At 42.5% G+C, this 144179-nt stretch overlaps 1 protein-coding gene and 1 pseudogene across 1 annotated transcript; one reads left to right on the forward strand and one right to left on the reverse strand.

The window, feature by feature from the left end:
* The first annotated feature begins 19493 nt into the window (after positions 1 to 19493).
* LOC124597010 lies at positions 19494 to 19611 on the forward strand (annotated as a pseudogene).
* A 22662-nt stretch (positions 19612 to 42273) lies between these two features.
* LOC124594314 (proline-rich protein 2-like) lies at positions 42274 to 120325 on the reverse strand. Its single transcript, XM_047132677.1, has 3 exons — positions 120253 to 120325; positions 116513 to 116928; positions 42274 to 42372 (listed from the first exon to the last, which is right to left on the reverse strand). The coding sequence occupies exons 1-3, from the start codon at positions 120323 to 120325 to the stop codon at positions 42274 to 42276; spliced, it is 588 nt and encodes a 195-aa protein (XP_046988633.1).
* Between the last annotated feature and the right edge of the window lie 23854 nt (positions 120326 to 144179).

The raw sequence follows: 144179 nt of genomic DNA on the forward strand, positions 1-144179 counted from the left end.
GAAAACATAACACAATTTCCGTATTTCATCTTCTGTTCTGAATATCTTTTTTGCTTTAAATGAAAGCAAAAGCAATTAAAGTATTGCAGATCTGTCGGTATAGTTACTTATGTTTCGATATTACAGAGACATCATTACAATTTTAAGTACTGGTATTGACATCAAACATCGTAACGAATGTCGTATTGGAACGTCCGAACTACCGCTGGGGAAACAGATTCACGTTTAACGATGTAGCTCTTCTGCTAATATATCTCCCGCTTCAGTCCAACTAGGGAACACTCCCGCAGTGACGAACAAAACTGAAGAGTCGGCTGGATGAGCGTATTGGAGCCGAGCACCTGCATTGACGAAATACGCCAACTTCGTATTTGTGGATGGCAGGGACAGAAAATAACTTTATTCTACACCAATTCACTTACTACGAAGCAGGTTTCGGCGTATACGGTTATCATCAGCTAATATTTTATTAGTGTACAGAAAGATCATTGTGCAGAAATGGAGCAAAACTTGAAAACAAAAACTGTCGCCAAATCTACAGCGTATTTCGTGTATCGACATTTCTCATCTTATGTTAGTTCTATGTATTGAATTATATAATAACCAACATTGACGTACTATTTAGAAAGGTGAGATATGAATAAGGTAAGAATGCACTGACTAACGGCGGGTACAACTGTAATAATATAGTACGAAGAACGCATAAAACACAATTACATACGAACAAGACATGGACTATAATTCTTAATAGAAAGTACATATGGATATAAATTATATCAGAAGGAATGAATGGATAATGTGTAAAAGTGGGGAACTAAGAATTAATATCGTCATCTGTGGAATGTTTGTTTTCATGCACGCAGTTTCCTTGTTTGACGAATTTTTGTTTCTCTCCTTGTATGCCCTAAAAAGATTCCTTTTGAAGTCTTTTTTTCTCACTGTAAGGAACATGAAAGAGTGCCATGAGCAAGTTGAGACCAAAAGGTAGCTGCATTCGTCACTATGTGACCAGGAGTATCATTGTGCTGGCAGCACAAAGCTTTTATCGTCACTATGTAGACAGTTTTTAACTGCCGACACAGATGGATGTTATAAGATTAACGTCCGTATCTGTGTATCTGTCTGTGGCACCGTTACTTCCAAACGGAGAGTTCGATTTTAACACAGTTTTTTATTTGAAAGCTGTTTTAATCGGGATGGTCCTTAGACATGTTCCATGAGAGTCTGTTCAGTCGTTTAAATTTCATTAGCTAAATTAAGAACAAATGTTTTGCGCCAGCGTGCCCTCTTGATTTACGCTACGTAATACATAAGAGCTACATCAAGTTACGTAGCACCAGATTGTAGAGCTTAAAAAGTTTCAGATAATAGTCCACGAATACATTGGTTTATCTTTTACGTTTGATCAATAGCTCTGAGCACTATGGGACTTAACTTCTGAGGTCATGAGTCCCCTAGAACTTAGAGCTACTTATACCTAACTAACCTAAGGACATCACACACATCCATGCCCGAGGCAGGATTCGAACCTACGACCGAAGCGGTCGCGTGGTTCCAGACTGTGGCGCCTAGAACCGCTCAGCCACCCCGGCCGGCTACGTTTGATCAACAATGATGAGTTTTGTCGTTAGAAGTCCCACATTTTAGCGCCCACAAAACAGAAAAAGGAAGACTGTGACTCAACTGTAAAAGATAAACATACGCTCGCGCAGACTTTTTTTGTAATTCTTTTTGTGGCCTACAATTCAGTACTAAATCAAATGATTTTGCTCTAATACACTACTGGCCATTAAAATTGCTACATCACGAAGATGACGTGCTGCAGACGCGAATTTAACCGACAGGAAGAAGATGATGTGATATGCAAATGATTAGCTTTTCAGAGCATTCACACAAGGTTGGCGCCGATGGTGATACCTACAACGTGCAGAATGAGGAAAGTTTCCAACAGATTTCTCATACACAAACAGCAGTTGACCGGCGTTACCTGGTGAAACGTTATTGTGATGTTTCTTTAAGTTTTCAACAGATGTTATATTTTCAAGTATTTTGCGTCTCCGTTATATTTTTATTGGCAGATTTCGATTTTGTTTAACCTGAGACAGACTATAAACAGCGCTTGCGATCATGGAAACGTTTAGCCACACAAAAAGATTTCTCTTACTTTTCTTACGAGCGTTTATACATGTATTCAGGGTGTTAAAAAATTTCTGCTACTCCCAGCATTCATTGGCGACACAGTTGGACACTAGAATCTAATCTTATCGTAGAAATTCAATGCACAAAACCTTCTTAGACAATAGGTTTATTTATTCACTACTCTCCACAAATTTTTTACATACGAAACTAATTCCTTCTGAAAGTTACTACGGTGCACAATATTAACTATTACACCTATAGAGCCCAATCATGAATCCTTGAGAATGATACTTGGCTTTTATTGTTTGACTGGATCCACAAAACACAATCAAATTACCAATCACACAAAAAATAACTCCAGAAACCAACACGAAGTAGTCAAATACAAGAACTAGGAATAATCATGGAACCAAAGGGTTCCGTGCGCAGTCATACTCCGCTGCGTTGGAACGTCTCCGCTTTTAGCGCGACCACTCGAAATCACTGTCTTTCGCCGCATTGCCTCCAAGCTGAAAGTGCGGAGTACCCGGGACGTATGGGTACTTGAAGCGTAACCGCCGACCTGCTCGTGTGTATCTATGCGGTATTTTCTGGGGCGATGTCTGCTGACTGGACTGTGGAGACACAAGGGAAACTGTTTCCTCAGATATCCTCGGTGCTGGCTTGTTTGCTGGGTGACGTTCTTCGTTACCGTCAGCAGGCATGAACCTCTCTGCTTTTAGTGCGACCACTCGAAATCACTTTCGTTCGCCACAAATTTACTCTATGTATGAGACAACTATATGAAATCATTAAGGCACACAGAAATTACACAAAAAGTTTACACAGGAAACAGTTAACGCAAATATATGCAATGATATGGCTGTATTCTCAATTTACTATCCATATACAATCAGCATTCTTACATTTTATAGTTGCAATGTTTTCACAATATACGCACATGTACATACACACTCCAATATTAGTGAATATTTAGCATCGCACAGTTACCTACAGTCAAAAGTTATTTGTAGGCTGCAACGCCCATCATGCGAAAAGATCTTATTCAGGTTTTTCCGTCAAATAATATCTTACGACTTTATTTCTGAAGTCCTCGATTTGCTTGCTTTCCACCACAACTAAAATATACAATGACGATACTTGCTACCGTAAATTTACCACCTGACGGTTAGAGCGACACTAGCGCCGCAAACGACGAGAGTACAGATGCCTCTTACGCTATAATTGATTAAATATTGCATTTCTGCGTCTGAGGAGCTAAGCAAATATCAAGGGATGCGATGATCGTTAAATATCTGTCAACAGAGCGAAACCTCGTCATTGAAATATCATAAAGTGTTTTTTTAATATGGTTGTCTTGCTTCACTCGCTCTATGTGACATTCTACGGCTGTCTGCTAGTACGGCAATCATTCTCCTTTTCACGTAATAATTTTACGCGGACTCTAATGTTTCGCACATCTTTACACTTCCCTCATATTCCAAACGCAAATAATTTTATTTAACCTTATTACGCCTGTTATGGATATTCTCATGCTTTTCGGTCTAGTGTCACTGACTCTGACGTAGCAGCAATTGGGGAATTCGTTTCTTATGTGTCTGAAAAGACTTTTGTTGATTTTGACGTTAATTTTCGTGATTGTGTTGTAGTTATCTCTTCGGGACAATTGTATTAGTGGCTTATTTGGTACGTTAATATAGGTACTGCACATCATATCAGTTTCCTTTTTTCCGCGTCCATGAACTGGTTTGGTTCTAATGTATCGAAGAAAATTTCACATTATAGTATAACTGTGAGAAGTTTTTCTGCAATAGTTCGTATCTGCCACGATTTACTAGCCATTTCGTTCTTCTAAAAAGAACGTTAATCTTCACTAAATGTCTGCAGATTACAAGAGAATCGTAACTAAACAGTCATCCAATAATGTGACGTTTCATACATCTATGGGTCCTTAGGAAACCTAAAAAATGACAATAGTGGTGTCTTAATTTTGTAACTGCTGCAATGCATTGCGTTACGAACAATCCATTTTGTAAGAACCTAATGAAAAAAAAAATCCTCTGCGTCAACACCATCTCTGCACCAGGTCGAGAGTTCTTCATCTTGCCCTTGTGGAGAATGAAACAGTTGAGAGTACGTTTGTAGGGGAAGGTAAATGACGCGTTTATTTCACCCGACTTAAGTATCGGCAGATGTAATAACCGCAAGACATGCAATTTTATACACTCCACAGTTAACAAAAATTTACGTTTTTGTACACTGTAGTTTCCAGATCATAAACCCGACTGCTAGTAAAAAAAAAAATCCAAATGCATTACAGCACTCTGATGTGTGCAGAAATTGTTTAAACTATGTATGCAAAATAGGTTTTGTTCAGTTCCCATCATCTACCTACGTAGATGTAGATCTACAATATTTGTTTACTTGGTTACTAAGTGATCTCTTTTAGCGTGCTAGGTAACTGTCCTTTCCATTGTGTTTATAAGTGTCAAGCGACAACGGAAGTCTACTGTCAATACTGTCTTGGGTATAGTTACATTTATAAGACTGTTGAAATTAGTCTTGTCATGTTTTCTTTATTTTAAATTGATAAACTGAATTATTATTACATCAAAAGGTTCTTTATTATTGACAGCTATCGCCAGTGAAAGTTATAATCAGCTAATTCGGTAGCTTAATCTGTGACTAGACTGATGCTGTTTCTTAAATGCTTCTTAAATGTCTTTTAAACTAGAAGTCTTTTAAACTAGAAGACTAGAAAGATGTTTCGAGAGTTTTTTTGGTGTATGTGTGAAAGATGATGGAAAACGAATTTATGAATTACTTGTCCAACGTGGTATCGGATGATGTATGATAAAGGTGTAAGAGTTGGCATAGGCATGTTATAGCAAAGGAATTGCGCAAGCTGAGTACGGCATTTCCTGAATTATGGCCACAGCCAGATACAAAACTATTTGGACAAGAAAGAAACAGAAATTAAAGTAATAAATGATAACCAGTTGCTCTGCACTGGAAACAGGAGAATACTATTTCAGGAGCCAGAAAGATTATGGCCAGTGTTTCCTGGGTTGCAAACGGAACTCTCAGTATTAGTTACTTCATCAGGTGTAAAGGTAACCGTAAGCCTCGAGATGTTGACTAGAAAAACGCTAAGTGGCCTTTTTGATCTAACATAATTAATTGTTGTTCAAAATAATGAACAAGGAATTCACTAACTACAAAATTAAACAAGAATCACATTTAACTCAGTTTATTACATTAAATTAACTTGATGAAAATCATCCTACATACGTTGACAAAGCTATGCTAATACCTTGGCAAGTTGTGTTAAGGAATCTGGGGTCTGATTCTAATAAACACATGTCAGTATGAAACAACTGTATTTCCAAAGTCGTATTATGATTCTCAAAATTTTAGTATTAAAAGGCGGAAAGCGATGGAAAAGGGTATAAGTTTGCCTCTGTGGTTGGAGATGAAAGCGTACTGAACGTAACATCTGCAAGCAAGTCTTCAGAATGAAGCTTAAAATTATTGAAATTCAGTAAAAATTATTTGGCTGTCCTTACAGCCAATATATCCACCATGTCTAGATCTCATAACGTTAATCTGCACGTGGAGGCTGATGTGGCTGCAAAGAGCAGTCACGGCTTTCGCACTAAGAGTTTGTGTCTGCTGCTAAATTCAACTCAGAAAAAAATTCTGTAAGTCCGCCAGTCATCTGCTCAAAGAGGCTCCTTGTTGCATAAATATTCAGATGAAGATGTGCCGAGAATAAGTACTGTGGAGAAGAAGTCATGAAATATTGCGGAGATGTTTAAAATTACGTGTCTGTGTACTTCGAAATAAACACATGTTTGATTTTCTGGCACTTCTTTCTGCCTTTTGCTATTAAGTGTAATTCAACTATAGTGGCATTCTTTTGTAAAATTAAGATATTTATGACACTGTTTTTCTTCTTATATGTAATTATTGTTTAGGATTCTAAGATAGAGTATGTGTTCTGGTTTCTACACATTGTGCTGTGTTTTCAGGGTGAATTTTAATGTATCGTGGTTCCTGTTGTGAACTGTTGTTGTAGATAGTGATTGCAATAGCTTTAATTGTGCTCCAAAGGTTAATTGCGCCTATTTTGAAATTCTTCTGATGTTTTAACGATTGTGTACTAGATACTGCCCAGTTTATGTGTGGTTTTATGTTGTTGTTTCTGTGGTATAATCAGAGGTGCGCGTCGTCCATTGTAACTTGGAGACGACGTCTTGGCGGCAGCCAGTTAGAATTGTAACCGATAGCGCGGTCGCTGTGTTTATCAGTAGACTCCAGTTCTTCGGCGAATTTGAGTATTTTATTATTTGTCACTGGTGACGCCGAGGCGTACGTCTTTCTTTCTTCACCGTTCATTTTAGTTTTTGTTCAGGCTCGATCTGAGTTGTAGTTTCCGCACGCATCTGACGTGCCATTGCTTGTCACTGAAATTTTAGTTATACCTGAAAGATGACTTCCATTGCACTGGGTTTGTAATATCTTATTCAGAAAGAGAAATTGTGAGTTGTTTCTGTTGTTATATCTTAAAGGGTCTCCTGCTGCTGTGGGAGTTTCCCTGAGTAAAACATTTATTGTTTGCGTGGTTCTTAAGATTTTAATTTTTAAAATTGATTGTTTGGGGGTGGACTTTGACGCCCGTAGACATTTTGCCTGTCCTGTAATGTTTCAAATTATATGGCAATTATGATTATAAGTCTAGGGCAACAGCATTTTGTTGTTGTAATGCGATTGTTAAATAAAATCTGTTCGAAGTTACAAGCCAGAGATTGTGTTTGATTGGTAATTATCGCCTTGTCTTCATGAAGTTGAAGTATCCTTGAGCGTGTGTCCCACGTCTCACAGACTACCTTTAGTTCCTTTAAATCAGAATGTGGCAGAAGCACTGTCCGCTTTTGGTTTGTTGTTGAATAAAACCGTGCATCTTGGGTAATGGTAGTCACCATGACCATGTTGGTAGTCACTTTGTCAACAAACAGTCACTGAGCCAATAGTATCAATAATGTGTTTGTCATGTAATGGACAATTTTGTGTAACAACTGTGAGGTAGGCTGCAGTAATCTTTAGCTGACATGTATAGTACATGCTGCACAGATACGATACGAAGTAGTTGTGCGTATTTAACAAAATTGTCTATGAAGTTCGTATGTAGATTCCATTTTTTAAAATTAAATGTGACAATTTTTAAAAAGTATTGCTATTACTTATGTTGCATGCCAGTCTTATAAACAAATAAAAATAATGAAAATGGAAGGAATTTAAAATTATTACACTATAAGCTGTAGTGTCAAAAATAAAGGGATGTGAATTAGCAATGTTGTTGTTGTTGTGGTCTTCAGTCCTGAGACTGGTTTGATGCAGCTCTCCATGCTACTCTATCCTGTGCAAGCTGCTTCATCTCCCAGTACTTACTGCAACCTACATCCTTCTGAATCTGCTTGGTGTATTCATCTCTTGGTCTCCCTCTACGATTTTTACCCTCCACGCTGCTCTCAAATACTAAATTGGTGATCCCTTGATGCCTCAGAACATGTCCTACCAACCGATCCCTTCTTCAAGTTTTGCCACAAACGTCTCTTCTCCCCAATCCTATTCAACACCTCCCCATTAGTTATGTGACCTACCCATTATCCTCGTTTTGCTTTTGTTGATGTTCATCTTATATCCCCCCTTTAAGACACTATCCATTACGTTCAACTGCTCTTCCAAGTCCTTTGCTGTCTCTGACAGAATTACAATGTCATCGGCGAACCTCAAAGTTTTTATTTCTTCTCCATGGATTTTAATATCTACTCCGAACTTTTGTTTCCTTCACTGCTTGCTCAATATACAGATTGAATAACATCGGGGAGAGGCTACAACCCTGTCTCACTCCCTTCCCAACCACTGCTTCCCTTTCATGCCCCTCAACTCTTATAACTGCCATTTGGTTTCTATACAAATTGTAAATAGCCTTTCGCTCCCTATATTTTAAGTTGCAGCCTACTCATTGAAAATCGTTTCAATAAAGACATGTTGCTGCTAAATAGTACATCGTCTGATGTGACAGTCTTTCCCATTCCACTTTCGCAACAACTTCGTTAGAAAGAAGCCTGCTGCCTCATCTTTGGACCGGCGTCCAACTTCACCATGTGCAACCAGTGGTTCCAAATGGTTCAATAACAGGCCTTGAGAGGGAAACCCATGTACTGTCAAAACTAAGTACATTTATCCTACATGTCTTAATTGACAATAGCTGTTAAATAAGCTAAGTTTAGTGTGTGTTTATTTTTATTTCTTGACAATGTTCTTTTAACTAAGAAATTTCAAATTGGTATTAGACTTATAATCCATTGGTTAGTAGTGACAATATTCCGTCAGAAGTGGGCGGAGCCTCCATTGTACATAGTAAGAAGTGCACTGGTTTCTCCAGTAGTGATTCTCCAGCAGAAGGAGGGTCTTACTCATTGGTAATTTATCGTTTTATAGCTTTATAACTTTATGTATTTTTTAATGTATGTAGCCCTCTAATTAAAGCTTTGTATACGACTTGTAGGTCTGAAGATGACCACAGTAGTGGTCGAAACCGGTCACAGAAAATAAATTGTGATCAAGACTGTTTTTGATAGTAAATATTTGTAACATATTGATCACTGTCACTCCCATAATGTATTCAAATGTTACAATTCTGCTTTACCATGTTGAACTATGAGGTAATAAATTACAGTTTTGCTGTAACATAGTGATATATAGATAAGAATACTATTTGTGATACAGTAGCTGATATCCACTGTCAGGATCTGGTGTTAGAATACTACCTCATGTCAGTTCTTAATGCCTACTTGTTTGTGTCAGTTATCAATGCCTACTTTCTTTGCACTGTAGCTTCCACTGTCTGATAGCATAAGTAGCAGTATCAGCAGAACATGACAAATGTTTCATACTCCACTATAAAAATTTTTACCATAGCAGAATTGAGTCATTATACTGTTCGACAGACTTTGGAATTAGTTGAAAATGTGCCATGGAAAGCATAGCAACCCTTGTTTCTTAGCTATATGAGTGTATATTACTGCTGTTTGGTATGCTAGTTGATAGTGTGATAGTATAATTCAGTCATTGCAAAGTGTTCTTTAATCTGTAAGTTAGACCAGGAGTGCCATATGGTGCCTTATTTTTTTGAGAAATAATACATGGAATTTTTGGTTTCTTTCAAGTATTGTAAAATAACCAAACTCCCTGAGAAGTGAAGTTTGACGTAACTTAGCTCATTAGTGTCAATTTATGAACTATGTGTAATTTTTTACTGTTATAGAACAATTAAGTTACAGGATTAGTGCCATGTGAGTGGTACTCAAAATTTTTAGTATTTTGATAACTAATACCGACAGTTTTATTCTGATGTAAAGATAGAATTATAGCAAAAAACGCTTGATGTGACACTACCCAGATAACTGAAACTTTTCACACATTCAGCCTTCTCTTCTTCCAGTATGACCTTACAACGTGTGGGTGTCCTACTCATTTTCATTGCTACTGTCTTGCTCTTAGTTAATGTGAATTCTTTAAATTTTTTCTAGTAATCCAGTCTCCTCTGAACCTCCGTCTCTCTCTAAATGGCAGTGCCATCAGCAAAATCAAAAACATTGAGATTTTCATTTTTTACTTCTTTGATTTCTTTCATGATTGTGTCCGTAAGTGAATGAAGAGTAATGGGGAAAGTGAACTGCCGTGCTGAACACCTCTCTTTGTCTTGAGCCATTTTAACCTCCTACATGTACACTGCTTTCATAGCCTTCACACAGTATCTGATCTTTTTTAATGAATGACTCTAAAACATTAAGTCTTCTCAAGGATTTCTATATTTTACCCCTTCGTACACTGTCATATGCAGTTCCCAAATCCTGGAACACTGCTACCAGGTCCTCTCCTTTTTCTCAAAACTTCTCCGTTAACTGACAGACGGAAAAATGACGTCTATCGGTCCCCTGTTGCTTCTGAATCCATGCTGTTATTCCTCAATTTGTTTTGTACTAGGATATTTCTGTGTCTTTTATATTATCTTTTCCATTGTCTTATGTGGTATCATAGTGGTCTGATTCCTAGGTAGTTGGTGCACTTCTTTTTACTTCCTGTCATAAACAATGGTATTATAACTCCCTTTTTCCAGTCATCTGGCACTTTGTTCTCTTTTCATACCACCTCCAGCATCCGATGTAGCCATTGTAGTCCTTGAATTCTAGCTGCCTTAATATCTGCTTGCAGGACATCTACTCCTGCCACCTTTCCACATTTCATCTATTTCAGGGCATTTTCAGTTTCCATCCAAGAAACTGCAAGCCTTTTTGTCTCTACTTCAGTGACGTCGATGTCACTTTCTTATTCATTTTTCCCTATCAAATAACATTTCTAGAGTTTCTAAAACACAGAACGCATTTCGGAGAGAAATCTTCGGACTTAAAAGTATCTACGGATGTCATAAGGGAATATGGGACGACCATTATTACTCACAAAATACCTACACAGATGACTTAGTGGATAACGTCAAGTAATCTGCGAGGTTGTTCGTGAGCGATGATGCTGTATGTAGAGAAGTCGAAGCGCTAGAAACAATGTAGCTGAATGCACGAAAATCTGCAAAGGGTCGACGTTTGATGCAGGATTTAATAATTGAGCGTAAGAATAAACAAATATGAAGTATTACACGTAAGGAGGCGGAAAGACCCGCTATCTTTTGATTACACGACTCCTGACCAATCAACGAAAAAGTCCATTAAATACCTAGAAGTATGCGTAGGGGGCAATTTAAATTGGAACGACCACATAAAATTAATTGTGGAAAAATTAGAGCGCAGACAGCATGTCAGTGGGACTTCCTTCAGGAAGTGTACCGCACCCACGAAGAAGGTAACAAAATACTCGTTGGACCTATTCTTAAGTATTGCTTGTCATTCTGTGGGACCCTTACAGGCAGTACTGACAGAGTACATAGAGAACAGCCAAAGGGGAGCAGCTCGTTTTACCACAGCTTCTTTTAAAAAATGCCAAAGTCGGCCTACAGTGACATATGTTACAGAAGAAGCACTGGGCATTACGGTATAATTTACCATTAAAGAGTCGAGCGCTTACGTTTGCAGGTGTCAACTAATATTTTGCTTCTCCCTACATATATCCAGTGAAAAGATCATGCCGGCCGCGGTGGTCTCGCGGTTCTAGGCGCGCAGTCCGGAACCGCGCGACTGCTACGGTCGCAGGTTCGAATCCTGCCTCGGGCATGGATGTGTGTGATGTCCTTAGGTTAGTTAGGTTTAACTAGTTCTAGGTTCTAGGGGACTGATGACCTAAGATGTCCAGTCCCATAGTGCCCAGAGCCATTTGAACCATTTTTTGAAAAGATCATGAAGGTAAAGTTACAAAAGATCAGAGCTCACACAGGGACAACCGTTTCTCTCACGCACCATTCGTCCTTTTAATAGAATAGAGGCGAAGTACTCTCCGCCAAACAGTGCAATGTGGCTTGAGAAGTGTAGATGTCGACGAAGAAAGCGGTGTCATATTTGACGGTTTTTCTTCGGTTCCTAAAAACTCACTACTTTTACTTCCGTGTTTTACTTGTCAAAAGTCGTGCATGTTAACTCTAAAAGCTAATTACCTCTTAGGACTCTCAGATAACACTTAAAAACAAGGCCCTCGTAAATTGGAACTATGAGACAATCTGCAGAATTGATTTTGAAGGTAAGAATTGATGAAGCTTTTCGTGTGCGTAAGTGTACTGCACCAAGAATTGCTTCTGACCCTCACAGCGAATGCGAATTTCATCACTGCACTGAAAAGTATAGATATTTGTTTATAATATAGGCCTTTATGTGGTTAGCACTTCGCCGCTTTGTGCTTCGGAAGTGAAAGATAACATATAACTGAAACCGCAGTAGTGCAATCTGTCACTTCCAAACAGTGTCGCTGTTGGTTCCAAACTTGCACACAGCTAGCTCATATTGTACCATTATCACATCATTTTTTAAATACATACCGGTATTTTCAGTTTCATGTTGGACGTAGGAACGGCTGCTAAGTTAGAGAAAGTTCATTTATCGGACGCTAGATGGCAGTCGCAGCTCCGGCTCGTTCTATGGCTTGTCCGGTGAATGCTCGCAACAGAATATATTATTGCGTAGTTTTCCGAAATATGCGTATTATCAAAAGCTGTCTCGCAAAGTATTGTTACACGCATACCTTGAGATCAATAAAGCAACTGGCACACAAAAGAGAATAAAGTTCTTGCGTGACAAGCAATGGGGGAAGGAAATCGTTTGTGTAGGAAGCTGAGAAAGAGAATTTTTTTGAAGCTGCAGATCTTGTTTGATCCATACCTTCTCTTTGATACGACGTAGTATATTTCTGACAGTCTATGTACATTCTTATGAGGACCATGCATGAGTGACACTCGAAACGGTAAGGTAGAGACAGAATGGACATATTCCCATGAGACGATGCATGTTAAAACGTACAACCAAAATCTGATACAGCCTCCTCTTTATGTCCATGTTAACGCCTAGTAATAAAAGGAATGTTTACGAAATATAATTCGCTCGTACAAATGCCCAAGTTAATTTCTGTAGTTCCATCTTCCGTAAATGGAATGGGACTGCAGTTGGTCGAAAACTTGAAGAAAACAGATACTTATGGCGAGAAATTTATTTGATAATTTTATTTAGTTACCAGATTCGGTACCACTTTGGCACCGCATTCATGCCCCTAAACACGAAACTAATTAAGTCTTCTAGTCGTTTGTGCTGATATAGAGACCGCTATAACCAACTCGTTTCCGTAGACTTTTAAAAACTACTTAGTAGACGTGGACCCTTCAGCTGTATAAAATTACTGAATGACATTACGGCTGTTGGAATCTGTTTTCTTAAAGACCGTAATTGATGGTGACTCCAATGACCATCACACGGCTTGGAGCTCCTCACAGGCAAACAGACTAGCTGAGATTATGGAATTAATCGATGGAGAAAGCACTATAATCAGGAATGACGGAACGACGACGCTAATCGCTATACCGTTGCAATCAAATTCGACAATACACAACGACTGTATCGATCATCCTGACTTTAAAGATATCGTTCGGGGTGATAAACGAAACACTGAGAGCCCGACCACCTACCTGCAGTCACAAAAGTTTCTTAACGTGTGGATCCACGGCCTCGGCTAATTTCTAAATGCTAATCGATTTTTTATGCCCACCGTAGGCTGTCAGATATTTTTTTATCCACATTATCTTTGTCGCATTATTTTTTACTTTACTGGTCAATTTTTAAACGCCTGCATCAACAAATGTCAACGAGAGCTGTGTCGGTGTTATGTTTATCGTTGTATTAAATATATATATATATATATATATATATATATATATATATATATATATATATATATATATATATATATTTAGTTCTAGGTGTTCCTATACACGTCGAAAATCTGCGTTTATGGCCTTGATTTTTGATATCAGATTTTGAACGTGTGTGTGGGAACACTAGCATTAAATGGTTTTTAAATATAACGACACACATTTCACCGGTGCTGCACCAAAAATGGTTGAAATGGCTCTGAGCGCTATGCGACTTAACGTCTGAGGTCATCAGTCGCCTAGAACTTAGAACTACTTGAACCTAACTAACCTAAGGACATCACACACATCCATGTCAGAGGCAGGATTCGAACCTGTGACCGTAGCGGTCGCTCGGTTCTAGACTGTAGCGCCCAGAACCGCACGGCCACTACGGCCGGCGGTGCAGCACCGTTTGATATTTGATAATGCAGGTATCTGAAAGTGGCAACAAGCCGAAACTGTCCAATAATGTAATGTAAGATGAAACAAAGTTCATCTGCATAAAAAAATTCTGCGAGTTCATCTGTATAACAGAAACAGGCAGTGGTAGGTGGACAAAAAACGATTTTCAGTTTCATAAACTTGCAATAACATTTTCGGCTCGGAAAGACACACGGGAAATCATACATTCGGTGACACAGGACTAGACTACTACTATCTGTGGAAAGCCACCGAAAAGGTCGCCGAGAAGACAGCAGCAACAACGGAAAGCGCGACGTGTACAAAATCGACAACCCCTTTTGTGGTGGGACACGGAATGTGAGGAGGCAGTTACAAATCGAAAAGACGTCTTTAGAATTTATGACGCAAAAGTCACTTCGCAAAATTATTTGCATCCCAAACATTAAGTAACGGAATCAAAGGCAATATCGTAAAGGAATTGGTTGAAACGGTATTGTTCGAAATAAAGCAAGGATTTTGCAATAAAGAAACAAAAACCGGGGAGAATCACTAGGAAAAGACATTCAGTAGGCGATCTTACAGAAAATGGTTTCATTGGTGCTAGACACAGAGCTACTTCAGGTTAGGGCAATGATACTTGTGAGTTTGACAGGTATGGAGAAGCTCTGCCGTTTTGGATGGAAAACAGGGATGAAACGAGACAACGCAATATACATTATAGTATATTACAACACCTCCCAGCATTAAGAAAGCAAACACTGCGCTCATTTTTGGCGGGTGGCCGACAGTTTTCGTCAAATCGAAGTTAGTGAGCACATTCTTTTAAAGTAGTGAAGGCAGCCAGTAAGTGTTGTTTTCAAACAGGGTGTAGCTATTACCATTATGAAGTCTGTAATGAACAACTTAGGCTGCAGTGTGTAGTAGTGTGTTTTTACTGCATTGTGATTTTTGTATTTATGTAGAAGTCGTGATTCAGTCTTCGCATATAGGCCTAGCCATATGTTTTTCTGTATTGTGTTGTTTCTTTTGTCGGTATATTAGATAACTCTGTGTAGTTGCGTTATCCGCAGTATTAGTTGGGTAGATGGTGAAGGTTGCTGCTAAGCACTTCAATGTGATTTGCAGAGTATCCATTTAGATGTAGATGTAATACAGTGTATCTATTGTTGCGGCATTCTTTTTTAGCGTACAGTGTTATTCTGGTTGCCCACTTATAAAGTCACTTGGGCTATTGCGATATCTGTGTGGGGTAGGGGTGTGGTTTAAGACTATTGTATCTGTTTAGAAAGGATTTTTACTGTTATCTGACATCACTCTACCCAAAGACTGCGCTATATCGTCTAGGAACATTGTCCCAGAAACATGTTAAATAGATCCAGCCCTGAGCCCGATCAAGGGTTTCGAGGGGGTTTTCTTGGTCATCAGGCAAATGACCGAACTGGAAATTCCTTCCAGAACATTCCCTGTTGAGGTTTCTTCTGTCTCACGCCCAGACCGCTGTGCAATTTGAGTGAAAGTAACGAAGTTCTTCGACAGCCCGCCCTGCTTTGACAACTTGGGAATGAAAGATGTAAAGAAGAGGGCGCACCACGAAAATGTTAAAAAAAATATTCTATCTCTCATCCTCTTATAATAGTAGAACGTGTAGTGGAAGATGGGTACAATGTGACAGAAAAGTCATTTTCTTAAATTTTGAAAAATATATTTGTTAAGACATTGTTCATTTTACGTATTTTTTAAGCATCCATTAGCGATCATTTAAAGCTTTAAAATGGCGTATTTATTGAGAATATCAAGTATGAATATAAATTGTTACAGTGGATTCAGTATGGGGCAGAGTGTAAGACAAACTGAGATACGATGTAACAAGCATGAAAAACTACATATATGTTGGGCTAAATTGTATTATTCAACTGCTTCAGAGTACAAACTAAAGTTAAATGCTTGACAACAGCAATATTTAAAAGCTTTGTAGATAATTGCTATTTTTACAGTATTCATTGAACATTAAGAATGTTAGACTGACGTCAAGTTCAAAATGTCCTTGCTGCCTTTCGGTTTTTCCAAAGGAAACGCCGGCCCTTGTAGCCGAGTGGTTCTAGGCGCTTCAGTCGGGAACCACGCTGCTGCTGCGGTCGCAGGTTCGAATCCTGCCTCGGGCATGGATGTGTGTGATGTCCTTAAGTTAGTTAGGTTTAAGTAGTTCTAAGTCTAGCTGACTGATGACCTCACATGTTAGGTCCCATAGTGCTTAGAGCCATTTGAACCATTCGAACCAAAGCAAACAGGATTTGGTAAAACCATTGCTAAAATATAGAGTTTCACAGCCAGAAATGTCACACTTATTAAAATGTTGTGAGCTATTGAGCAGTTGTTCGATGAATTTATTGTTGAAATTCAACAAGAAAATATTCATCCGACCTAGGCGCAATAGCCCAGTGCATTAAAATGAAAACCGTTGCTACACTTTCTTCTGACACATGTGTTGTATCAGTTGTATAAGTATATACAGGGTGACAATTATTGAACTATGTGAAAAAAACCTAAATTACTTACAAATTACGGCGGGCACGAACTTTACTCAGCATGTGAATGTCGCTACAGATATTCGGATTTAGATTATCACATGCCCGATGAGCCTGCCGCCATTGGCAAGGATGCGGCGCAGACGAAGAGCGAAATTCTGCATGACTCGATGAAGTGTAGGGACATCGATGCTGTCGATGACCTCCTGAATGGCTGTTTTCATCTCAGCAATGGTTTTGGGGCTATTGCTGTACAACATGTCTTTAGTATAGCATTTGGGAGACTCAGAATCCGCATTTCGCGATCGAGAAGTCTCTTCACCCTCAATGGGTGACTCTGTGGTGCAGTGTGCAATCACGGAATCGGTGCGATGTTCCTTGATGGTATGGTGACTACCGACGGTGTGTGAAGGTTTTGGAAGATGATTTGATCTCCATTATCCAAAGTTGACCCTGATTTCGACAAGATGTTGGTTCATGCAAGACGGAGCTCGATCCCACCGAAGCAGGAGAGTGTTGGATGTCATAGGGGAGCACTTTAGCTATCGCATTCTGGCTCTGGGGTACGTAGAAGCCACTGGCATGGGCCTCGATTGGGTTCCATATTCTCCGGATCGAAACACATGCATTACTCTACATACAGATCCATATATTATTCTCTGCCATATGTTACACTTTACCCCACCTTCCCCTAGACGAATTAATATATATATATCTTCTTATTCCGCTGATCTCCATGTTACAAGACAGGCTCAACCTTTTATGCTTCAACAGTACTGAAAGTGATAGTTTAATACAATGAAGCAATGAAAATGTTTCTTCATTAGTATGAAGAACGGCCGCAAACAGCCAACAGGTTTATTTAAAACTTAAATTTCAAAGCTGGTTGTTCGGAGAGGTATCATATTCGAATTAAACACGACAAAAATTTGGTTAGTTGATACACTCATTTTTATATTTTGGATTTTCCTACGAAACATTTTTGCCCCTAATTTAATACATTACCTTTTGATTTGAAATACTGGACACTGTATGGATATGAATCTGAAATTTGTACTCTTCTTTTGAAAAATATTGTTGTTCATGTTGTTATTGTGGCCTCCAGTTTAAAGACTGATTTGATGCAGCCCTCCATGCCACTCTATCCTGTGCCAACCTCTTCATCTCCGGCTAACTAATGCAACGTCAGACACCCCTGTGAATCTGCTTACTGTATTCATCTCCTGGTCTCCTTCTACGATACTTCCCTTGTATGGACCGTCTATATACTCATTCCACGTTTCAGCTTTCCCTTCTTTGCGTATTATTGGTTTTCCATCTGAACTCTTGATATTCATACCTCCTAAGGTGTCTTCAGTTTTCCTGTAGTCGGTATCTACACTCCTGGAAATTGAAATAAGAACACCGTGAATTCATTGTCCCAGGAAGGGGAAACTTTATTGACACATTCATGGGGTCAGATACATCACATGATCACACTGACAGAACCACAGGCACATAGACACAGGCAACAGAGCATGCACAATGTCGGCACTAGTACAGTGTATATCCACCTTTCGCAGCAATGCAGGCTGCTATTCTCCCATGGAGACGATCGTAGAGATGCTGGATGTAGTCCTGTGGAACGGCTTGCCATGCCATTTCCACCTGGCGCCTCAGTTGGACCAGCGTTCGTGCTGGACGTGCAGACCGCGTGAGACGACGCTTCATCCAGTCCCAAACATGCTCAATGGGGGACAGATCCGGAGATCTTGCTGGCCAGGGCAGTTGACTTACACCTTCTAGAGCACGTTGGGTGGCACGGGATACATGCGGACGTGCATTGTCCTGTTGGAACAGCAAGTTCCCTTGCCGGTCTAGGAATGGTAGAACGATGGGTTCGATGACGGTTTGGATGTACCGTGCACTATTCAGTGTCCCCTCGACGATCACCAGTGGTGTACGGCCAGTGTAGGAGATCGCTCCCCACACCATGATGCCGGGTGTTGGCCCTGTGTGCCTCGGTCGTATGCAGTCCTGATTGTGGCGCTCACCTGCACGGCGCCAAACACGCATACGACCATCATTGACACCAAGGCAGAAGCGACTCTCATCGCTGAAGACGACACGTCTCCATTCGTCCCTCCATTCACGCCTGTCGCGACACCACTGGAGGCGGGCTGCACGATGTTGGGGCGTGAGCGGAAGACGGCCTAACGGTGTGCGGGACCGTAGCCCAGCTTCATGGAGACGGTTGCGAATGGTCCTCGCCGATACCCCAGGAGCAACAGTGTCCCTAATTTGCCGGGAAGTGGCGGTGCGGTCCCCTACGGCACTGCGTAGGATCCTACGGTCTTGGCGTGCATCCGTGCGTCGCTGCGGTCCGGTCCCAGGTCGACGGGCACGTGCACCTTCCGCCGACCACTGGCGACAACATCGATGTACTGTGGAGACCTCACGCCCCACGTGTTGAGCAATTCGGCGGTACGTCCACCCGGCCTCCCGCATGCCCACTATACGCCCTCGCTCAAAGTCCGTCAACTGCACATACGGTTCACGTCCACGCTGTCGCGGCATGCTACCAGTGTTAAAGACTGCGATGGAGCTCCGTATGCCACGGCAAACTGGCTGACACTGACGGCGGCGGTGCACAAATGCTGCGCAGCTAGCGCCATTCGACGGCCAACACCGCGGTTCCTGGTGTGTCCGCTGTGCCGTGCGTGTGATCATTGCTTGTACAGCCCTCTCGCAGTGTCCGGAGCAAGTATGGTGGGTCTGACACACCGGTGTCAATGTGTTCTTTTTTCCATTTCCAGGAGTGTATTTTTCCGTGTAGTGAAATATGCTTCTAAATCCGTACATTTCTACTCTGTCCATTCCAGCTTAGACATTTTGCACTTCCTGTCAATCTCATTTTTAGACGCTTGTATTTTCTTCCGCCTGCTTTATTTACTGTATTTTTATATGTTCTCCTTCCATCAATTAAATTCAGTATCTCCTGTGTTATCAAAGAATTTACACTAGGTGTTGTCTGTTTGGGCAACGGCCTTGCCGCCGTGGATACACCGGTTCCCGTGAGATCACCGAAGTTAAGCGCTGTCGGGCGTGGTCTGCACTTGGATGAGTGACCATCCGGGGCTCCATGCGCTGTTGCATTTTTTCGGGGTGCACTCAGCCTCGTGATGCCAACTGAGGAGCTACTCGACTGAACAATAGTGGCTTCGGTCAAGAATACCATCATAATGACCGGAAAAGCGGTGTGCTGACCCCACACCCCTGCTATCCGTATCCTCCTCTGAGGATGACACGGCGGTCGGATGGTCCCGGTAGGCCACTCGTGGCCTGAAGACGGAGTGCTCGTCTGTTTAGCTACATTGACGGAAAAAATCGCAGCACCAAAAAGTAATTAATGTAGAGCAATGAAATTTCGGGACTACATCTGTCTGGGTAGTGTATTTAAATGATTAACATTGCAAGATCACAGGCTCATGTAAGCGCGAGATAAGCCTTTGCAAATGTGAAATGCTGGTACATTAAGAACCAGTGTAACCGCCACAATTTTGAATGCACGCACGCAGACGTGAATTCATTATGTTGTAGAGGCGCCAGATGTCTGTTCGTGGGATGGAGCTGGATATCTGTTGCACCTGGTCGGTCAATAGAAGACCGTTAATGATGTTTGGGGATGACGCTGGACTTGTCATCCGATTATCTAACGTATGTGCTCGATTGGAGACAGGTCTGTGATGGAGCAGGCCAAGTCAACATGTCAAGACAAAATGCCAAGACTCTGTAGAACATGTTAGGTTGCAAAAGCAGTATATTGGCATGCGTTATCCTGTTGAAAAACACCCCTTGCAGTGCTGTTTACGAATGTCAGTACAACCGGTCGAATCACCAGATTTACGTACAGATTTGCAGTCGGGGTGCGTGGGATATCCACGAGAGTGCCAGAGCCCGTTCATCTTGCGACTGTACATTCTAGTCACCACCGCTGCCAGCAGCCATGTACAGTGGCTACATTCCTGCCATGTCTGTCTGCAGTGTCGCAGAAGGAACATCCACCTTCTCGTAGCCCTGTTACACTACTTCTTTCAGACTCGGTGAGGTGCTGATAACCGCGTTATTATCGCTTTAAAGGGTTGCTTGATTAACATCAACTCACAATGTCCAATCGCAAAGGTCACTAACACCTACGACCGTAACAGCTTATATTTAAAGGAAACTTGATTTGCAACCTCGTAGTTGCGCTACTAGCGCCACTCTTTCGTGACTGGCGCGAAATTTGATCTTTCAGATGCAGAAACTTGCCTATCAACTTTCGTTTATGTCACACAACTCCTTCTTGGCGTTGAGATTTCTTTTCCGTCAGTGTATTTGGTCCTCTGCTGCCTTTATTATTTCATCTCTTACAGCTATTCATTCATCTTCCTCTCCCCTGTTCTAGTCAACCGCTGCCTAATGCTCCTTCTAATACCCTCAATAACCTCTGGCTGTTTCAACTTATCCAGGCCTCATCTCCTTAATTTCCTACCTTTTTGCAAACTCTTTAGTTTTAAACTGCAGTTCGTAACCAATAAACTGTGGCTGGAGTTCAGATCTGCCCCTGAAAATGTCTTAAATTTAGAATCTGGTTCCGAAATCTCTGTCTTACTATTATATAATCACTTTGGAACCTTCCGGTGTCTCCAGGACACTTTTTCGTTGTGAAATCTTGTTATGTGCCTTAATGATTTCAAATGTTTATAATCTCATTAAGTCATTAGTAATAAATTGTAGTGTGAAAAATACAATTATATAATAACCTGAAATCTTGAGTTGTAGGCTTCTAATTGGAAAATTTATCACAAATTTTTTTTCTGGTAGGTCCCGCTCGACAGATCGAGCCTAGGGCTCTATTGATTTTAAGCACTGCACTGGTCTCTCGTTGGTCTGTCGTAGCCTTTCAAAACGAGCATTGTATTGCAAAACATGCCAGACATGAAGTGCAGGTTTTAGTGGCAAAAAATCTCGAAGCTGTTGACTTGGATCGCAAAATTTGTGCTGTACATGAGCGGAATGTGGTGGGTGAAAGTGTCGTGCATCAATGGTTTTGTCTGACGAAGAATGGAAGAGGATGAATGTTCACAATGACGGCAGAAATGACCAGCAACGTGCAGTCCGGAAGAAATTGACGAAAAGATTCGTGAAAACTGCCGTTTCACGTTATCTAGACTGATGGAGAAGTTTCTGAAGATTTGTCGAGGTGTTTAGTATGTGATGGTTACTTAAAGGTTTTTTAGGATTCCACAACTCCTTTCTGAAAATCGCTAAACCCAACGGATGATTTCTTCTCTGGACCATCTTTTTCGTTACGATGCAGGAAGAGAAAGTCTACTGAACAAAATCGTGGGAGGTGACAAGACATAGGGTTCCGTTGCTAATGCACACACAGAACAGCAGTCAGTTGTGTGGGGGTCCATACCACGTAGTCGTCCCCGCCCCCGTCACCCTGCCCGCCAAACAAAAGCAAGACAAACGTGACAATCGTCTACCGTACTCTGCTTAGTTAGCACAAGAATTGTTGCGTGAGCTCACATGGGACGGTTTTGGACAAAAGCCCTATCGTCGGTATTTGTGTGCAAGTGATTTCCACCTCTTCATTCAAGTGACTTGGGTCATAACGAATAAACTCCGACGAAGAACTTCATGACCTGTTTAAGAAATACTATTAGTGTTAGACCTGGGTGGTGATTATGTAAAGATGTAATACGAATGTGTAGTTTTAAGATTTTCCTAATATATTTGCTTTGACGCTGACAGTATTTTATTTATGACCTACCGGAGGTTAAATTCCGGACAAGCTCATGTTGCATTCCAACTCAAAATTTAATTTGGCCTTGTCAAATATAGGCTGTGCGAAATTATCAACTAATATGTTCACTTACCAGCGAGGCAAGATTAACTATATGCAACGGAAACAGCATTTATTTTACGCTAATTTATTTTCATAGGTAGTATTAATATAAACGTAATCGCTATGTGCCTGTTAAAATTTAGAAGATGTATCTGAAGGATGCAGTACTGTCAGATTTATTTTGACAGCTTCTCGCATCTTAAGCATTTAGACGGTATAATATATCTGCGTTTTGAAACTGTTTCTTCCTTTGTTCCCGCGTGTAACGTCACATCTAATTTTAAAATAAAATGCTGCCGACATTTCGATCAAGCTGCAATCGTCTTGCCCATATTCTACCAGACGATATGCAGCTGTGCAGTGTTGGGGCAGTGTGTGATGTTGAGGAGGGCCTGGCTGTTCGTCTTTAATGCAGCGTAAACCCACGGCTTAACCACAACACACGTGAGGTACTGCAACTTTAAGCACCTCATTATACTGCTATTAACTATACTGTTCCAAAACTTTGGGCAGTATAGAGTGTTAGCTATTAAGCCCCGGAAGTAGTTGACTTGAGCCTTGTTTCTGCAGACAGGTAAGCAACAACTCGCAGGTAGAGGTTTTGGAGGTTCATTGGCACCCAAAAAGTACCTCAGGATAACTTAATTCAGTTCTTCCAGTGTTTATTCTTATTTTTATCATTGATACACAGGTACAAAGTGACATCGTAATGTTAATTCGTTCTGTGATTGAATTTTTTATGATATAATACAATGCAGCTGACTCACAATAATGTACAGCGCAAAATTATTTGAAAAGAGGAAGAAAGACAGGATTTTAGGGAAGTTTGCAGGGACCATGCAGTCAGTGTTAAAGAAGCTAATTTTATGTACCTTTATCTCTAGAATCAATAACAATTTAAAATTTTTAGAGGTAACCTAACCATGTTATTTATGTCTAATGTACCAGAATTAAGAAATAAGATAGAAAAGAACCAGCTATATTAATTTTTAAGTAAATGTGCCATTATTTATTGCGAATACTAGATATGTATGTTCCTAGATTCATTCCTATTCAAATCACCACCATGATTGTTCTTCATTACCAAATGATATACATGTACATAAAAGAATAAAAAAACTCATTTTGAGAAAATTGCGATTAAAGTTTAAAGTGATAAAAGCACACTCACATTTTTAAATTAAGATTCAAAAGCACCCTCCTCCTTACCACCCTCTTTCTCTAAAAGCTTTTTCCTTCTGGTTGAGCTTGCTTGTTTGGTTGTGAACTCGGCTGCACGCTGGGCCTCGGCTTGTCTAGACTTGCGTAGTAGTATTAACCTCTTTACAGTATGACGGTCTGGGGCGATGTTAAGATGGACTAGAACTCTTCATATTCTTACCTTCCACATTAAATGTTAATACAGCGTCAGAGTATTTAACCATGCTAACACATTTTTGGGCACACTTGTCCAGATAATACACTGAATCGTCAAAGAAACTGGTATAGGCATGCGTATTCAAATACAGAGATATGTAAACAGGCAGAACACGGCACTGTGGCCAGCAACGCCTATATAAGACAAGTGTCTAGGGCTTCTGTTAGATCGGTTACTGCTGCTACAATGGCAGGTTATCAATGTTTAAGTGAATTTGAACGCGGTGCGATGAGACACAGCATGTCTGAGGTAGCAATGAAATGGGGATAATCCTGTACAACCATTTCACGAATGTCCCTTGAATATCAGGAATAAGGTAAAACATCAAATCTCCGACATCGCTGCGGCCAGAGAGAGATCCTGCAAGAACGGGACTAATGACGACTGAAGAGAATCGTTCAACGTGACAGAAGCGTTACCCTTCCGCAAATCGCTGCAGATTTAAATGTTGAGCCATCAGCAAGTGTCAGCGTGCGAACCATTCAACGAAACATCATCGATGTAGGCTTTCGGAGCCGAAGGCCTACTCGTGTACGCTTCATGACTGCACGACGCAAAGCTTTACGCCTCTCCTGGATCCGTCGACACCAACAGTGGACTGTTGATAACTGGAAACATGTTGTCTGCTGGGACGAGCCTCGTTTCAAATTGTATCGAGTGGATGGACGTATATGGGTATGGAGGCCAACCTCATCAATCCAAGCCTGTTCAACCTGGTGGAAGTTCTGAAATGGTGCGGGGCGTGCGCAGTTGGAGTTATATGGGACCCCTGATACGTTTAGATACGACTCCGACAGGTGACACGTATGTAAACATCCTGTATGATCACCTGCACCCATTCATGTCCTTGCGCATGCCGACGGTCTTGGACAATTCCAGCAGGACAATGCGACACCGCACACGTCCAGGATTGCTACAGAGTTTCTCCGGGAACACTTTTCTGAATTCGAACACTTCTGCTGACCACCAAACTCCCCAGAGATGAACATTGTCGTATCAATGCCTTGCAACGTGTTGTTCAGAAGAGATCTCCACCATCTTGTGCTCTTACGGATTTATGGACAGTCCATAGTATCAATTCCCTCCAGCACTACTTCAGACATTAGTCGAGTCCATGCCATATCGTGTTGCGGCACTTCTGCGTGCTCTCCAGGGCCCTACGCGATATTAGGTAGGTGTACCAGTTTCTTTTGCCCCTGAAAGCTCTTTGAAGTTCTGAGTCCACCCATGTAGACACTTTCAGAGGTGGTGTGGATGAGCTAGGTTCTTATTAAGTTCCCTGCTGTCTTTCATAATGGGTTCAGGAGTAGAGTTCTTGTGTTCAAAGTACGCTGTCCGTCATTTACACTATGATTCAGGTCCAGGTGGGCAAAGTGAATGTATTGGTTTTCTGTCAGTTGTGAGTTTGTGAAAGTATGAGGCCAAGAGTGCTTTCTTCATATCTTGTAAATCATTTCCGTTAATTCTAATGGCCCTTTCATAATATGACTGAAACTGATCTTGTTTTATCACTCAGTCGACCCCTTAGTGTTCTACCGTCTGACAAAGTGGTGAGGCGAAGAATTTGCTTTAATTGTCTGAGGCACGTGTGCATCCTCTTTTGTACGTGTCCATCGCATTCAAGTTTATTCCACATTTTCATACGGATTTAACTTCGCTTTAGAATCGCTTCCTGCGGTATCACATGTCGACACCACCCTGCGGTGTCATTATGTTCGTGACAGAAATGCAGGTTTCCGTTCGACATCAACGGCAGTCGTGCGGAATCCGGCGGACCCAATGGAGCATGCCTGGAGAGACACACCTCAGTGGATCTGGACTACGAGTCCTGTTGCCGCAATTAATGATAGATGACAACAGCCTTGTAGCCCACTCGCACTTAGAAACTCATCGTACCAACAAAATGGTTCAAATGGCCCTGAGCACTATGGGACTTAACATCTATGGTCATCAGTCCCCTACAACTCAGAACTACTTAAACCTAACTAACGTAAGGACAGCACACAACACCCAGTCATCACGAGGCAGAAAAAATCCCTGCCCCCTCCGGGAATCGAACCCGGGAACCCGGGCGTGGGAAGCGAGAACGCTACCGCACGACCACGAGATGCGGACGTACCAACAACACAGCGAGTTTCATCTTTGTTGACAATGTGATATCTGGACTCTTACTCCTTCAGGGTATAAACGCGGACAAGGAAGAAAAATTCCTGGATTTTCCCGGATTTCCCGGTTAAAAATACTCTTTCTCCCGGGTGAAAACACGCTCTTTCCGTGTTAAGTGACAGTATATTTTCCCTCATCAATACGTTGAATTGTTAAAGTTTTATTCACGGGCGTAGAATTTCCCGGCAATTTAGAAAACGAAACTCAGAGAAAAAAACTTTTGGAAATATCTTCTTATGTGCAGCAACATGTACGTTGCGTATTTTCGTATTACGGAACTATACATTGGAATTCCACCAAACACCGCATGTTACTTTCCGAATCATTGAAATCGAGATTGCGATGCGTTTTTGTAAGCCAGTCATAGCTCGTATCATGTGATCTCGGCAGCCGATGACAGCGGATATTCAGAGCATAGGACACGTGATGTAGTCCGCCAACAGCACGAACACACAAACAGGGAAAGTTAATAGTTTAAATTAATATACATAGTGTTGCTACAAGAAAAGCAAAGCTTTCACATATAGTGGTGGTGGTGGTTAGTGTTTAACGTCCCGTCGACAACGAGGTCATTAGAGACGGAGCGCAAGCTCGGGTTAGGGAAGGATTGGGAAGGAAATCGGCCGTGCCCTTTCAAAGGAACCATCTCGGCATTCGCCTGAAACGATTTAGGGAAATCACGGAAAACCTAAATCAGGATGGTCGGAGACGGGATTGAACCGTCGTCCTCCCGAATGCGAGTCCAGTGTGCTAACCACTGCGCCACCTCGCTCGGTCTTGCGCATATAATATTGGTCTCTAAGGTTAAAAAGCTGCAAGAGAAGCTAAGATTTCCCATACAATGTTGATCTTTTTTGCGCATTTACACTTTATTATATAACATACGAATGTGCCAGCAAAATTGTTAATAATGACATAAATGTCTGATCTTCAGGGTTCGAAATTCTTCTAAATGGCTAGTCATCAAAGAGCTGATTTTTAAATGAGACTCAAACGCTCTGTGATTTAAGAATTTCATGGTACATTCTCGAACATAGTTCAACTTACGTAAATAGATATTTACTTCGAAAGTAACGCTTTTCAAACCACCATTCGCAATATTTTCCCGCGACCTGTTAGAAATAGGTTCGTTTCAGCAGTTGCCAGAGAGCGCAGATAACAGGCTACACCGCGCTTGCGCAACTACCAGGACGCAGGAAGCCCGTATGTATGTACGTGTAAAACATTAACGGACGATACATTATGTCATAAAAGAAACAAGACATCAGAGGATACTCCAAGTTCTGATTCAATCAGAAATCAACTTAAAATGTTTTCAAAAGTGTTGAAAGCAACAGGGAAGCGTTTCAAAATCATATGAATAATCGATACACAAACGTGCGCTGGATGCTAGGCGCTTTGTGAAACAAGTTTTTTTCCCCTAATTAATATGAATTTGGCACCCCCTTTTCCCGGTAGCATCTAGCTGCTTGCTGCGACTGCTTGCACAGCCAGTAGCGACATTCTTGTAACCATAAGCGGGAGAATCTACTGCTCAAACGCGAATCAACTGCGCATGTGCATGACCCCGCGCGTAACTGCTAAAACGAACCTAATGTAAACAGTTGTGACTTCACACTTCGCGGAAGCAATTTGTTGTTATGAAGCATTGCATAGTCTTCCTAAAGCCTTTGACACATTTTGCTGTTGGCAGACGCTTGCATGAGCACTGTGTGTCGTTGTCGCATATGGCGCATTTCTTTTGCAATTTAAGCTATTTTCGTTTTTTTCTCTCGTTTATGTTTTATTGTTGAAGTATTATTTTGCAGTAGAGGGATACAGTAATATCCTTTGTTAGAGTATCGGTTCTTACCAGTCAAAATTACAAAAACTTAACTGAAAGCTAAAACAATGAAAAATTCACGCAGTTCTAAAAAAATTCCCGGGTTTTTCCCGGTTTTCTCGCAGATGAAAAAATTCCCGGATTTTTCCCGGATCTCCCGGTTGTCTCGGGTCGTATACACCCTGTTCTTGCTGTTTTATTTGTAATGAGTCTTCGTTTGATTGGAGAAATACAAGTTAAGTAAATATTATATTCGGTGTTAACTTGTTCGCTAGTTATTTCTCCTCGAGTCCAGCTTTCCTATGACGACAGTTGCTGCACCTCTCTGTAGCCCACCACTCCTTACCGTTGTGTACGAAGTTCAAAAATGGTTCAAATGGCTCTGAGCACTATGGGACTTAACTTCTAAGGTCATCAGTCCCCTAGAACTTAGAACTACTTAAACCTAACTAACCTAAGGACATCACACACATCCATGCCCGAGGCAGGATTCGAACCTGCGACCGTAGCGGTCACGCGGTTCCAGACTGTAGCGCCTTTAACCGCTTGGCCACCCCGGCCGGCTGTACGAAGTCGTACAGAGTACATACAAAGAGATGTATGTCCAAAATTAGGTAGTTTCAGGGATATGAAAGTAACACAATAAAATAAAGAAAATAAATGCTTCTGAACGTAACACAAAGGTAAGTTAATACCATTTTGTGCAGTAAAGAGTGAAGTATTGCAGAACTTGTTTGCAAAATGTTAAAAATTTTATATTTTGCCTGCAAACACCCCTTAACGTCCCGTCGACGGTGAGAACGTTAGAGGCGGAGATCAGACTGAGAAAGAAATTGGCCACTTCTTTTCCTAAGGAACGGTCCTGGTATTTAGCTTAAGAAATTTAGGCAAAACATGGAAAACCTAATGTGGTTGGCTGGACAGTGATCTGTGTTGCCATCCTTTCTAATAGCAGTCCAGTGTCTGAGCACCACGCTTGTGCTCAGTAGTATTTGGCTGCTTGCTCTATACCATGATACTCGATACGACAGAACTTCTGGTGGTGCGAAAAGCGCCTCTAAATTTTCTTTTAGTAAAATAATGAATTTTTTTATGTATGCCTCCAGAAACCTGATAACGTTTATAAGCTACAACGAGGTTCGACAGTTTATGTCATCATCTAGCAGACATAAATTGTCGACACTGATTGCGGCATAATAAAAGATTGTAGCAGGTTTTTGGCCTTGTAAATAGAAACACCTTTTATCAGAGCCGAGTAGCACAACGTGAAGACGATTTTATAAAACAATAAGGGATGCAATGGTTCTTTTTAGATTCCCGTATCGCTTAGTGACCAGCTCTCATATACTGACCAGATGTGGCTACTATGTTGTACCAGTATTAGAGCAGAATATATCTTGTTTTCGTTATTGCAATGACAAATCATGCCGATTGAGGCTATAATTCATACGTGCCTTATTTTAAAGAATGATAATAAGACGGTATATGCCACTAACTAACTAATATGACGGAATCCGAAGATGTCAGATTATTGCATTTGCTGTGGCGACAGGTGAGATGTTACTTCAATGCAGCTATCGTATGTAATTAAACTGTACTTGACGGTAATGGCTCTTTAAAATATTTCTTTTTTCTGTTATCCTTTTTTCAATTACTTTATTTACGAAATTGATCTGTTCGACAACAGTTGTAGCAAATAAACTTAGAAGTTCACGCTGGATCTATCCCGCACATAATATGTTCATATTTAGCACACATTTTTCAGCTGTGCAACAACACTGCGGATATTAAAAATCCGCTGCATTCGTTTGAAATACAGCTGTTTTCCAATACTGTTTCGCGTTCATTTCATTATTCTCAAGCTGAACGTCGATTTTCCTTTATATTATCTATACTGCGCAACAAATAAAAACAAGAACACATTTTCGGAACCCCGTAATTATTTTCCATTCCAATGCATAAGCATGAAATATGGCTCAAAGGTGCGCACTGCTGTGTCACCCTCTGGCTCAACGTTGGTTCAAACAGCAAACATGCGAAAAAAATGCAAGAGCTCAGACGTTCATGTGAGCCATAAAGAGGGCTAATGGTGTCACACTGGCACCAAATTTCACCACAATTATGCCCAACAGCACTGTGGATGTGTCATACATTGGGAGATTGTCACACCACCTCTTACCCAAATTTCACCCCTCCTTTGCCGCCTCTTCGTTGAAGGTCAGAGCCGCGACTCATAGCTTTGAAATCACGCGGTATGGGTGGCCGACTAAAGCACTTCGGACACAGTGCCGCTCAGAATTGACACGAGAAGGTCCTTGTGGGTGGCACAAAGGGTGTCAGTGAAGCCACCTCTTCTCTTGGGTCGTCGATTCCCATGCGTTTCGCCGTTGAAAACGACGGTTTGCACTGCGATCAACAACAGGACGACATTCGTGCTAACTTTCGACATGGCTGCCACCCTATGGGAGTTGCAAACCTACTCTAGGGACACCGTGTTGCTGTAGTTCCATTCAACGTGATCTGACCTCTTGGGAACGCAGTGCGACCGCAATATTTTCTCTTGTACACAGGGCGGAACCACTAGGGACCGGTCACAACCATTAGACGAAATTTGAAAGTTTTAGCTAATGAAGACGCCGGCTGTGAAAGCCTATGTTATGATTGCTCAGTTATTTACGTGACAAGAGTAAAGATATTAGCTGTGTCAGATATTATGAATGGAGTAACATTTTTGAAAAGTCGGTCATGGTAATAAATTTGAGTTTAGAAACCTTAATGGTTGTCGCATCCCTAATAACTTGCTTCCTGATATTTCCACTGTCGTCGTGTTAATCTACATCTTTACTGATTGCCTTACAGAGCAGTGTTCTCTAGTGGTCACTGGTGGTAACCATTTCGTTTAGTCGAAAAACTGCACCGAGATTGGATTAGAGGACCTGCAATAAAGTTACGCCATTGGAGATGCATACAAATAAAGCGGCACGCAAATCATTCATATACTTTGGGGCATGATAGTATACGCAATGTAGAGAGATAATACGAATCTGTGACAGGTTTTTATGATTGTTTTTATTGAATGCAACGAGATTTAGTTTCGTGAATTCACAATGCTGAAGAGATTTCGCGTCACCATGCTGATACCGAATTGTTTACATTTGTTGTGAGAAAACATTGGATGTGGATGAACCTACTTAGGCATATTAGAAGCGAAGAATGGAATTGTTGGTAAACAATAATGCAATAATACCAGCTAATTCGAGAGAAAACATTTTGTCCATGTGTGTAATGAACAAGAGAACTGAATAACACGAGTAATGTACAGCTGGTTATTTGTTGCTAAATCGCCGGCTGGCGTGCAAATTGAGAGTAACAGATGCACTGAACGAAAATTACCCACGCAGGCGCCGTTTGACAAAATGAATATTGAACGTTTAGTGGCACTGCCCATCTCGTTACACTCCGATATGCAACTGCTTTTTAATTACGAGCAGAGTTGCACTGAAATCCGGAGCAGGCGCTCATCACAGATGGCCTCTGGTTAATGATTTTCTCCACTCATGTAATCCGAAAGTTCTTGTGGTGTCACTGACGCAGTTAGACAAGACGTACCCAGACAATTAGTTCCAAGAGCTTACATTGTGACGAAGCGTTGTTTTTATCAAACACGAAAAATGAATCGAAATAGGAATATAATGCACATTCTTTAACAGGAAAATGTATTACATACGGGACTACCTTATTTTCTAATATAATGGAGGAGGTTATGTATTCAGTGACTCATGCATGCATCTAGGGAAAAAAGACACCTGTTGTTGCTGCTGTCGTGGCTTTCAGTCCTAAGATTGGTTAGTTACAGCTCTCCATACTACTCCAGCCTGCACTATCCCCATCTTCTCCGAATAACTACTGCAACCTACATCAGTCTGAACCTGCTTACTGTAACTCTCCCTTGGTCTCGCTCTGCAAATTTCACCCCTACTCATTCCCCATCGCCTCGCCCCCTCCCCCCTCCCTCCACACACATGCACTTTCCTCCAAAATTAAACTGCCGATCCCCTGATGTCTCAGAAGGCGTCCTATCAAGCGATACCTCCTTTTAGTCAAATTTTCCCATAAATTTCTTTTCTCCCAAATTCTATGCAGTATCTCCTGATTAGTTACGCTATCTACCCCTAAGTAAAAGGAAAGATGATATTACGACAAATGCCGACCTTGTTTATGTTCTACTTAAATTTATATTCGATGTCAATAAATTTATTTTCTTCAGAAGAGGTTTTTTGCTATTGTCAGTGTCGATTTTATATCCGCTCTACATCCGCCGTTATCAGTTATTTTACTGATTAAATTGCAAACCTCGTCTACCACTTTCAGTGTCTCATTCCTTATTTAATTCCTTCACCACCACCTGATTTAATTCGATTACATTCCATTATCTACGTTTTGATTTTGTTAACGTTCATCTCGCCCTTTCAAGACGCTGTCCATCCCATGCACTTGCAAGTGCTTTGCTGTCTCTGACAGAATTATTATGTAATCGGCAAATCTCAAAGTTTGTATTCCTTCTCCTTGAACTTTAATTTCTTCTCCAAATGTTTCTTTAGCTTCCTATACTGCCTGCTGAACGTACGTCTTGAATTACATCTGGGATGGGCTACAGCCTTGTCTCATTCCCTTGCCTTTCATGCCCTTCAACTTTTTATAACTGCAGTCTGGTTTATGTGCAAGCTCCATACATAACTTTTCGCTCCCTATGTTTTACACGTGCTACTTTCAGAAGTTGAAAGGTTTTATTCCATTCAACATTGTCAAAAGCTTTCTCTAAGTCTACGAAAACTATAAACGTCATTTTTCCTTTCTTTAACCGGTCTTCTAAGATAATTCGTAGGATCATTGTCTCGTGTATTTCAGCATTTCTCTGGAACCCAAACGGATCTTCCCCAAGGTCGCCTTCTACCCATTTTCCCGATATTCTGTATTTTGCAGCAATGACTAATTAAACTGATGGTTCAGTAATTTTCACACTTGCCAGTAATTGCTTTCTTTGGAGTTCGAATTATTACATTCTTATCTTGTACACCAGATGAAATATGTTTGTCATGGTTGGCTCTCCCATAGGTATCAGCAGTTCTGAGGGAATGTCTTCTGCTCAAGAGGCCTTGTTTCGGCTGAAGTTTTTCAGAACTCTGTCACATTCTGTCACATCTCCCCTCTCATCTTCTTCTACTTCCTCTTCCATTTCTGTAACACTCTCTTCATTTCCCTTGTACAGCCCTTCTGTACATTCATTTGCATAGTACTTCATTTCATTCTGAGCTCCTGATATTCATAAACCTGTTTCTCTTTTCTTCAAAGGCCTCTGTCCCTTTGTCGTACATGCTTCTACAGATTTACATTTATGGTCTAGCCATTCCTGCTTAGCCATTTTGTGCTTTCTGTCAGTCTAATTTTTTAGATTTTTGTACTCCCTTTCGTCTGTTTTATTTGCTGCATTTTTATATTCTCTCCTTTCATCAGATATATTCATTATCTCCTGTGACATCCAAGTATTTTTTCTAAGCCTTGGATTTTTACGTATTTGATCCTCTGCTCCATATTTCCTCTCTCAAAGCTATCCGTTTGTCTTCTATCGTATTCCTTTCTCCTGTTTCAGCGAAACGCCGTCTAACGCTCCCTTTGAAACTCTCAATGACCCCTGAATCTTTCAACTTATCCTAAACCCATCTATTAATTTTCTACGTTTTTGCAAAATCTTGTTTTAATCCACGGATCATAAACATAAATCACGGTCAGAGTCCACATTTGCCCCTGCAAATGTCTTATATTTAAAATCTTGTTCCGAAATGTCTGTCTCACCACAATGTAATGAATTTGAGACCTTCCAGTGTCTCCAGATCTCCCCTTTCATGGTTGTTAACGATGATTGAGTTATGCTCTGTTCAAAATTCTACCAGGCGACTTCCTTTAGCATTCCTTTCCCCCAGTTCACCTTCTTCTACAATTTTTGCTTCTGTTCCACTTCCTATTGCCTAATTCCAGTCAATCTCTCCCTTAACTACCTGAATAATGTCTTTTATCTCATTATACATTCTTTCAGTCTCTTCATCATCCGCTTAGTCAGTTGGCACGTAAACTTGTACTACTGTGGTGGGCGTTGGCTTTATGTTTATACTGGCTACGATAACGTGTCCACTATGCTGCTCATATTAGCTTATCTCATTCTTATTTTCTGATTCACTATTGAAACTACTCCTGCATCACCTCTGTTTATAACCGTGTACCCACCTGACCAGAGGTCCTACTCATCTTTCCACCGCACTTCACTGATCCCCACTATATCGAACTTCAACCTATCACTTCCTCTTTTTAAATGTCCTAACCCACCTATCCGATTGTGCGAATCCACCCTCTGATCCGTAGAACGCCAGTTTTGCTTCTCCTAATGACGACATCCTCCTATTTAGTCCCCGTCTGTAAATCCGAATAGGGGACTATTTTACCTCTGGAATATTTTACCCACCAGGATGCCACCATCATTTAAACATACAGTAGAGCTGCATGCCCTCGGGAAAATTAAGCGGTTTTGCACAGAATAAACCATTTTTCAGGAGTTTCAAGCAATGATTCTTACAGTCTTAGCGAAACGTTCTCACTGACTATACTTGCAGGTATCGAAATACGTCAACACGAAATTGTCACGATACAATCATCGTGTGCAACTGGACAGTTCTCATCCGGATTTCAGGTTCAAATCAAAACAGTTCATATGCTTTTGCCAAATATGGCTCTCGTCTACGGTTCACATAATCAAAAGTAGAGACCGTGACGTCACACAAACATCGAAATCTGTCGTCAAGATCGGTGTGTCAGAATCGTAACATACTGCACAGCACTGATACACATTAAATCGTACTCTCCTCCAATAATTTGCCTTTGTTTTTGGGCCATCAGTCTTCTGATTGGTTTGACGCGGCCCGCCAGGAATTCCTTTCCTGTGCCAACCACTTCATCTCAGAGTAGCAGTTGCAATTCACGTCCTCAATTAACTGCTGGACGTATTCCAATCTCTGTCTTCCTCTGCAGGTTTTGCTCTCTGCAACCCCTTCTAGTACCATGAAAGTCATTCCCTGATGTCTTGACAGATGTCCTATCATCCTATCCCCTCTTCTTGTCAGTGTTTTCCATATATTCCTTTCCTCTCCGATTCTGCGCAGAACCTCCTCATTCCATACCTTATAAGTCCATCTAAGAATCAACATTCGCCTGCAGCACATCTCAAATGCTTCCATCCTCTTCTGTTACGGTTTACCCACAACCCATGTTTCACTACCACACAATGCTGTGCTCTAAACGCACATTTTAGGAAATTTATTCCTCAAATTAAGGCCTATGCTTCATACTACTAGACTTGTATTTCCAGGAATGCGTTTTTTGCGACGACTAGTGTGCTCTTGTTGTCCTTACACCTCCCGTCATTGGTTATTTTGCTGCCTAGGTAGCATAATTCCTTAACTTCATCTACTTCGTGACCATCAATTCGGATGTTAAGTTCCTCGCTGTTCTCATTTTTGCTGTTTCTCATTACTTTCGTCTTTCTTCGATTTACTCTCAATCCATACTCTGTACTCACTTGACTGTTCATTCCATTCAGCAGATCAAGTAATTCTTCTTCGCTTTCACTCAGGGTAGCAACATCATTAGCGAATCGTATCATTGATATCATTTCACTTTGAATTTTAATTCCACTCCCGAACCGTTCTTTTATTTCCGTCATTGCTTCTTCGATGTACAGGTTGAACAGGAGGAGCGAAAGTCTACATCCCTGTCTTACTACACCCTTTTTAATTCGAACGCTTCGTTCTTGGTGGTCCACTCTTATTATTACCTCTTAGCTCTTGGACATATTGTATATTACCCGTCTCTCCCTATAGCTTACCCCTATTTTTCTCAGAATTTCGAACATCTTACACCATTTTACACTATCGAACTTTTTTTTCAGGTCGTTAAATCCTATGAACGTGTCTTGCTTTTTCTTCAGATTTGCTTTCATTATCAGCCGCAACGTGAGTATTGCCTCTCTGGTGCCTTTACTTTCCCTAAAGCCAAACTGGTCCTCATCTAACACATCTTCAATTTTATTTTCCATTATTTTGCATACTATTCTTGTCAGCAACTTGGATGCAAGATCTGTTAAGCTGATTGCGCGATATTCTCGCACTTGTCAGCTCTTGCAGTCTTCGGAATTGTATGGATGATATTTTTCCGAAAGTCAGATCGTATGTCACCAAACTCATATATTCTACACATCAACGTGAATAGTCGTTTTGTTGCTAGTTCCCCTAATGACTTTAGAAATTCTGATGGAATGTTATCTACCCCTTCTGCCTTGATCATAAGTCCCCCAAACCTCTCTTAAATTCTAATACTGGATGCCCTATCTCTTCTAAATCATCTCCTGTTTTTTCTTCTAACACATCAGACAAATTTTCCCCCGCGTAGAGGCATTCAGTGTACGCTTTATACCTATCCGCTCTTTCTCTGCATTTAACAGTGGAATTCCAATTGCAGTCTTAATGTTATTATCCTTGCTTTTTATGTCACGGCAGATTGTTTTGACTTTCCTGTATGTTGAGTCAGTCCTTCCAACAATTATTTCTTTTTCGATTTCTTGGCTTTTTTCATGCAGCCGTTTCGTCTTTGCTTTCCTGCACTTCCTATTTATTTCATTCCTCAGCGACTTGTATTTCTGTATTCCTGCATTTCCCTGAACATTTTTGTACTTCCTCCTTTCATCGATCAATTGAAGTTTTTCTTGTGTTACTCATGGTTTCTTCGCAGTTACCTTGTTTGTACCTATGTTTCCCTTTGCAATGGCCTATTGTTTGTAATTAACTGTAATTGAGCCTGGTTTTGGTCTGCACCACCGCCAACTGTTACGTATGAGTGGTAACACACACTAATTACACACAAAAGGACCTTTCCAAAACAATTAGCACTGCATGTAAAAACTCAAAATCAGATTAGGGCATTTTTAACGAGTATGAGACAAAATATTAATCACTGAGCAGATGTACTTGTGAAGCCGACTCACATCACTGTATTTAGTACAACGCAGTAACATTTCTTCAGACGATACCCAGCAATAAAGATGAATTAAACAGAATATTTTCCACCAGTAGTGTCGTAAAACTTTAGTGTATGTAATGAACGGTACCACTAAACCGCCCCAGCTGCTGTGACGTGTATTTACTCATACAGACTATCAATTTCACTCAAGCAGTCATCTTAAAGCTTAAAGGGAGTGTCGAAACAAGCATGAGTTGACTCAGTCATTAGCTTATGAAACGGCCGTGTTAGACAGTGTGTTGAACCCTGCAACAGACTCTTGATTTTTGCACTTTGTGAGTGATGGAGTAAGATAATAGATGCACGCATATGAGACAGACGCTAAAAGTGGAAACAATCACGTACTTGACGCAAAGGAACATTCCTTCGGTTTGATGTGATGTCAATCTACGGTTTAAAAATGGTTCCTATCATGAACTCGATTATTGGTGGTCAGATACACAAGCAACAGCCTAAGGTGCCGTTCTTTGAATGTAATACATTCATTCGCACATTCGTGTGAACACAGAAAACGTTCCATTATTCTTCGCAGTAGGACATACAGAAACTCATGGTATAATAATTAGAGCAAATTGTGCCAGCACCATATTTGCACTATTGAAGCCAACACTCGTAATTTGAAATACCGGGTGTGAAAAACGAAATTGGCTTGGAAAATATTTCTTAAAGATCGCCAGCTTAGAGTCATGCAAGCTATCCATGTATGCAGTCAGGTGCAACGCAGTACGATTCCGATATTTATACGGTTCACTTCAGAGCAAATAAACATCCTTGGGAATATTCAGCAACTTCTTCCCTAAGTGAACACTCCAAATACATTAGTACTAATGCCTCATGACATCTGTTATTTAAGACAAAGAGTCTACTTACAGGAAGGAGTAAACTAATTTATACTTGGCTACAGACGTTTTACAGACGAATGGAAAAACTAGTAGAAGCCAACCTCGGGGAAGATCAGTTTGGATTCCGTAGAAACACTGGAACACGTGAGGCAATACTGACCTTACGACTAATCTTAGAAGAAAGATTAAGGAAACGCAAACCTACGTTTCTAGTATTTGTAGACTTAGAGAAAGCTTTTGACAACGTTGACTGGAATACTCTTTCAAATTCTAAAGGTGGCAGGGGTAAAATACAGGGAGCGAAAGGCTATTTACAATTTGTACAGAAACCAGATGGCAGTTATAAGAGTCGAGGGATATGAAAGGGAAGCAGTGGTTGGGAAGGGAGTAAGACAGGGTTGTAGCCTCTCCCCGATGTTGTTCAATCTGTATATTGAGCAAGCAGTAAATGAAACAAAAGAAAAATTTGAAGTAGGTATTAAAATCCATGGAGAAGAAATTAAAACTTTGAGGTTCGCCGGTGACATTGTAATTCTGTCAGAGACAGCAAAGGACTTGGAAGAGCAGTTGAATGGAATGGACAGTGTCTTGAAAGGAGGATATAAGATGAACATCAACAAAAGCAAAACGAGGATAATGGAATGTAGTCGAATTAAGTCGGGTGATGCTGAGGGAATTAGATTAGGAAATGAGACACTTAAAGTAGTAAAGGAGTTTTGCTATTTGGGGAGCAAAATAACTGATGATGGTCGAAGTAGAGAGGATATAAAATGTAGACTGGCAATGGCAAGGAAAGCGTTTCTGAAGAAGAGAAATTTGTTAACATCGAGTATAGATTTAAGTGTCAGGAAGTCATTTCTGAAAGTATTTGTATGGAGTGTAGCCATGTATGGAAGTGAAATATGGACGATAAATAGTTTGGACAAGAAGAGAATAGAAGCTTTCGAAACGTGGTGCTACAGAAGAATGCTGAAGATAAGGTGGGTAGATCACGTAACTAATGAGGAGGTATTGAATAGGATTGGGGAGAAGAGAAGTTTGTGGCACAACTTGACCAGAAGAAGGGATCGGTTGGTAGGACATGTTCTGAGGCATCAAGGGATCACCAATTTACTATTGGAGGGCAGTGTGGAGGGTAAAAATCGTAGAGGGAGACCAAGAGATGAATACACTAAGCAGATTCAGAAGGATGTAGGTTGCAGTAGGTACTGAGAGATGAAGAAGCTTGCACAGGATAGAGTAGCATGGAGAGCTGCATCAAACCAGTCTCAGGACTGAAGACCACAACAACAACAACTTGGCTACAAAGTTGATTTTGACTGGAATCACTTGTATTTTGCAATCAAAAGTGTCTGAAGCTTTTGAGAAGGTACGATGAAGCTGGGCACTGATCGAGGCGACACTCTCGTAGGTAAAACATTTTCGAAAACCGATCTCTTATGCTCCCCCGTCAGACAGACTCATTACTCCGAGGATATTTACTTCTACGTTACTCATGTTGGCAGCTGTTCTTGATTCGAATTTTGGAATATTTACTTCGTTTTCCTTTGTGAACACATTTGGAAGGCTGTGTTTAGTAACTCTGTTTTGGCAGCACTGTCTTCGATAGTATCTCCATTGTTATCGCGCAGAGAAGCCTTTGATTGTTTTTTGCCGCTAACATACTTCACATACGACCGGAGTCTCTTTGGATGTCCTGCCAAGTTTCGAGACGAAGTTTGGTTTTGGAAACTGTTATTAGCATCTCGCGCTGAAGTCCGCGTTAAATTTCGAGCTTCTATAAATCTTGGGGATTTTGCGACTGTTTAAATTTGGCATGTTGAGAATTTGATTTGATTTCTAAAAACCGGAATATTTAGTCGTCACGGCACCAGCAGGTGGGGACAAAGAGACTGAACTCCAAAAACTGGAACTGTCCCGGTCAAATCGGGACGTCTGGTTATTGCAGCATGGGTATCGGTGGTATTAATTAAAGTGGAGCTACTCACAGAGGTGCAGTGTTGGCTGTCATTACCATACGACAGCGGAACTTAATAGATATTCTAATGCGTTTATGAGGAACCGATTTACACTGGAAAAAAATGAGTTCCAATTTTGGACTCCAGGCGCAAATGTGGCGCTGTGAACTCAAGACTTACGGAAATGCTTTCATATATGATGAATTATGAACGGAACATGGCCAGAAACGGTCAAACAAGTGAGAAAGGCATAATCTTGATTTTGTTCTTAACTGCTGCTTGCGCAATTTGTTTAGTATGAGCGCCGGAGACAGCGACGAGATGCTGTATCCGTAAAGTTTCGTGATCAACAGTTCCTGTGAAATGTGAACGACGTGTTCCTACATACCAGCCTTCAGATCAGGCAGAGACTGAACGTGTCAATGGTGAACGCTTTCTTTCACGTATCTCCAGAGTCAAAAGTCACAGAGATGCACATCAGGTGGTCTATCAGGCCTCGCAGCTGGGAAACCTCTGGAGATAAATCTTTCGTGGAAGCTTGCATTAAGTAGGTCTTTCACTGGGCATCTGTTGCCCCATCTTGCATGAACACAATGGTTTCCACACAGTTATGCTCTTCCAAAGCAGGAATCACATGCTGTACAAGAAGATCTCGATAAAACACGGATTTCACAGTACACTTGACAATCCCTCTGGGCGCATCCTCTTCAGAGACGAGCGGACAGAGAAGAAAGGTGCTTGCGAATCCACACTATACAGTCACATATGGTGTGTACAATGGCTCTTTGAGCACAACACACGGTTTAGCAGTACACAAAATTCGGCGGTTCTGTGTATTCATTGCACCCTGTAGTGAAAAATGTGCGTCGTCACTCCACAGAACATTGCCCGGCCACATGCCATCAACAACTATCTGTGCCTGACACTGACGAGCAAATTCAGAACTTTGCTACCGATCACGAGGTTTCAGTTGCTGTGTCGTCTGGATTTTGGAGAGATACAAGTCTAAAACAGAACGCAAAACTTGCTGTACTGATGACAATGAGATGAAAAATTCTCGTGACACAGCACGAGCACTAGCGCTGCCCGGTGTATACGCTGCATAGGTCAGTTGCAGCAACAGCAAATGCAGCCTCGTCAATAACTTCCACCGGGATAGGACGGTTTCTTCTTCCAGGTGCCACAGCAAGCTCGCCCGTGTTTTCGAATTTTCATTATCATCTCACTTAAACCATTTAATGGCATCGGACCATTCTTCCTGTCTTTCAGGCGGCCGTACTCTCTCAATCCAGCACTGTAATTTTGCCATCTACATAAAACAGTTTCACTAACAGCGTACTGTCTCTCTTCTTGATAGCCACACTCTTCACTCGCGGTATGGCTTGCCAAAGGACAGCGTGGATGTCATACCATCATGCAGTGTACAGCGCCAGATTTGCAACTGGTGGTCACAACTGGAAATAATTTGTTTTCCAGCGTAAATCTGTTCTGCACTAACGTATTAGCATATCTACCAAGATTCGCTGCCATACGATACGTTAAGTATAGCCCACACTGGACCTCTGTGAATAGTTGCAGTTTAATGTAACCAGAGCCTTTGCTATGTGTTTTGCCGCCCTAGGCGAGAATTGTAAAATGAAGCCTCCTGTATTCCCAATTACACTTTTAGTCGTTAAATTAAAGTGACCATATGTCCTCATGTCTGGGGACAGTCCTAAGGTTTCTTGCTGTGTCCTCCATTCCTTTAAAACTGATTGAAGTCAACAAACGTCGTCAATTTCTCATTTTTGGTCCTCAATTTTTGAAATTTTCCAGACTAATGGAAATAGCGAATAAATATTTAAATGATTCTTTGTTTGCATTTTCTTTTAAAAAGGTCAGCAGTTTTTATTAGCCGCCCTGGTGGCGAAGTGGCCTAAGTGATTGGCTTCTGATCATTCGTCTGGGATGGGCCTGTGTTCGAATCCCAGTGAGGTAGAAACGTTTGTTTAAAGGTACTGGCTCTTCCCCTTCACTGGAGTTAGTGGTCCTAAGTAAGGGACGGGAGACTGCTTGCAACCCATTGAGTTACACACGCTGGCCGTACTCACTAGTGGCTGCTTTAGCTTTGACGCAGGTGTTTACTTTCGTCAAAGTGAGTGAAGACTTCCTAAGTACCTGTCATGTATGCTTTTCAAACAATTAAATATTTCAATTTTTTTTTTGCTCTATTTTTCGTTGCTTTATTTGAAGTTAATTTTTTCCGCCTTTTGCCACCCCTGAAATTTTACCGCCCTAGGCGGCCGCCTAGACTCATCTGATGTTGGAAACGCCTTTGATTATAATCACCGGGTAGAAGCTATAAGTTCTGAAAGTCAGTGCGGTCGCCAGCTGGTATTTCCCCGCAGCGAGTATACTTTACGGACGGAAAGCGGATCTGCGAATAATCCGTCTGTGAGCTGTGGACGGGAGTTCAGTTGCGCGTGCCTCGCGCTCTCCAAACGACCGTTGCAGTGTGCGGGCAGAGGTCCGGAGGCGCAAGAAGCCGGCAGCGTGCCGCCGGCGCTTAGCGGGGATTCCCCGTTTTGCGAGTGGGCTCTCCTGGCTGCCCGGGGCTAGCGGCCATTGTTCCCCACCGGCTGGCCCGCTGACTCGCGCAGCCCTTCAAGAACAAAGCCCAAAACTTCTCCCGCCGAGAACTGGCTGCCTCCTTTCTGTCGGGCCCCGCAATAACGCCATCGTAATACATGTATGCCGCGCTGAACTTAACCAGTTCTCGCGACGTTTATCTTTCGCCGGATACGGCGGAGAAGTTCCAGCAAAGGAGGGGAAGAAACGCCAAGAAAACGGCCTGTAGCATACGGTCCGCTCAGGTGCGCCGGACTGCGTGATTTATTGCAGTTTGTGCTGAAGCAGAACTTCGGCCATAAATTAAATTCCAGTTAAAATGAATGGGCCTTAAAAATTGTTGCGAAAACGTTTACTAGCTCTGGAGACTGCCTTAATTTGTTGGCGCTAAAGAGAATTTCACCAGAGACTGGGTGATTTATTTGGCACTCTCCAGTCCATGTCTGCCGAAGTAAACGGACGACTGTGAGAATGTGCAACAGAGTGTGAAAGTAAATTATTGTTTCCGTATCAACAGCTGGTGGGGTGATGTTTCCCTTGCGAGAGATTTCACCTCTCTTCTGCCGCAGTTATAGAGTTAGGATAGTAAGGGGGCGAAATCGCAACTTTTTTATGCACTGAGCCAACTCAGAATAATTACTTCAGTACTGTAAACGAAGAGGTCTGGTGGGCAAATGGGATACTTCATCAAGAATACCTACTACTTGAGGTGTATTAATCTTGGTTACCCATTTTTCACACTGCAGAGAGACAAGGACACCAGAATGATGTAAATGAAAACCCTTAGGAAACGAGTATAGGCAGAGTCCCTGTCTTAGAGAAAACATTTGTTTACCTTTTGATGGTATGGGTAACGACAAAGGCACACTGTCCGCAGCTCGTGGTTGTGCGGTAGCGTTCTCGCTTCCCACGCCCGGGTTCCCGGGTTCGATTCCCGGCGGGGTCAGGGATTTTCTCTGCCTCGTGATGGCTGGGTGTTGTGTGCTGTCCTTAGGTTAGTTAGGTTTAAGTAGTTCTAAGTTCTAGGGGACTTATGACCACAGCAGTTGAGTCCCATAGTGCTCAGAGCCATTTGAACCATTAAAATATGCTTTAAATTCACTCGGATACTCAGTTGTAGAAAGCCGTGAAACGTCAATGACTGTAATATCATAAATGTTTTCTGAGACTATTTTCTTTTGTTCCATACTTGTTTATTTCTGGGCTTAAAGTCTTCGAGAATTCGTTGGTAACAAATGCTGAACTTCCATCATTTTATATGGATACAATTTTTTTTCTGATTCTTCCTGCTTTGTGATTAACAAACTAATTAATTTGTAAAATGCTCCCCTATTATTTTGAACTTAAGATAAATATTTCGTTTGTCAATAAGTTACAGAAAATAAGCTCACCTACTTTGTGGGGACTGGAGAAATTATAGACTGTGTGAACGTGCAGTACTAGCTATCCCAGAAAATAAAACACTTTGCCAGTATTGCTGTGGCTGAGGCTGTTCATTAATTGCTCACATTCCGACAGCTTCTCGTTTAAAGTGTGTGTTTACTAACAATGCACGTTCTAAAGAACGTTAAAATTCACAGATCGCGTATTTTGGGGGATTAGAAGATGGTTAATTCATGGAAATTAAGATAGGATGCATACTGTTATTTTCTAGGAACTCTTTCCACAATTGTGAATTAAATTGCGAGTCAAGTACTTGCAGGATGGTATCAGGATTGATGATATTTTAGAAATATACATTCTGTTGTTCCTTCCTTGTGATGCTGTAGTAAGTCTTCCTCAATGGCAAAAATCGAACCAACTGTAACAGGAATTTATGGCACACGTTACCTGACAAAGGGAGGCTTCTTTCTTTTCCAGTGACATGCACTACCTAATTCTTCCACCTACACCAACTGCTAGTCATTATCTAACAATTTTTAATGTAATCGAAAGTAAGCAACATTTACAAATAACGTAATCCTTCCTCATGCAAAATCTTTTATATGTTATAATTGTATCAGCTCACACAAGAAACGTAAATACTTCACATCAGAGAATAAAGTAAAGTGCACTTCAGCAATTTTACACAGAGAAAAATTTTGGAAATTGTGGTAAGATCTTATAGGTTGAAACCGCTGAAGTCATCGGCCCCCAAGTTCAAACACTACTTAGGCCAACTTAAAGTAACTTACGCTAAGCACAACACACACACACACACACACACACACACACACACACACACACACACACACCCATGCTCGAGGGAGGACTCGAACCTGAGACGGGGGGAGCCGCGCGGGGCGTGACAGGCGCTTCAGAGCGGGCGGCTCCACCACGCGGCTTTACACAGAGAATACATCTACATCTATGTGATTACTCTGCTATTCACAATAAAGTGCCTGGCAGAGGGTTCAATGAACCACCTTCAAGCTGTCTCTCTAGCATTCCACTCTCGAATGGCACGCGGGAAAAACGAGCTCTTAAATTTTTCTGTGCGAGCCCTGATTTCTCTTATTTTATCGTGATGATAATTTCTCCCTATGTAGGTGGGTGGCAGCAGAATGTTTTCGCAATCGGAGGAGAAAACAGGTGATTGTAATTTCATGAGAAGATCCCGTCGCAACGGAAAACGCCTTTGTTTTAATGATAGCCACTCCAATTCACGTATCATGTCTCTGACACTATCTCACCTATTTCGCGATAATACAAAACGAGCTACCCTTCTTTGTAATTTTTCGATGTCATCCGTCAGTCGCACCTGAAACGGATCCCACACCGCACAACAATACTCCAGAATAGGGCGGACATGCGTGGTGTAAACAGTCTCTTTAGTAGACCTGTTGCACCTTCTAAGTGTTCTGTCAATGAATCGAAGTCTTTGGTTTTTTCTACCCACAATATTATCTATGTGATCGTTCCGATTTAGGTTATTTGTGATTGTAATCCCTAACTATTTAGTTGAATTTACAACCTTCAGATTTGTGTGACTTATCGCGTAATCGAAATTTAGCTGATTTCTTTTAGTACTCATGTGATTAACTTCACACTTTTCCTTATTCAGGGTCAATTGCCACTTTTCGCACCATACCGATATCTTATCTAAATCATTTTGCAAGTCGTTTTGATCATCTGATGACTTTACAAGACGGTAAATGACAGCAGCATCTACAAACAATCTAAGACGGCTACTTAGATTGTCTCCTATGTCATTAATATACGCTCCTGGAAATTGAAATAAGAACACCGTGAACTCACTGTCCCAGGAAGGGGAAACTTTATTGACACATTCCTGGGGTCAGATACATCACATGATCACACTGACAGAACCACAGGCACATAGACACAGGCAACAGAGGATGCACAATGTCGGCACTAGTACAGTGTATATCCACCTTTCGCAGCAATGCAGGCTGCTATTCTCCCATGGAGACGATCGTAGAGATGCTGGATGTAGTCCTGTGGAACGGCTTGCCATGCCATTTCCACCTGGCGCCTCAGTTGGACCAGCGTTCGTGCTGGACGTGCAGACCGCGTGAGACGACGCTTCATCCAGTCCCAAACATGCTCAATGGGGGACAGATCCGGAGATCTTGCTGGCCAGGGTAGTTGACTTACACCTTCTAGAGCACGTTGGGTGGCACGGGATACATGCGGACGTGCATTGTCCTGTTGGAACAGCAAGTTCCCTTGCCGGTCTAGGAATGGTAGAACGATGGGTTCGATGACGGTTTGGATGTACCGTGCACTATTCAGTGTCCCCTCGACGATCACCAGTGGTGTACGGCCAGTGTAGGAGATCGCTCCCCACACCATGATGCCGGGTGTTGGCCCTGTGTGCCTCGGTCGTATGCAGTCCTGATTGTGGCGCTCACCTGCACGGCGCCAAACACGCATACGACCATCATTGGCACCAAGGCAGAAGCGACTCTCATCGCTGAAGACGACACGTCTCCATTCGTCCCTCCATTCACGCCTGTCGCGACACCACTGGAGGCGGGCTGCACGATGTTGGGGCGTGAGCGGAAGACGGCCTAACGGTGTGCGGGACCGTAGCCCAGCTTCATGGAGACGGTTGCGAATGGTCCTCGCCGATACCCCAGGAGCAACAGTGTCCCTAATTTGCTGGGAAGTGGCGGTGCGGTCCCCTACGGCACTGCGTAGGATCCTACGGTCTTGGCGTGCATTCGTGCGTCGCTGCGGTCCGGTCCCAGGTCGACGGGCACGTGCACCTTCCGCCGACCACTGGCGACAACATCGATGTACTGTGGAGACCTCACGCCCCACGTGTTGAGCAATTCGGCGGTACGTCCACCCGGCCTCCCGCATGCCCACTATACGCCCTCGCTTAAAGTCCGTCAACTGCACATACGGTTCACGTCCACGCTGTCGCGGCATGCTACCAGTGTTAAAGACTGCGATGGAGCTCCGTATGCCACGGCAAACTGGCTGACACTGACGGCGGCGGTGCACAAATGCTGCGCAGCTAGCGCCATTCGACGGCCAACACCGCGGTTCCTGGTGTGTCCGCTGTGCCGTGCGTGTGATCATTGCTTGTACAGCCCTCTCGCAGTGTCCGGAGCAAGTAAGGTGGGTCTGACACACCGGTGTCAATGTGTTCTTTTTTCCATTTCCAGGAGTGTAGATCAGGAAAAATATAGGGCCTGTAACACTTCCTTGCGGAACGCCCGATATTTCTTCTGTGCCGGCCGCGGTGGTCTAGCGGTTCTAGGCGCACAGTCCGGAGCCGCGCGACTGCTACGGTCGCAGGTTCGAATTCTGCCTGGGGCATGGATGTTCTTGGGGACTGATGACCTAAGATGTTAAGTCCTATAGTGCTCAGAGCCATTTCTTCTGTTTTGTTCGATGACTTTCCGTCTATTACTACGAACTGTGACCTTTCTGAAAGGAAATCACGAATCCAGTCACACAATTGAGGCGATACTCCGCAGGCAGGCAGTTTAGTTAGAAGACGCTTGTGAGGAACGGTGTCGAAAGCCTTCTGGAAATCTTAAAAGATGGAATCAATTTGACATACCCTGTCGATAGCACTTATTACTTCATGAGTATAGAGAGCTAGTTGTGTTTCACAAGAACGGTATTTTCTGAAACCGTGCTGACTATGTGTCAATAAATCGTTTCCTTCGAGGTACTTCATAATGTTCGAATACAGTATGTGTTCCAAAATCCTACTGCAGATCGACGTTAGTGATATAGGCCTGTAATTCAGCGGATTACTCCTACTTCCCTGTTTGGGTATTGGTGTGACTTGAGCAGTTTTCCAGTCTTTAGGTACGGATCTTTCTGTGAGCGAGTCGTTGTATATAATTGATAAATATGGAGCTATTTTTTCAGCATACTCTGAGAGAAACATGACTGGTATACAATCTGGACTGGAGGCCTTGCCTTTATTAAACCAATGTTAAATGCTATTCTTCAACATAATCAGTGTGCTTACACAAATATTTAGTTTCGTCATACAATGACAGTAACTAAAGTAGTATAACAGTCTACGAAAGAAGTGACTTCCCTATTAATTATGCAAGGCTGTAATTTGCAGCCCTTTAAAATGAAGCAGAGAATGTATACTGCCGTTGATGGAATAAATTATGTTAACTGAAGTGCTATAATTTATCATCAGACTCGAACCCACTTTACAACAAAACAGGGCACAAAAGTAGGAAAAATAATCCACTGATATCTCAGTTAAAGGTGAAACTGTCAGTACCACGGATACTGGTTTCAACACCACTGAGCTTTATTAGACATGGTCCTGTTGGAGGTGGTATGCTGTTGCCTTTCTTCAGCCTGTGAACTGCCTTTGCTCAGTGTGTTATAAGGAAGCTACAATTTAATGTGGACAGTAAACTGCAGCGATATTAGACTTTTTTCACATTAACAAACATTGCTAGAGGTGAAAGAATGATAAAACACACATAAAAAGACTACGACTGTCCCAGAATCAAACCCATTACCTTATAACCCATAGTCTGCCACATTAACACTGAGCCACTGAATCACAAAGAGGACTGACCATGACACTTGTTGCATGAAACATTTGAATGCGAAGAAAATGGAATCTGAAGTTGTTGATGTGGAGCTGTAACTTTCCACCGAATACAGTGCTAAAATCTGTTGTAACGTATATCGATCATCCTTTATAGGCCCTCAGACATGCTGTTATTACATTAAGTGAATTAAATAGCAATAAAAAGCTTTGATATGTTAGTTAAGTTGATTTGCTTAGAAAGTTTAATTGGGACAGAACAGGAGTATGCAAACACATTAGTCTTTTGAATTAAGCTGGTTACAGCTTATGAAACGTCCCCTTTGAACAATTATACATGACTGTGCTTAAACTGACACACAATATTTTGTTAGCGCAACGCAATCTGACTTTCAAAATTCCCTACAAAAGAATGGCCCTGACTAACATTAAACTATACCTTTCACAAATCACTTACCTCACAAAAATCTTCGCTGCTCAAGCTACTGCAATACAGCGAGCGCCACTACTGCCAGCTAAATATAAGATTCAAACTATGGAGGGCACTAACTACTGATAGGGATAGTTAGCAAATGAAAGATATTAATAGAGAACAAACAATGTATTTACCTTGATATCATCATATATAAATATAGCAGTTCATGACAAATTTCAAAACTCCGCCATCTCTCTCCCCACATCCACCACTGCTGGCGGCTCACCTCCAACTGAGCAACGCTACGCGCTGTTCACATCCACCTGCCGCTGCCCAACACTACAATGGCAGACAACAATGCAAACTAGACACAGACTGCACACAGCACAGCCAGTGATTCTCACACAGAGCGCTACGTGGCGTTACCAATAAGAAAACCTAAACAGCCTACTTACATAGCCCCCATACTCCCCACAAAAAATTTTACAAATTGGATTGGGCAGTGGCCAATACAGATTTGAAAAAAAATTTTCATAATTACAATAACAAAGAAATCAAATGCACACACTTATTGATACAATGTTGGTCAAAAGCTAAAATTTTCTCACAGTCCATAAAGATAGTCCTGATCATTCATCATAATAGTAATTACAGGTTTTTTTTCACAAAGTCTCATTAGTAAAAGAAATTGCACACAGAAGTAATGGATTTCCATGCAGTCTTGAAGAAGTAGTGTTGTCCTTCCAACGGAAAGACAGTGCTGACTCTTGACATGCTGACAGGTAATGGGCCACAACAGAGCAAACCCACAGCAGAGTCAGTCGTAGTTTGGAAGAATATTGGTAGGTAGGTCATCACAGAGCAGACCCACTGGAGTCTTGGTAGAGATTGCGGTATTGGTGGGCCACCAGAGGTGCAGACCCACTGCAGTCCTTGTAGAAATAATGGTATTGGTGGGTCATCAAAGATGCAGACCCACTGTAGTCCTTATAGAAATAATGGCGTTGGTGGGTCATCATAGATGCAGACCCACTGTAGTCCTTGTAGAGATAATGGTATTGGTGGGCCACAAGAGGTGCAGACCCACTGTAGTCCTTGTAGAGATGGCCAGCAGCCATCTGTTGCGATTGTGCAGGTGCACATTCACCATCGAAGAGTCTTGCGGAGAATATAGCAAGTCCATAAACCACCACTTGTGCACTCACAAAGTTTTTTGGAATTGTCCTTAGAACGAGCAATGCTGTTATCCAGTCCCTTGCTGAATTATCAACACACGTGCAAACACTAACAGTCCCTACTTCTCACATATTGTCCATATACTATGACCAACTGAAACGTGTGCAGTGAAATGTAACTTACAAGTTACTTAAGTTGATGAACTGGTGTCAATTACAATTTTATAACATAAGAATACAATTACAAAGGTACAAAATACATCATTAAAGAACATAACAATACAGATAACATTCGTGGTACAGGTTTTACAAAAGAATCGAACTAACATATACATCAGTGTTACAGGAATTATGACATAAGTAAATACATAAAAGATCAGAATAACTTTCGAAACATCAACTTCACACATGAGCATTAACACAAGACAGAATAAATAATGTCTAAACACCTTTACAAAGTAAATAACACATCATTAATGCCAATTGTATTTGAGGATAACAGTATTCCTCATCATAGTGAACTTAGTATTAGAAGAGAAAAAGGTTCTATGAAACAGTACACAGAGACAGGAAGAAAACAAATACACAAGGGTACACAAACATATAGTGGGATAACACAAAAGGAAAAAACAGGGTTTGTTTTACTGCAGTATTTTGCATGGAGATCTCCCTTTGTTCATCATTATTCCCAAAAAGTCCTATCTAAGCCTGCTTTCTGTATTCTGTTCATATTTCTTTCAAAATAATTATTTCTGATTGTACAATACTCATTTGGGCCCAAATCTTTTTCATATAACTTCGCAATGCATTCTTTACCTATTCTCCATAGTCAGTTTCTTATATAGTCTACCCCCTCTTAAGCTAACTTAAATCTACTGAGCTCAGATGCTAAACTAAGGGACGAGGCAATGCAGCAGCACATAAAACAATTAATATAAACAGCAATGAAAAAAAAAATGGAAAATCGCAAAGCAAGCTACAGTAAATCTAAATTACCAAGCAATTCAACATTACAACTAATATGAGGCAATGCGCAGCAAACAAAAAAATAAATCTGGCTTAGCAGAGTAACAAATTAAAGTTCAGTAGCACTATGCCTGGCAAACAGCAGCTTATATCTAAACATGACATAGCTCAAGCAGAAAAAATAGTACACTAAAGATAACAATGCAGATAAGGGAAATGTATAATCACATCTTAATGTCTAAGTAATTAAAGTGGTGCACCACAACAACTTATTGTAAAAGAAATATTACCATGTACTTGAAAAGAATATTATGTATGCAGTTACTGTTACTAGTCCCTTCTTATTGTTCTTTCCTTTCCAAGTGCTCCTTTTTTGAAGAATGTGGATCACAAAATTATTATTTAATAGATCTGTTGACAGAAAGTGTTCACATTAGCCAATGTATTTAATTTTATTTTATGAAACCAATGCTGCAACACAGCTGGAAACGAGATATTAAACAAAATGAGCAATCTCTTAACTACAAAGACAATAGATGTAAAATGTTTCTAATCATTTCATTAGGCATTTTAGTAAATATCATAAATTACGAGCTCCACAGTATGCTTTCAACAAGGAAATGTCAATAGCGAGGACAATGGCCTCCCCTTTCTTTTTTTCTACCTGTGCCGCTGAAAGGCTAATGGCTTTTTTTCGGGCGGCTGTCGCCCAGGTGGGTGCCCGCGATGCATTACGTGCAGGTGGTCACTTAACTTTCTTACGGAAATATTTACGACAGCAGTTTCCGCTATAGTGACAGTCTCACACAAAAATATTTCACAGGTCAAGAATTAGCGTTGCAAATCTGTAGAAAGTAAATCCTATAAATATAAGTGTCCAAATAAAATATTCGTCAACATTGTGATACAGACACGCATTTACGCACATTTCATAACTCTTAAAGTACGATTCTTGGTTTCCAACATACTTCTTATTCCTCATATACGGTAGCATCATCTTATTGATCATAAACATATCTCAACAGCATAGTACACATCGTCGTCGTAATAATAACATCATAACACCTCAGTCAAATCTCAAAAACGTCGTAGCTTTCTGTAATAATTTCAAAACCTAAACAAATTCTCTGCTCGTTTCAATAGTGTCATCTACATCAAACGTACTTTAAAATCATGCTCCCTTACCAAATACATCATTCAAAGCTCTCATAGTATCACAATGATTCTGAAAAAATATGAACAGTTTACAAAGTACAGACAAAATACAGTTTCATAAGTGTGAAGTTACCCAACTGTGTATTGCGTAAACATGTGTCACTGATGCAGTAAAAAAATGTTTATGTCTCAGTTAAATGATCAGATAGCTGTGTAATTTGTGTGTTAGAGAAATATGGTACCGATGTGTAAAGTTGTATAAGCAAATACCATATTAGCTAGGGTTCCTTGTGGTTGCCACACACATGGTACACAAAGTAAGCGTGTACCCCCCTGAGGATTAATGTAATTATACCCTCAGGTGTTACAGATTACAGCAATGGAATGAAATGTATCACGGAAAACTTTCTTTGCAATTCAAAAATCTTTAAAAATAAATGTTTTAAGTACAAAATTAATCACTCAAATACGTGTACTGTAGCGCTAAATGTGCGTCTTGTTGCAACATAATCTGTGTGGAAGTGTCGTAGTTATCGTCCTCCGAAAGCTAAGTTCTGCAAAAGTCAATGTACTTACCTCATAATACACAAAAGTGAAATGCTTTGCGTATAAATGTCTAAGTTATTACGCTTATTGCCGTGATGAGGAAAGTACTGTGCTGTAACGTATTGTTGTGCTACGGAAAAGGCAGTCTCATTGTAGCTATACCACAAAAGTTACTACTAAAACCTGTTTTACTTTCCAGAATAAAACAGAAAACTGTGCAGATATAAAACAGAAACACTGCAAAAGCAACATTGTAAATTGTCACTCATTAGTAGCGTCGTCATAAAATCGTGTAGCTGTCACATAACTAACACTGTGTCATCTGGTATCTCACAGAAAGTACTTTAATTCCAGAATATATTTTCAGGTCAACCAAAATGTTGCATTAAAATCTCATTAGCAGTACTGGTAAATGTTCTAAGTATGTGAGCCTTATAGTCGTTACGCAATCGTGCAAGAAACAAGCAAGAATGTACACACACAATAACACTGTGACGTCTGTTCACTGTAACAATGCATTCGTCATTTCTGTTTAAATAAGTTCTCTTGGTTCTTGATTGGATATTTAACTTCAAACATTGTTGTATGTTAACAGATTCTAAGTCTGACAAAGCATATTAGTAATGTGAAGCGAAAAATTTTATGACAAAGACTAAGTTAAAAAGCAGATTATCTTTCAATAAACGGTTTTACATGTGAAATGTGGTGTAAACCTTTACTATTCCTAGTACGCAGAGTTTCAACTTCAAAGCAATTATCATGTTGTATACGTCGGTAAAGAAAACTGGAATTTTTCTCAACGTTAGCGTCTATGTTATTTTTCCCTGAGCCAGAGGCCGCACGTGGTTGCCTGCGGTGCGAGTCATTGTCTGTTTCTTTGTTGGCGCGCGTCGTTATTGGGATTAGGAGACCTAACTTCTACAAATTCACTTCCTCGAGAGGGCCCTGCTCTGTTTGAATCCCGCCAGTTCTGATGCAATTCAGGTCTGTCGTTACGAATATATCGTCTGTCGCCATGTCGGTAGCTTCCGTAGTTTCTTCCTTGTCCGTCACGTGGTGGAGAATTTCTCCCTGAATCGTAACTCCGCGCTGAACTGTTGCGTCTGAAGTTATCCTGTCTCCCCTGGTAATAATTGTTTTGGTTCCCATATTGTCTGTTTCTGTGGTTATCTCTGTCATATTCATTACTACGGAAATGCGATCTTTCCCTGTAGTTATTACTACTCTGCCAACGGTTGTCATACGGGTGGTGTCTGTTTTGGTCACGATTTGTGTTGTGAGAATAGCCTTGTCGTGTCAAGTTATTACTTCTTTCATCGCGGAATTGCGACGGATGTGACCTGTAATTGTTGTGTTCCTGGTTTCGCGTTTGTCAGTGTCACTTTCCAGTTCTTGTAACAGTCCCTGAAAAGCTTCAATGTCGTCTTTGCAACGTCCTGCCAAAATAATATGTCGTAAATGTTCAGGTAATTTGATTAAGCAAATGCGGATGAGTTCTGAGGGGCTGTATGGGTTTGACAGGTACTGATTCTTGTGCAACATGTCTTCAAAATATTTCACAAGACTGGAGAATTCAGATTGTTCGAAATGTTTCATCATTATGATACCATGTTTTACTCGGTCTTGTGTGGCTTGAGACCAATATGCTGAGAGGAAGGCATGGTAAAATTCTCCTTCACTGTGGCAATCGTGAATGACCGATCGCATTCTTACAGCTGGTTCATTCTCTAAGTAGCCACACATAAATTCTAATCTGTGTTCCAACGACCAGTTGGGAGGAAAGCAATGAGAGAATTGATGGAGCCATGCTTGTGGATGAATGTCGTTGCCAGAATTCTTAAATGTTTTGGATTTACGTGTAGTAATGAACAGCTTATAGTCAAAATCATCATGTCGGCGAGTCGCATATCAGTCATTGTTAGGTCGTGTCGGCCGTTCCATCTCAAAATTCGGTGCACATTGCCAATTTCTTTCATAACTTCCGAAATGCCCTGTGTTATTATTTTGCGGCTTTTCCGTATTTCTAAGTCCCTCTTCCCGTGTTGGAGCGCGAGTGTCCTCTGAAATACGTAATTCTTGTATTACCTGTGTCAGCTGATCTTGTACTTCCCGGATTTCTCTTTGGTGTTGTGTATTAATTTGATTCTGATTTTGTTTGAATTTCCTAATTTGTTCGTACTCTTCTGTGTCATTAAGGACTACCGGTCTTGCGTCAATCAGATTATCATCTACCTTCATAGATAAATTAGTGAACTGATCCAAAAGTTCGGCTACTTTCTCCGATAGTGTACTTATTTCCTCAGTGTGTTTTTCTGAACCAAGTTTCAGAGTATCTACTGTGTCCTTAAAGTTTTCCTGAGTTTTTGCAAGTTGCGTAACCGAATCGGTAGATGCAAGGCAAGGTCTCATGATTTTCATGAACAATAATTTGCAGTTCTTTTATGGCTGCTTCGTGATTTTGTAATGCATTTTCATGCCGCGAAAAAATAGGTTGAAAATGCTCACAAATTTGAGTTTTTACGTCATTACAGACTTTTTGACATTTCGATTCAATGTTATGTAACTCAGTAGTTAAATCTTCACGCGTTTGTTCAAGAGTTTGTTCCAATGAGTCTAACTTTTGAAGCTGTTGCTGTGTTTGTCTCTGATTTTGTTCCATTGTGTCTAACTTTTTGAGGTTTTGTTCCACTGTGTCTAACTGTTGCTGTGTTTGTCTCTGGTGTTGTTCCATTGTGTCTAACTTTTTGAGATTTTGTTCCACTGTGTCTAACTGTTGCTGTGTTTGTCTCTGGTGTTGTTCCATTCTGTCTAACTTTTCAAGCTTTTGCCCCATTTGTTGCATTAATTGTAATAACAATGCACTGGTGTCTGAAACATGTTCCTCAGTGCTTTTCGGCAGTGAAGTTGCACCGGCAGCATTCACATTTTGACAAGCGGAAAATGTGTCTTGACTCATTTGAGAAAACGGTGAGAACCCAAAACCTGAGTCTGCAGTATTTGCAATATTGTGTTCTGTCATTCCCGATTCCTGAGGCGAGCTGTTGCCGACCAATCGATCGATAACGCTTCCCTGTTCACTACCTGTTTCACTGTCTACACCATTGTTTGCCGCCCGCTCCATTTCCCTATGCGCAATTACCAAATTACTACTTTGAACATTAGTTAATTCATTACTCTGCGGCGCTAACACACTGCCTTCGTCTTCACTGTCATTTCTCAGTTTACTTTGGAGCCTAGTATTACGTTTTTCACACGCCATAATTGTCACAATATTTCACACGATAACACAGAAAAGCACAATTTGAAGAGCAAAATAAAATAACATAGCAATGGAAATAATGTCTACTTAATTGCCAGCGCAGCTACGAAATACTTGGTGCAAATCTACATGCATGCCACAACTGTTTTACTGTACAACAATGAAAAACTACAACTACAAAGGAAATTCTCTTTATGATTACGCGCTATCAATAAACAATAGCTACACCAATTACACAAACTACAAGAAAAAAATCAGAAGATTCCAGTGAGGTATCCTCGGCTAAGGGTCGCCATATGAAACGTCCCCTTTGAACTATTTATACACGACTGTCCTTAAACTGACACACAATATTTTGTTAGCGCAACGCAATCTGACTTTCAAAATTCCCTACAAAAGAATGGCCCTGACTAACATTAAACTATACCTTTCACAAATCACTTACCTCACAAAAATCTTCACTGCTCAAGCTACTGCAATACAGCGAGCGCCACTACTGCCAGCTAAATATAAGATTCAAACTATGGAAGGCACTAATTACTGATAGGGATAGTTAGCAAATGAAAGATATTAATAGAGAACAAACAATGTATTTACCTTGATATCATCATATATAAATATAGCAGTTCATGACAAATTTCAAAACTCCGCCATCTCTCTCCCCACATCCACCACTGCTGGCGGCTCACCTCCAACTGAGCAACGCTACGCGCTGTTCACATCCACCTGCCGCTGCCCAACACTACAATGGCAGACAACAATGCAAACTAGACACAGACTGCACACAGCACAGCCAGTGATTCTCACACAGAGCGCTATGTGGCGTTACCAACAAGAAAACCTAAACAGCCTACATACAAGCTTACTGTATTGAAATACTACCCATTTGGTGCAGTTGGCCTCACAGTTTTCAAATGAAGATGGTAAAATAAATGTTGAATTATTGACTCAGTAATATGCAATACCTGGATTATTGTAGATCATTAAACTAGCATGAAAAGCAAATTAATCGTTCCAAATATCACTAAATTTCACCTTGGAGGTTTAGTTAGCATTTCACAGTCCAGTGTATGTGGACATTATTAATGACACAATACTGCAGATCAGTTAATTCTGAGAAATGTTAAACTTATTTTTACAACGTTAATCTGAGATACATGTAAAGAGTTAGAAAAATAAACAAACTTATCAGGTTTTTTATCACATAACAGCTTTTGCTTGTTGGTGAAGAACATGTATTTAAGTTGTCTCTGTATACAATGAACTGTTGCTGCATTAGTGAAGAAGCCTCTCTCAGCATTACAGTACTTGCACAAAAGAAATTTGTGTACCAGTACAATAAAACTTTTGATGAAATTAACAATCAGTATTTATTTTAACAAATAGTTCTGTCATTCATATTCCATACTAATAAAATTTGAAATGAATAATGCTCAAAATGCAATCATGCTGAAAAGGTAGTGTTTCAAATTGTGCCTATCACATGTGTGCAGTTAATTTGCCAGGTGTTACACCCATGCTCTATTTGGCATGCAACTTCAAGAAGCCTAGAGAAGCGTTAATAAAAAAGAGAAAAGAATTTTACCTTTTTTTTAACAGGATGGTTACTCCATGTTTCTGTTAAAAGTACTATCACAACCATTATCTGAGAACATTCGCAGGTAATATTGTAAGTGGTGTCTATTAGTCAATATTTATCACAGTGTTTTAATATTACTCATATTTTTCAGGCCAGATTGTCAGTGATATGATATTCTTGCAATTAGATTAGATTTGACTTGATTAATTATAGATTCCATAGACCAACAAAAGAGGGTATCCTCTTGGATGTGGATCATGTCAGATAAACACAATACAAAAATGAAATTAGAAAAACTTGAGATTTATCAATTTTAATGATCCTCAGTCAATGAAGAGTAAAATTATGTACATGAATTAAAATTAAACTTCTAATATTTACAGGTTTAATACTTACATCTGCTTTCATTAAATCCATCATTCACACAGTTACTTGGCTACTATATCCAAGTATTGTCAAAATTTTAAGTAAATTATTCATTTCAATGAGCCTCAGTTAAGAACAGTCAAATTATGTACAAGATATATAATTAAACTTCCACTATTTACAGACTTAAGACATACATGTGCTTTCCATACATCCATCATTCACACAGTAGGTAGTTATTTGGCTGTTAAAACCAAATATTGTTGAAAAACAAAGTATAATAAATTTTCATTAAAATGGTCTACTGCACTTGTTGAGAAATTCATGTATGGAATAAAAGGAGTTGACCACCAAAAATTCTTTTAAATTATGATTAAATTGTGCCTTGTCTGAAACTAAACTCTTAATGGTTGCTGGGAACTTATTGAAAACATGTGTTGCTGAATACATGACTCCTTTCTAGGCAAGAGTAAGTGATTTTAAATATTTGTGTTTATTGTTCTTATTCCTAGTATTGATACTGTGTACAAAGCAGTTAGTTGGAAAAAGAGATGTATTATTTACAACAAACTTCATTAAGAAATAAATATACTCAGAAGCTGCAGTTAGTATGTCCAATTCTTTGAATATGTTTCAACACGATGTTCTTGGATTTACACTACACATTACTCTTGTATGCGCTTCTGTACTCTAAAAATTTTTTCTCTGTCTGTGGAGTTACCCCAAAATATACCATATGACATAATGGAGTGAAAATGAGCAAAATATGCCAGTTTTTTTGTATTTATATCTCCTCTGTCTGACATCATTCGCATTGCAACTAACGGCTTCTTTAGGTACTTTAGCAGTTCGCTAGTATGTTGCCCCCAACTGAAGTCATTATCAAGTTGTAATCCTAAGAATTTTACACTCCCATCTTCTCCTATTTCCATGTCATCATATTTTATACACACACTAGAAGGAAATTTCTTGGAAGTTCTGAACTGCATATAGTGGGTTTTTTCAAAGTTTAATAACAGTTAATTGGCTATGAACCACTTATTAATGTCAGTAAAAATTTGATTAGCTACCCTTTCTAAATTTATATTTGATTTACTATATATTGCAATGTTTGTATCATCTTCAAATAAGACAACTTGACATCTGATAATAACAGATGACAGGTCATTAATATACACAAGAAAAAGTAGTGGACCTAGTATAGAACCTTGGGGAACACCACATGTAATTTCTTCCCAGTCAGGTGATGCCTGATTGCCTACTGTTGAAGTGTTATGCAATGACACCCTTTGTTTTCTATTCATAATATATGACAGAAACCACTTTGCAGCACTACCAGTGATGCCATAATATTTTAATTTACTTAAAAGAATGCTGTGATTCACACAGTCAAAAGCCTTTGAAAGATCACAGAATATGCCAGTTGCCTCTAATTTGTTGTCCAATAAATTAAGGACATTTTCACTGTAAGTGTAAATCATCATCATCATCATCAGCGAATTCAATCATTAAATGATGTGGCCTCTTCGAGTCATGGATTCAGGTAGGCTTTCAGCAGTCTTCTCCAAGTGCGACGGTCTTGGGCAGTTCTCTGCCAGGTGTTACCAGCGATCCTCTTGATGTCTTTGTCCCTTCTGTCTGGTGGTCTTCCTCTAGGCCTCCGGTGCTCTCTCGGACTCCACTCCAGCACTAGCTTCGTCCATCTGTTGTCTTTTCTTCTTGCGACGTGGCCAGCCCACTGCCATTTCAAGGAACCTACTGTCTCTAAGATGTCATAAACCTTCGTCACACACCGGATGTCATCTGCACTTTTCCTATCCTTTCTTGTATAGCCCAGCATTGATCTCTCCATGGCTCTCTGTGCTGTCCTAAGTTTTCCTTTTGTATATGAGTTCAGTGTCCATGTCTCGGAGCCATATGTCATCACAGGAAGAATGCATTGATCAAATACTGCTTTCTTCAGATTTACTGGAATTTTTGATCTGAATACTGTTGTATTCTTCCCAAATGCTTGCCAGCCAAGCTTGATGCGTTGATAGATTTCTGGCCTTATGTCTCCCTTCATATTTATAATCTGGCCAAGGTAGACATATTCACTGACCTCTTCTAATAGACTGTCCTTGACTTTCACATCTCCAGCTGGGACCCATTTGTTGGACATTACTTTTGTCTCGGAAAGGTTCATGTTCAAGCCAACCAGCTGACATTCTGATGCAAGATCTGTAACTAAGTTTTGGATCTCAGTGAAGTCTTTGGCCAGTAAGGCAATATCATCAGCAAATCTCAAGTTGGTAAGCAGCTGAGCAGCAAGTCATATACTCCTAGCTCACTCATTTGTTACATAGTTTAATTCTTAATTTCTTTGCGTGTTTTTGGTACTTGCATTGTTTAATTCATAAATTTCGGGCGTATTGTAGTATTTGAGAGTGTAGCATCGCGTTTTAGTACCTGAATAGTGTAATTTCGCTTAGTCTCCTTCCGCCGCCGAGCAGTGTCAGCAGTGCGCAAGTAGCAGCATTACTGCATTTACTAGGCAATCTTGTATTTTAATAACCGTTTAAATTTTGTCGATTTGTTTGCGCTCTCTGTAGATTAGTTCAGACGTTCTTTGTAAAACAGTTTTTAGCATGGATAGGGACTGCAACTGCTGTGTTCGGATGCAGGCTGAGTTGGCATCCCTTCGCTCCCAGCTTCAGGCAGTGTTGGCTTCGGTCACACAGCTTGAGGCTGTTGCCAATGGGCATCACTGTGGGGGTCCGGATGGGGGTTTGTCGGGGACGGCCAGCTCGTCCCACGCATCCCCTGATCGGACTACGACTGTGGTTGCCCGGGATACTGCCCGCATTGAGGCTGATCCCTCACCTGTGGTAGAGTGGGAGGTCGTTTCAAGGTGTGGCAGGGGGCGAAAGACATTCCGGAGGGCTGAACGGAAAGCCTCTCCAGTTTGTCTGACGAACCGGTTTCAGGCTCTGTCTCAGGCTGATACTGATCTTCGGCCTGACATGGCTGCTTGTCCTGTTCCAGAGGTTGCCCCTCAGTCTGCAAGATCTGGGCTTACTGGTAGTTGGGAGCTCCAACGTCAGGCGCGTAATGGGGCCCCTTAGGGAAATGGCAGCAAGAGAGGGGAAGAAAACCAATGTGCACCCTGTGTGCATACCGGGGGGAGTCATTCCAGATGTGGAAAGGGTCCTTCCGGATGCCATGAAGGGTACAGGGTGCACCCATCTGCAGGTGGTCGCTCATGTCGGCACCAATGATGTGTGTCGCTATGGATCGGAGGAAATCCTCTCTGGCTTCCGGCGGCTATCTGATTTGGTGAAGACTGCCAGTCTCGCTAGCGGGATGAAAGCAGAGCTCACCATCTACAGCATCGTCGACAGGACTGACTGCGGACCTTTGGTACAGAGCCGAGTGGAGGGTCTGAATCAGAGGCTGAGACGGTTCTGCGACCATGTGGGCTGCAGATTCCTCGACTTGCGCCATAGGGTGGTGGGGTTTCGGGTTCCGCTGGATAGGTCAGGAGTCCACTACACGCAACAAGCGGCTACACGGGTAGCAGGGGTTGTGTGGCGTGGGCTGGGCGGTTTTTTTAGGTTAGATGGCCTTGGGCAAGTACAGAAAGGGCAACAGCCTCAACGGGTGCGGGGCAAAGTCAGGACATGCGGGGACCAAGCAGCAATCGGTATTGTAATTGTCAACTGTCGAAGCTGCGTTGGTAAAGTACCGGAACTTCAAGCGCTGATAGAAAGCACCGAAGCTGAAATCGTTATAGGTACAGAAAGCTGGCTTAAGCCAGAGATAAATTCTGCCGAAATTTTTACAAAGGTACAGACGGTGTTTAGAAAGGATAGATTGCATGCAACCGGTGGTGGAGTGTTCGTCGCTGTTAGTAGTAGTTTATCCTGTAGTGAAGTAGAAGTGGATAGTTCCTGTGAATTATTATGGGTGGAGGTTACACTAAACAACCGAACTAGGTTAATAATTGGCTCCTTTTACCGACCTCCCGACTCAGCAGCATTAGTGGCAGAGCAACTGAGAGAAAATTTGGAATACATTTCACATAAATTTTCTCAGCATGTTATAGTCTTAGGTGGAGATTTCAATTTACCAGATATAGACTGGGACACTCAGATGTTTAGGACGGGTGGTAGGGACAGAGCATCGAGTGACATTATACTGAGTGCACTATCCGAAAATTACCTCGAGCAATTAAACAGAGAACCGACTCGTGGAGATAACATCTTGGACCTACTGATAACAAACAGACCCGAACTTTTCGACTCTGTATGTACAGAACAGGGAATCAGTGATCATAAGGCCGTTGCAGCATCCCTGAATATGGAAGTTAATAGGAATATAAAAAAAAGGGAGGAAGGTTTATCTGTTTAGCAAGAGTAATAGAAGGCAGATTTCAGACTACCTACCAGATCAAAACGAAAATTTCTGTTCCGACACTGACAATGTTGAGTGTTTATGGAAAAAGTTCAAGGCAATCGTAAAATGCGTTTTAGACAGGTACGTGCCGAGTAAAACTGTGAGGGACGGGAAAAACCCACCGTGGTACAACAACAAAGTTAGGAAACTACTGCGAAAGCAAAGAGAGCTCCACTCCAAGTTTAAACGCAGCCAAAACCTCTCAGACAAACAGAAGCTAAAAGATGTCAAAGTTAGCGTAAGGAGGGCTATGCGTGAAGCGTTCATTGAATTCGAAAGTAAAATTCTATGTACCGACTTGACAGAAAATCCTAGGACGTTCTGGTCTTACGTTAAATCAGTAAGTGGCTCGAAACAGCATATGCAGACACTACGGGATGATGATGGCATTGAAACAGAGGATGACACGCGTAAAGCTGAAATACTAAACACCTTTTTCCAAAGCTGTTTCACAGAGGAAGACCGCACTGCAGTTCCTTCTCTAAATCCTCGCACAAACGAAAAAATGGCTGACATCGAAATAAGTGTCCAAGGAATAGAAAAGCAACTGGAATCACTCAATAGAGGAAAGTCCACTGGACCTGCCGGAATCCAATTCGATTCTACACAGAGTACGCGAAAGAACTTGCCCCCCTTCTAACAGCCGTGTACCGCAAGTCTCTAGAGGAACGGAGGGTTCCAAATGATTGGAAAAGAGCACAGATAGTCCCAGTCTTCAAGAAGGGTCGTCGAGCAGATGCGCAAAACTATAGACCTATATCTCCTACGTCGATCTCTTGTAGAATTTTAGAACATGTTTTTTGCTCGCGTATCATGTCATTTCTGGAAACCCAGAATCTACTATGTAGGAATCAACATGGATTCCGGAAACAGCGATCGTGTGAGACCCAACTCGCCTTATTTGTTCATGAGACCCAGAAAATATTAGATACAGGCTCCCAGGTAGATGCTATTTTTCTTGACTTCCGTAAGGCGTTCGATACAGTTCCGCACTGTCGCCTGATAAACAAAGTAAGAGCCTACGGAATATCAGACCAGCTGTGTGGCTGGATTGAAGAGTTTTTAGCAAACAGAACACAGCATGTTGTTATCAATGGAGAGACGTCTACAGACGTTAAAGTAACCTCTGGCGTGCCACAGGGGAGTGTTATGGGACCATTGCTTTTCACAATATATATAAATGACTTAGTAGATAGTGTCGGAAGTTCCATGCGGCTTTTCGCGGATGATGCTGTAGTATACAGAGAAGTTGCAGCATTAGAAAATTGTAGCGAAATGCAGGAAGATCTGCAGCGGATAGGCACTTGGTGCAGGGAGTGGCAACTGACCCTTAACATAGACAAATGTAATGTATTGCGAATACATAGAAAGAAGGATCCTTTATTGTATGATTATATGATAGCGGAACAAACACTGGTAGCAGTTACGTCTGTAAAATATCTGGGAGTATGCGTGCGGAATGATTTGAAGTGGAATGATCATATAAAATTAATTGTTTGTAAGGCGGGTACCAGGTTGAGATTCATTGGGAGAGTGCTTAGAAAATGTAGTCCATCAACAAAGGAGGTCGCTTACAAAACACTCGTTCGACCTATACTTGAGTATTGCTCATCAGTGTGGGTTCCGTACCAGGTCGGGTTGACGGAAGAGATAGAGAAGATCCAAAGAAGAGCGGCGCGTTTCGTTACCGGGTTATTTGGTAACCGTGATAGCGTTACGGAGATGTTTAATAAACTCAAGTGGCAGACTCTGCAAGAGAGGCGCTCTGCATCGCGGTGTAACTTGCTCGCCAGGTTTCGAGAGGGTGCGTTTCTGGATGAGGTATCGAATATATTGCTTCCGCCTACTTATACCTCCCGAGGAGATCACGAATGTAAAATTAGAGAGATTAAAGCGCGCACGGAGGCTTTCAGACAGTCGTTCTTCCCGCGAACCATACGCGACTGGAACAGGAAAGGGAGGTAATGACAGTGGCACGTAAAGTGCCCTCCGCCACACACCGTTGGGTGGCTTGCGGAGTATCAATGTAGATGTAGATGTAGATGTTCTTCCATTAATTCTAATTCCCCTACCTTCCCAGCTCAGCTTTGACATACCCATTTCCAATACAGCAGAGAACAGTTTTGGGGAAATGGGATCGCCTTGCTTGACACCCCTCACGATGCAGAATTCTTGAGCTGATTCGCCGATGTTAACATAAGCTGAAGAATTCTCATAGATTTTCCTGAGCACTTCAATGTATGCTGCTCCCACTCCTTGCTCACTGAAAGCTTGGAGGACAGCTACATGGCTAATGGAGTCAAATGCCTTTTCAAAGTCAACAAAGGCAATGCAGAGAGGCAGTTGGTAATCATTTGCTCTGCTTATCACTTCACTAAGGGTCAGAATGTGGTCAATAGTGCTAAAATTGCTTCGGAATCCTGCTTGTTCTATAGGTAGGGCTAAATCTAGGGTGTAAATTATTCGATTTAACAAGATCTTTGTGAAAATTTTGTACCAGTTAGTGTAAATAGCCTTCCCAATATCAGAATCCTCGATAAACCCAAACTGTGACTTTCGCAGTATGTTATTTTCACTAAGGTGCTTAAGTAGACTCTTGAACACAATCTTTTCAAAGATTTTTGAAAAAGCTGGCAAAAGTGAGATCAGCCAGTAATTTGATGGCATTTCTTTGTCCCCTTTCTTGTGGAGAGGTATAAATTCAGCATATTTCAGCCAGTCTGGGAATGTTATTGTGACAAGTGATTGATTACACAAATAACTTAAGATATGACTAAGCTCATATGAACACTATTTTATTAACTTTGTTGATATGTCATCATAACCACTAGAATGCTTTGATTTCAAGGACTTTATGATGGATTCTATTTCTCTGAGTGAAGTAAGTGTCAATTCCATTTTACTGAAATTGTTTGTGTGCACTGGTCTCAGATATTCCATTGCATTATTTACTGAACCTGACAACCCCATGCTATCAGTAACAGAGACAAAATACTTGTTTAAATGGTTTGCAACATAAAATGGGTTTGTTACCAGGGTTTCACTTATTTTTAGAGCTGGTTGTTCCTCCAGATTTTTGGTCTTACCTGTCTTTGACTTAACTAAATCCCATATTGTTTTTATTTTATTGCTGGATGTATTTATCTTCTTCTCATTACACAGGTGTTTAGAGGTCTGGAAAACCTTCAATATTTTGCAGTAATTTTTGTAATGAGCTATAATGCTAGTATGAAATGTGGCCCTACATATCAGATAGTTTCCTTTTTGCCCCCATGATATCGTTATCCCTCATGTGATCCATGGTTTCTTATTAGACTTCTGCTTAATTTGAGTTATCTTCAGGGGAAACAAGTTTTCAATTTTCCCAATCATTTCTTCCTGAATGTCTGTTGTGGCCGCTCACCTTTGCACATGTGACAAGTTCTTCTAATTCTTATCATAGTATGTATAGCTCCAGTGATCTGAATTTGGATTTGTTCTTCAATGCAATACATCTTGTTTCCGATGATAATTATGAATTTTGATTGCATTGAGATCACTGTATTTTTTCCATTATAACATTCAATATATGATCAACATCTTGTTGACTCTCTGTCCTATGACTCATTTCCAGATTTTTCTCTAAATATTTTCTGGGGCTATTATATTTATAATACTGTCAACGTGTATGATTTCACTTTACAACAGTTGTTGATCAAAACTTAATGAAAGTTGAAACTTTAACACATGTAAGATTACTTTTCACGTTTAAGTTATGGTATTGTATGGAATGCACTGTATTTTTAGCTCTGCTCTGCTACTTTACACTGCTAGTCACTAATTCTCAAATCTATTACGTTAAATAGTTCACTTCTTGGAACTGTGGTAGGAGTTTACATTTCATAGTATATTCCTTTGTTAGGGTATTTTTATTGATTACCCTCATATTCATTCTAGTTCTATCAAACGTGTTTCTTTGGCTTGACAGGATGGAATGGATTTTTGCATCATATCATTAAATTACACCATTTTAACAGTCTAATACTTTCAGTTTCTACACCCCTTCTTCTTGGTGGTAACGTAGCATATGGCTCATTATAACGTCACATGTGTTGAATGTACACTCAGATACATTCATCAAACCATATTTTGAATAAAGAGTTGATGAATAATATCATAATACCTCTCATAGATCCTGTTTCACTACTTCAGGTAAGTTATTCATTGTAGTAACTTTTCCTCATACATCTGAGATGCTGAGTTCAGTTGTAGTTTTTCTTTAATATTAATTGTTTGGATTTCATCATAACATTATCACAGGCTCTTGGCCAAATTCGTTTAATTCTATGTTGTGCAAGTCAATACATATTCAACACAAAATGGAGCTTCAGAGATGATGATATTAATACATATAGCATATCCTCATCATTTAGCATTTTTGATTCCAGTATGATTTTTCATTTCTAACTATAGGCAACTAGCGTATACTGTACGCTAGGAATGTTGATGGTGTAGTGATTCCTCCTTAGTTACTCACTTGATTTTTCAGAAATTGTACTTATTCCATTGCCATTGCCTACAGGGACATTTATCTTTATACCAAATTTTGCAGTTCCCATTATAAATCTTAAAATGTTTTCTGCAGTGAATTCTCCTTTCTTCACGAAAACATGTTCATTTGGTTACTGTTTCCCACTGTAGTACTAGCATTTATTGCACTGATTTGTCTTCCACATCTGCTTCATCCGAAAATAATTCACTTTAACAGCTTCTTGTCCTTTTCGTTTCATACAGGCAGTCTGGTCGATGCTCCTATTCCATGGAAAATACCCACAACCTTCTCCTGACGTAGTTTTCCAAAAAAATGTGTCTGTCATTGTCAACCAAGCAAGGTGGCATGGTGGTAAGACATCGGACTCACATTCAGGAGGTTCTAAACACAATCTAGAAATTCAGGTTCCGGTCTTCTGTGATCAGGGAGAATGTCACGATGGTTCCTTCGAAATGACACATCACATTTCCTTCTCCATCCTTTACAAACCTGAGCATGTGATCCTTTTTAATGACTCCATCACTGATGGGACGCTAAACCGTAATCTGGCTTCCATTTTGACTATTCCTCACTGTGTGTCTTTGTCATTGTATTTTCTATTTGGCAGTCCTTGGTGATAGTAGTTTCTAAATTATACATGGGTTGGGTCCTACTTTGTTTCTGTTTTGCCGTAATTGTGAAGGGTAAGAATCTGCTAAAGTTTATTCTTTTGCTAAGAAGTTTTCACAGGCTTCTTCCCACGCTGTTTTTCATTTGTCTTAATTCTTAATGTACTTGGAACTCTTGTTCTACCTTCCTTTGTTACTGTTTCGTGGCGTTCTCTTTTCTTCATTTCCGTGCAGTACTCTAGTGTTACTCTAAAATAATTTAACTCTTCATCCTGTCTACACTATTAATAATGGATGCATCAATTTATAAATATTTATAATACTTAAAATGTAAAAACAATTCTGTGAACTTGGTTCAGATTTTGATATATTTCTGATGTTTTTTAGTTTCTCTTTAACTATTACATCTGGTAGACGGACTTGTGATAGAAGCAAATGGCTGACATGAAGCGACAGTCACATGCCACTTGCTGTAGAGAGAAAATATTTTGATAGCGGTATGGATTTTTAATATCTGGGAGAGATACTACAGAGAAATCACTTACTGCTTCAAAACCAAAGGTTTTCCGTGATAAAGGGAAATAAAATGATGGTTCCTCTGAAAAGCCACAGTATATCTCTGTCTCCATGCATCACAAAGCTGTCAATAAAAGTTTGCCTCCTAATGTACTAGAAGAAAGTTACAAAATATTTCGGTAATAATACATTCTGTCTTTGAGTCTACGTTTCTCACTGTTTCACTGTTGTAAAATGTGGCACCAGAATTCAGCAGTTAGAGGTATGAAGTCTTTTGTATAGAGTTTGCAGAGCGAAACGAACCGATTTATTTTCTACTCGTACAGTGAAACGAGATATTCAAACAATTCAGGAGAACTAAACACGTGGCACCATGGGCGAGATTTCACAAAAATTTCTTTCATAAATGGAATAATGTAATATGATATCTATGCTTTGAGAAATACTTCAGGAATAAAAAAATTCGCTTGATTAAAATTACGCAGTAAGTTGTTACAGATGCTTGAAACTTAACGCGAACTTCAATGCAACATGCTTTTAATAATCTGAAAACCCATCCGTCTTGTAAAGCTTCAGGTAAAAGTTAAAAATGTTTAACAATAAATTTCACTGTGAATTTTATACCACTTATCAGTTTTACTACCGAGGACAATGTAATGTGTCTTTTAAAACTTAGGTAAAGACGTGGTAGAACCGTTACAAGCGCAGTGGGATTGTTTCTTGCTAAACATTTCGTACTAGCAATGACTGAATATTGGAGAAGTAAGAGGACAGCGCCAGTACAAGCGTGAGTTTCAAGGTCTTTGATACGACTTATGGGGTATCGCGTTACACTTGAGGCAATTACACTAGTTATCTTCAATGTCACACCGCATCCCCTCTCCTCCACTGGGATCCCAACTTACTCACACATCCCTGCCCCCGAACCCTTCCCCCTTTCTCTCTGGACAAATAATATTCATGCCCACCCACATGTTTGTTTGGGATCGGGATGTGGGTATTTGTTATAAATAAATATTATAATAAATAAATTTTTATAATTATTTCTAGTACACAAGTTTTGCCATTAGAGTTCTGTATGTTGCTGTGAGAAGACCATCTGCAGCAGAGTTATCCTACTTAAAAATGGCGGCAAACGCTGATGTAATTTACGAAGTAAGGCACTTTGACATTACATTCTGTATATAAATTAACGACATTGTGGATTATTCTGCAAAATGACGTTAAATATTACCATAACTTACGAGGCGAGACACATCGACATTACAGTGTGTGGTTAACTACTGTAAGCTGATGACGTCATGGCATCTTCCGCGAAATAGCATGATATGTTAATGTATTTATGATGCAAGATGCTTTTGTATTACAGTGTGTATCTGAGTTACTATAATTTCATGACATCATGGCGTATTTGCAAAATGTTGGTCCTTTAGGTGAACTGTCTGTGGCAGCTTATTATACTGCTTGGATTTTTCACGTACAGATCTAGGATCAGGTGCAGTTCGCACTGTGACTGCACTCAGGTGCACAATATGTTTTTGTCTGCAACCATCAAGAGCTGCAAGCTGTGGACCACAGTCGTTGTACGTAAACAGCACCTCTGGCTCGACATAAGTAATGACGACGCGACATCATAGTTTGATAAAAACAGTGGCAGAAGAACTACACCTAACATGTCTATTTACACTTTAGACCGATTTTCATCCAGATACCTATGTTTCCAGTCCTCGATATACTGCATAATTTAGTATGATTCCATGGCATATTCTGCAAAATGACGGAAGATGTTAGTCCTTTAGGCGAATTGTGTGTCACAGCGTAATAACTTCCAACCATGTAATGCCATTTTTATGAGTAGTAACATTACACATTCTAACTTTTGCATTCAAAACCGGAAGTGATTCATGATCATGTGATCAGCTTATAATACGACTGCAGTTTCTAAGGGTCGAGTTGTAGTTGCTGTCATCTACCGGTAACCTATGTTTATACTGCAATATCCCCTTACAATCATTAGCGTTCTCGGCGAGACTGGAGTTGGAACACTGGAAAACTGTACTAAATATTTTTTCTGATGTCGCAAATTTCATTTATTCCCTCCATATAAAAGCAGAATATCCACTATTCACATAGTTTCAACGATTGCCTTTATTTCAATATTTTTCATATTGTATATATTTTTCCTTATTTTATATGTTTCTGCATATTTTCCATTGTTTTATGAAATTTTCATATTTTCCATAATTATATATACAGGGTGTTTCAAATTGAATATAGGCTTTGCAGCACATATTACAGTCATCTTACAATTATAAATAATACACCAAATGAAAGAGAAACAAAAACAGTTTTTCTTACAATTATTCAGTGTGAACACCGATCACACATCGAGTCGATAGGCGAGTTGTTCCGAAACCTTAGTCAATGTGTCAGGAGTAACTGTTGCAATAACACTGATTCTAAAGTCGAAGAGATCAGCTGGTATCGGAGGGACACACACATGATCGCGTCAGGTCGTGTGTGAACGTGGAGGCCGTGCATAAAATGCAGTGTCAACCGGCTCCTAGCGCCCAATCCACAGGCTGGATACAAAGTCGTTTAACCGATCGCGTACTGAGTTGTGCCAATGAGGCGGTGCAGGATCTTGCTCCCAAATAAAGATATGTTGTTCAGCTTATTCCCATTCAGGCACGGAGCTTAGCTGTAGAACATCAAGATAAGAAACATCTGCTACAGTTGATTCGTCGAAAAAGAAAGGCCCATAAACTTTCCACAGGGATATTTCATGGGGCTAAGCGTGAAAGACTCGGACTCGTTCAGCACGTTTTTCAGTCACTCTTTGTCATTCCATACTCTTACCATTGCGCACAGGTATACAAATAAAACTGTTTATGTTGCTCTTTCATTTGGTATTTTATTTACGATTGTAAGTAGAACGTAATAAAGGCTACACTGCCTTCAAACCAATATGTTCATTTTGAAAGACCCTGTATATTCCATATTTCCATCCATATTTTCCAAATTTTTATCCATATTCTATGTGCAGATGTAAAATAATATAAATGCTCTTATTTCATACACTGTAAAGTTCCTTTAGTGTCCAGTAGTAATCTGGTGCTCTCCAGCAAACCAGACAGTTTCTACAAAGTGTCTGCATGGTCACTTGGTCCCCTTCTTTCTCCAAATGACAAACCAGACAGAAAACTCACTTCAAAACACAATACTGACATCCAAAGCCAGCTCTTATGAATGATAAAACACACATACACACAAAAAAACACATGGAGATTGCTCACTTTTGACATTTTAAGTTAAGCTTTAAGCCTATTCTTTTTTACAAAAATATTAGATAATCACTTAACAATGATGACATCAATTTGTGCTTTTTCATTCATAATGCAGAATGCAGTCCAATTAAAGCTGTCAACGCTTTACACACACACACACACACACACACACACACACACACACACACACACACACACACACAAACACACGTATCTTGTTTCTAATGATACAAGATGGTGATCAGCTGAGACAATCAAAATTTGTCTATATGCAAAGACTAAAAATTCGGTACACAACTGTGTATCAGACAGAAATAATAATGTTTTAGAAACTAACTTCATCCTCTTGTAAACACATGTGCCCCAGTTGCGTTCTTTTGTGTGCATATGTATATGTGTGTTTCTTCTTGGGGCCCCTATGATCTAGGGGACATCCAGGATACAATTTTGAAAGTAAATCAACCTGTATTAAGTCTGGGGTATTGTTTGACGATGAGTCCACACACATTAGGTCTGGGATACTGTTCACAGTGTGTCTACTAGCATTATGTCTGGGTTATTGTTTGGAGTGGATCCACCAATATTAGGTCCAGTATGAGGTCCAGAGGTGGATAAAACCACATTACATCTGGGATAATGTCTGGAAGTGTACCTGCAAGTGTTAGGTCTAGAGTATCACTCAGAAGTGAGTCCACCAATAGTAAGGCAAAGAGTTAGCGACTAGGGCGCCCATAAAAACCAACAAAAGCACACATACAAAAGAGGCATCTTGGGCTATGCTCGTTTTCAATAGAGTAAAGTCATTTCCTTGAACATTATTATTGTTCCCATCCATTACACAGATACATTCTGTATTTTCCGTCTATAAATATAGACAGGCTTTGATAGCTGCAGCTGATCACTATTCTGAACATTATTTATATTTTTTATCTTTAGAGTACATATGACAGGCATAGTTGAATTGGTATATGAGAATGTACAAACGGACATCAACATTATTAGGTGGTTATGGAGTGATATTTTATGAGAATGATTAGGCATATAGCTGTATTTAGAAGGTCTAAAAACATCAATCTATGTCTGTGTGTGTGTATGTGTGTGTGTGTGTGTGTGTGTGTGTGTGTGTGTTTTACCACATATAAAGATTGGCTTTGGTAGTTAGCATTTGTGTTGACTCTTTGTCTGGGTTCTCATATGGGGGAAGAAGAGGAATAAGTGTTCCTGTAGACACTTTGTACTATCTTTCTGGATTGTTAGATGGATCTGAATCACTACTGGATGTTGAAGAAACTTGACAGCGTACACAATAAGAGCATCTGCACATAGAATAAAAATAAAAATATGGGTAGAAGTATGAAAAAGGTGGAGAAATGTGAAACATGTGGGGAAAATAGAAAAATATGGAAAATACCGAGAAAATATGTAGAAATACGGAAAATATGAGAAAATGTGGAAAAATATGTGAAGTATTGAAATACAGGATATTCTATATTTATAAAGAGGGAGTAATCGAGATTTGTTGCAGAAGCACTGTGTGTATAGGACATTAATAACATCACACATACACTTAGAAAAAAACCATTATACAGAGAGAGTAATCGGAATTTGTGATAAGACTTCAAATCTAACCCTTAGATAGATATAGGGGTGGGATGACACCATGCATGTCTTAATTGGAGAAAAACGGGACATTGTAGTGACGTGGTGTCAACACAAAACTACTGTACTCCCACATGCACGAACCACACTGCATCATCAATAGACATGACAGAAAGAGTTAGCAGGGAAGTGCCAGAAACCATTTAGAGGGATTATAAGGAATATATGGTTACGTTACATAAAGCAGATGAATTAGTTATCATGAGCATTGCACGTATTGAACATAATATTACGAATTACGTAACAGTATTTGTAATATGTTCCATGCTATGAGCGTCTATTATGACGTAACTGGTAGGCATTCATTCATTTCCTAAACTGCTAGTTCTATACATAGTATTATAGGGAGAATGAAAAAGTTGCGGACGTGTTTTGTGTGTGAATACCTTAGGGACCAAACTGCTGAGGTCCCTAGACTTACATACTATTTAAACTAATTTATGCTATGAACAACACACACCCACACCCAAGGGAGGACTCGAACCTCCTGCGGGAGGGGCCCAGCAATCCGTGACATGGTGCCCGAGACCGCGCCGCCACTCCGCACTGCGCTGACGTCTTTTAAATCTTCTTGCCTCGAGTTGGTTTTTACTGATGTTAAATTAGTAGAGCATGGTTTGTAAGAAACTCTTTATTTGGATTTTGATTGTTGTGGTATTTGGAATGGTAAAGTACTTTGATGCAGTCTACATTTGAATGATTCCCTAAAACGAAAAGTGATACACATGGATGACACTACTGTTGTAAAAAAAATCAAGGGAGATTCGCTAACAGAAGAGGAAAGAGCTCTGAATGGAACATGAGTAGCACATATTTGGTTTACATGTCTTGGATTAGCAGCTAGTACTATTGCTGGGAGTTTATCTAATTTTAACTCATTTATCATTACTTTTTTGTGGGACTGTCTGATGTTAAAAAATTGATTTATTGCCTGGATTATTACTGTTAAAATTTTGGATGGGGCCCAAGTGGTAATCTATGTTGTACATCCCCTTCCATTGCTCTGCTGGAGTGCTGACTATTTTCTTAGGCAGTCTACATTTCAGAATCGGGAGGGGTGTATATACACCACTGAAGACTGTAGTTTTAATGGAACATTTCGTAATGGCAAGAGGCAGTACGAAACAGTGATAGTCATACAGTAAGCTACCACTTCGTGGAATTCTATGTTATGCACCTCATTCAATTGCTGTTGTGGATGACTGGTTATCTTGTTAAAGAAATTGTATTTCAAAATCAGGATGGGTGTATTATACGACAGAAGACTGTGGTTCTAACTGAACGTTTGGTAATGGCATTAGGTGTGAAAGTTGGACGTTTATATCTTTCAGTGCTAAGGAATGTGTTAAGAAGTAATGGGATACATGTTACTTTAACAATATGGAATAGCGAATTCGCACAGTCTTGGCAAAATGCAAACTGTGCCAAAAGGTAAAACCACCTACTGATACTCATAAAACACCACTATTTCCGTTCATTCCTGTGAAACTAAGAGAATTGGCTGCTGTTGACATTTTCGGTCCAGTTACGAGATCTGAACATGGTCATTCATTTGTTTTTGTAGCTGTTGAACTTACCTGTAAATCTGTTATTCACACCTTAACGGAAAGCAACTTGAAAATATGTTTTTACAGTTCTTAAAGAATTTTCTGTAAGACGTAAGGCATGTTGACAAAGTAATTTCTGAAAATTAACAACAATTTCGCTCAATACATGGCTAAAAACTTTGAGACGCTGAAAAATTAAACCAATATTTATATCATGTTTTATGCCGTCTTGTAATCCTTCTAAACGCTATCGTGAACAGAGAAACTGGGATTTGCACTTCTCGGCTTTTCGAAATATTATTAACGAACTACCAAATCATTCTACAACTTTGCGATTGATAATGGAAGCAAGACTGAAGAAAAATAGAGACGTGTTCATTAGATTTGTCGACCTGAAAAAGCGTCCGACAGTGTTAGAAACTCTGAGAAAAATGATGGAAGAGGATGACCGTACATCTATTAAGACATCCGGGTATAACTTCCATGCTATAGGGAAAGACGGATAATATACACTATCTGCAAGAACCAAAAGGGAACAACTAACTGGAAGATCACGGACGAAGTTCTCGGATTAAAAAGGGTATAACTCATGGATGTAGTCTTTCAACTGCACTATTCAATCTATGCATCAAATAGCAATGAGGGAAATGAAAGGAAGGTCAAGAGGGGGCTATAATTCGAGGTGAAAGGATAGCAATAATACAATTCGCTGATGACATTGCTATCCTTTGTGAAACTGAACAACAATTACTGTATTTGTGGAATGAATACAAAATATGGACTGGAAGTAAATCGAAGAAAGACGAAAGAAATGAGAAGATATGAGAACAGCGAGAGACTTAACTTTGGAACCAGGAATCACGAAGTAGACGAAGTGAAGGAATTGTGCTACCTAGGCAGCAAAATAGCCCATGACGGACGGAGCAAGGAATACATAAAAATCACTCTAGAATTGGCAAAAAAGGGCATTCCTGGCCAAGAGAAGTCTGCTAGAATCGGACATGGGTCTTAATTTGAGAAAGAAATTTCTGAGAATGTACATTTGGAGCAGCGCATTATATGATAGGGAGATATGGACTGTGGGAAGACGGGAATAGAAGAGAATCGAAATCTTTGAGATGTGGTGCTATAAAAGAATCTTGAAAATTAGGTGGACTGATAACGTACAGGATCAGGCGGTACTACGGAGCCTGCCGGACTGTACGTGCGGTTCTAGGCGCTACAGTCTGGAGCCGCGAGACCACTACGGTCGCAGGTTCTAATCCCGCCTCGGGCATGGATGTGTGTGATGTCTTTAGGTTAGTTAGGTTTAAGTAGTTCTAAGTTCTAGGGGACTGATGACCTCAGAAGTTGAGTCCCATAGTGCTCAGAGCCATTTGGTACTACGGAGAATCGGAGAGGAAAGGAAGATCTGGAAAACACTGACAAGAAGAAGGAACAGGATGACCGTACATCTATTAAGACGTCCGGGTATAACTTCCATGTTACCAGAGGGAACTGTAGAGTGTAAAAACTGTAAATGAAGACAGAGATTGGAATACACCCAGAAAATAATCGAGAACGTAGCTTGCAAATGCTACTCTGACACGAAAAGCTTGAGATTGGCACAGCAGAGGACAGATGACAGAAAAAAAGAAAGAGTGCTCGACTACGCCGGTGGAGTAATAAGCCAGACAATGAAGACCAAAAAACGTCGAATGTGGGAAGCAATTCGTGGAATCGCAAATATTGGACGGTGGTAGGAGAGAATGCCATGAACAACACATTAGAAATACTGACTGGTGGGGGCTGAGTGTGGGAGTCGGGCTGCAGTTGAGGATCACTTTTAAATATTTTGCTCGAATTACTCGAAAACAACGGATTCCTGCACAAAACTGAACTACATCAAATTTCCTACAGAAAGGTCCTGTTCATTATTTTTGTAGGACTAACAGTTTACGCATGTGATGAATATCTTGCATGTCGTTTATGAAAGCCAGCATTGCGGGTTGCCTGAAACGACAGGGGCAGGGAACGCTGAATCACTATGTATACTGTTTATATTTCGGCAGCCAGCTTACTGGGGTCGCATCCTTGTTAAATTACCTATTGAATCAAGACTGACTGTAACATCTTTTTGTTTGCTGTGATGCGCTACCAACAGCTCCAGCTTTTTGTTACTGGTACTGCAGTGGGGCGGGTTATAAATGTTGCGTAAATGTTTTATCACTGTCTCTCGTCGTACTGTGCACTACACAAGTTCCACCTACCTCAGTACGGCGTCTGATCACCAGCTCGTTTCTTTGCATACGTAGATACTGTTACTCTGCTACAATATACGAGTTTCGCATTCGGTTGTTTTTCAGTGGATATCTAATAAAGAAATTGCTCGCCAAATATTTCATAGACGAATGTGAAACATGCCACGCGGAATTTTACAAAGGCCGAAAGTTCACACGCGGTTCTCTTTCCAACAAAACAAAATCTGGCAAACTTCTCAAAACTGTCCGTAAATGAAACTCCTATTACGGCCATATAATCTGGACGCGAGAAACCAATTATTTCTTCATTTTTCACATAATAAAGACGGAAGCGTTCAACATGACCTGCACGTCCGGTAGCTGACTAACGACTCCTTAATGTCGTTCCTTTCAGAGCCTATAACTACTTCCAATGCGCGGCAAATGATTAACTGTGATTGGTTGTTCAAAATTACCAGCCAATCAAAACAATCCTTCTAGATCATTTTCGCGCTAAAACTGTCCTATGCCAATCATTATTCGCAGATGCATTTACGTCACTTCTTCATGCAAATACACTCCTGGAAATTGAAATAAGAACACCGTGAATTCATTGTCCCAGGAAGGGGAAACTTTATTGACACATTCCTGGGGTCAGATACATCACATGATCACACTGACAGAACCACAGGCACATAGACACAAGCAACAGAGCATGCACAATGTCGGCACTAGTACAGTGTATATCCACCTTTCGCAGCAATGCAGGCTGCTATTCTCCCATGGAGACGATCGTAGAGATGCTGGATGTAGTCCTGTGGAACGGCTTGCCATGCCATTTCCACCTGGCGCCTCAGTTGGACCAGCGTTCGTGCTGGACGTGCAGACCGCGTGAGACGACGCTTCATCCAGTCCCAAACATGCTCAATGGGGGACAGATCCGGAGATCTTGCTGGCCAGGGTAGTTGACTTACACCTTCTAGAGCACGTTGGGTGGCACGGGATACATGCGGACGTGCATTGTCCTGTTGGAACAGCAAGTTCCCTTGCCGGTCTAGGAATTGTAGAACGATGGGTTCGATGACGGTTTGGATGTACCGTGCACTATTCAGTGTCCCCTCGACGATCACCAGTGGTGTACGGCCAGTGTAGGAGATCGCTCCCCACACCATGATGCCGGGTGTTGGCCCTGTGTGCCTCAGTCGTATGCAGTCCTGATTGTGGCGCTCACCTGCACGGCGCCAAACACGCATACGACCATCATTGGCACCAAGGCAGAAGCGACTCTCATCGCTGAAGACGACACGTCTCCATTCGTCCCTCCATTCACGCCTGTCGCGACACCACTGGAGGCGGGCTGCACGATGTTGGGGCGTGAGCGGAAGACGGCCTAACGGTGTGCGGGACCGTAGCCCAGCTTCATGGAGACGGTTGCGAATGGTCCTCGCCGATACCCCAGGAGCAACAGTGTCCCTAATTTGCTGGGAAGTGGCGGTGCGGTCCCCTACGGCACTGCGTAGGATCCTACGGTCTTGGCGTGCATCCGTGCATCGCTGCGGTCCGGTCCGAGGTCGACGGGCACGTGCACCTTCCGCCGACCACTGGCGACAACATCGATGTACTGTGGAGACCACACGCCCCACGTGTTGAGCAATTCGGCGGTACGTCCACCCGGCCTCCCGCATGCCCACTATACGCCCTCGCTCAAAGTCCGTCAACTGCACATACGGTTCACGTCCACGCTGTCGCGGCATGCTACCAGTGTTAAAGACTGCGATGGAGCTCCTTATGCCACGGTAAACTGGCTGACACTGACGGCGGCGGTGCACAAATGCTGCGCAGCTAGCGCCATTCGACGGCCAACACCGCGGTTCCTGGTGTGTCCGCTGTGCCGTGCGTGTGATCATTGCTTGTACAGCCCTCTCGCAGTGTCCGGAGCAAGTATGGTGGGTCTGACACACCGGTGTCAATGTGTTCTTTTTTCCATTTCCAGGAGTGTATTAATGAAATTTTTAACAAAACCAAACGAAAAGAAAACTACTCTTGAAGAAATTTTAGAAAACTATTACTCTACAAATGACTATTTTGGCTGCCCTTACAAAAGCAAGTACCCTTGCACATATGTCTTCAGCAAGGTGGGGAAAACACAGCTTTCCCATGACATAATTACGCTATGCTGTACATAATATAATATTGAATCTTTATGTATGTCCCACATACACACTCTTACTCATTCTCATTTACTCACACAGCAACATATTAACTAAACAATAATCTTTTCTGAATTTTATATTACGGAAAAGGAAAAGTAGTTAATGTTTTTTATTTATGAAGATCTAAATTAATTGTTCTGCCATTTTGTGAACTTCAGTAATGATTCCAAATGATACTAAAAGACAAACTGTTATAAATCCTAACAGACTTTAATCTTACATGTGTCAATTTGGGGTGTTTCAGGTGTGTTTCTTCGATATGTACTCATATCCTGTAATAAGACAACTGGTTTATAAGATCAGAAATATGTTTTTTTGACAATGACATGTCACAAACTGGTCAGACACATTTTAACATTGAAACCTATACTTGAATATGACAATAAAGCCGAAAACATGATTGTGTAAAATAAATGAGCAATTAGCAGTTAAATAGCGGACATTTCTTTAAGAAAAGAAAGAAAAAAGGTCAGTGGAGTTGCAGCTACGATCAAAAATACTCGTAGAAATTAGTTGGAAATAGAGTAATATGACAAGAGACCGGCAAACTGTTCTTATACCATTATTTGAAACAGAAGATCGCAAAATGTGTGACGACTATCGAGGTATTAGTCTTTTTAACTGTGGAAACAAGATATATATGAAGCTAATAACAAACAGACTACAGGTATTTTCAGAAACTTACTTTAGAGCATAACAGAATGTTTTTCGGATGGGAAGATCTTGCTTGGAAAATTTGTTTCTACTCTGCCAAATTATTGAAAATCACAGAAAGTACAACCATCTCTTTATCAACAATGAGGAGGCTTTTAACAAAGTTAACAGACTTAAATTATGAGAACTTTTAGAAAACAATGCTATATCTCAGTTCGAAGCATGTATATACACAACAAAATCAGGGTATAAAAAGGAAGTCCGTTTGAGAGAACCATCCGCATTATTTAACATATACGTAGACGACATCATAAAGACATTGTAGAATAAAGTATGCACCATTATAAGTTTAATAATAGGAATATAAATATATTCTTGTTTTTGCGGATGATCAAATAACCTTAGCATACAATGGATGATAAATCACAGAGGGCAGTTTGGTTCTTGTATCATGCAGCGAATGATTATAATATAAAAATATCTAAATATAAAACTATGATAACGTTATTTCATGGCAAGGAGAATTTAAGAGCACGAACAGTAACTGATGAAAAACGCTAGAACAAATAAGTACCTTTACATAGCTGGGATGTGAGGTCTCATATATTACAGCGAATGATCAACTGCAAAAATTCCAACAACTAGTAGGTAGTTACTATAAATCAAGCTCTTCTAAAAAAAAGTTAGGAAAGAGACATATTAAGACATTATAAGTTATAGCAATACCAAATCTAATGTATGGGTCAGACACTTGGACTCTAGCAGCCAGTCAACGGAGAAGGACTGAAGCAGCAGAAATGAGACTCCTAAGACCTCTAGCTGGTTACAAACTTATTGATCGGATAAAGAATAATGAAATCAGAAATGAACTGGGCATCGGAAACATACTCCTTAAAATAGAGGAGTACAGAAAGAAATGGCATGAACACCTGCAAATGACGTCAGATGAAAGCAAAAATATACCTCAAAGGGAAAGATATGTTGGGCGTCCTATGACGAGATGGAAAGATGAGTTGCATTCTGCTTGAAACTGGAACAGGCAAGAATGCCTAAAATAAAACAGTATATGGTGATGTTACACTATAGTCGTAATTTATAATAACTGTCTATTTCTCTGTCTTTGTAATTGGTCTTTTGCCTGTATTGGCGTGGTCCACCACGTTACCTCTTCTGTGCCAACTCAGATTAAAAGATAAACCCAATATCCTCAGCTATTTGTTATATATATTATATTCACTGTCGAACTGGCACGTTACGACGCTACTTCCGTGATTCGGGGGAGGGGAGGTGGACGCCCACCCCTGGATCGAATGGAATGCATCCGGCAGATTAACAGTGAGGGCCTATGTGCCGGCTAGACTGGATGTGGTTTTGAGGTGATTTCTCACATTCCTCTACGTGAATACCCATGTCCCGCCTCAGTTACACGATTCGCAAACATTGGAGAGAACATCAGCACACTTCCTCATTGGATAACACTAGACGCAGGCAGATTGGGTGCACAAAGTCCGTCCCGGGTGGGGGGAGGGATGGTGACAGGAAGGCCGTGATTTACACCCGGAATTAGGTATCATTTGATAGGTTGTACGTCGTATATATGAATATTTAAAGAAGACTGACACTGTCACGTTTTTTTTTTTTTGGTCATCAGTCTACTGACTGGTTTGATGCGGCCCGCAACGAATTCCTTTCCTGTGCTAACCTCTTCATCTCACAGTAGAACTTGCAACCTACGTCCTCAATTACTTGCTTGACGTATTTCAATCTCTGTCTTCCTCTACAGTTTTTGCCTTCTACAGCTCCCTCTACTACCATGGAAGTCATTCCCTCATGTCTTAGCAGATGTCCTATCATCCTGTCCCTTCTCCTTATCAGTGTTTTCCACATATTCCTTTCCTCTCCGATTCTGCGTAGAACCTCCTCATTCCTTACCTTATCAGTCCACCTAATTTTCAACATTCGTCTATAGCACCACATCTCAAATGCTTCGATTCTCTTCTGTTCCGGTTTTCCCACAGTCCATGTTTCACTACCATACGATGCTGTACTCCAGACGTACATCCTCAGAAATTTCTTCCTCAAATTAAGGCCGGTATTTGATATTAGTACACTTCTCTTGGCCAGAAATGCCTTTTTTGCCATAACGAGTCTGCTTTTGATGTCCTCCTTGCTCCGTCCGTCATTGGTTATTTTACTGCCTAGGTAGCAGAATTCCTTAACTTCATTGACTTCGTGACCATCAATCCTGATGTTAAGTTTCTCGCTGTTCTCATTTCTACTACTTCTCATTACCTTCGTCTTTCTCCGATTTACTCTCAAACCATACTGTGTACTCATTAGGCTGTTCATTCCGTTCAGCAGATCATTTAATTCTTCTTCACTTTCACTCAGGATAACAATGTCATCAGCGAATCGTATCATTGATATCCTTTCACCTTGTATTTTAATTCCACTCCTGAACCTTTCTTTTATTTCCATCATTGCTTCCTCGATGTACAGATTGAAGAGTAGGGGCGAAAGGCTACAGCCTTGACTTACACCCTTCTTAATACGAGCACTTCGTTCTTGATCGTCCACTTATTATTCCCTCTTGGTTGTTGTACATATTGTATATGACCTGTCTCTCCCTATAGCTTACCCCTACTTTTTTCAGAATTTCGAACAGCTTGCACCATTTTATATTGTCGAACGCTTTTTCCAGGTCGACAAATCCTATGGAAGTGTCTTGATTTTTCTTTAGCCTTGCTTCCATTATTAGCCGTAACGTCAGAATTGCCTCTCTCGTCCCTTTACTTTTCCTAAAGCCAAACTGATCGTCACCTAGCGCATTCTCAATTTTCTTTTCCATTCTTCTGTATATTATTCTTGTAAGCAGCTTCGATGCATGAGCTGTTAAGCCGATTGTGCTGTCACGTACATATTGTAAATTTGACGGAGTGTCTTTATTATCAAAACTGTATGAAGAATGATCGCCTATACTAGTAGAGGTTCGAACGCCAGTGGAAATGAAACGGCAGACGTAAATCAAGCCCTGGGTGGAAAAGCTCGCACAGGTGTGTTGGTCCTGCATGAAACAGGAATTTTCAACTTTCCTCATTGCTATAAATCAATGCCCACTGGCAGCCAATGTCTTTAACTCCTTCGTGTCCTCATTCTGTCATGTCTTAAAACGCGTCCTATCATCTTCCAGCTAGTACTTTTTGCATATAGAGGAGTTCTGAGCAAAGTAGCCACGCTATGATAGATTTCATGTTTTTTTAAGTCGAGTATCTGTTGACGGAAGGGCATAGAAATGAGTGATTACAAACTGCAACTAGTGAACAGTAATATCGAATAGCTTTATTACCTTAGGATCAGATTAAGTAGTGTCCAAATCGCCACTGTTTGACTAGAGAGGCCAAAGTGGTCACTTAGTTTTAAACTCAAAAATAAGGGATAAAACACTATTTTAACAAAGAACTAGCCTTGAATTTGAATATTTTTCTTCTCAGTACATGCATTCTCTGTCTTCAACGTTGTCGCCAAAAATAGTTCTTGTACAGTCAAGTTTCCTATTCAAAAAAATGGGTCAAATGGCTCTGAGCACTATGGGACTCAACATCTGTGGTCATCAGTCCCCTAGAACTTAGAACTACTTAAACCTAACTAACCTAAGGACATCACACACATCCATGCCCGAGGCAGGATTCGAACCTGCGACGGTAGCAGCCGCGCGGTTCCGAACTGCGCTCCTAGAACCGCTAGACCACCGCGGCCGGCCAAGTTTCCTGTTGTATGCAATTTTTTTTACTACCTTTCTTCTTTTCGGTTGCTTTCTGTTTATCCTTCCTTTTTACTTTTTTTCCTCTGTTTCCTCTCTTTACTACGAGTTCCTGTTACAAGGACCCACTGTAAGCGTCGCCAGAGAGCCCATCTATCGGCAGCTGCTTTTACATTTTTCTCCAAAACAAAGTGCCCATAAGCCACCGCCGAGATGCCCAATTTGCTCGCATTGATGCTATTAATTCTTCATGGAGAAGTAATAAAAACTTTGAGGTTCGCCGATGACATTGTAATTCTGTCAGAGGCAGCAAAGGACTTGGAAGAGCAGTTGAACGGAATGGATAGTGTCTTGAAAGGAGGATATAAGATGAACATCAACAAAAGCAAAACAAGGATAATGGAATGTAGTCGAATTAAATCGGGTGATGCTGAGGGAATTATATTAGGAAATGAGACACTTAAAGTAGTAAAGGAGTTTTGCTATTTGGGGAGCAAAATAACTGATGATGGTCGAAGTAGAGAGGATATAAAATGTAGACTGGCAATGGCATGGAAAGAATTTCTGAAGAAGAAAAGTTTGTTAACATCGAGTATAGATTTAAGTGTCAGGACGTCGTTTCTGAAAGTATTTGTATGGAGTGTGGCCATGTATGAAAGTGAAACATGGACGATAAATAGTTTGGACAAGAAGAGAATAGAAGCTTTCGAAATGTGGTGCTACAGAAGAATGCTGAAGATTAGATGGGTAGATCACATAACTAATGAGGAGGTATTGAATAGGATTGGGGAGAAGAGAAGTTTGTGACACAACTTGACTAGAAGAAGGGATCGGTTGGTAGGACATGTTCTGAGGCATCAAGGGATCACCAGTTTAGTATTGGAGGGCAGCGTGGAGGGTAAAAATCGTAGAGGGAGACCAAGAGATGAATACACTAATTGCACAGGATAGAGTAGCATGGAGAGCTGCATCAAACCAGTCTCAGGACTGAAGACCACAACAACAACAACGACGCTATTACACAAAAGCTGTGTACCCTCTAGTAGCATGACCGAAATGTCAATAACTAAAGAAGGATTATGGTTTTAAGATACGACACTTTAAACGCAATTTCATTAAAAGGACATAAGTCAGATTCCCTCTCCACAATAAATATGCAAAGTGACCACTTATCTTACATCAGGATAAATAAAGTCCTCAAAAATTATTGTAACTCTGAGGTGCGGCACAGCGGGTTGGGGTTGGGTTGTTTGGGGAAGGAGACCAGACAGCGAGGTCATCGGTCTCATCGGATTAGGGAAGGATGGGGAAAGAAGCCGGCCGAGCCCTTTAAAAGGAACAATGCCGGCATTTGCCTGGAGTGATTTAGGGAAATCACGGAAAACCTAAATCAAGATGGCCGGACGCGGGATTGAACCGTCGTCCTCCCGAATGCGGCACAGCAAACAGGTTAGATTTCACTGGGTGACTGGGCCCTCCAGGGAGAATGCATTGAAGCATTTCCCGAGCCGTGGCAGTGCCTTACAGCCCCGAGGACACAAACGGCCAGTTTGCCCGCCATGACCACTTTGACCGGCTCATCATTATCTTCCTTCTCCTATCGCGCAGACAACGTCCTCATTACGTCAGTTCATTTCATTTTCAGCATGCTTCCGCTATATTACACACCAAACGGTTGGACACTCTTCGTTTTCTGCTTTGCCACATTGTATATAAGACACATTATATAGCAGATACGCAAAGGAGGAAAGACAAGAACAGCTATTTAAAGACCTTCTCTCACAAGACTGATGCGTTTTCTGATTTAAGCGTGTTTTACACCCACGACTTTGGTGACTGCGTGTAAATCAGCAGCTAACCACGTCACGAGTGTGTCTCTGACAATGATCTATAGATCTTGCCGAGTATCGAATTCAGAATTTTGGAGTATGTTGCACACTGCGCATGCGCAGAAACAGGAGAGTGTGTCGGCCTCTGCTACATCGATAGTTAAGCTATTCTGGCCGAGCTCTCCCATATTATAGAAACGTATTTCGTGCATTCACGTCTTCTTGATCTTTCTTGTGCTCTTTGCTCTGTTTTCGTGACAGACTTAAGGTTGCACGATGTCCTGTATTTTTCCTGATAGTGGTCTCCTACAAGAGTGAAGAAATATCTGAACCAAAACTTATTCACGTTTAACAGGGAAGAAACCTACACTATGCATGAATAAAAACTTCAATAGATAGACTAGTTTTAATGCAACTTATCTGAATAAAAAGGGATTTACGTTTTACAGAGAATAAATAATAAATCCTACACTATGCATAAATAGGAACGTAAGTAGATAAATGTGTTTTAATGAAGATTATTTCAACAGTGAAAAAGTAAGAATAATTATCAATGTTCAATGTGTAAACTAAAAAGGCTCTATTTGCAGCGTCCTAGATATTGTTGGACGTATACGAGAGTACATACTTTCTCGTGCAAATAAAAATGTGTGTTGTTCAATATTTGGACGACTCTTTTCTTATTCTTTCAGTTCTCAGACGTCTAGAGAATTCACGACGTGACCTTGAAAAAGAACTTCTACTGTAAATTTTTCTTTGATCATTAATAAATCATTGCTTGTGCCGACATTTTCTCACTGAACCGAGCGAGGTGGCGCAGTGGTTAGCACACTGGACTCGCATTCGGGAGGACGACGGTTCAATCCCGTCTCCAACCATCCTGATTTAGGTTTTCCGTGATTTCCATAAAACGTTTCAGGCAAATGTCGGGATGGTTCCTTTGAAAGGGCACGGCCGATTTCCTTCCCAATCCTTCCCTAACCCGAGCTTGCGCTCCGTCTCTAATGACATCGTTGTCGACGGGACGTTAAACATTAACTACCTACCTACCTTTCTCACTGTATTTCAACTTTTTCGTAAGTAGGGTAGTTCTTTTATAACCTCACTTTCACCATTCAGGCACCAAGCTGCACTCCAAACAGCTCTCAAAACTAAGGTGACCATCCGTCCCGTTTTTTTCGGGACAGTCCCGATTTTTGTGTGTTTGTCCCGAATTTTTTCAAAGGTAATTCGGGACACCTGTTTGTCCCGAAATTAACAATCATGACCCAATTTGTCCCGAATTAGACATTCATTTCACCTGTATCGGTATATTTTATTATTAGTTTTAGTTATGGTGGGAAATTGATTGACAAGAGGGTACGACAAATTGTCGAAACCGCTATCAAACTGTTTCTACTGTGCAAACACGTGTTGGCCGCAGCTCGAACAGCTAATGGGCAGTCAGAGACCACGGCAACTGGGAAAAAGTCGCACTCGAAGGCATTCGCGCGGTCGAAACGGTTGTAACCGTAACTCGAACAGAAGAAGGAAGAAATCTGCATATTTTCTGATAGCCATGGAAGAAGAAAAGTCTCCCTTGTTACTTCAAAACTTCTTTCAAAACCCTTTGTCTGAAGTGTGGCTATACTTTGTTCACAGCAGGCTTCATCATTTAATGAAGCAGTTAAAGTTGAAGGACAGACAGTCACTGTATTTGAAGTGGCTGATTGTATTAGTAAGTCGAAAACTACATTTAAGTCCAAAATTGAAGACCAGTTCCTTCCCTCAAGAGTTAATACAATTCTTGGAACTGTCGAAACAGTGGTAGGTCTGCTTCCAGCAGAGGTAAAGAAGTTTTCGTGGTGCTGTATTATTTTTCTATGACACTGCTCTATCCTACTTAAAAAAGTGGACTGAAAAAAGTTTCCAGAACTTGGACTGCTACAATTGGGTTACCTTGAATCAAATACCTGTATGGGATGACATCGAAAGAACTTCTTCTCTAGTTAGCGAAACTGTGCCATATGTTCAGTTTGCAGAAAATGTAATGTTTGATGAGTATGTCAGTGTCAAACAGTTCATAACCACTGAGAAAATAACTGAATGGACTGCTAACAACAATGTTCCAGGTCAAAGATGGGTTGAGATGATTTCTCATTTCAGCCAGAATCATGTGCCATTCTCAAATGTACTCAAGCTAGTGGAGTTTCTTTTCTGCCTTCCTGGCACTAATGCTGCTACTGAAAGGGTATTTTCCCACATGAACAATATATGGACAAGTGACAAAACACAGTTGGCTGTAGAAACCATGAAAGCAATGTTAGCAAGTAGAATAAATTATGATGAAACTTGTGTCGAGTTTTCTCATATGTTGCTGAAAAATACAGACGTGATAAATAAAATTCACAGCACTGATAAATACAGTTGCCCTGATCACACTCATTCATCTTAGAAAGTATTAATAAAACGTAAAGGTGCTTTTCTTTGTAACAAATTTAATTCATATTTTGTATTTATTACATTTAATTGAAACCTTCTTCTCATATAATAAATAAATAAATATAGCCTATTTTGCAAAATTTTTAATGTGTCCCGGATTTGGGCCTAGGAAATATGTTAATGTCGCGAATTTGAGTCTAGAAAATATGATCACCTTATCAAAACACACACAATATTGGCGCTGACGTGTAAACGAAAATGACCACTCGAGACAGACGAGATTGAGTACAGGAACGAAAGGCCAGGAGCGTTGCAGTAGGCTCACGTGCCTCGAGTAGCCGGCTGAGAGAAGAAAGCCGATAGTGCAAAAGAGGCTTTAGGCGCATCGTAGCGCAGTGCACACAGGCTCGTGCCGTCTAATTAAATTAGCGACTGACTGCAGCCGCTGCGTGCGCGCATACCTCCCCTCCCCCCCCCCCCCCCCCCCCCCCCCCCCCCTTCACCACAGTAGCTGCTCTCTGGGATTCCGCGCCGCTGCAGGGCACGCTGCCCCTGGCACCTGTTATTAGGCAGTGTGCCTGCGGCTGCCCCTGACAAGCAACCCAGCCCAGTCAGTTTAGCGGTACAACAGTGGCAGCGCCGTGGCCACCTGCACGTCAGCGCTACAGCGTACTGCCATTCCGGCCACTGTCCCTGTCCCTGTCTCTGCCACTTCGGCGTTGACGCGTGAGCCGTGTCAGTGGACGGGGGTGCGAAGTGTATACAGACACAAACGTCTACTTCTGCCATTGCGCTGTGCAAACAACTATTGTTCCACAGGACAACTGGCATATCTGACTCCCTGTATGGATTGAGAGCTTGACCTAATTTTCCCCATGAGCGACAAATATTGTCTCTAAACATAACAACTGTCAGAAGCCCCTCCTAAACGGAATTTTTTGGAAGACTATGTTCTGTTGAGGAATGGACCCGTTGATATTTGTTAATATAGAAACGGAGCAATTGTTGAATGTTGTTGGGGAAGGAGGGAGGCGTCGCTGCGCGGTGGGGGTGTAAAAGTGTGGGGGGGGGGGGGGGTTAGGAGAATGCAGGCTGATCCATTTAAAGGACAGCTGAGAATGGGTGAAATAGCTGTGTATATATCACACGTAATTACCAGTGTTGCACTCAGTAATGATCCCTATACGTAAACAATTTTAAGTTTCAAAGTAAACAGTTATATAGTAATCTCCTTGTAAATAGTATTTCTGTTGTACTTCGCAGTCGACCATGGTGGCCGAGCGGTTCTAGACGCTGCAGTCTGGAACCGCCCGACCGCTACGGTCGCAGGTTCGAATCCTGCTTCGGGCATGGATGTGTGTGTTGTCGTTAGGTTAGTTAGGTTTAAGTAGTACTAAGTTCTAGGGGACTGATGACCTCAGAAGTTAGGTCCCATAGTGCTCAGAGCCATTTGAACCATTTGTACTTCGCACTACACACAAACCAACAAAGAGTGAACTATAGCTCTTCACAGGTAACTCCAGCGCACCGTCCGCATCTCTCCCCAATCCCACAGCCTGAATAAACACGATCCACCTACACTACTGGCCGACAGGTAGAAGATGCTGTGATACGTAAATGATTAGCTTTTCAGAGCATTCACACAAGGTTGGCGCCGGTGGCGACATCTACAACGTGCTGACATCAGGAAAGGTTCCAACCGATTTCTCACACACAAACAGCAGTTGACCGGCGTTCACCGGTGAAACGTTGTTGTGATGCCTCGTGTAAGGAGGAGAAGTGCGTACGATCACGTTTCCGACTTTGATGAAGGTCGGATTATAGCCTACCGTCATTGCGGTTTATCATATCGTGACATTGCTGCTCGCGTTGGTCGAGATCCAATGACTGTTAGAAGAATATGGAATAGATGCATTCAGGAGGGTAATACGGAACGCCGTGCTGGATCCCAACGGCCTCGTATTACTAGCAGTCGAGATGACAGGCATCTTATCCGCATGGCTGTAACGGATCGTGCAGCCACGTCTCGATCCCTGAGTCAACAGATGGGGACGTTTGCAAGACGACAACCATCTGCACGAACATTTCGACGAAGTTTACAGCAGCATGGACTATCAGCTCGGAGACCATGGCTGCGGTTACCCTTGAAGCTGCATCACAGACAGGAGCGCCTGCGATGGTGTACTCAACGACGAACCTGGGTGCACGAATGGCAAAACGTCACTTTTTCGGATGAATCCAGGTTCTGTTTACAGCATCGTGATGGCCGCATTCGTGTTTGGCGACATCGCGGTGAACACACACTGGAAGCGTGTATTCGTCATCGCCATACTGGCGTATCACCCGGCGTGATGGTATGGGGTGCCATTGGTTACACGTCTCGGTCACCTCTTGTTCGCACTGACGGCACTTTGAACAGTGGACGTTACATTTCAGATGTGTTACGCCCCGTGGCTCTACCCTTCATTCGGTCCCTGCGAAACCCTACATTTCAGCAGGATAATGCACGACCGCATGTTGCAGGTCCTGTATGGGCCTTTCTGGATACAGAAAATGTTCGACTGCTGGCCTGGCCAGCACATTCTCCAGATCTCTCACTAATTGAAAACGTCTGGTCAATGGTGGCCGAGTAACTGGCTCGTCAGAATACGCCAGCCACTACTCTTGATGAACTATGGTATCGTGTTGAAGCTGCATGGGCAGCTGTACCTGTACACGCCATCCAAGCTCTGTTTGACTCAATGCCCAGGCGTATCAAGGCCGTTATTACGGCCAGAGGTGGTTGTTCTGGGTACTGATTTCTCAGGATCTCTGCACCCAAATTGCGTGAAAATGTAACCACATGTCAGTTCTAGTACAATATATTTGTTCAATGAATGCCCGTTTATCATCTGCATTTCTTCTCGGTGTAGAATTTTAATGGGCAGTAGTGTACATTAATGTGACCGCCGACTATTTTCGAAGTCAATCTGCAATAGCTATCACAAGTAGCAAGTGGAGCACTAGCAGAGGAGGGTATATAAAGCGAGTCAGATGGACGCGGAAAACAATACAGTCATTATTCTAATGCGGAAACGGAGTGATTTATCTGACCTCCAAAAGGGCATGCTCGTTGGCTTTCGGGCCAGGGATGCAAGCGTTTCCGGAACAGCTAAGTTTGTCAGCTGTTCGTCTGGTGCCGTGGTTAAAGTATACCCTGAATGGAAAAATGGTCCTATACAAAACCGGCGCCGAATCAGCTAAGGAGTGCTACAGGGTTGAACAATGGCTGCGAAGATGTGTACGGGTGAATAGACGTGCTACTGTTCAGTAACTGACCGCCCAGATGAACCAGGTGGGTACCAAGAGTGTCTCATCAATGACAATTCAGCGAACGTCGCTGTGTATGGGCCTCCGTAGCAAGCGCCTTGTTCATGCTATCATCGGCAACGAAGGCTGGAATTTACACCCCATTACCGTGACTGGATGTCCACTGAGTGGCGTGGCGGCGTTGTCATGTGAATCACTTTTTATGCTCCACAGGACACATGGTCATTGCCCTGTACGGCGTGAAACGTCTTAAAGCAAAAACCCTACAACAACAGTCGGAAGTATCGAGGTCGGAGGGCATTCTGGATCAACACAAATGTGCATCTACCCTTGGGGTCAATGTTTACCCCTACATATATTTAGGTTTCCCTCGGCACTATGGCATGTACCAGCAGGGCAGTGCAACGTGTCACACGGCTCACAGTGTAAGAGCGTGATTGCAAGCGCACCAGGATTAGTTTACCGTACTCTCCTGGCCACCAGACGCACCGAACTCGAAGCTAACCGAGAATCTGTGGAACCAACTTCATCGGGCTCTTCGTGCCACGGATCATCAACAGAGAAACGCAACGCAGCCGGCATGGCTTCACATCACTGTCGGTACAGTCCAGAACCTCATTGACTGTGTGGCTGCGCAGTATATTTTTATGGATGTTTTAGCACATTTCTATCTTAACCTTTCATTGATTTCCACACCAGTTATTTGTTTATATTGCGGCCTTGTGTCCCCTTAATTTGTAATATTATTCCGCCTAATTTCGAAAGCTGCCACGTTTTTCAGGGCTAAGATTTCATTTATGTGCATACGATTTTGTAAGCGTGGATTTTAATTCCATGTCATTGTTTTGTTACAGAAGAGCTCCTTTGTGGATGAATTGTTCCTTCACTTATACCATCTACCTAATTTTGATAACTTCCTTGCTTCATCTCTCATGTTTTACTTTATTCGTAAAATAGTTATTGCACTTGATCTATTATCCAGTTTTTATGTTCAGCGTCTCCCTGTTTCCATATCTACTAGTCTTCATCATCTTCACCTCTTATTCGCTGTCCTGATCGAAATACAGTATTATGTGAGGCATCCTTTCCATTCATTTCTTCTAGGACCTACTCATTCTTCAAGGCAAGGATTACGGCGTAAGAGAAACTTAACAATTTCGTATCCATTTCCCTTACACTTTTGTTCTTGTTCTGTAAGTTTTTTCACGTCATACGAGGGTTATGGAACATACAAGTTAAATAACAGCACCCATAAACTTCAAAAGACCTTGCACTCAACTTGTACAAAGTTATATTGTTTGTCATTGAGTTTCTGTTCTTACTCAGAATTCTGTTACCGTTTGGAATGTATTCGTACAATTTTATACATACACACATTAAAAAAAGTTTTGCATAGCCCCGGATCCCAGAACTCCTTGCCGGCCGAAGTGGCCGTGCGGTTAAAGGCGCTGCAGTCTGGAACCGCAAGACCGCTACGGTCGCAGGTTCGAATCCTGCCTCGGGCATGGATGTTTGTGATGTCCTTAGGTTAGTTAGGTTTAACTAGTTCTAAGTTCCAGGGGACTAATGACCTCAGCAGTTGAGTCCCATAGTGCTCAGAGCCATTTGAACCATTTGAGCCAGAACTCCTTAAGATAGACGTTGACTGTGGACATTGTATCACAGACACAGCCCCTTTGACTGTTCAGAGATGTCACTAAACCCTCCCAAAGATGTAAAAAACCATGCATCAGTAGCGCCTATTAGACGGAGGAGGTCCGACAGCCGACCAGTTCCAGACATTCCGCCGGGTAGGAGATACACGGCTCGTGTTGTCTGTAGTTCAACCATGCCTAGACGGTCAATACCGCGATTCTACCGCGTCCGCATTGTTACTTTGTCCCAGGAAGCGCTCTCAACAATGAAAGTGTCCAGGCGTCTCGGAGTGAACCAAATCGATATTGTTCTGACATGGAGGAGATACAGAGAGACAGGAACTGTCGATGACATGCCTCGCTCAGGCCACCCAAGGGGTACTACTGCAGTGGATGACCGCTACCTGTGGATTATGGCTCGGAGGAACCCTGACAGCAACGCCATCAATTGAATAATGCTTCTCGTGCAGCCACAGGACGTCATGTTAGGACTCAAACGGTGCGCAACAGGCACCGTGATGTGCAACTTCACACCCGACGTCCACGGCTAGGTCCGTCTTTGCAACCACAACACCATGAAGCGCTCTACAGATGGGCCCAACAACATGCCGAATGGACCGCTCAGGATTGGCATCACGTTCTCTTCACCGATGATTGTCGCATAAGGCTTCAACCAGACAATCGTCGGAGACGTGTTTGGAGGCAACCTGGTTAGGCTGAACGCCTTAGGCACACTGTCCAGCGAGTACAGCAAGGTGGAGGTTCCCTGCCGTTTTGGGGTGGCATTACGTAGGGCCGACGTATGCCGCTGGTGGTCATCGAAAGCGCCTTAACAGCTGTACGATACTTCAATGCCATCTTCCGACTGATAGTGCAGCCATATCGGCAGCATATTGGTGAGACATTCGTCTTGATGGACGGCAATTCACGCCCCCATTGTGCACCTCTTGGGAATGACTTCCTTCAAGATAACGATATCGCTCGACTAGAGTGGCCAACATGTTCTCCATACATGAACCCTAACGAACATGCCTGGGGTAGTTTGAAAAGGGCTGTTTATGGACGACGTGACCCACCAACCACTCTGAGGGATCTATGCCGAATCGCCGTTGAGGAGTGGAACAATTTGGATTAACAGTGCCTTGATGAACTTGTGGATAGTATGCCACAACGAATACAGGCATCCATCAATGCAAGAGAACGTACTACTGGGTATCAGAGGTACCACCTCTGAGGGTCTCGCTGTATGATTGAACACCTTGCAATGTGTGGTTTTCATGAGCAATAAAAAGGGCGGAAATGACGTTTATGTTGATCTCTATTCCAATTTTCTATACAAGTTCCGGAACTCTCGGAACCAAGGCGATGCAGAACTTTTTTTTGATTTGTATATTTGCTCGCTGTATAAATTACTTCTCTTCTTTATTCTGGTTTTCGTCTCTGTAAGTAAATTGAAACGTGCGTCTCTGATACGGTGAATTTTCTTGAAGTTAAATTGATGTTGCTGTCTGAAAGACGTAGTCTAGGTCACAGTTTTTATTATATTTTCGACAACCAGCTTCCGGCAGTGTAGTAAACTGGCCCTCAAATGAATGATAAAAGAATTAAAATTAGCTGCATGTTAAACACAATAAATGTATCGGTGCTAAAATAAAACAATGAGAATGGACAGTAAGTGAATGTATCTTGTTACTTAAAATCTCGTCGCACCAAGTGTTGTCCGCTGCCAACTGTAGTGTTAGCAGTATCTCAACGACTACATAGGCTCTTTCCTCGGGCGAGGAAACCACTGTGTAGCAGGCATTTCCGGTATGACGACAAAGCGATTTTTGAGATAGTAAGTTTTATAAACACCCTAAATGTAGACTTCTACAATCTAGGTATCCGCCAAGGTATCCATCGTTTGAAACTGGCCACATTAAAGGGCGATTAAGTGGAGTAGTAACGCCATGTTTCATGGGCGCAGCTTGATTCAGGGTGACATTTAAAACTATCCCCAAATAGAGGGTATCTAATGACTACAAGTGAAACGCCTCGTCACTTTTTTCAATGCAGTGAGTTGTGTCTTACGATGCGTAATAGCACGATGCGCCACGGAAGTGGACAGTGAGCAATGACTGATTAATAATGCTCTACAAAATATAGTGCATATATCCCTTTACATAAGGTATAATACCGTTCTGGTTGCAACAAAAACATTCCTAACTTCAAATGGCCCGGAGCACTATGAAAACATTCCTAACTCTTTTTTTATTTTAACTGTGAAATTACTGCTAAACCTTAACCATACTACACTAAATTTAGATGATGTGTATCAAGAATGAGGTTTTCACTCTGCAGCGTAGTGTGCGCTCATATGAAACTTCCTGGTAGATTAAAACTGTATGCCGGACCGAGACTCGAACCCGGGACCTTGCCTTTCGTGGGCAAGTGTTCTACCTTTTCTTTTTTGATCACCGTGTTTGGTCGCTGCGGACGACACATGGTATCCGTTCAAGTTCTTTTTTGATCCTTTCACTCATTTTCTTTTTATTACAGAGGCCAATCAGATCTCTGGCCGAACACGGCAACCTTGTCCTCCTACCTTCCAAACCTTACAGAAGCTCTGCTGCGAACCTTGCAGAACTAGCACTCCTGAAAGAAAGGAGATTGCGGAGACATGGCTCAGCCACAGCCTGGGGGATGTTTCCAGAACGAGATTTTCACTCTGTAGCGGAGTGTGCGCTGATATGAAACTTCCTGGCAGATTAAAACTGTGTGTGGGACCGAGACTCGAACTCGGTACATACTAAAACCAACGGTCGGCAGTCCATCTCGTTGATTCGATCGAGATGTAATTCACATATGTATCAATTCAGTACAAGACAGGAGGTGTAAAGACAAAGAGCTTAGTGTGGAGTCAGATTTCTTGTATTTCATTCAACATTAAATTTATCTAAAAGGACTCAGTTCCCGATGTTATTGTACCTACGTAATTAGTAAAGTACCTTCACGAAAATTTACAGGTGGTAGGGGAACGAATTAATTTTGTGATACTATAAATTGCACTAGCGCAAGTGGCTTAAGGCATGGAGTGAGTTGGAAGTGAATCACATCTCGATCGAATCCACGAGCTGGACTGCCGACCGTTAGTTTAGTACTACCTTGATAATTTTATCCTTGGTTGTTTTCTGTCTCATCGCTTAGCAATGGGAAGAAGAAAGTCCGCGTTTAATGTTAATCTGCAACAGGAATATAAATACACTCCTGGAAATTGAAATAAGAACACCGTGAATTCATTGTCCCAGGAAGGGGAAACTTTATTGACACATTCCTGGGGTCAGATACATCACATGATCACACTGATAGAACCACAGGCACATAGACACAGGCAACAGAGCATGCACAATGTCGGCACTAGTACAGTGTATATCCACCTTTCGCAGCAATGCAGGCTGCTATTCTCCCATGGACACGATCGTAGAGATGCTGGATGTAGTCCTGTGGAACGGCTTGCCATGCCATTTCCACCTGGCGCCTCAGTTGGACCAGCGTTCGTGCTGGACGTGCAGACCGCGTGAGACGACGCTTCATCCAGTCCCAAACATGCTCAATGGGGGACAGATCCGGAGATCTTGCTGGCCAGGGTAGTTGACTTACACCTTCTACAGCACGTTGGGTGGCACGGGATACATGCGGACGTGCATTGTCCTGTTGGAACAGCAAGTTCCCTTGCCGGTCTAGGAATGGTAGAACGATGGGTTCGATGACGGTTTGGATGTACCGTGCACTATTCAGTGTCCCCTCGACGATCACCAGTGGTGTACGGCCAGTGTAGGAGATCGCTCCCCACACCATGATGCCGGGTGTTGGCCCTGTGTGCCTCGGTCGTATGCAGTCCTGATTGTGGCGCTCACCTGCACGGCGCCAAACACGCATACGACCATCATTGGCACCAAGGCAGAAGCGACTCTCATCGCTGAAGACGACACGTCTCCATTCGTCCCTCCATTCACGCCTGTCGCGACACCACTGGAGACGGGCTGCACGATGTTGGGGCGTGAACGGAAGACGGCCTAACGGTGTGCGGGACCGTAGCCCAGCTTCATGGAGACGGTTGCGAATGGTCCTCGCCGATACCCCAGGAGCAACAGTGTCCCTAATTTGCTGGGAAGTGGCGGTGCGGTCCCCTACGGCACTGCGTAGGATCCTACGGCCTTGGCGTGCATCCATGCGTCGCTGCGGTCCGGTCCCAGGTCGACGGGCACGTGCACCTTCCGCCGACCACTGGCGACAACATCGATGTACTGTGGAGACCTCACGCCCCACGTGTTGAGCAATTCGGCGGTACGTCCACCCGGCCTCCCGCATGCCCACTATACGCCCTCGCTCAAAGTCCGTCAACTGCACATACGGTTCACGTCCACGCTGTCGCGACTTGCTACCAGTGTTAAAGACTGCGATGGAGCTCCGTATGCCACGGCAAACTGGCTGACACTGACGGCGGCGGTGCACAAATGCTGCGCAGCTAGCGCCATTCGACGGCCAACACCGCGGTTCCTGGTGTGTCCGCTGTGCCGTGCGTGTGATCATTGCTTGTACAGCCCTCTCGCAGTGTCCGGAGCAAGTATGGTGGGTCTGACACACCGGTGTCAATGTGTTCTTTTTTCCGTTTCCAGGAGTGTATTTGAAACTGTGTAATGACAGGATCAACCAGCAAGTTTATTGCGCACTGCAGATCTTTCTGTTGCCAATTAACGAAAGGATAGTACTGAAGACCACGTGAAAACTGCTAAACATGGGATACCTATTAACGCTGTTGCTTCACCAAAAATAAGCTATTTTTTTAAATCCCAAAATGGGAAATTTGATCTGGAGTGTGTGCTAAAGAGGCTACATTTTCATCCCAGCCTAGTAGACACGAACTCAGGTTCGAAGCATCAGATAATACATCTAAACTGATTGCAAAGTTATGTGACCCAAAATTTCCATATGATAGATCCAAAACCGATGCACTGATTGTTAACGTTATTTCGCCATTTATATTTAATAATGTGTTGGGTTCTTTTAAAAAGATTGTTTATGTAAGAGCAACGATGGATTGGTCAAACAGAAGTGAAGCAAATCTTTTTTCCAATTGCTGTAAGATATTTGAGTCGTAGATGGGAATTCAAGTTAAACTTTAAAATTTAGGTGAAGTGTGATGCGAAACATCATCTGTAACAGAGCGTGTAAAACTACGAACTTGAGAAAACTCGGTTTGTTATACCGCTGATAGCATTAACAGTAATTTTGGTGGCGCAAAAATCAGAGAAGTTCAAAGCGTTTTAGATCGATCTAGTTTACGAATGGGTCTGAAAATGGTTGAACTGGCTCAGAGCACTATGGGACTTAACATCTCAGGTCATCAGTCCCCTAGAACTTAGAACTACTTAAACCTAACTAAGGACATCACACACATCCATGTCCGAGGCAGGATTCAAACCTGCGACCGTAGCGGTCGCGCGGTTCCAGACTGAAGCGCCTATAACCGCTCGGCCACCAACGGCCGGGACGAATGGGTCTCTCAGCATACATTTTGCACTAACCATTTCTGAAGAAAGTCATTCCTAGTGAAAATTGCAACTGAATAAATAGAGTTTAATGTCTCAGTACATTCTTAACACATTTAAGTAGTTTTAAAAATATATGTCCTGTGTTGGACAAAAAAATATTGTAATACGTCGTGGGTTGGAACCAAATAAATATCGTAAGCCCATCTGTAGCTGCAAGGATGGACGGCGATCTTATACTTCTCCATTCTCGTCTCAGACAAAACATGTAAACACGCAGAAGAGTTATGTAACGCAGGTTATAACGGCCGTATTTTAGTTCCTTTGGTGACATCTGGTTTTCGTGATACTATAAAGTATATTTTTATGCCTAGTGTTCCCTAAACTGCTGTGGAGGTGTCTCCCCCCCCCACCCCCCTCCCTCATACACACACACACACACACACACACACACACATTCCGCGGGAGAGGATTATACCAATAATGCGAAATAACGTCAGGAGATGAAAATAGTGCTTAACAATGATGAAAAGCTGAAACGTGATGAATTTAATATTTCTAAGTTGGACATGGTAAATAGCTGAAAAAAGCTGAGAAGATAATGACAGTATCTAACGTAATAAACAATATTAACAACTGAAATTTGAAGAACAGATGTAACTGCTTGATAAACTGACTTTACCAAACTGCCTGAAGACTATGCACATGATAATGAAGTACGTTTTCCGAATTCTAATAATACTTTGAGGGCTTGTGATGGGGACATATTAACTTTGAACAGGAGCTCTTATCTGGAGCGTTGTTGGAGAACGAGCATAAAATTTCTATGTATTCAATGGCTTTAGTAAATGACATACAGAAAATGTTAGGAGGATGCCCTCGATTCTCCTTCCGCGTTTGATGTATGCCGACGACAGGAACAGCCAAAAGAATGGTCGTAATTCTCAGTGTTTTTGGTAATTATTTCATTTTTACCCAAGTACCTAAGGTGATAACAATGCTCAGTGTTAACTACTGTCCACTTTACCAAAATTTGCTTTATTTTCGTGTCAACAAATAATAGCTTACTGCTGCTAGATAAATTATACGGATTAACCCAGCGTCACTGTAAATTTAATACATAGTTATTATAGTGTTTCCCAAACTGTGTTCCACAGAACACTGTTGTTCCGCGAGAAGTGAGTAAGTGTTCCACGAAAAATTACTGATAACGTGGCCTTACTTTCGCATTTCTTGTTTTTTTTTTAATTGTTATAATATTTTTGTCATTAGTCATGATATAAAATTTGAGGAATCACTCAATAAAATAAGTTCTTCTCATTTTTTGAATTTCGTTGATTTTACTAGCTTCCAAAATAAAAAGGGTGTTCCATCAAAGTATCAGAATTCTCAAAGTGTCCCTCAGAGGGTAGCCTGAGAACCCCTGCCCCAGCGTTGTTGTTACATTTACTGCAAATATAGGCACAAGGAAAGACTTAATGAGCTATCGCCCTTTCATCCAGCGGGTGTTCCCAAGTACATTAAGGAGCCACAGATTTTTTAACAAGCTCCAATTAAATACGATCCTTACTCACTTCGTAATACTACCCATGAAAGTATGCAGGGCGAATCAAGAAACATCCTTTGTGAAGATGATACTTGAGAAACTAGAAAAGTGGCCATAATAATAAAGCCGTTTCGTTTATTCGTCTATTTTTAAATAGGAAAGAAGCTTATGAAGTCGAGGCTTATTCAACGAACAGCAGGGTAAAATACACAGTATTCCCGAGGAAACGGTGTGTTTCTGTTATGTCACACCGTAATCTGCAGCAGCGTGATGTAATGTTATATGAAACGGACTGAATTTCTGTTTCGTTGTCGGCAGACGTATTACTCACTAGAAAAAAAGTTGAATGAGAAATATTCTACGAGCCTCTCCTTTCTTTGTTGCTCCTCAGAACTTTGAGAAGTATCTTTAAAGCTGCTCTTTACGACCCCGAGCATACTCTTTTCTCGTTTAATAACTGACGTTTGAGAAGTTTTGTGCAGCGTATCTTCAACCGAAATTAAATTCTGCGAGTGAGTTCATCTTGAGAGTACCGGAGTGGCACTTGTTGCCAAAGCTTCTAAAGTCGGGAAAATACGTAAAGTCTCGAGAAGGGTTGAAACTAAGAGAGTAGGCGGCAGTAATAGAAAGACATAAACACAGTGAACGGAAGATCAAGTATCCTTTTCTACACGAGTGATATCATTCACAGGCAAGCTTCACAAAAAGTCGACTTCCCATAAATATCGTATTACTTTTATTTGTGAAGACTGTGAATCAGAGTTTAAGTTCAGAATTAAAAAAAAAAAAAAAAAAAAAAAAAACTGAGATTAAATCATTCAGATCTTCCAGAAATCCACGTGATAGACTGTAAAGATTATCCAAGCAATGAATACTGTGAACCACTTGTAACGCACCCTTCGACTAGTTATAAACTATACATGTAACTGTTCATCCAGCGTTAACGGCAGTCGGCGAGTGTATGGGTTTGTTACAGAAGAAATATAGATGGCTGTGCCTCCTACTAACCAGTGTTCCGCTTTCTGTTATTATAGGCAACAAAATTAACGATAACTCTTCAATAAGCGAAGCCATTCGGCTATATATTCCATATTTTAACTTGTTGGGGCAAATGTATAGCCTCTAATCAATCGCACTCTCTTCAACAATCACGTTTTCGGTTTAACCTCATAGATTAGTTTATTATATAAAAGTTCATGTTATGAAATTTAGATTTTATGTTACTTCACAGTAAACGATCCAAGATTTCTTCCGATATACGAGATTCAAGCACGGTCGCCTGTAAAACTAATGTGCTGTAATGGCTGATATGTGGAAACGAGTTTATCACTTCGCGGTCTGTAACTCTTGATAATTCGGAACCTGCGGTAATACTTCCTGAGCATACGCCTGCGACTCTAAAGCTTGTTCACGATTATATGTGAACTGTTCCTTCGGCAAATTTTAACTTTTCTGTGCATACAGGGCCATAGAGCAATCTTCACGCTCGGACACTCGTCACCATTACCTCTTCCTCGTCTCACTTCTTAAAATCGCGCGCACTGTACCAGGGCACGACGCCTGACAACCCTGGATGTTGACACGGAGCACTTATGTTCTGAACATTCTAGAAAACCACCGATATTGCAGCCGCTGTAAGTGAACTGCTGTTGCCATCGTAAGGATATCGACAACGGTACTGTTCACACTATACTCCGGACACTCAGTTAGGCGAAATTACTTTCTTCCCAATATGCTGCTTCAAGTGATTGAATGTACAACAGTTTTGTGTCTCTTCACTATAAGGAAACATTATCCCGCATAATACACCACGTTCGAAGACAGAATTTCCAAATGGTAAAGAAAGACAACATGAAGAATATTCAAGTGAAACAACTTTCTATTTTTATTTAAATCTGACAGTCTTCAGAATTGTCTCTTCACAATTCATTCTTGACGAATTAGCCCTGTGGTGCTCGTGTCCACTGCAGTGGACAGCTGTCAATGTCGCTTCTTCGGCGTTTTCAGTCAGTCCTGAGGCTGCAAATGCACACAGTACACTCCAGTGGAGACTCACTATTGGTGATATGCCCTGAGCGCGTTTTTAGCCTCAGGACTGATTGAAAACGCCAAAGAAACGACCATTAACAGCTGTCCGCTGTTGTGGACATGTGCGTCACAGAATTAATGACAAAAGTTTGTGTCGTTAATACAGAAAATTGGAAGACAGCCGTGAAATCGTAATCAACGGGTAGATAAACAAAGCGCAGCTGGCAGTTCCAGTCGGCGAGGGCGTGTGTCGGTTGCACGGGTGTGGCCTTCCCTTCCCTCCACCAGTTAAATGTGCCCAGAAATCCAATTCTTCTCGTAGAACAGAGTTTCAGACAAAACTGCATAAGTATGACTGTCGAATGATGTGCTCCGATAAATCGCTTAATCAGACGCTGAAGATGGAACTTCTTTCATAATTCTTGTTCATTAGTGCTTCTCGGAGCAAAAATTGTACACTTCCTGACAAAAAAAACAAGTAAAACGCCCAGGAGGGGAAGAGAACCGAAATGTAGCTTCACGGTTTGATTACAAAATCGTGTCAAATTTACGGTAAAATTGGCAGAATGAACTCGCTGATCAGTATGACGTTGGTCCCTCTCTGGCTTCGATGTACGTACTGATTCGGCGGGGAAGGATGTCATAAGGCGACTGTATCCTTTCATGAGGCAACCTGGCCCACAACTGTGGTAACTGGTCCTCGGCACTCCAACACCACACAGACCGTTCATAGAGACACGTGGCATGTGTGGACGAGTGTTGTCCTATTGGAAAATGGCACCACTATACTATCACATTAGATGTAGAACAAGACGATGCAGGATGTCCGCGATGTACCTGATATGTCGCGACGTTACGCCTGTATGGTCGGCAACACATCAAACGTTCAGCGTCGTGGGTTGCTCGCTTGCCAGGTAAACACGTTCCGTCCTCGCAGAGTCGCCAGAGGTGGCGGGCCGCTGGAATCTACATGCTTCCGGGACTCACTTGAGTGAAAGCAGATCCCAAGATATCCTGACACCACACACCTTTTAGGCAGGCGTACGGCCCTCTGTCGACAGTTGATGCCGAGGTAGAAGTCCATTTCGGACATCCATTAAACGCTAAATATAACTTTTTACGGATAATCTGCCAATGTATTTGACAATCTGAGCGATGATTAATACGATCCAGAAAGCGACATAATGGTATTAAGAGTTCTGGTGAATTCAGTTAAAAACTAACACTCCGATCCGTATTTAAAGATTTCTGTAAATAATTCCAAGCGACTGGGATGAATTCTTCTTCAACAAAAGTCAACACAATATGTCCCCATCTATTTCGGAAGCCAGGTCCTTGACGTATTAAAGATGGGCCGAAAATTGTATCAACATGGCTACGAAAACAACGGCCGTGTACAACGCTGTTGACTCTGTTCGTGCAAGAGTCCCAGAAGGGAGTGGAACCATCGCCCAGGTTGATGCCCTGTTCCCTTACTTCCGGAAGCCGTTCAACACAGTTCCGCACTGACGCCTGATGAACGGAATATGTGAGCACGGAATATCGGACCAGTTTTGTAGTCCGACTGAAGAGTTACTAGCAAATAGAAAACAGCACGATATTCTTGCCGAAGATAAATTTCGAGGCGTTATAAAGGGACAATTTTTATTGTTCACTATATACATAAACGATGTAGTGAATTACGCCGGAAGCTCCATCAGACTGTTCGCGGTTGATGCAGTTCTATATAAAGAGGGAAAACGCTAGAATATTGTAAAGAAATGTACGAGGGCTTGCAGAGGATAACGCCTTGCTATAGAGACTAGTAGTTGACCCTACACATAAAAGAATGTCGCATATTACCCACAAATAAGAGGAAGCATCCATTACTGTCTGATTAGACTATTGCTGCACACACACTGGAGGCAATGAAACAAATTAAATATCTGGGGTATACGCACGGGGCAGTTTAAAGTGAATCGAGCACATACAACAAATGACAGGAAAGGCAGATGTCAGGCTGCAAAGCCTTACGAAGAATCCCCAGGAAGTGTAACCCAGCCTACAAAATTCGTGTTCGACCTATACTTAAATACTGCTCGTCAGTCTGGGAATAGAAAAGATCCAAAGACGAAAAGCGCGTTTCGTCACAGGTTCGTTTAGTAAGCGCGAAAGCGTGATGAAGGCGCTCATCCAAGCCCAGTGGCAGACGTTGGAAGAGGCTTTGTGCTTCGCTGGGTGGTTTACGGACGAAATTCCGTGAATATAGTTTCCTAGAAGAGTCAACCAATACATTACTTCCTCCTAAGTATTCACCGCGAAAATAAAATGAAGGTAAAATTAATGAGTTGTTTTTGCACACCATTCGAGACGGAAACTGGAAAGGAAATAAGTCACAGTAGTATGCACGCTACCCTCTGCCATACATATGTACATAGTATGCACGGTGGTAGGTATAGATAAGACAGGGGACACAAACAGTTAATACTGATCGTATTAGGTATTTACTTGTAAACGTGATTTCCTTGCTATTATAATTTCAGTTTGCACATTTAGTAATGAAAGTGAGAGGAAAGGAGAGAAACGTTGTTATCTTGAATGGCCCATAATTAGAGATCAGAACAGTTTAGCGCAACGGATAATCACGATTTCAGCAAGGATGCAACGAAAGGCGACGATTGGGAGACGCTCTCAACAATCAGTTATTTAATTATTATTTCGATTGAAACTTGTGTATTTTGAGTGCAGACATATCTGCTAATCTTGCACTGACATTCTCGATATAGGCGTGTTGGGTCATACGAGGGCTCATGGTAATGTAGCACAAAGCAAATACCTAATGAGAGAGAGAAAGGTTTTCAGACATCATATGGAGACAATATATTGTATAAAGACTTGGTACAAAAAAGGAGAAAATGGCACATCAATTATATCATCAAACTCCGTGTCATAACTTGAATAAAGTATTCCTATAGATCACTTAACGCGAATCAGATTATGGTACAGGGAAAAAACTGGCTCTACTGCGAGTGAAGCCAGTCTCATTAACAACAACGCAACCGATGGGATGGAATTAATTTAATCCGTGCAAACGAATGCACAGGCCGTGCACAACGTCTTCTTCGAGCAACATGGGCACATTCAAATAACAAACAACCGGGAGTGAGCTTCGGTACTAAGATTCAAGTCTGCAACAATTCGGTTAAGGTCGAGAAATTCCAGAAAAAAATTTCTCCACTTTATTGGCGCGAAATCTTTCTACATCTACATCTACATCTATACTCCGCGAGCCACCTTACGGTGTGTGGCGGAGGGTACTTATTGTACCACTATCTGATCCCCCCTTCCCTGTTCCATTCACGAATTGTGCGTGGGAAGAACGACTGCTTGTAAGTCTCCGTATTTGCTCTAATTTCTCGGATCTTTTCGTTGTGATCATTACGCGAGATATATGTGGGCGGTAGTAATATGTTGCCCATCTCTTCCCGGAATGTGCTCTCTCGTAATTTCGATAATAAACCTCTCCGTATTGCGTAACGCCTTTCTTGAAGTGTCCGCCACTGGAGCTTGTTCAGCATCTCCGTAACGCTCTCGCGCTGACTAAATGTCCCCATGACGAATCGCGCTGCTTTTCGCTGGATCATGTCTATCTCTTCTATTAATCCAACCTGGTAAGGGTCCCATACTGATGAGCAATACTCAAGAATCGGACGAACATGCGTTTTGTAAGCTACTTCTTTCGTCGATGAGTCACATTTTCTTAGAATTCTTCCTATGAATCTCAACCTGGCGCCTGCTTTTCCCACTATTTGTTTTATGTGATCATTCCACTTCAGATCGCTCCGGATAGTAACTCCTAAGTATTTTACGGTCGTTACCGCTTCCAATGATTTACCACCTATGGCATAATCGTACTGGAATGGATTTCTGCCCCTATGTATGCGCATTATATTACATTTATCTACGTTTAGGGAAAGCTGCCAGCTGTCGCTCCATGCATTAATCCTCTGCAGGTCCTCCTGGAGTACGTACGAGTCTTCTGATGTTGCTACTTTCTTGTAGACAACCGTGTCATCTGCAAATAGCCTCACGGAGCTACCGATGTTGTCAACTAAGTCATTTATGTGTATTGTAAACAATAAAGGTCCTATCACGCTTCCCTGCGGTACTCCCGAAATTACCTCTACATCTGCAGATTTTGAACCGTTAAGAATGACATGTTGTGTTCTTTCTTCTAGGAAATCCTGAATCCAATCACAAACCTGGTCCGATATTCCGTAAGCTCGTATTTTTTTCACTAAACGTAAGTGCGGAACCGTATCAAATGCCTTCCTGAAGTCCAGGAATACGGCATCAATCTGCTCGCCAGTGTCTACGGCACTGTGAATTTCTTGGGAAAATAGGGCGAGCTGAGTTTCACATGATCTCTGTTTGCGGAATCCATGTTGGTTATGATGAAGGAGATTTGTATTATCTAAGAACGTCATAATACGAGAACACAAAACATGTTCCATTATTCTACAACAGATTGACGTAAGCGAAATAGGCCTATAATTATTCGCATCTGATTTATGACCCTTCTTGAAAATGGGAACGACCTGCGCTTTCTTCCAGTCGCTAGGTACTTTACGTTCTTCCAGCGATCTACGATAAATTGCTGATAGAAAGGGGGCAAGTTCTTTAGCATAATCACTGTAGAATCTTAAGGGTATCTCGTCTGGTCCGGATGCTTTTCCGCTACTGAGTGATAGCAGTTGTTTTTCAATTCCGATATCGTTTATTTCAATATTTTCCATTTTGGCGTCCGTGCGACGGCTGAAGTCAGGGACCGTGTTACGATTTTCCGCAGTGAAACAGTTTCGGAACACTGAATTCAGTATTTCTGCCTTTCTTCGGTCGTCCTCTGTTTCGATGCCATCGTGGTCAACGAGTGACTGAATAGGGGATTTAGATCCGCTTACCGATTTTACATATGACCAAAACTTTTTAGGGTACTTGTTTAGATTGTTTGCCAATGTTTTATGTTCGAATTCGTTCAATGCTTCTCTCATTGCTCTCTTTACGTTCTTCTTCGCTTCGTTCAGCTTTTCCTTATCAGCTATGATTCGACTACTCTTAAACCTATGATGAAGCTTTCTTTGTTTCCGTAGTACCTTTCGTACATGATTGTTATACCACGGTGGATCTTCCCCCTCGCTTTGGACCTTAGTCGGTACGAACTTATCTAAGGCGTACTGGACGATGTTTCTGAATTTTTTCCATTTTTGTTCCACATCCTCTTCCTCAGAAATGAACGTTTGATGGTGGTCACTCAGATATTCTGCGATTTGTGCCCTATCACTCTTGTTAAGCAAATATATTTTCCTTCCTTTCTTGGCATTTCTTATTACACTTGTAGTCATTGATGCAACCACTGACTTATGATCACTGATACCCTCTTCTACATTCACGGAGTCGAAAAGTTCCGGTCTATTTGTTGCTATGAGGTCTAAAACGTTAGCTTCACGAGTTGGTTCTCGAACTATCTGCTCGAAGTAATTCTCGGACAAGGCAGTCAGGATAATGTCACAAGAGTCTCTGTCCCTGGCTCCAGTTCTGATTGTGTGACTATCCCATTCTATACCTGGTAGATTGAAGTCTCCCCCTATTACAATAGTATGATCACGAAACTTCTTCACGACATTCTGCAGGTTCTCTCTGAGGCGCTCAACTACTACGGTTGCTGATGCAGGTGGTCTATAGAAGCATCCGACTATCATATCTGACCCACCTTTGATACTTAACTTAACCCAGATTATTTCACATTCGCATTCGCTAATAACTTCACTGGATATTATTGAATTCTTTACTGCCATAAATACTCCTCCACCATTGGCGTTTATCCTATCCTTGCGGTATATATTCCATTCTGTGTCTAGGATTTCGTTACTGTTCACTTCCGGTTTTAACCAACTTTCCGTTCCTAATACTATATGCGCACTATTTCCTTCAATAAGAGATACTAATTCAGGAACCTTGCCCTGGATACTCCTGCAGTTTACCAATATTACGTCAACTTTTCCTGTTTTTGGTCTCTGAGGACGGACGTTCTTTATCAGCGATGATAATGTCCTCTCTGGTAAGCCGTCAGGTATTTTATCGTTTCGCCCAAGGGGGGGTCCCTCTAACCTAAAAAACCCCCGTGTGCACGCCACACGTACTCTGCTACCCTATGCTGCAATTTGCGCAGCAGTATTAAATTGTAGCTGCAAACTCATATACAGGTGGGCTAAATCAATCTGACTCACTGAGTCAGTCCTTTAAACGAAGATTCATACAAGGTATTCAAAAACAAATTGCGAACATGCAAGGCATTTACAGAGGACATCACGCCTGCTTGTTCCATGGCCATTATGTGAACACTGGGTGAAGAAAGGCTGAGACATCGTATAGAAATAACTGCCCAATTGAAAGAATAATAATTCAACATATGACCCGTGAAATATTATGTATTTAAATGAGTGAATAAGTGGCGGGTAGAACCATCACACTTCGAATAAAATTTACATATGGCGTTGAAGCAACAAAGCACATTACACTCAACACGTGAAACAGGAAAATGAACTACAATAAAATACTACAGATTATTCCCACAACATAACGTGGCTGAAATCTGTGAAACACTCCTACAAACTACATTAACTCATTGTGATATTTTCATGTCCTAACCAGACTACCAATAAGAATACGTCCGCATACTTAAAACTTTGGTGCTGGTACAGGAACAACATTAATATCGCGTGTCCACACCGGCTCTTGCTTGAACAGGTGGGGGGAGAGAGCTCCCGTTATGCAGTATGTAGCCGATAGCACCCCTCTACGGAAGTACTCGTTACATTTGAAACTGACTGCTGTTCCATACTTTTGCTGTCTCCTTCCAACAGGTTAAATTAGCAAGACAAAAATCGGTTTGCAGTAACTGCATTTGAAAGGCACTCACTCTCTTGCTCAATCATCCGTTCATTAATGGAAAGGGAAGAGGGGACCGATACACCTTCGCAAATGAAGTAAATGAATAGATCGTCTCATCTTTCTCCACAGGCTTATCATTCAGTGTGTTTTAATGATACATGATGTGAGGTCGATATTATGAGCACTCTTGTACATGATAGATGTCTGATATTTATGTCTGTGTAGTTGATTCGATTCAATATTATGAAGATAATCCTATTGTGAAGATGATACCTGCTAGTGCAGTGCTTGCTGCTTATGGAAGCAGTAGTTCTCTTCGAAACAATAATTTGCACCATTTTATTAAATGGCATGTATCACACAAACCTAACATAGTTGAGTTTGCAAACATCTATTAAGTAAGCTGTTGCACCACCGTTTTGCTAGGCACTGAACTGCTCCTTGGTCTATCAGCAGAACGATGCCATAGAGAGGTCAGCCTGAAGTCCAGACAGCAAGAAGGTGTATTCAGATTACAAGAATACTCATTTAGGAAACTGATAAAGTGGAAGATGCAAGCCAGCACCTCTGAAAGCCGAAGACATGACATCTTACAGCTCTGGCATGGCTTCTGGAGAATCTGGCTGGAAAAAAAAGAAAAAAAAGTGTAGCAAATGAAGTCAATACTTCCCAGCAGCAACGTCTAGATGCTTCAGCCTGTTACAGCTCTGGGATGACAGCGCTGTCATTGAGGAAATACTAACAAATCGGCTCACATGTATAGCTCCCCAGATCAGTCCCTCATTCTAGATGTTCATGACACTCAGCGGTATTCAAGTGTTCATGATATTCTGTGTAATGCAGTCTATGCCAGTTTATGGCTACAAAATGGAGACCATTTGCTGCACAAGATGACGCAACCATCCACCGACTTCGCTCCAGCAGCTGCAGGCACCCGCATCAGGTGATGTCTGCATGCAGACAATTTGGTACTCCTGCTCCACTGGATTACTTCATGGGTCATAAACCTGTAGTTTACGGTTGCTTCCCTGATGGACCTTGGGATCGAGACTGGGCCAGCTTGCTTCCCAGGTATACTGTTGCCGTCATCCAACCAATGCAAGGCTTTGTTGTTGCTGACCATTGCCCATGGCAGGCACTCGCCATCATCTTCAATCACGCCAGGCGATGTGGTTTAAACACCATTTATCTTGAGATGTTGTCGCTGTGGTCAAGCGAGCTGCCTCTATCACTCGTCTCTGACAGAACGGCACAAGTGTCAGGCCTCCATGATCGCAATGTTGCCGGCAGTGGCTTCCTGCTTAGGCTGCTTGCTGGGCAGGCGATATGCTGAAGGTCAGGCGGTGCGGTTCCTTTCTGGGGTTAAACCAGCACCTATCTCTGAACTCGTCGCAGCATATCGCCGGTAGGAAAGCCGAGCAGAAACCTACCATACTGCGACTCGCACCAGGTTGTATATAAAGTAAATATTCTAAAAATCGGGAAAAGGTCTTAATTTTAAATGAAAGGTGGAAATATTGGCAAAAATTCGGAATATTCTGAAGTTTAAAATTACAAGTTCACTGACAAGCCCGTGATAATCCTAACACAGTCCTGCACAAACCATTTCATTCACATTAGCAAGTTTATGGTACGTATTTCCCGAAATCTCAACAGCTACTAAAAGCGGATTGTTATCAAATGAAAATGCTCGCCACAATATTAAATTTATCGGCGTCTAATGTACTCATGTTTTTGGTCACCGATCTGCTCAATATACCACGCGGAATTACTATCTTTTCTCATACACAAAATTACTTAAAAAATCCGTACTTTCTAAAAAAAACACACCGGAATAGCTATGCCTTCACTTTTTGAGGCATGTACCACAACCAAAATCGACAAACTATAGCTTCCTTCGGAGCTCATACTACTCACGACCGTACCATTGAAAAGCTGGGCTCCAACTACTTTAGACTGCTGTAAGCATTCTCTATTTCCAAAAGAAAAGATGCGCGAAGGATACTCCGTTCCGATTGGTCAGTTTTCTTTAAGGCCAATAGAAAAACTTTATTCTCTTGTGTTAGACCGCACTTTTAATGACTAACCAATCAACAAATAACGCACTCTCGAATTGTACTTTTTCCCGAAATAAATATTTAACATTCTGATACTTGTGTTGCTTGAGGCTTTCCCGACGGACATGTTGTATGTATGGTTCTCGGGTGAGACGTCGGATGTCATAGTGAAAACTCCACAATATTTCGTCAGCGCAACTGGCCGGCATCTTCAGGTGCGACGAACACGCTGCTAAGGCAGCACCAGGGCCCCCTATTTATGCCAGTTTTAGGCAGGAAGTGCGCATGCGTGGAGGCGCCAAATTCGATGGCCAATAGCGAGAGATATCAACTGATAGCTGGAAGGACAGTAACGCCACCTACAGGATGAAGGACCAAATACTTCGGCGCACGCGCGGAGGCTGCCGCCGCTGCTCTGCGCTGCCATCGGCAGCCCCAGCGACCTCTGTCGGAAGCCGCAAGGGCGGATTTTTTTTTTTTTTTTTTTTGGTGGTGGTGGTGGTGCTGAAGTCTGATCAACTTCGTTGATTTTTACTTCTGTAGGGAATGGAAGGGGTAAAAATTTTCTCTTTATTTATTTATTCTTCTTTCAGCTTTAGTTTGGGCACACAGAAGGGTCCTTTAACTCGCTGCTTTTGGTGTGTGTTTGAAAACATGTGTGTAGAAGTGTTAAAGGACGATATGTCCTTAAATTATGGAGAATTACGTAGGGATATCATTTACGGAGGCTCAAATACTATCGCCTTCGGTACTTTATATTTGTGGTTGCGTAAGGGTTCTACCACACCTACTGTGGTGAGTTGTGGTGTACTGTCACGTATCATGTCCAACTTCCGAAATAAGGTTCATGCCTTCTCCTTGACCTTGTCTGAGAGGTAAGATTCGCTTAAGGCTCGATGAATGTCATGATTTCGGATCCACCATTGGGCTTCTGTGATCCATCGTAGGCATCTGCTTTGTACAACCTGTAGCTTCTTGTAGTTAGTGGCACACGTAGTACCCCAAGAGGTCGATCCATACAAAATAGATGGTTCGACTGTGGCATGGTACAACTGGAGTTTCGCGCGTTGGCTGAGGTATGAGCTCTTCAGAAATGGGAGGAGAGCTCCCAGCATTTTGAGGCCAGACGTCTTCTTCTCCATAATTTGATGACTATACAACAGTTTGGCGTCCAGATGCACTCCCAGGTATTTTACAGTTGTTGCCCAGGGGAGTGGCTGGTCTGATATCCGTAGGCGTTCATTGAAGATTGGTCTCCGACGTGTGAAGACAATAACTTTGGTTTTCTCTGCATTGACCGTTATTTTGTTCCTGTGGGTCCAGTGGTCCACTAAATCTAGTTGGCGCTGCATCCGTGTGACGAGGTGGTCCACTCTGGTGCCTACAGTCAGGAGCGCTGTGTCGTCGGCATAGAAACTGGCAGTGGCACCGTCGGGAGGTCGTTAATATATAAATTAAACAGCAGTGGAGATATGACCGATCCTTGTGGAAGTCCTTTAAGGACAGGCCGTGTTGTTGAATTCTTGTCGTCAATGCGAACATATAATCTGCGATCCTGAAGAAAATTATCGAGAAGTTTTAAGTAGCAGTCTGGTAGGGGAGTGGTACGTCGGAGCTTGACGATCAAGTTGCGTCGCCATACTTTATCGTAAGCCTTCTCTATATCGAGAAATACTCCAATAGTATGTCGTTTCTTGTTGAAATTGTCTTGGATAGATTCCGTGATGCGCAGTAGTTGTAACTCAGCCGATAGCTTCGCCTGGAAGCCAAACTGTTCCGGTCGGATGATGTTGCGTGCCACAAGGATGTTCAGCATGCGTTTCAGTACCTTTCCCAGCGTCGGCAGTAAACGTATGGGTCTGTAGCTGTCAGGGTGTGAAAGATCCTTGCCCGGTTTTGGTATTGGCACTATTCTGGCAATCTTCCATGCCTCTGGGAAGTATCCAGTCCTGAGGCAGCTGTTCACTATCCGGGTGAGAAGCACAACAGGCTTTCTCGGGAGGTGTTTCAATTCCGTATTGCTGATTCTATCTGCTCCAGGTGAGGTGTGTTTGCTATACTTGATAATCCTCCGAATTTCCTCCGGCGTTGTCAGCCGGGGCATAGCGTTAGTCGGGGCGTCCCGAATAGCTTCCCATTCCGCCGCTGTGTCCTCCTCTGCACGGTGGAGTGCATCATCTCCATCCTCCGTGGGGGGCGTAGTCATCTGTTGTTGGTATGTGTCCGCATACAGCTCCACCTGCGCCAGTGAGTCGTACAAGAGGCCATGGGGTCCGCGGATTGCCCTTTTGGGGGGCTGTTGCTGTCTGAGACTTTTAACTATTCGCCATTCATCTTTGGTGCGTAATAGAAAGTTGTCCATTTTGAGTTCCCACGTGTGTTGCTTCCAGTCCTGAACCTTCCGCCGGAGTTCTCGGGTTAGTCTGTGAGTCTCCCATCTATCATCCGGGTGGCGGTAACGGACCCATCGTTTCCGAAATCGATTGCGCCTTGTCTTAAGTTCCTGCAGTGGTGGTGGAAACTCGTCATAATTGACTTCTGGCTGCAGGTGCTCCGTGAGTGCTCGTTGTTTCGCATTGTTAATCTTCTTCGTGAGTACTGCGACTGCCACATCAATCGCTTCTCTGGTAGTAACAACCTGGGTTGGTCGCACATTGTTGTTGAGGTACGCTTGGAACTGCTGCCAGTCGTAAGTTCTTGTCGTCGGCAGTGGAAGTTGCAAAGTAGCCCTCTCTATGAGTCCTAACACCGGTCTGTGGTCCGACGAAAGATCATCCAGCGTCCGCAGTTGGAGATTCGGGTTGATGTTCTTGATTATGGCGATGTCTAGAACATCAGAGTCTTGTGTCTGGACGTAAGGTATCCTCGTCGGTTCCCGTGGTCCATGGACGGAAACATGTAAATTATCAGCCAGTGCAAACAACATATGTCCTTTTGGGTTAGTCTTACGGGAATTCCAGGCACCATGTTTACTATTAAGATCCCCTCCAAGGAGGATCTTGTCGTAACCCTTTGTAACGGCGTAAAGATCTTCTGGGTGGAGAGGCTTATTTGGGCTAAGGTAAGCCGCAATACAGGTAATGTTTCCGAGCGTCGTGTGGATTGTTACTGCCGTGGCCTCTAAAGTCTGGAGTTGGGGTAAACGTTCTTGGTGGTGACGAATGCATTTTTTGATCAGAACTGCGGTCCCTCCACCCCGTTGGTCCCGTCTGTCCGTCCGGTAGATGTGCATGCTCCTCAAGCGGAGGTCGGTTGACTCGCGGAGATGTGTTTCGGAGACAAATGCTACGTCTATCTTGTGGCGATGTAAGAAGTCCGTGAATTCTATGTTCTTCAGTTTCAGGCCGTTGGCATTCCAAATGCAGAAGTTAAGATTCCTCGTGTGATGCCGTCTATCCATTTAGGGTGTTTGAAAAGCTGTCAGTACGCTTTCTACAAGCGAGAGGATAGACGTCAGCTTCTGCTGGAGGGCGGTGAGTAGTTGAGGAATATCTGTTAACGCTGGTGTAAAGGTGGTCGACCAGGCAGATGAAGTCTCCGCTGGTGTTGGCGTCGGTGGATGGACATGTATTGCTTCGGAGTACGAGCGCTGTTGCCTTGTCTGCCGTAGAGTCACTCTGGGTGCCGGTTGTGGTCGAGAGGCGATTGTTTCCACAGGGAGAGGTGCCGCTTGTTGTTGGGTGGCCGGAATCGCTGCCATGTCCGAGTTCTTAACAATTATAGGCCATTGTGGGGTCGACTTCTTTGGTGTCCTTCTAGTATATTTCCGTAGGAGTTCTTGAAATTTGGGGCAGCCACGGAAGGTCGCTGGATGTTCTTGATCACAATTGGCCCCTTTTTGGGGGCGCCGTCCTAGGATGGGTACAATTCGATGATTTATGGGATCCACCGCAGCGGACGCAGCATGCTGGCATGCTGCAGTAGTTCGCTGTATGCTCGAAACGTTGGCAATGTCGGCACTGGACTGGTCCTTCTTTACTATTATAGGTTTCTATTATCACTCGTGTATAGAGCAAGTATTTGACATCATAGATCTTGTCACTGTCATTTCCGGATGGGAGGGTGACTCGGTACACAGGTTGCGGTATCAATTGTTTCGTCTTCTCGTCGCGTTCCTTAAATTGGTAGACTTGTAGCACTTTGAAGCCTTTTTCCTTGAGGGCAAAGGAAAGTTGTTCTTCGGTAACTTCCGCCGGAAGGCGTTTGACAACTACTTTCAGTTCCCTGTCGTCTGGTGCTTGATGCGTAAAATAGGAGAAGCTGTGGTTCGTGAAGAATTTAATTGCACGCCTTTGGTCTTCGAAGGACTCAAAGTGGTATTTGATGCGGTCCTTTTGGTATATAGCTTTAAGGTTGCCCTCTAGAAGTCCGTTGAGCGTTTCATTGAGGTGAACGTAATCCTTTGTGTAATAAATTGTGACTGGGGGCACTTTGCGAAGCACATTCTTGTCTCTGTCCACGGCTTCTGCGGCATTAGAAGTTTGTGCCTGCGGCTTGTTGGTGGTTGATGGAGGCGCAGCTTGAGGTGCCAGTGGGGCGAATCGGTTCGTTGTGGGGATGGTCTCCGTTCGTCTCTTAGCCGGGTTGGCTAAGTCCTTGGCTAATGCGTTGCTTCTGCGCCGTTTGTTGTATACGAGCGTAAAGTCCCCCTCTGCGTGTGGGGAGTCGTTGTCGTTTTCTGCTGGAAAGGACGCTGCCATCTCCGCGTCGTCGAGCGTTTGGTGGGAGTGCTGTGATTCGACATCTGAGTCCACAGATGGAGATGCCAGACAGGTGTCGTTATCCTGCTCTTGCGTGTCCCGTGAATAGCGGATAAGGCGTTGTATGTCCTTCAGCGTTTCTTTGTCCTCCTCCCGACATATATCGAGTCTCCTGGCGTAGTCCTGGCGGTCGTCTTCATTGCTGCGTCCGTCGTGATGTGATATATGGCCGACGTCCGAATACTGTTTCGTCGTGTGGTGTGTAGTCTTCTGCGGTCGAATAGCGCCTGTCGATCGTCGTTCTATCCTGTCATGAACCGGTGCCGTAGCCTGGGTCGTCAACCTGGGATCCGTCCAGTGTGGAGCGGCCGCTGGAACGTCCGGCGGGCCAGGCCCAACCGACCGACCAGCGGCCGACTCCAGCGCGTCCGAGGCGGCTGCCCCGGCCGTGCGCGCATCGTCCTCGCTCGTCGGCATCGCGAACTCGACTGCGCAAGGGCGGAGGCTGCCGCTGTTACTCTGCGCTGCCATCGGCCGCCCCAGCGACCTCTGTCGGAAGCCGCAAGCAAAACTGCGCGTCCACGTAGGCGCCTTGATTATCCTCCCGTTGTCAACGGAATATTTATGTTGCTGGCGAATCGCCGTCCGTCTTTTTGTGGCGGCGTTCGTAGCGACAAACAATTCGATGTAGAAACGGCTTACGAAGTCACCGCCACACTTTTAATAGCGGGCCGACCGGTCCGCTGGAACAGTGAACAGAAAGATGAAAACCCAAACACTCTGATTAAATAAAAGTCGGTACTTATCTTTATTAACGAAGATACAGATACACAGTAGTGAACTCCGTGTCTACAGAGATCTGTCTAGTTCGAGTCGGAGCGGCTAGGTCAGCGTCGGCTGACGACAAACAACAACTCTGCTGCGATGAACACACAACTGACTAGCAAGTACACAATTCGGTGGCGAGTATACAACTGAGCGGCGAATACAGAACTGTCCTAGCGCTCGCGACTCCAGCGCTTAAGAAGCCAGAAGCCAGCGGTGGCGCGCGCAGACTTGCGGCGATTTCCTGTCTAGCTGGCGCTGCTTATGCGGACGGCGTCCGGACTTTGATGCTGCCAACCTTTTGGCAGCGGGCTCGGGTGGCATTACTGGCTAGGATATAACACTCCTCCCCCCCAAATCGCCGCACCGTCGTTGAATAATGACGTGGCGAGCGTCGACGGCGGGGGAGGGGTCTGGCCGCAGGCGTAGCAGAAGAGACCGGGGCGGAGACTGTTGTCGGTGGCAGTCCCCGGTCCGCACCCCAGCATTGGCTGCGCGGGGCCTCGGGAAACACCGACTGAAAACCGAGGTCAGGGTGCACGCCTGTGACCACGGGCGCAGCTTCTGGTACTGGACGCGACGGGGCGTCGGGACCCACGAAGAGAGGCAGCGTCTCCTGACGCTGCGGCGACGGCTGCTGAGTGGGCGCCGGACAAGGCGCTGCGGTGTCAGACTCCTTGGGGGTGCCCAAGGAAAGCGGCTGCAGGACAGGCTGCACAGCCACCGCTTGGGAAGGCGGCCCGGCTGAGGGGTCGACGTCCATCAGCTCCGAAGGCGGTGGCGACTGAAGAGGGACCGCAGGCGCCGGAGCGACCACCTGGGGCGCTCCCGGATGAAGCTGCGCGGGAGGCATCAACGGGACGGGCTGTCGGCGTGGTAGCGGCGACGGCTGCTGCTGCTGCCCTGGGGGCGGCAGCGAAGTCGGAAGGCGCGGCTGGAACCCGCCGCGGACCAAATCTGTGGACAAAGAACGAGCGGCAGAATCCGGGCGGTCAGCGCGGCGCAACTGGTTCTGATGCCTCCTGTGCACCCCAGTAGCACCTTGAACAGTATAAAAACCGCGACCCTGGACACTTATCACGGTACCACGTTCCCAACGACGGCGACCGTGATAAACTCTGAAAAAAACGGCGTCGTTGCGCTGAAAACGCGTGCGATGCTCAGAAGCGGCGGGTCGATCCGGAGGGTGCAACAACCGTAGTAGGGTGCGATGACGACGGCCGTAGAGAAGCTCCGCAGGCGAAGGGCCGTCGCGTGGCGTGGTCCGGTACGACGACAGGACCGTGATGAGGGCCTGCTGACGAGAGTGCGTAGCACGAAGGCGGTCCATATGATCCTTGAACGTACGTACAAAACGTTCCGCTGCACCATTCGATAGAGGGTGGAACGGCGGAGTAAGAACATGGCGAATGCCATTGGCAGAACAAAAACTTTCAAATTCAGCAGAGGTAAATTGTGGACCATTGTCAGACACTAAAACTTCTGGAAGACCCTCAATACAAAAAATTGAAGTTAACGCCTGTATAGTTTGTGCAGACGTTGTAGACTGCATGGGCACTACAAACGGAAAATTACTAAATGCATCTATCACGATGAGCCAACGAGAATTCCAATATGGACCAGCGAAATCAATATGTACTCGCTGCCAGGGACCGGCAGGGCGTGCCCACTCAAAATAGCGTTGAGGCGGAGCAGCTTGGTGTTCGGCACACGTCGAACAATCTGTAGACATCTGCGTAATCTGCTTATCAATGCCGATCCATGTACAATGACGGCGGGCAAGCTGCTTGGTGCGGACCACTCCCCAATGACCTTGATGCAACAAGTCGAGGACCTTGGATTGGAGCACTTGGGGAACCACTACACGAAGCTGGTCATTCTCGGTGCGTAACAGCAAAACTCCGTGCGAAACAGACAACAGATGACGTTGCGGATAATAGCGACGAACCACAGGATCCGATATGTCCTTTGCCTTGGACGGCCAACCACGTTGAACAAAACGTAATAGTAAACTCAGATGGAGCCGGCCGAAGTGGCCGTGCGGTTAAAGGCGCTGCAGTCTGGAACCGCAAGACCGCTACGGTCGCAGGTTCGAATCCTGCCTCGGGCATGGCTGTTTGTGATGTCCTTAGGTTAGTTAGGTTTAACTAGTTCTAAGTTCTAGGGGACTAATGACCTCAGCAGTTGAGTCCCATAGTGCTCAGAGCCATTTGAAACTCAGATGAGGATCCGTAGCTGTCTCACGTGCCACCTGATGATAATCAATCGGAAATTCCCGGAGGGATTGATGCTCATCGGCGTCAATCTGATGGCAAGAGTCGTCAGAGGAATCGAAGACATCATCCGCAGCAATCGGCAATCTAGAAAGCGCGTCAGCGTTTGCATGCTGAGCTGTAGGGCGATACAGTATCTCATACTGGTATTGTGATAACAAAAGAGCCCAACGTTGTAGTCTCTGAGCTGTTCGCTGAGGAACTGGTTTAGACGGATGAAACAGTGACGTCAGGGGCTTGTGATCTGTTACTAAATAGAATGGTCTACCATAGAGGTAGTGATGGAATTTTGTGACACCGAACACAGTAGCCAACGCTTCCTTGTCCAATTGGCTATAATTACACTGAGCTTTGTTTAGCAATTTAGATGCGAACGCAATAGGACGTTCGGTGTTACCGACTCGTTGAGACAACAAAGCACCGAGGCCGAAAGAAGAGGCATCACAAGCTAACACCAGAGGCTTGTTAGGGTCGTAATGGACCAGACAACGATCATTCAATAAAGCCTCTTTAAGCTGCTGAAAGGCTGATTGGCAATCAGCTGACCACACAAACGGAACATTCTTACGGCGGAGACGATGCAACGGTGCAGCAATCTGTGATGCATTAGGTATAAACCTAATATAATATGTCAATTTGCCAAGAACTGCTTGCAATTCATGCAGATTGCGAGGGGCGGGCAAATCACGAATAGCTGCTAAATGTGACTGGGAGGGATGAATGCCTTGAGCATTAATAACATGTCCCAGATACTCCAACTCCGTAAGGAAAAATGAACATTTATCGATGTTGCAACGTAGGCCTGCCTGAGACAACACTGTAAACAAACACTCCAAATTACGGAAATGTTCAGCAGGCGTCCGACCGGACACAACAATATCGTCTAAATAGTTGCAACACGATGGCACATTAGCCAGAAGTTGTGACAAAAAACGCTGAAAAAGAGCTGGAGCTGACGCACAACCAAAAGGCAAACGCAGAAAACGGAACAACCCCAACGACGTGTTTATGACAAAATACTGTTGTGATTGCTCGTCGAGGGGCAATTGCAAATATGCTTCACGGAGATCAATTTTGGAAAAGAAACGAGCTTCCCCTAACTTATCCATCAGCTCGTCCGGTCTAGGCAAAGGAAAAGAATCAATGACAGTCTGAGGATTAACTGTCGACTTAAAATCAGCACACAAACGTAACTTGCCAGACGGTTTCTTTATAATAACTAAGGGAGAAGCCCACTGGCTCGCTGAAACGGGTTGAATAACACCGTTGTTTTGCCAACGACGAAGTTCATCTGCTACAGGTGCCCGGAGGGCGTGAGGCACTGGACGAGCACGAAAAAATCGAGGCTGAGCATTATCTTTTAACGTAATATGAGCGGCAAAATTCGCAGCACAGCCTAGTTCGTCTTTAAATATGTCACTGTATCGTTTACACAAATCGGTTATGCTGTCTTGAGGAACAACAACAGAATTAATTTGCAACACATTGTCTTGGATAGACAGGCCAAACAAGTCAAAACAGTCTAATCCGAAAATGTTTACACTGTCTGTAGCGCGGAGCACTGTGAATGAAACTGTTTTTGTATTGCCACGGAATGTGGCTGGCACGCTACATACACCTAACACAGGAATTTGTTCTCCACTATAAGTAGCCAAAGAATGTTTTGCCGCTGAAAGTTTGGGGCGGCCGATAGCCGCATACGTAGCACTATTTATGAGAGTCACAGACGCACCAGTGTCCAATTGAAAATTGAAGGTCTTATCCTGGATGCGTAGCTTCGCAAATAGTTTATTACACTGTCGCTGGATCGGTGCAGTGGAGGCGGAAGACACAAAATCAGCGAGTTTAGCGCGTGTTCGCTGCTTACGACAACTCGTGGGTTGGGCGGGTGGAACAACAACTCCCGCTTCACTTGCAGTCTGTACATTACTTTTTACAGCGTTTGAATTACGCCTGGGTCGCATAGCAGAGGGCTGGGTGGGTGGCTTATTGCGAACAAGTTTATTACCCACACGAACCGTGGAAGAGCCTTTAAACGCGACCTTCTGGGCGGGCTGGCTTTGAAGAACATGAATATCCATGGGCTGGGCAGCACTAGAATTGTTCTTGTGTTTACGCAAACAAACAGTCTGGATGTGTCCTTTCCTTTGGCAAAAGTGACAAACCGCGTTTCTTAACGGGCAACGTTCACGAGGATGAGCAAGAACACATGTTTAACATGACGCGGCCGGCTAGTGTTTACAGTCTGACTCTGCCGGTAGGGCCGCGGGCGTGACATAACTTGCTTAGCACAGCCAATTTGAGAAATACATGGCTGATCTAACTCACACTCAGCATAGTCAAAAGTATCTTGGGCTTCAATGATGCTCATCACAGTCTCTAATGACGGGTCAGGCAACTTTAAGATAGCAGCACGAATACGAGAATCTGCAATGTTTTGAGTAATAGCGTCTCGTAACATGACATCACTGTAGGAAGCTCCACACACACAATTAAATCGGCACTGACGGGTGAGGCCCCGTAAATCTGTTAACCACTGTTTATTAGATTGATGTGGCAGTTTCTTTAATCTGAAGAACTTGAATCTGGCTGCTGCCACATGAACTCGCGACTCGAAATACTCAGCAAGCTTGTTAACAACAACGTCATAGTCTAAAGCTTCTGGCTGGGATTCCGGGAACAACTTACAAAGTAGTCGATAGACTTCCACGCCTGCAGTGGAAATTAAATAAAGCTGCCGCTCAGTACCTGTGATTTTGTAGACTGTCATGTGCGCCTGCAACTGCGCGAAATATTCTCGCCATTCTTCTCGTGATGCATCAAAAGCACGGAAAGGTGGTGCTGCCTGTGCTTGTTCCTTTTGTGTTGGAGGATTAGCCGCTTGTTTGGCGATTGCTTCCACCAGACTTTGTATTTGCTGACTCTGTAACAAGATCAACTGTTGTAAGTCGGCAGACATAGTGAACACAAATTAAACCAGCCCCCAAAATTTTATCGCTATAATTAGTATAACCAGAAACAAGTTGAACCAGCCCTGCACACGAGTTCGGCAGTCCTCGTCGCCAGTTTTGTGGCGGCGTTCGTAGCGACAAACAATTCGATGTAGAAACGGCTTACGAAGTCACCGCCACACTTTTAATAGCGGGCCGACCGGTCCGCTGGAACAGTGAACAGAAAGATGAAAACCCAAACACTCTGATTAAATAAAAGTCGGTACTTATCTTTATTAACGAAGATACAGATACACAGTAGTGAACTCCGTGTCTACAGAGATCTGTCTAGTTCGAGTCGGAGCGGCTAGGTCAGCGTCGGCTGACGACAGACAACAACTCTGCTGCGATGAACACACAACTGACTAGCAAGTACACAATTCGGTGGCGAGTATACAACTGAGCGGCGAATACAGAACTGTCCTAGCGCTCGCGACTCCAGCGCTTAAGAAGCCAGAAGCCAGCGGTGGCGCGCGCAGACTTGCGGCGATTTCCTGTCTCGCTGGCGCTGCTTATGCGGACGGCGTCCGGACTTTGATGCTGCCATCCTTTTGGCAGCGGGCTCGGGTGGCATTACTGGCTAGGATATAACACGTCTTATGACCAATAGTATTCCTCTCTGCTCGAAGCGACTTCAGTATGGCCAGTGCAGGATCCCATGCTGAACTAAGCTGAAAGCCCGTGTCTCTGTTTACAAGATTCGTCGAGCTACGTATTTCCACTGCTTCCTTAATAACACTGTCCCAGTACGAACTCGTCGATGCGAGAATTTTTGTATGTTGATAATTCATAGAATGTCCTGTACTGAGACAATGCTCGGCCACTGCAGACTTTTCTGGTTGCTCCAGACGAGTGTGGCGTCGGTGTTCAGTGCATCTCTCTTCTACAGTGCGTCAAGTTTGTCCGATGTACGACATGCCGCAGCTACAAGGAATCTCGTAAACACCGGGTCTTCTTAGGCCAAGGCTGTCCTTAGATGAGCCCAAGAGAGCTCTGAGTTTTGCTGGAGGACGAAAAACACATTTAACTTTATGCCTCTTCAATAGTCTTCCTATTTTTGAAGAGACACCGCCGATGTATGGCAAGATGACCATTCCCCTTTGTTCTTCGCCTTCTTCCACTTCCTCACGTTGGGTAACCCGCTTTGGTTGTAAGGCACGGCGAATCTCCCGTTCGGAGTATCCATTTTGTTGGAAAATGGTACGCAGATGGAGTAGCTCATTGGATAAGCTGTCTGAGTGTGATATGGCTCGTGCTCTGTGGACCAACGTCCTCAGTACGCCACTTCGTTGCGAAGGATGGTGACAGCTGGTGGCCTGTAAGTATAAGTCCGTGTGCGTTGGTTTACGGTACACTGCGTGACCTAATGTGCCATCTTCTTTTCCCCATACCAACACGTCCAGGAATGGAAGACTACTGAAGAGGCATAAAGTTAAACGTGTTTTTCGTCCGCCAGCAAAACTCGGAGTTCTCTTGGGCTCATCTAAGGACAGCCTTGGCCTAAGAAGACCCGGTGTTTACGAGATTCCTTGTAGCTGCGGCATGTCGTACATCGGACAAACTTGTCGCACTGTAGAAGAGAGATGCACTGAACACCGACGCTACACTCGTCTGGAGCAACCAGAAATGTCTGCAGTGGCCGAGCATTGTCTCAGTACAGGACATTCTATGAATTATCAACATACAAAAATTCTCGCATCGACGAGTTCGTACTGGGGCAGTGTTATTAAGGAAGCAGTGGAAATACGTAGCTGGACGAATCTTGTAAACAGAGACACGGGCTTTCAGCTTAGTTCAGCATGGGATCCTGCACTGGCCATACTGAAATCGCTTCGAGCAGAGAGGAATACTGTTGGTCATAAGACGGACGACGATTCGCCAGCAACATAAATATTCCGTTGACAACGGGAGGATAATCAAGGCGCCTACGTGGACGCGCAGTTTTGCTTGCGGCTTCCGACAGAGGTCGCTGGGGCGGCCGATGGCAGCGCAGAGTAACAGCGGCAGCCTCCGCCCTTGCGGCTTCCGACAGAGGTCGCTGGGGCTGCCGATGGCAGCGCAGAGCAGCGGCGGCAGCCTCCGCACGTGCGCCGAAGTATTTGGTCCTTCATCCTGCAGGTGGCGTTACTGTCCTTCCAGCTATAAGTTGATATCGTCGCTATTGGCCATCGAATTTGGCGCCTCCACGCATGCGCACTTCCTGCCTAAAACTGGCATAAATAGGGGGCCCTGGTGCTGCCTTAGCGCCAGGCTCTACAATGTAGTCCTGTCCACCGGTTACTACACCGACCTGTGGAAAACCTCCCGTATCCTCATGTTCCTTAAACCTGGCAAACCGCCGTCCGCCGTCTCCTCCTACCGTCCCATCAGCCTTACCTCGGTCTTCAGCAAGGTCCTGGAATCTATCCTCACCCGACGCATCCACCAGCATCTCCGCCAGCACCGCTTCCTTCCCGTTACCCAGTGTGGCTTTCGCCCGTCCTTCTCTTCCGACGACCTTCTCCTTCACCTCACTCATCTCCTTTCCGAACAGCTTAATTCCTGTCGCTCCGCAATCTTCCTCTCCCTGGACCTCGAACGTGCTTATGACTGCATATGGCATTCCGGTCTCCTCTTCAAGCTCCAAACCATCGCCCTTCCCATTAACTACGTCCGTCTGATCGGCTCCTTTCTCTCCCGCCGTCCTTCCTATGTCACCATCCATAACACAGATTCCTACACCTTTTTCCCCTCTGCCGGTGTGCCCCAAGGCTCCGTCCTCTCCCCCCTTCTGTACCTTTTGTACACGGCGGGCATGCCGCCGCCGTCAGCTCCCGTCCACCTTCTCCAGTTTGCCGATGACACCGCCTTCCTTGCCCTTGCCCCCACCCTACAGCACTCCCAACACCTTCTCCAATCCCATCTTGACCGGTTCACTGCTTGGTGCAACCAGTGGCTGCTCAAGGTCAATCCCTCCAAAACCCAGGCGATCATTGTAGGCAAAACCACCCCTTTCTATCTCACCATCTATGGCCGTCCTATCGCCCTCACTCCCACCCTTAGGTACCTTGGCGTCACCCTCGACCGTCACCTCTCCTGGACTCCCCACCTCCGGACAATCCAAGCCAAGGCACGCTCCCGACTCAGTCTCCTCAAGCTCCTCTCCGGCCGTACGTGGGGTCTGGACCTCTCCACCATCCTCCACACCTATAAATCCCTCATCCGCCCTATCCTTTGTTATGCCCATCCGGCTTGGATCTCCGCCCCCCTACCTTTTATAAATCCCTCCAAATCCTTGAACGTCATACTCTCCACCTCGCCTATCGCATCCGTCTCCCCTCCCCCACGCGGATCCTGTACAATCTCCTCCCCTTCCCCCACCTCCTCCTTTTCCTTGAAAGGATACGGATCCTGTACACCTTCCGCAAACTCGATCCTCCTCACCCGCTCGTCTCCCCGATCCTCTCCCACCCCCACCTGCTGCCGCGCCTGTATTTGCTCGTCCCACCCGGTCTCCATCTCTCCACCCTCCTTACCCTCTCCCAAGGTGGCTTCTGCCAGCTCCCCCTCCCTGATGATGCCCTCCTCCCTTCCATCTACCCCTCCTACCGACTTTGATCCTCCCTCCTCCTGTGCTTGCTCCTCTGGGCACCCTCCCTCCCTTCTCTCCCTTTTCCCTCCCACCTCCCTTTCTCCCCCCTCCTCCCCCAGGCCTCCCCTCCCTTGTCCCTCTCCTCCTGCCCCCGTCTCCTCAGCCATTGGCATCCTTTTTCTCCCCTCTCCCCCACCTCACCCCTGTTCCCCTCTTGGCAGGTCCCCGGACTCGCACACACTAAGTGGACATTCGCGCGCCGGAGATCACCGTCATCAGTGTTTCGTGTGTGCCGTCATGTTTAGTGTTCAGTGTTCACCGTCACACTCCATCGTTCACCAGTGCCATTGTCTTCTTCAGTGTTTGTGCGTCGTATCAACAGTTTACAGTGTGGATTATCGTAGAGTGTGAATGGCTCCATGTTTGTCTTTATGTGTCTACTGTTTTATTGCCCACCGTTCTGTAACTTATGTGTCTTCTCAGTGTTTCTTCTCTTTGTGTATCCTCTGGCTGAAGAGCCGCGTAGAATGCTGCTGACAGCCTGCCTGTTGTACAGGTTTAAAATAACAATAAAGAAAAAAAAAGCTGCCTTAGCAGTGTGTTCGTCGCACCTGAAAATGTCGGCCAGTTGCGCTGACGAAATATTGTGGAGTTTTCACTATGACATCCGACGTCTCACCCGAGAACCGTACATACATTCTGATACTTTTTTTATACTTTACTTTATTAACTACTCCGATTATTTTCAACATTGTAATAACTTTTTCATGAAAGCCTTTTGAAATTACCTTTTTCATCACTTTTTTATTTAAAAGCACTGCGATTTGTGTCCATCCGCTTAATAATTGTATTTTATCCTACCTTAGCACAAGCACATCACTATAGTCATCACATATTTTCCCCAGGTTTTTGATTATGGCACCTCTGCTTGGTAGCGTCCACAACATCATTCTCCACATGTCTGTCCTTCCAGGGTTTACATGCACCATTGCCCTTGAAACCATACTTCTGTCTAAGACTATTTTCTTTACTTACATCCTGACACACAATCACTTATTATTACGAGAAATTATTTACAAATTTTATATTTCGGTTAACTTGATTTTAAATGAAAGTAAATTAACAGAGTATTATCTTTTTTTCAGCAAGATTAAATATACTAGAAAATGTTTTCAAGAATTTGTTTGCTTTAGAAGACTTACTGCGTTTTTTAAACTAGTTGCTATTGAAAGCAAAACTCAAACTTTTTTTACTTTAACTCAACTGGAGGATATCTAATTGTGAAAAACATATTTCACACAAAGCAAAAACTATTTTATAATACATAGTTACCACTTTTAGGCAGTGTCTCTTTGCGTCTCTTCTTCTTCATATTTTTTAACACTACTGAACAGAAATGAAAATTTTTTATTTGTAATACACAGGGTGTCCATCAAGTCCCTTTACAACTTCAAAATTTTATTACAATGGCATTTGTTGAAAGGTTTTAACAAAGTTTATTTTATTGTAATCACTGTTTACTAAAGTTTTTATATATACAGTAAAATTTTGTGTTTGATACTCTGTTGATGGAAGGAACTTAACCTCTATAAAATAGCAACTCCTCAAGAGAAGGCACAATGTGTGTCCTGGTTTATTGAGACAAAATCGGCTGTTCATACACAACAAAGCTTCAGAACGAAGTATGGAAGAGATCCACCATCGCTCCCTTCAATGTGAGCATGGCACAAAAAATTTATAGAGTCAGGGCCAGTGTTGGATAAAGGGAGGAATGGGCGACCAAGAACATCCGAGGAAAACATCGATCGCGTTTTAAACGTCTTCACTCGTTCACCTACGAAGTCCATCCGCACTGCTGCCAAACAGTTGCAACTACCACGATCAGCTGTGCATAAGGTCCTCCACAAGAACTTACGGTTGTACGCTTACAAACTGCAACTGTTACAGACACTTGAGCCAAATGACAAGTCCAAGCGGACAGAGTTTGCACTCAACATGCTGGAACGCCTTTCGAAGAATGAAGCATTCCTCAAGCGAGTTTGTTTCAGTGACAAGGAAATTTTTCATATTTCTGGGACATTAAACAGACACAATGTTACAATATGGGGATCTGAATACGCCCATGTTACTAGGAGCTTTACCAGCATAGTCCAAAAGTAAATGTGTGGTATGGAATGATGTGCAACCGAGTCAACAATTACTGCAGATGTTTACCTCGACCTTCTACCCGAATATGTAGCACTACAATTGATTGACTTACAACCAACTATCATTTTCCTGCAAGATGGTGCACCACCACATTGGGGACTCCACGTTCAACGGTTCCTCAATCAAAAATTTCCAGGCAGATGTATTGGGAGGGATGGGCCAATTCCTTGGGCACCTAGTTCGTCAGATATCACTCCCTTGGACTTTTTTATGGGGGTATGTAAAAGATATCGTGTATCAAACACAGGTGCGGGACAATGCTGACTTGAAGTAAATGATTCGTTATGTCATTAGCAGCATTGATGACGCTATGCTACAGCGAACATGGCTAGAAATCGAGTACCGTCTTGATGTGCTTCCTACAACTGAAGGCGCCCATGTAGAGGCCTATAAAACACTGTCAAAAGAAACTTTTATAAACATTAATTAGAATAAAGGAACTGTTGTTAAAATATTTCAACACCTGCCGTAGTAATAATATTTTGAAGTTGTAAAGGGACTTTATGGGCACCCTGTATATGTGGTATTCACATTCATTCATATTACTTTCATAATAAATGTTTTCCAGCTTTGTCCAAGTACATTTTTCATCATATTTGTGAAACTTTCTTTACCTATGTGGCCACTGTACCTCCCTTTTCATCATAACAATACACCTTTTCCTGACCACTACACTTTAGCGTTCATAATCAGAATTTCCTTTATTAACTACACTTATCACATCTGGTTACTTTCATTTCCCTACATTGACATACTTATGTCGTCACTTCACCACATTACAATTTGACCCCATTTCTCTCACCGTAAAACTTATTTCATCGTAAGACACCATTACGCCCTCTGAGGCTCTCAAATACACTCCTGGAAATTGAAATAAGAACACCGTGAATTCATTGTCCCAGGAAGGGGAAACTTTATTGACACATTCCTGGGGTCAGATACATCACATGATCACACTGACAGAACCACAGGCACATAGACACAGGCAACAGAGCATGCACAATGTCGGCACTAGTACAGTGTATATCCACCTTTCGCAGCAATGCAGGCTGCTATTCTCCCATGGAGACGATCGTAGAGATTCTGGATGTAGTCCTGTGGAACGGCTTGCCATGCCATTTCCACCTGGCGCCTCAGTTGTACCAGCGTTCGTGCTGGACGTGCAGACCGCGTGAGACGACGCTTCATCCAGTCCCAAACATGCTCAATGGGGGACAGATCCGGAGATCTTGCTGGCCAGGGTAGTTGACTTACACCTTCTAGAGCACGTTGGGTGGCACGGGATACATGCGGACGTGCATTTTCCTGTTGGAACAGCAAGTTCCCTTGCCGGTCTAGGAATGGTAGAACGATGGGTTCGATGACGGTTTGGATGTACCGTGCACTATTCAGTGTCCCCTCGACGATCACCAGTGGTGTCCGACCAGTGTAGGAGATCGCTCCCCACACCATGATGCCGGGTGTTGGCCCTGTGTGTCTCGGTCATATGCAGTCCTGATTGTGGCGCTCACCTGTACGGCGCCAAACACGCATACGACCATCATTGGCACCAAGGCAGAAGCGACTCTCATCGCTGAAGACGACACGTCTCCATTCGTCCCTCCATTCACGCCTGTCGCGACACCACTGGAGGCGGGCTGCACGATGTTGGGGCGTGAGCGGAAGACGGCCTAACGGTGTGCGGGACCGTAGCCCAGCATCATGGAGACACTTGCGAATGGTCCTCGCCGATACCCCAGGAGCAACAGTGTCCCTAATTTGCTGGGAAGTGGCGGTGCGGTCCCCTACGGCACTGCGTAGGATCCTACGGTCTTGGCGAGCATCCGTGCGTCGCTGCGGTCCGGTCCCAGGTCGACGGGCACGTGCACCTTCCGCCGACCACTGGCGACAACATCGATGTACTGTGGAGACCTCACGCCCCACGTGTTGAGCAATTCGGCGGTACGTCCACCCGGCCTCCCGCATGCCCACTATACGCCCTCGCTCAAAGTCCGTCAACTGCACATACGGTTCACGTCCACGCTGTCGCGGCGTGCTACCAGTGTTAAAGACTGCGATGGAGCTCCGTATGCCACGGCAAACTGGCTGACACTGACGGCGGCGGTGCACAAATGCTGCGCAGCTAGCGCCATTCGACGGCCAACACCGCGGTTCCTGGTGTGTCCGCTGTGCCGTGCGTGTGATCATTGCTTGTACAGCCCTCTCGCAGTGTCCGGAGCAAGTATGGTGGGTCTGACACACCGGTGTCAATGTGTTCTTTTTTCCATTTCCAGGAGTGTACTTTACCTTCACTGATAGAGAATGAAATTAAAGATGATAGATTCAGCCAGAATGACAGGAGGAATGACAATACGAAAAGAAACTGAAATAGCACTGTCAACAACTCGAGCTTCTGGAGTTCGTCAAACACCTAGCACTGCATAGGTTGCAACGCCTTCTGAGGCCTCCAAACTTAGCTCACATCTAACTCTGGACTAATGTATCTTTTCAAATCGATAACATTTCTGAAGCCCAATGGTTTCCTCGATTTCCAGTATAGTAATCTACATGCATTTGAGTGTAGTTTTTCAGAAATCCTAAATGGGTCCATATATATGTCTGTAAGCTTTTCCGTTTGTGCAGTAATCTGTTTTGACTTTTCCCTTGTTTTTACTCCAATTTGGAAATTCGTTAGTGGAGCCTTAACATCATGGTGTCTTTCTCGTTCTAACGCTTTTTTTCTAATGTTTTCTCTAGCAGGTTTTTCCTTTACACTTACTGCCACGTCTACAAGAACAGGAAACTCTTATCAGTTCAAACAGTAAATTATTTGGTCTTACCTCACACATCAGTCCACACGGAGTGAACCCTGTAGCCACATGTAGCCATATTATTAATTACATCTTCAAATTATTCTATATGTTGTGCCCAAGCTGTATGTTTTCTATGGCAATAAGTATGATGTAACCTTTTCAATTCCTGCATGATCCTTCCATACATATTTCCTTATGGAAACAGCTTTTGGGACTCCTATAAGCAAGAAGTAGCCTTTCTGAAATTTATTTACTAACACTTTCGCATTAGCCTTCTTAATTGGGTATAGTTTCACAAATTTTGAGAATCCATCCATTAACAAGAAAACGTATTCACAACCACCTCGAGACACAGATAATGAACCGAAAATATCACAGGCTACAAGGTCCAGTTTATTTTGTGGCTCAACACTATATATTTGGCCTTGAATTATTTTATTATCTGCCCTGAATTTTTGGCATCTGTCACACATTTCAACTCTTGCTTTTACTCGTCTCCACATATTATTAAAGATCGCTGTTTCGATAGTTTTGGCTACACATTTTTGGCCCCATAATGCCCAAACCTTTTATGTACATAGTCAATTAGTAAGTTAACATGTTGTTCTGGAAAGCAAACCTTCCATTGACTAACCGTATTTTTCCTCCTGTGGAATCAAATTCCCTGATGCATCTTATAATATTCGGCAACTTCAGGATAATCTCAAACTGTCATCTTGGTTTTGTTCCCTTCTTAATTCTTTACACACTTTTTTCAACTGTCCCTCTTCATCAGTTTTCATTATGGTTGCAAATATACGGATCCCTTCTTTGTCTGTCAACATGTTTTCGTTATTCTCATTATGTTCTACCCTCCTGGATAACGCATTATCCACCAAATTCTCAGATCCATTTTTGTATTTAATTTCCAGGTCATACTGTTGCAAGTATAAAGACCACCTGGTTAGTCTGGTGTGCTTCAATTTGCACGTCTGCAAATATGTCAACGCCGTATGGTCGCTGTATAAATTATTTTGTGTCCCAAAAGGTAATGTTTAAATTTTTCCAAGCCAAAAATGATCGCTAACGTCCCCTGTTCCGATATGCAATAATTTTTCTCAGATTGTTTGTGGTTCATGGTGTGGGTTCCTGTAGTCATTTCCTAGTTCATGAACCACGGGCAACGCATGAGTGGCTAAGTAACTGGTCCCGACAGTCAGGATACCAGTTACTTTGGAATAAGACTGGGCATCTCGGACATATTCTGAGTCGTGGTCACCTTTGTGCTCATACGGAAAGGACTACCAAATCCACCGGTTAGTCCCTCAACCGTTAGGGGTAAAACTCAATGGGACTCGGGGCAAGTAAGGCTAGCAACCTGCTTCCCTGGTACTTAAAATATGATGCTGGCAACAATCAGAGCAAAATTTCTCGGACCTTTGGAGGTGACGGAGTCCCACCTCTAACTGACAAACCAGGGACGCGTAAGATACGACTTGGCAAACAAATGGTAATGAGATGGGGAGCTATTAATACCAATGGGGGCTACTCTGGGAAGAAGGTAGAGCTGGCAGAGGCTGCAAGTAAGATGGGGCTGGACGTTTTAGCTGTTAGTGACATTCGGGTAAGGGGTGAGAAAGAAGAGGAAGTAGGAGAATACAAGGTCGATCTGTCAGGAGTCAAAGCAGGAATAGCACAATGGGGTGTAGGGCTTTACATCAGGAAAGAAATGGAACCCAGCGTAGTTGCAGTAAGGTATGTAAACGAACGACTGATGTGGATAGATTTGACAGTGTCTTGCAAGAAAATTAGGATTGTGTCAGTATATTCGTTTTGTGAAGGGACAGATCAAGATAAGATGGATAGTTTTTATGAGGCACTCAGTGATGTAGTTGTTAGAGTAAAGGACAAGGACAGTGTTCTGCTCATGGGTGATTTTAATGGCAGGATTGGAAATCGAACAGAACGGTATTAAAAGGTTATGGATAAATTTGGAGAGGATATGGAGGCCAACAGGAACGGGAAACAACTCTTGGATTTCTGTGCCAGTATGGGCTTATTAATCACAAACTCCTTTTTTAAACATAAGAACATTCACCGGTATACTTGGGAAGGCAGGGGAACCAGATCTGTCATTGACTATATAATAACAGATCAGGAATTCAGGAAGGCTGTGAGGGACACACGTGTATTCAGGGGATTCTTTGATGACACTGATCATTATTTAATCTGCAGTGAAATTGGGATTGTGAGGCCGAAAGTGCAGGAGGTCAGGTCCATATGTAGGAGGATAAGAGTGGAGAATCTTCAGGATAAGGAAATCAGGCACAAGTACGTAACAGCGATCTCAGAAAGGTACCAGTTAGTTGAATGTAGTCAATTACAGTTATTGGAAAAGGAATGGACAAGGTACAGGGACTCAGTACTAGAAGTGGCTAAAGAATGTCTTGGAACAGTAGTGTGTAAAAGTAGGATGAAGCAAACAGCTTGGTGGAATGACACAGTCAAGGCAGCCTGTAAAAGGAAAAAGAAGGCATATCAAAAATGGCTACATACTAGAACTCGGGTAGACAGAGAAAGTAATGTTGAAGAAAGAAACAAAGCAAAACAGATAATTGCAGCATCCAAGAAGAAATCTTGGGAAGAGTTTGGAAACAGGTTGGAGACTATGGGTCAAGCTGCTGGAAAACCATTCTGGAGTGTAATTAGTAGTCTTCGAAAGGGAGCTAAGATGGAAATGACAAGTATTTTGGACAGGAAAACTGCTGGTGAATCCTGTGGATGCCTTGGGCAGATGGAGGGAATATTTTGAAGAGTTGCTCAATGTAGGTGAAAATACGATCAGCAATGTTTTAGATTTCGAGGTAGAATGGGATAGGAATGATGACGGAAATAGGATCACATTTGAGGAAGTGGAGAAAATGGTCAATAGATTGCAGTGCAATAAAGCAGCTGGGGTGGATGAAATTAAGTCGGAACTCATCAAATACAGTGGAATGTCAGGTCTTAAATGGCTACACAGGATAAATGAAATGGCCTGGGAGTCGGGACAGGTTCCATCAGACTGGACAAAAGCAGTAATCATACCAATCTTTAAACATGGAAACAGAAAAGACTGTAACAACTACAGAGGTATCTCTTTAATCAGCGTTGTGGGTAAAATCTTCTCAGGTATTGTTGAAAGGAAAGTGCGAGTATTAGTTGAGGACCAACTGAATGAAAATCAATGTGGGTTTAGGTCTCTTAGAGGTTGTCAGGACCAGATCTTTCGCTTACGGCGAATAATGGAGAAGTGTTATGAGTGGAACAGGGAATTGTATCTATGCTTTATAGATCTAGAAAAGGCATATGACCGGGTTCCTAGGAGGAAGTTATTGCCTGTTCTACGAGATTATGGAATAGTAGGCAAACTTTTGCAAGCAATTAAAGGTCTTTACATGGATAGTCAGGCAGCAGCTAGAGTTGACAGTAAATTGAGTTCATGGTTCAGAGTAGTTTCAGGGGTAAGACAGGGCTGCAACCTGTCTCCACTGTTGTTCATATTATTTATGGATCATATGTTGAAAACAATAGACTGGCTGGGTGAGATCAAGATATGTGAACACAAAATAAGCAGTCTTGCATATGCGGATGACTTAGTTGTGATGGCAGATTCCATCGAAAGTTTGCAAAGTAATATTTCAGAGCTAGATCAGAAATGTAAGGACTATGGTATGAAGATTAGCATCTCCAAAACGAAAGTAATGTCAGTGGGAAAGAAATATAAACGGATTGAGTGCCAAATAGGAGGAACGAAGTTAGAACATGTGGACGGTTTCAAGTACTTAGGATGCATATTCTCACAGGATGGCAACATAGTGAAAGAACTGGAAGCGAGGTGTAGCAAAGCTAATGCAGTGAGCGCTCAGTTACGATCTACTCTCTTCTGCAAGAAGGAAGTCAGTACCAAGACTAAGTTATCTGTGCACCGTTCAATCTTTCGACCAACTTTGTTGTATTGGAGCGAAAGCTGGGTGGATTCAGGTTATCTTATCAACAAGGTTGAGGTTACGGATATGAAAGTAGCTAGGATGATTGCAGGTACTAATAGATGGGAACAATGGCAGGAGGGTGTCCACAATGAGGAAATCAAAGAAAAACTGGGAATGAACTCTATAGATGTAGCAGTCAGGGCGAACAGGCTTAGATGGTGGGGTCATGTTATACGCATGGGAGAAGCAAGGTTACCTAAGAGACTCGCGGATTCAGCAGTAAAGGGTAGGAGGAGTCGGGGCAGACCAAGGAGAAGGTACCTGGATTCGGTTAAGCATGATTTTGAAGTAATAGGTTTAACATCAGAAGAGGCACCAATGTTAGCACTGAATAGGGGATCATGGAGCAATTTTATAAGGGGGCTATGCTCTAGACTGAACGCTGAAAGGCATAATCAGTCTTAAGTGATGATGATGATGATGATGAGATTGTTGCAATGATCTGCTCGCGAATGCAATAGTTTTATGAATCTCTTCGCCTCCTTCTTCATACATTTGGAACAGCTCTACTGCAATACCGTATCCACACGCATCTGCCATTAAGCTAAACGCTTTGGAAAAATCGGGATGATGAAACATTTGGCTTTCACATAAGGCGCTCTTTAGTTCCTCAAATGCAATTTGACATTCATTGGTCCATTTGTACGGTACATCTTTTTTCTACAGATTCCTTAAACATGGTGCATTAAATGATTGCCCTGATACAAAACGCCTGTAAAATCCAAATTATCTGAACATCCCTTTTAAATTCTTTTGCTGTTCAGAGCTTTGTATTCCTCAATAGCCTTTAATGTCTCTGGGTCTGGTATTACCTCTTTCCCACTAATAGTGTGACCTGAAAATTTTAATTCTTTCTTAGCAAAATGTTTTTTTAAATTTTAACCCCCTTTTTAACCACGTCGAAAACTTTGTTTAACAAAACACAAAGTTCTCCCCATGTGGCTCTCGAAATTAAAACGTCATCTACATACACTGTTATTTTCTTACGTAGTTCATACCCTAAACTTTTGGCATAGCTCTGACAAATGCAGACACTTATATTTAAACCAAAGGGCACCAACTTCTACTGGTGACATAAAGAAAAAAAAGCAGTATATTTTCTAGATTCATGGCCCAATGGCAGATTCCAATAACCACACGTCACATCCATGGACGTAAAATAATTAGATCCCTTAAATTTTTGCAAGAACTCATCTATGTTTTCTGGCCGATCACTTTCTGGTAAAACTATTTTATTTAAAGCCCTAGCGTCCAATACTAATCTTACGGATCCATCGTTTTTCGTTACTACAGTCACCGGTTTGTTATATACACTCACAGCCTTTTCCACAATTCCCCATTTAATCATATTCTGTATAAAATCTCTGACAGCTTCCGTGTGTCGTATAGCGATAGGTATTGGTTTTTTGAAAAAAATAAGGGAGTGTTATCTTTTACATTTAAGTAGCATTGATTTTCCTTGACTAAGCCAGGTTGATCAGAGAAAACACTTTTGTGATCTAGTAGCACTTCTTTTAATTTGTCCCTTTGATGCTCCTCTGAGTCTGGCGCCTCTTTTACTTTTTGTTTTATTTTTTCTTGTACCACTTTCATTTCCTCAGAGTCCACCCCCACATCACCTCCATACTCTTTTTTTTTTTTTTTTTTTTTTTGTCATCAGTCTACTGACTGGTTTGATGCGGCCCGCCACGAATTCCTTTCCTATGCTAACCTCTTCATCTCACAGTAGCACTTGAGCACTTGCAACCTACGTCCTCAATTATTTGCTTGACGTATTCCAATCTCTGTCTTCCTCTACAGATTTTGCCCTCTACAGCTCCCTCTAGTACCATGGAAGTCATTCCCTCATGTCTTAGCAGATGTCCCATCATCCTGTCCCTTCTCATCAGTGTTTTCCACATATTACTTTCCTCTCCGATACTGCGTAGAACCTCCTCATTCCTTACCTTATCAGTCCACCTAATTTTCAACATTCGTCTATAGCACCACATCTCAAATGCTTCGATTCTCTTCTGTTCCGGTTTTCCCACAGTCCATGTTTCACTACCATACAATGCTGTACTCCAGACGTACATCCTCAGAAATTTCTTCCTCAAATTAAGGCCGGTATTTGATATTAGTAGACATCTCTTGGCCAGAAATGCCTTTTTTGCCATAGCGAGCCTGCGTTTGATGTCCTCCTTGCTCCGTCCGTCATCGGTTATTTTACTGCCTAGGTAGCAGAATTCCTTAACTTCATTGACTTCGTGACCATCAATCCTGATGTTAAGTTTCTCGCTGTTCTCATTTCTACTACTTCTCATTACCTTCGTCTTTCTCCGATTTACTCTCAAACCGTACTGTGTACTCATTAGACTGTTCATTCCGTTCAGCAGATCATTTAATTCTTCTTCACTTTCATTCAGGATAGCAATGTCATCAGCGAATCGTATCATTGATATCCTTTCACCTTGTATTTTAACTCCACTCCTGAACCTTTCTTTTATTTCCATAATTGCTTCCTCGATGTACAGATTGAAGAGTAGGGGCGAAAGGCTACAGCCTTGTCTTACACCCTTCTTAATACGAGCACTTCGTTCTTGATCGTCCACTCTTATTATTCCCTCTTGGTTGTTGTACATATTATATATGACCCGTCTCTCCCTATAGCTTATCCCTACTTTTTTCAGAATCTCGAACAGCTTGCACCATTTTATATTGCCGAACGCTTTTTCCAGGTCGACAAATACTATGAAAGTGAAAGTGTCTTGATTTTTCTTTAGCCTTGCTTCCGTTATTAGCCGTAACGTCAGAATTGCCTCTCTCGTCCCTTTACTTTTCCTAAAGCCAAACTGATTGTCACCTAGCGCATTCTCAATTTTCTTTTCCATTATTTTGTGTATTATTCTTGTAAGCAGCTTCGATGCATGAGCTGTTAAGCTGATTGTGCGATAATTCTCGCACTTGCCAGCTCTTGCCGTCTTCGGAATTGTGTGGATGATGCTTTTCCGAAAGTCAGATGGTATATCGCCAGACTCATATATTCTACACACCAACGTGAATAGTCGTTTTGTTGCCTCTTCCCCCAATGATTTTAGAAATTCTGATGGAATGTTATCTATCCCTTCTGCCTTATTTGACCGTAAGTCCTCCAAAGCTCTTTTAAATTCCGATTCTAAAACTGGATCCCCTATCTCTTCTAAATCGACTACTGTTTCTTCTTCTATCACATCAGACAAATCTTCACCCTCATAGAGGCTTTCAATGTATTCTTTCCACCTATCTGCTCTCTTCTCTGTATTTTACAGTGGAATTCCCGTTGCACTCTTAATGTTATAACCGTTGCTTTTAATGTCACCAAAGGTTGTTTTGACTTTCGTGTATGCTGAGTCTGTCCTTCCGACAATCATATCTTTTTCGATGGTTTCACATTTTTCCTGCAGCCATTTCGTCTTAGCTTCCCTGCACTTCCTATTTATTTCATTCCTCAGCGACTTGTATTTCTGTATCCCTGATTTTCCAGAACATGTTTGTACTTCCTCCTTTCATCAATGAACTGAAGTATTTCTTCTGTTACCCATGGTTTCTTCGCAGCTACCTTCTTTGTACCTATGTTTTCCTTTCCAAATTCTGTGATGGCCATTTTTAGAGATGTCCATTCCTCTTCAACTGTACTGCCTACTGCGCTATTCCTTATTGCTGTATCTGTAGCGTTAGAGAACTTCAAACGTATCTCGTCATTCCTTAGTACTTCCGTATCCCACTTCTTTGCGTATTGATTCTTCCTGACTAATGTCTTGAACTTCAGCCTACTCTTCATCACTACTATATTGTGATCTGAGTCTATATCTGCTCCTGGGTACGCCTTACAATCCAGTATCTGATTTCGGAATCTCTGTCTGACCATGATGTAATCTAATGGAAATCTTCCCGTATCTCCCGGCCTTTGCCAAGTATACCTCCTCCTCTTGTGATTCTTGAACAGGGTATTCGCTATTACTAGCTGAAACTTGTTACAGAACTCAATTAGTCTTTCTCCTCTTTCTTTCCTTGTCCCAAGCCCATATTCTCCTGTAACCTTTTCTTCTACTCCTTCCCCTACAACTGCATTCCAGTCGCCCATGACTATTAGATTTTCGTCCCCCTTTACATACTGCATTACCCTTTCAATATCCTCATACACTTTCTCTATCTGTTCATCTTCAGCTTGCGACGTCGGCATGTATACCTGAACTATCGTTGTCGGTGTTGGTCTGCTGTCGATTCTGATTAGAACAACCCGGTCACTGAACTGTTCACAGTAACACACCCTCTGCCCTACCTTCCTATTCATAACGAATCCTACACCTGTTATACCATTTTCTGCTGCTGTTGATATTACCCGATACTCATCTGACCAGAAATCCTTGTCTTCCTTCCACTTCACTTCACTGACCCCTACTATATCTAGATTGAGCCTTTGCATTTCCCTTTTCCGATTTTCTAGTTTCCTTGCCACGTTCAAGCTTCTGACATTCCACGCCCCGACTCGTAGAACGTTATCCTTTCATTGATTATTCAATCAATACTAATTATAGCCCTTTAAATGTTCCATACTTCTACAATACCTAATTGGTATACTGACTACTTCTTCTTTGGTAAAATTATTTTTCCGAAAAAATGGTACAACTACATCTTTCCCATTTATTTAAAAAATTACTACACTTTCATTAAAATTTAATCTCTCTTTGTACTGGTCGAAGAAATCAACGCCAATTAACATTTTTATTCATAGATCAGGGATTATAAGGAAGTTATGGAGTATTTGCACACCATGTATTTTTACTGGCAACAGAACTTCGTGTTTAACAGGTTTTTTAAACTTTTCCTTTAGCTACAATTATCTGCACCCCCATTACTAGCATTATTACACATTCATTTCTGTTTGGCAACGATTCTAACCAACTTTTACTCACAGTACATAAATCACTGCCACTATCTGCTAAGCACTGTACTTCTTCGTTACACACTTGCAGACTAATTACTGGCTGACTCCACACCCTCCTTTCATTGCCAGTAACCCCCTCCAAAAACTCGTTCACAACCTCCCTCCTCTCGAAACTTTCCATATTTCTAGAAATTACACAGATTTTTGCAGAATTACCCACATCAATTTTCTCCCCCATACTAACTATTCTGTCCACTAGTGACACTTCAAAAATATTTTCCGGCATTTCGCCATTCTCCCTTTCCTCTCTTCCTATTCTCCACAGTTAGTTGGCTGACCCTCATTTTGGTCATCATTTTACTGCCTCTCCCTTACAGCCTCACAAACGTCGTCATTTATAGACGCTAGTATTTCTTCTACACTGGCATCACTAATCTCCTGTTATTCTGCAGCCTCCGCAGTTTCTCCTTCCCCGGAACATGACTCGACTTCAACTTGGTTGCTAAAGACTTTCTGGCAGTCAGGTTCTGTCACATTTTCCGCTACTACGTCACCCATTTCGTCTGCAATACAGTGCTTATTTTGTTTATGTCTGTCCAAAAGCTCCCCTAAACCTCCCTTAAATGTACATATTTTTATGTAGCTCGTTTCGTCTGTTACTACCTTCTTTGGCTCCTCACTTATAATCCGTGTCTGTTTAGTTCTAACACGTACAAAGGGTTCTGCAAGCGGTTCAAACTGCTGCTTCCCTTCTTATAAACGCTAGCCCTTTCACAGATAGCATTTAGTTTAACGGACTCTGGGAATCTGTACCATTTCTTACGTTTACCCCCATTTGCTGCAGCCTTTGCGAGACACCAGAGAATACGACAAATAATTGTGTATCTGCTCCCCATAATTTCTCCTATCATTTGTTGGATAGCGCCACCTCCCGGCACCTCAGCTCCTGCTGTTTCCACGGCGCACGCCAGTTTGTTACATTCTACCGCGGTTCTGCATTATTTGGTGGACTTACATTGTGATTTGCATGCTCTTCCTCATGCAACAATGTCTCAACTCTCTCCAAATAACTAATGAATTTATGAATGTCATTCCTCGGAGCTGCAATAATTTTTTTTCGCCAGTTAATGGGCAGTTTACCTTCCAGCCCCATAACAGTTTGTTCTGGCTCGACTTTGTTGTTTAAATATGACAAATTTGTCATTCACTTTAACGCAAAATTTTTTACGCTTTCATTTCTAGGATCAGACTCTTCCCTAACCCAGAAGCCATTTAGCAAATCCATTTGTTTTTGTTTTCACGAATATTCTTTAAAAAAACGCCTCTTTCAATTTATGTAGAGTATCGTACTATTCAGCAGCGATAATCCCCCAAATTCTAGCCTATCCCAAGAATTTAGACGTAATGAACCCTATTTTTTATCTGTCTGACCATAAACTAGGTAGAACACCTTCAAAGTCATTCCAAAATTCTTTTGGATGTATATTCCCTGTTGGATCAAAACGTAAAAATTGCCTGTTAGCGACATATGATTTTCAGACGATTCTGCTACAAAATTACACCCACTACTGTAAGTCTGTGTCTGAGTTTAGTTTCAACTTGGAATAATCTACTACTATGCTTATCCAACTTACTTTCAATCTCTTCTACCCGGTTAGTTAGCTGAAGAACATTTTCTTCGGACACACCCACTCGGTCAGACACACTTTTTACTTCATTCATACATTTAGCATGTTCAGAACTAATTTTACTGTCTAACAATTTGTGATCGTTAACACGTATGGACGCTACCGCCGCTATTTTGACCTCTACTTCCTGCACACTTTTCTGTATCGAATCTACCCTTTGTTTATTTCCAATAGCAGCTTTTTTTCAAGGCATCTGTTAATTCACTTTTTACAGTTTTAACGGATTGTTGGCAGTTATTCTCAACTTGAAAAAAATTGCCATCCGCTTTACTTTCTAACAACTTCAAATCATTTTTCTACATTTCTTTTAAAACCACAGTCTGCTTTTCAATTTTTTTCATTAAAATCACTAGTTTGCATTTCGTGTTTTTCATCAAGTATACTGATTTTCTGACCAGTTGTGTCAGCCAAATTAGTATGTCCATCTTTTATAGAACACATTAATGCTGCAAATATGTCTTGCTTACTTCCAGGTTCGCCGGCCTGTGTGACCGAGCTGTACTAGGCGCTTCAGTCTGGAACCGCGCGACCGCTACGGTCGCAGGTTCGAATCCTGCCTCGGGCATGGATGTATGTGACGTCCTTAGGTTAGTTAGGTTTAAGTAGTTCTAAGTTCTAGGGGACTGATGACCTCAGATGTTAAGACCCATAGTGCTCAGAGCCATTTGAACCATTTTTTGAACCTGTTCAGGCGTGCTAGTTTGTGAAGCACTTACATTGAATCAGAGTCCTTCCTCTTTAGTCTTATTTACAAAATCTTTGTCAATTTGCATGTTACTCAATCTTTCAGCACACACACACACACACACACACACACACACACACACACACACACACACACAACAAATGTAACAAACTTATCTTTCGTTGAATGCTGCAGCCTCGGTGTTCTGAATCTGTGAATCCGACCTCCTTCGACTGCCGTACCAGTTTCAGGGACCCCGCTCGTCGTGGAAGTTGGCAGGGCTGCCCCGCCGTAATGCTGCTCGTTGATACCGCTACGACGCCGTCTGCTGCTTCGATGCGCCTTCGTTGTTAGTGTGACTGTTCAACGTCCTCTTCTTTCTTGTAAGTCTTTCCGGTGACTCGAAACGGCTTCCGTTCAAAATTCTGTGTGTAACGATGTACTAAATTTTTCACTATCGTTCACTATACGGTCTTCCACAAAATTTCTCTCAACCACGGATTCAATGCACTATGGTCTTTTAACTGTTTTTCCGGCACACATGCACCATGTGCGGCGGCGCGGTTCCTTTCTGGGATTAAACCAGCACCTACCTGTGAACTCGTCGCAGCAAATCGCCGGTAGGAAAGCCGAGCAGAAACCTACCATACTGCAACTCGCATCAGGCTGCATACAAAGTAAATATACTAAAAATCGGGAAAAGGTCTTAATTTTGAATGGGTGGAAATACTGGCAAAACTTCAGTATATTCTGAAGTTTAAAATTACAAGTTCACTGCCAAGCCCGTGCTAATCCTAACACAGTCATGCACAAACCCTTTCATTCACGTTAGCAAGTTCATGGTAACGTATTTCCCGAAATATGAACAGCTACTAAAAACGGATTGTTCTCAAATGAAAATACTCGCCACATTATTAAGTTTATCGGTGTCTAATGTATTCAAGATTTTGGTCACCGATCTGCTCAATATGCCACGCGGAATTACTGTCTTTTCTCATAGACAAAATACTTAACAAATCCATACTTACTAAAAAAAAAAAAAAAAACAACGAAATAAATACGCCTTCACTTTAAAGCAGTTTTGAGGCATGTAGCGCAACTAAAACCGACAAACTGTAATTTCCTTCGGAGCTCATACTACACACGACCATACCATTAAAAGGCTGATCTCCCACTACTTTAGACTGCATTCTCTATCTCAAAGAGTAAAGACGCGCGAAGAATACTCCGTTCTCACTGGTCAGTTTTCTTTAAGGCCAATAGAAAAACATTATTCTCTCGCGTTAGTCCGCACTTTTAAAGACTAAGCAATCAACAAATAACACACTTTCGAATTGTATCTTTTCCCGAAATAAATATTTAACATTATGATATTTTATTTAATCTTTACATTATTAACTATTTTCATTTGCAGTCGAATTAGCTTTCCTTTTACCACAAAGTTACTTAACGTATTATACGTACACCGTTTGTCAATATAACAATGATTTACATATTTACTTTAGACCACATTCACGCATCAGTCACACTACTAAAAACATATACAAAACTGTACAAACATAAACGAACAAAAAAGCCTTCAAGAAATAAACAGAACAATTCACAAAAACGTTCTCTTAACCTGTTTCTTGAATGTCTCTGTCCGCTACTGTGCTCTGGTGGATGAAAAGTGGAACTACGTACTCGACTGAACCCTCTTCAGACCATCTGTCACTGTGCACGCATGAGTCATTCCCCGATACATATGGTCTACACAGGAACGATATAAAGGCCCCATGCCTCAGTATGGCCATCTACATCACCAAAGCCAACAACCTTCTCTCCGTTTACGACCGCATAATTTTTAATTGACATGAATATGGGAGTATTATGATGATTCATAAAGGTTCACTGTACGATTCGAGTCACCAATACATCCGCAGCCCACGTCCATGATGATCTGCTGTCAGCCGAAACAAACCCCACCATAGGGGCACGTTCTGAGCCCTACAAAATACACGGCACATTCACAATAATGTGACCACTACCAACGTTCGCCGGCCTCTGTGGCCGAGCGGTTGTAGGTGCTTCCGACCGGAACCGCGCTGCTGCTACGGTGGGAGGTTCGAATCCTGCATCGGGCATGGATGTGTTGTGATGTCCTTAGGTTAATTAGGTTTAAGTAATTCTAAGTCTAGGGGACTGATGACCTCAGATGTTAAGTCCCACAGTGCTTAGAGCCATTTGAATCGTTTTGAACCAATGTTCGTCGCCAATGTGCAGCAACCACTCGCAAATGGCTGGTGGCAGCACTAGCAGAGAAGGGTACATAATGCATGTCGGAAGAAGCAGAAATCAGTGGAGTAGTTGTCGTAATGTGGAAACAGAGCGATTTATCTGACATCCAAAAGGGTATGATCATACCTGGTCTCTTAGAACAACAGACGCAAATTGCGAGCTGTATGACATGTTGCATTGTCCTGCTGGTAGGTGCAATCCTGCGGAGGAAACACAAATTGCATGAAGGGGTGAACATGGACCCAGGATGGATGCATACTTCCATTGATTCACTTTTTCCTTCCAGAATGACGAGATCTCCCAGGGAATGTCACCAAAATGACTTGTCGTGTAAACTGTTCATGTGCCATTATGGTTAAAATACACCATGCAATTGCAAAACTGTGCTATCCAAAACCAGATCCGAGGCAACTATTATGCACTACGGGCAATAGATGACAGGGGTGAGCAATGGCTGCGGAGATAGGTACAGGCCAATAGATGTGCAAATGTTGAGCAACTGACTGGCCAGGACTGCTACAGTCGCAGGTTCGAATCCTGCCTCGGGCATGGATGTGTGTGATGTCCTTAGGTTATTTAGGTTTAAGTAGTTCTAAGCTCTAGGGGACTGATGACCAGATGTTAAGTCCCATAATGCTCAGAGCAATTTTTTTGACTGGCCGGATGAATCTAGAGGCTACCAACAGTATCTCTTCAACGACCATTCAGCGACCGTTGATGCGTATAGGACTCTGCAGCAGGCGCCTGATTCATGTACCCATGATAGCTGCTGTTCATCGGTGACAAAGACTGGAATTTGCACGTCAGT

Source organism: Schistocerca americana, chromosome 2 (genome assembly GCF_021461395.2).
Source record: "Schistocerca americana isolate TAMUIC-IGC-003095 chromosome 2, iqSchAmer2.1, whole genome shotgun sequence".
Taxonomy (NCBI): domain Eukaryota; kingdom Metazoa; phylum Arthropoda; class Insecta; order Orthoptera; family Acrididae; genus Schistocerca; species Schistocerca americana.

Excerpts from the sequence above, each read along its gene's own strand:
- LOC124594314 (XM_047132677.1), bottom strand. The coding sequence starts at position 120,325 with ATGGATATTCATGTTCTTCAAAGCCAGCCCGCCCAGAAGGTCGCGTTT. Across the intron at positions 116,929-120,252 it reads CTCTTCCACGGTTCGTGTGG|ATTTGGTCCGCGGCGGGTTC; the intron begins GTAATAAACTTG and ends CTTTGTCCACAG. Across the intron at positions 42,373-116,512 it reads CTGCGCCCGTGGTCACAGGC|AAAGGAGGCAGCCAGTTCTC; the intron begins GTGCACCCTGAC and ends GGGGCCCGACAG.